We start from the raw sequence: 144,179 nt of genomic DNA, 5'->3' as shown, positions 1-144,179 counted from the left end.
TAACTTGCAAAACCCAGAATGTTGTTTACCTTCTTCAGTGTCGATGTGGCTTGTAGTATGTTGGCATGAATAGTCATCGAAGTGACTACACCTGCAAGCCCGACCTCCCCGTAAGTCGTCATTTGAGATCACCTGGACACGCCCAAGCTGACCTCAAAAACCTTACCATCACTATCATAGACCATAACGAGGGTTGGTCAAGGGCCGACGGACTTGCTCGGGAAAGTTTTGGATAAGAAAGTTAAGGACCGTTTCCTCAGAGGGCATTAATTAAAAAACATAAAATGAGTACTACCATCACTTGTTTCCTGTTACTCAGGCTTCAGTACAGGACTCTCACTGTTTTAAAGAATTTATTCCCCCTCCCAAATATCAATTTTGAAAACAAATTACCAGCGTATTGATGCGTGATTATTTGTATAACGTTCAAGATTATTATTTCAGTTCGACTACCACATTTCAAGATAAAAATCAGTAGACATCTTACTGATGAAGGATATTAGTTATCCGAAATATTTAATATTTGTTCTTGATTTTAGTATTTTTGGTGATGTTGTACCCTTTTAGACTTGCTTATATTTCCATAGTTGTTCATGAACTTGACAATGATATTGAGGAGTGATAATAAACACATATTTGTAAATAAGTTAGCAATCACAAATTTACATATTGCATAGCAAATATTAGACCGGTATATAACATGTATTGTTTTGTGTGTTGAAATGTTATTCATTACACAATCTAACCTTCTAGTATATACTTAACAGAAAGTAAAAATTTAAGTGCTTCTCATTTACCAAGCTGATATTCCCTCATTCTGTTGAAATATGAAATATGAATACATGATAAATAGATAGTTTTGCAACCACTTGATAGTTTGTTGTACATAAGATGACGACAAATTCTGTGAACAGATTGTAAACATGTATTCGAGATTCATTTAGCGATCTGAATTTCCAATATGAACTTTTCTTTTAAAATAAATAATCTTATTGCCTATATATGGATTGTAGTATATACCTTCACCTTGAATAGATAGAGGGTTGCTGCTTACGAGGAAGCTATTAAACCAAGAGATTCTATTGGTGAAGTTCAAAATCATCCATTCTAAAATTTTATGGACGCCATCCAATTTAGATGCTCATTTTAGCATATGTCTTTCACAGATGATGACAGAATAGAAAAAGAATAGTTTTGATACCGTTACAAAGTTGTGATGTGCAAAGCCCTGTCTCAGTAATTTCACTCAATAGATAGTAACAATGTTCTGCAACTCACTTACCAACTAGTTTCGTATTGCAATCGCTGGACAGGAATACAGAATTAACAACTTTGTTTGAAATTCTGAAATATTCAAGGAAAATGACATTACACACAATTATGTGCCCAGACAGGAAAATATAATTGCAACTCGAGTCTCTCTGATTGATTAATGGTACACATTTTAATCTCTTCAAACGTTAAGAGACAGGACAATAATGTTTTAACTTACTCTGTCAGACAAAATTTCATCTTTTATGTAATATAGAACCTGTTTGAAAAAGGAATAGTTTTAATATCCGTTAGTTTGATAAAAGACATTCCGTTTTTGAATTTTTCCTTGAGTTTGGCATTTTTACTTTTTAGTGGTTTTTCATATCTTAAAATTGTTGTGACTGTACAATTGTAAATACTTTATCCTATAACAGTTTGTTGTTTTGTCGCTTTCTCATTGATGTCGTCCCACATGTCCTTTTATTCGTGATATTAAAATGACTTTTTTTAATAACGGAACTATTTCAATTATCAGTATATTGCTATAATAACTACTGTTTATGACCATTTTGCCAGGTGCTGGTCGCTGTTTGGTCAACTTCTTCTACTACAGAGAACTGGACCTGTGTTATAAATTTGAACCGCCAATTCAAGGGTCTCTTGTTCATGAAGATTTCGTTTGTCCAGGAACTGAGCTCATGCGTATCGATTCCAATGAAATACAAGATTACATCAAGCTTGTTACAGGTAATAAACAAACTTAAAAAAAATTGAAAATAACACGTTATAAATTGTATAATGCGTCCTAACCGGTTTTCTGGATTTACCTTCATCAGGAACGCTCAGAGCCGAATATTTGAAAGCCAAGGATTTACAATACCGAAAAGTTACTTAATATGTGTGGGTAATAAATCATTATACTTTCTTTTTACTTTGCCAATATGAAATGTTATAATTATGAAAAGAATGCAATAAGATTACAGGAAAAGAAAGGAAAACATATTTCTTTATACAAAAAAAATTTAAGATTCCCAAAATAAATCGGTATGAATAATTTGCAATCAAACGTTAAAAAAATAATATTATTTCCTTCACTACCTTAAAGAAAGATAATATTTAAGAAGTTCAAAACCAACAATGTTTAAAACAAAGTCATCTCAGATACTCCTACAACAACTTTATCTGAGATATCTTTCAATCAGTGCCATATACTTGATTTAAGTTTTCCAGGATATTACTAGGTCTTTAGGAATATCCTTAGTACTTTCATACTATCACTTAGATATTAATACTTGAGAACATTTAAAAGAAGGAGAAATTACTGGACTATTAACCCAAATCCTTGGTTTTTGAGTCAGTGGTTCAAAGGTCACGGTGACAGCGGCCATAAAAGGACTCTCTGTTTTTGAAAAAAAAGAATATGTTATAGTTTTTTCAGAGATCTTTAGCAATATGTGTTGGATTAATAACCAATGAATAAAAAAAGCCTCCCCCCCCCCCAAAAAAAAAAAGACCCAATGGGTCAAAAGTCAAAGTTAAAGTTCCAGCAGTATCACATGTTTTTTGATAACATCTTTTGAACCATTCGTCTTAAACTTTGGTACAATTTATTGGGAAAACTCTATTGATTATTCATACTCTAGAGAACAAACTTCTTCGTTATTAAAATTGTATGTATCAGCCACGAAAGGGTAAAGAGCTTTGGTGTGAGATACTTAAATTAATTTTGAGGCAACTGTGTGAAAGGTCAAGTTCACAACAGCAATTATTAAACAGTAATTTTAACGAAAATCGGTTTCTTCTCCTTCAAATCCACAAAGATCAAAACTCGGCTTATGTAACATTGGTGCTCCTGTGGTTACTTAATTTTGGTTAATAAAATTTTCACTTTCTGAAAGTTTTTACCTATTCAGAGGAGAAAATGTTCATCAGCGCGGAAGCAAGGCCGATGGGTCGAACGGCCGTCCGCGGTGAGCAAGAGAGAAAAATTTATCGGCGGGGAAGCTAGGCAAGATCACTTGTTTTTGCATGCATTAACTAAATTAAGTTCTGCATGGATTATACAATAACTCATGAATTATTTCTTTACCTAAATTATAATTATTCCAGACATGCGTTTATTTCAGCTGACATCGGAGGAGTGTACCGTAATGCAATATGTATACAAGGTAAAATGACACAAGGACAATGGAAGTACAATGATGGATCTACGATAGAGTATTTCAGGTGGGGACCAAATCAACCAAGTGGATCAACTAACGTCATCAGCATGAGTCGATCACAGAACTACAATTTTAGGATTCTTAATGATGGAAAAAATTGTACCTATATGTGTGAATATCGATCACAGAATTCAATATGGTGACGCTATTCAATATAAAGAAAAAAATTACCTCTTTTTAAATGTTAACTTTTCTACTTTTCTTTTTCATACTAATTATAAGAATTAATTAAAAATATACTAATGTGTAAAATATATCTATTATACCCTTATTATATACTGAAATAAAGAATCTGGTCTCGTTGGGAAATCTTGTACTTTTACCCTAAACGAACGAAAATGCAACCACAAGTTTACAGAGGCGTTTTTATCTTAATACTACTGCTTCTATGGATTATTTCAGAAGTAATTCTTGCAAGCCATAGATTTGTTTGAGATTTTCGCACTGGTCCTGGCCATTTCTTATTTTACCCTCTGTAAGACAAATTTAAAGATAAAAAAGTCAAATTATTCTATGGTTTGCATGAAATATTGCTGAATTTACCTCTAGAAAATATGTATTTAATCCTAATAATTTTTAAAGCAAACATGGCAATTTTTAAATTACAATTTATTTTCGCTAGTTCCAATTAACCGTCAAATCAACATTTAACATAACGTTACTAAGGAGTTATCCACCACGTTGACTTGCCCATATCTAGCATTGTGCAAATAATGCAATATAACAAAAAAAACAAAACAAAAACAAAACAAAAAATACATCAAAATTCCATTTTGAAAAAAATATCTTTCTAATTTGCAGCATGCAAGTAACTGGAGAAACTTCAGCTTGAGAGATTTTATTCGTACGACATCGTTTTTTGAAATGATGTTAATCCATATCCATCTAAGTAAGACATCACTTGATTTTGATGACGTAGCAATCCTCCATCTTTAGTATATTTGTCTCATAAAAATTACATAGGACCTTCAATAAACTTTAATTTTTCCGTCAATCCGTTCCGTTCTCTAGATTTTGCTGCTCTTTCCTTTGTCTTCGAACATATACCTTTCTTAAAATATTGAACCTGATAGTTCAAATTCAGATGAAATTACGTCCCTAATCAATTGTCAATATTGCTCTTTTTCTCCTCCTCTGCCCATAGACTGTATTGTAAAAATTAACAAACCTTCAATTTCACAAATTCCTTAAACAAAAGTTGAACTTCAAATCTGAAACATACGGTTAGCACTGCGGGATTTTTCAAAATGGTAGCTTTGTCATTTATTGTGTTCTTACTTCAAATCAATTTGCCTTTCTCGTTATTTATTTACCAGCTTCTGAAAGTTGCATGTTTTGATCATGATATTTTTAATAGTAGCTTTTTTTCGATGCAAAAAATAATAAGGAACTTCTTAGGAAGAAAGATAAGAAGTTAACAATATCCTTTAACTCTACGTTTCGCTATATAGATGATGTTCTCTCACTAAATAATACAAAATTTGGTGACTATGTTGAACGAATTTATCCCATCGAACTAGAGATAAAGGATACTACAGATGCAGTTAAGTTTGCCTCATATCTTGACTTACATCTAGAAATTGACAATGAGGGTCGGTTGAAAACAAAACTTTACGACAAAAGAGATGATTTCAGCTTCCCAATTGTGAACTTTCCATTTCTATGTAGCACCTGCATAAGTAGTATATATCTCCCAATTGATACGATATTCCCGGGCTTGTGTTTCCTATCATGATTTCTTTGAAAGAGGATTGCTGCTCACAAGGAAGCTATTAAACCAAGAGTTCCAAATGGGGCAGTTGAAATCATCCCTTCGTATATTTTACGGACGCCATCACGAGTTGGTTGACCGTTATGGAATAACCGTTTCACAGATGATATCGAATATGTTCCTTATGTCGTAACTACAATACCCTCCCTTTTCACGAATATGACTTACCGAATTAGACTATTTACCAGATTTGTAATAACAGAAGCAACACGACGGATGCCACATGTGGAGCAGGATCTGCTTACCCTTCCGGAGCACCTGAGATCACCCCCAGTTGTTGGTGGGGTTCGTGTTGCTTAGTCTTTGGTTTTCTATGTTGTGTCATCTATACTATTACTTGTCTGTTTGTCTTTTTATTTTTGGCCATGGCGTTGTCAGTTTGTTTTCGATCTATGAGTTTGACTGTCCCTCTGGTATCTTTCGTCCCTCTTTTGTTATTATCCATGCATATTGCTTAAATAATCGTATTTCTAATATGATTTTTTTTTAATCATGTTAACTTTAAAACATTTTACAGCTGTTTAAGTGTTTGGTTTTGAATTTGGGTTTTCCTGCCATAGCTTCTGGTTTTGAAATTCGTTTTTGTTGTTTTTTTTAATTTCGAAATTTTTTAAAGCATTAGTTTGAAATTTGATTTGTTGTGGTAGAATTTATTCCAAACTTATAATACCAAATTTAATTTTGAAGTTTAAATATTTTTACGTTTTCTCTATTTGATTTAATGATATCAAATCTTCAAGGCTGTATTAGCTTTGAATCTAAACTGTTCGTGAATAAGATTAAACAAAATTCAATTTCAATATCTTAAAAGTACTTTTGTTTTAATTTAAAGTGTTGATTAGCGAATTAATTTTCAACGCAACATATTTCAAAATTATTATTGGATTTATTTTTAATATATATATATATATTAATTTTTATATTAAACGTTCGTTTTTATCTGTTGTACCAACGTTCGTGCAAAAATTACCATTTTATATATAAAATCATGATGTTCAGAAATCGTCAGTTACTCTCCATGCAAACCCTAGAAATTGAGATGAACTCAGAGGTTTATTATCGGATGCAGTTATATATAAAGGCAATGAGAGAAATGTATCACCTAATTCAGCGGCAGACGAGGAATGTGCAAAAACTGATACCTTGTTTCGAGGATAAATACAACAGATTCAAATATAAAAATCAAAGAAGTCATTGTACTGTTGGAAAAGACAGGTCTACAATAAGTAGACACTATGATCAATATGGAACTGAAACTAGTCTTATGGTACATACGCTGATCAGAGAAAAAGGTCTTATCTTTTTTTAAATAATACACTTGATGATCTCCTATCTATATTTAAAAACAATGGTAGGCATCAATGATTGTGTTACCTGGGTCAAATACCAATGGGTAAATTACAAGACATTTTCAAGGAGTAAACACAATCTCGTCCTTGATCTATCTCTATGAATGTACGCGTATAACTACATTTTTTGCCATCATAGGCTGTTCCCGTTTATCGATAAACCTAAAAACCATAAACGGCATTTTCTGAAAATTAAATATATTGACAGAGGTATTGATTCCATCAGCTTATCGAGTATAATTAACGACTCTACGAATCAAAACGTTAAACCTCCTTATTTTTATGTCACAGAACCACCTACTATTTTGTAAACATAAACAAAAATCCAGCAGAAGTTTACTTTTTAATTATACGTCAGTAACATCAGATGTCAGTGAATAAAATTTTAATCCTCTAACTTAAGACTATGAATGACCAAATTTTAGATATGATCCCCATGGCCATGTTATTACGGGCTATACAGAGAGTCATTAAGTAAACAATAATATCATAACCGGATCACTGCTAAAATCCTCTTCCGAACATTTGAAGGTCATTACCATGTATTGGTTACCTTAAATACACAAAAAAAACCAGTAAATTATCGTTTCAACTACTTTCAAAGAACATATCATTAACTTTTGTAATAAAACGTACATGTATAGTGGAATTAATTATTTTTGGACGGTATCTGTTTTAAGATGTTTTAGATTAATTAAGTGCTGTTGATAGTCATTTTGATTCTGTTGACAAATTTGACTTTCAACTCGTTACACTACACTTCCACACATTCGTATTAAACATAGGTTTTCTTATTTAATCAAAGAGTCGTTTGGTTAATCATATTGCAACAAATATATTTGCTGCAACTCATTTAAGCCTTCTTCTCTAGTGAAAAAAGTAAATAAGCTTGATATACTAACTGGAGGTGTGCTGAGATGATTGATGCTGTTAATGTTCTCTTTGATTATATCAATGTTTGTTTCGTCAATAAAGTGTTTCGACTGGTTGTATGTATTTCTATGGGTAACAGTTGCGCCATTTTATTAGCAGACTTGTTATTGTACTGTTTATGACCAAACTCAGTAAAGACCCGTCTTAGTTTCATAACATTGATACATTCAACAACACTTACCGTTATCTTGATTTTTATTTTTCGTTAAATAAACAAGAATTTTCTAAATATACTGCCAAAATATACCCAAAGGAACTTACTTTAAATACATCAAATATAAACGGGAATAACTTTCTTTCCTAGATTTAGATATTTAAGTTATACACTGGAAACTCTTCACAAACATTTACGACAAAAGGAATGACGTTTGTTCCCTTTTGTTAATTTTCCTTTTGTGGTCGGTGATGTTCCTTTGGCATCATCTTACGGTGTTTATATATCATAACTCTTTCGGTATGCCCGTGTCTGTTGTGACGTTTTGGATTTCAATGAACGTAATATATGTATTACTGCTAAGTTATTAAGTTTTTGGTTGTTTTTAACTTATAAACCTTTTTATTTTCAGATTTATGTCTAAATTTTGCATTTTCTAATTTCAGTTTAAGGCTAAAAATATTGGTTAAATCGATTTTTCGTAAAATTTACCCGGTAGACTTTTTTTTAAAAAACGGATGTGTCAAAGCTATGAACTTTTTAAACATTTTAAGGTAAAATAAAATGGGGGTCACTAGGCTTTTAAAAAAGTTATTGACTTTTGTTTTACCCGTCTACCCCATGAGGTCTGATTGCAATGCACCCCATTAATTACTTTGTTGTGAATTCTTTATTGATCATTTTAATAAAATAATGTTTGCAATTATATCAATGAACGATATCTAAATATAAATGTGTTTCACATATAATTGTTTGTAATGAAAAAGCTAAATTTTGATTATTTTAGTGGAATACGGTAATTTTGTCAGGCGCGAGTTGTTTCCCTCTAATTTGGCGCCATAATCGGACAACAGAAATTTCAGGGTCACCATTGTTGAGCAGCATACAGTTCTGATGAATACGACCATGTACATGAATAACAGACATAGTGGGAAATAGACAACGATGAAGGTAGAGTCATTACATCAGAAAACATAGATTTTAATATTTTAGGCAGCCAAATGTTGTCAGAATCACGAAAAATATAAAGTTAGGGGTTGTCTCAAAATACTCGCTACTGTAGAAAATATTTGTGGCTTAAACCTTGCATGGGCTAAATTTCTGTTCCAAGTATAATCGTTATGGCTGGTATCTTTCTTATGTGTTTATTTGACCCTTAATCGACATTTGTGAACATGTATAAACTGTTGGAAAAATATCCTTGTCAACGAGGAGGGATGGACAGGAGGGTAGGAATGCCCTTAGCATGTCAAGCGTCAAATGTCCTTTTTGCGCCCTTAAGCGTCAAAATTATGAGCCTTAATTTTTTATCGTGATTCGTCAAATCTAATTTCGTAGCTACCGTTAGGGCAAATCAAGGATTTGTATAGTACAAATTCTTGGTCAAATGGAGTAAAATATTTATCGTTAACATTATTCTAGCAAATGTTTTACCGCCATTCCTCATGTGGGGTACCCCATTACTACCCTCGGACAGGGGTCCTTGATTCTCACTCTCAAATCTCCAACTCCTATTTTCCTTCCCCTGTACTCTAAAATTTCCTCCCCATTCTTTGACTTCCATCCCCCTTACTCCCAGACAAAAGATCGGCCAAATATATTTTCCAGAATACCTCCCCTTTTCAAATCCTGGTCTTTTCACTCAACATCACGTTTGCTCCCATTAATGTTCGCCCCCTTTCACATTCGCATCCCACACGTTCGCACCCTTGGTCTGTTTGCACCCTTTTTAAAGGTAATGTTTTGAATAATTTTTTAAATTATGCTTTAGTTAGTGTATTCCTTTTAAATAACGATATTTAGTTTTTTTATCGTTTAAAATTAGAGGGACACAGAAGATCAAAGGGCACAGGCTGTTAAAAACAATTATCTTTTTTGGTCTTTTCTATTTAAAATCTTCATTATTTTTACTTCTTCCAAACTAGTTACTTTTATTTTCACTTTACACCAAAGCTACTGCTTAGTTATAACAGCAATCATGATTTTCATACATATTACAATAATACTTTATTAGCTTTTTAAATTATCAATTAATAATAATCATAAATAATTAACGTTTTTATATTTTTATCATGTAATCACCCAAAAAAATTTTTCATTTAAAAAGATCACAAATTTTTATTCATGAAAATATAGATAGATCTATTGATATCTGAAAATACATCTAATAATTCAACATGTATTTGAATAAAACAAAAAGGGTGATAACTAATCCAGGGGTGATCTTGTAGGGTGCGAAAGTGTTTTGGGAGCAAAGAGACCCAATACCCCTATTCCCGCCTCCTGACTCCGGCTTCCCGATCCCTCATTCCCATGTTCCCTTACCAATGTCCACCCCTCAAAAAGTTAGATTGTTTTATTTGTTTTCTTAAGAATATAAATGGCCTTATTTGTACATTATAACCACTACAGTACGAGGCAATGCATTTATTGATGTACTCGTCATGATCATATTTTTTTTACAATTTACCCCCCCCCCCCCCCCCCCCCATCTTTCTTTGGTATAAAAAGTTTCACAAGGTCCAGTATCAAGGTTCAAACATAGGGCTTATCTTGTTTACCAAATAACACATGTACATACATTTGAGTTGAAGGTTAAATTTCCAAACTCAAAATTCAATATTGTTTTGTGCTTAGTATTTTTAAATACAAAATTTGTGAATCTCTTATACCAAACATGGTACAAGTAACCTCAACATAATTTGGTGGAAGAGGAGTACAAATGTAGCTCAGCTGCATTTCAGAATTTAAGACAAGGACATTACTTGTCAAACAGCATACCCCAAGAAGTATGCATTATGGACAGGATAAGAGGTGTTTGTGATAAAAACAAAATCACTATTAATACTTGCCGTTCATGTAATTTTATTTTGCTGGCTCATTATTGATCACCATAATTTTTTTTTTAAAGATGAATTACATTATGCATTTAAATGTCAATCATGGTTGATTTTCTGAAAGAATTACTCTGACAATTAATTTCAGGCTTCAAGTACATGCAAGAGGAAGTAGTAATTTGTTGTAATAGGTTCTGAAATGTTCAACTTCAAGTGGAAACTATTGGCAAAGTACCGACAGAATTTACATGAGAAGCCAAGATCATCTTTTCTTGAAATTGGGAACTAAGTATATGTAAAGTGCTGAAACTTAAGAACAACATTGGAACACTTGGAACTACATGTATAATCAAAGTACTGTCAGCATCCATGTGAGAACCAAAGATCAACTATACTTGGTGACTATATGCAAGTTGTTGTCAGAATCCACTTAAGAAGCCAAGATCAACTATATCTTGGAACTTTATGCTAAGTGCTGTCAAAATCCATATAAAAATCCAAGATCAAAAGGACCTACTTTACCTTCATATCCCAATGATGAATACAGAACATTGAGTCATTTAAAAACACTGAAGAAGATAATTGATATAAAAATAGTGAAAATATGGAGCTGATCAGTGAATGATTGTATATGTGCATGATGTATACATGTCAATAATTATATTGGAATTTACAATGTAAATTAATGTTTTGTAGATTTAATCTCATAGACATTTGAGGAAAAAATGAATCAAAAAATGAATCAAAATTCTTTTTTAACATGTTTAATAGAGCTGTTTTAATTTAATTTTTGCTGCCTGTAGTGAATTTTGCTGCAAACATGATTCATGACATGAAAACTGCAATATATGTCTTTAATACAAAATAAACCTAATGAGATTTGTTTATTTTGGAAGTCATAATATCAAGTGGCAGTTGTGGTAAATGCACATGCATTCCCCTCATATTTTACCTCACAACCCTCTGACCTAAATGGACACTTGAATTATTTTACATCATTTGACATTTGTTGTCCATCCATATGGTATTCAGTTGCTATTTCAAAAGTTATATTTTCTGAATAAAAGGAGAAATGGAACATAGTTCTGTTCAGTGAGACAGCAACCAAACAAAATTGCAACAAAGATTCTGGAAATGATACTTTAAAAAAAATGTGGCCTTTGTTTTTAATGCGAACTTGGTCGGCATATTGATAGATAAAATAGAAAATAACAAAATAACAAATATCAAAACAAGTAAAAGGAAAATATCATAAATAAAAAACATTGGCCCCGAGGTCCTATGTTATAGGACTGGTATAGGAGTTCCGGAAATCATGGAATTATAATATGAGATAATTTGTTAGATATCCTCTTTACGCTAACAAATACAAAAAAAAACCTTTCAGTTAGAGGACAGTGGTTGTTTTAAAGTGTTTTTTCGTGAAAATTGAAATGTTAGATGTGACTGTCAAGTATCTGGTCTTTGCTTGACATTTGTTGTGTTCAAAACTGTTTTTGGAAAATAAAAAATACTTAACTATAACCAAAATTTTGCAGTGAGAAACATTTAGTATACTCTGGAATGAAATCCTGACAATACTTGAAAATGAAGATATTTCAAGTAAAAAAGAAATATAAGACAGTGACAAAATGTAATAATACGCAAAACGGATAGCGTGCAGATGAACAACCGATGCCTTTATATAGAAATAAGAAGATGTGGTATGTGTGCCAATGAGACAACTCTCCATCCAAGTCACAAAATGTAAAAAGTAAACAATAATAGGTCAAAGTGCGGCCTTCCACACGGAGCCTAGGCTCACACCAAACAGCAAGCTATAAAGGGCCCAAAAATGACAAGTGTAAAATAATTCAAACAGGAAAACCAACGGTCTAATCTATATAAAAACGAGAAACGAGAAACACTTATGGACCACATCTAAGACGCGTGTCAAGATATCATGAATACAAATATATGTACTAGTTTCATTATACTTTTCGCATTTTTTAGAATACATTAGCTGCATTTGGCATAACCTGTAGACATTTTAGTTGTTCAAAAACTTAAATTTGTTTGATTGGCGATTATCACGTTTACTCTTGTTAATTCCCCTTCCAGACGCGTGTCAGGCTAAAATTGATTTATCATACATTTACAACACATAAAAGTCATCCAAGCTCCTGTGTTCTGAAATTGTTTAGTAAAGTAATATTCCGATGAAATGTAATTTGTCCAAAAAATAAAATACAAACTTTCCTTTAACAACACTTTCTCGAAATATTATTTGAAAAACAGTTTTTGTCATCCAAGCTCCCGTGATCTGAAATTGTTCAGTAAATTAATATTCCGATGAAGTGTCGTTTTTGTCCAGAATAAAAAGTACAAACTTTCCTTAGACGACACTTTCTCGAAATATTATTTGAGAAACAGTTTTTGTCATCCAAGCTCCCGAGCTCTGAAGTTGTTCAGTAAGTTCGTAATTCTAAAAATCCTCAGTATGCTAAATGACCACCCATTTGTTCAGCAAGCACAATTCTTCCACCTAAGAGGTGCCCTCCAAGGACATGGGGACTTTGTGTTAAAACCCAGTGAGGTTCATTATCTGGTTCCAAATCAGTTGTGGAGATATAAGTCGAATGACGAGAAGATAGACATATTCCAAAAGTACTTGTTTGACAAAATAAGGAAGAGAAAACTAGAGACGATAAGTTCTTCTGATGGAAAGTTTTCAGTGGTCAACAAAGCTAAATCAATCGCCAAAAAAGCCATGCCAAAGAAAACGCCAGACAAATGAAAGGACAGCCAAGAGATGAACAAACAAACTGATTTTAATATTGTAAATTTTTCAGTGTAATATATATACAAGATTACTGTAATAAATATTTATAAAGAAATATAACTTTTATTTGTTTGTTAAAAACTAAGGCAGTATCAGAAAGGCGAAATTGAACTACAGAATGATAAAACAGACCTTAAAATGACATAAATATATATATTAAATTAAATAAAAAAAGAATTCATCTGCCCAAAACCCCAAAATACCTTAAAATAATTTTATTGAAATAGACATTGAATCATATGTATTTGATTAGCATAAACAATAACATAATAAATAGACTTTCACAAACGCTGTGTGTATTCTCCGTTTAATTATTCTTTGAAATTGCGATAAAAAATCAACAAATTCAACAGTTTTCTGCTTTAATTGACACACATTATTGTTTTTTTCATAGTTTTAATTCCCTTTTGGGGTGTTCGGCGGCGAAAAGACCTACCCCATCAACAAACGATAACTACTGAACAACAGGTTCCTATACCATACTATATATGGGTTTTACTTGTTTTTGAAAGCCGTACGGTGCCATGCAGTTGTTTACATCGCTGTTCTTTGTTTGAGGTTAAACATTGCGTCATTGGCAGTCGTACAATTACAACATGTCAATATAATTTATATTTTCTTTTTTTTTAATGTTATGCTTATATTATGTATATTTCTGTCCTTTTAAACTTTTATGTGAAAAACAAACAAACCACTCTGTATTTCTGACCGTATTTCCTTTTTTGTAAAAAGTTTTGCATCGCTTGTTGACACAGTGAAAGTGTGCTCTCAGACACGCCCACGTTCCAATGTCGTCAAAACTTTATTTTAGAAGATCCCTCAAAGTGACCGTTTCCAAGGCGGTCGTCGTTAGAAACATACGTTAAAAACTGCGCACTGTTAAAGGGCCGAACCACCTTAATATTGATTTTGTTATCAGTAAATTAAAATCAAAATAAAAAAAAAAAATTTGTATATGCAAATGCACATTCGTGGCTCTACAATCTGTCAATACCTGTACCTTTGCATTGTACAAAGTCGCGTCTTTCTCTAACTGTTAATGACGTCTTTACATTAAATCCATAGGGTATTTGATGTGTGCAGATTGATATTTTAGTCTTAGATGCAAGAATTTTTATAAGTTTGTATTGCCTTTGAACTTACTGTCAGTAGCTGCGAGTACTCTAAGATCTAACTTAGTGTCTTTTTTGTTGTTGGGATTTATAAATACCTTGCAAAGTCCGGTTTCGTATATGTGTTTCTGTTTTGTATCTATTAAATGCGTTCAGCCCTTTTCAACTGATTTGTTTAGTTTGTTCTTATGTTGTACTGTTACATCACTGTCCCAAGTAAGGGGAGGGTATGCGCCTTCAAACTAGTTTAATTCCACCATGTAATGTACATTTGTACGTGTCAGAAGCCTGTTATGCGGTGGTTGTCGTCTGTTGCTGTATATGATATTTGTTTTTCGTTCATTATTTGTATACATAAATCTGGCCGTTAGTTTTCTCGTTTGAATTCTTTTATATTTGTCACATCAGGGCTTTTTATATCTGAATATGCGGTATGGGTTTTTATACCTTGTTGAAGGCCGTACTGTGACCTATAGTTCTTAACTTCCATGTCATCTGGTCCCTTGTAGAGAGATGTCTTATATGCGATGATACCACATATTCTTGTTTTTATATCAACATTATTATTTATTGATAAACAAATCATGATTTATATCGATATAAATAATATTCGATTTAATTACAGTGTGAAATTGGTTTTAATATTTATTTAGTTTATTTCAAGGATTGATAAGTATCCAGGCATACAGGCTCGGTAAACAAAATCATTGTGAAAGTTAGAATGTGGTGTCCCGTTTGTACTAAAATTTTAACCGGTACAGCCAAATTTCAAAACCAAATCATTGTACATGTTGTAATTATGAAAGAATTAAATAAAGGTTTTAAGTTATTTTTGGTAAAGAAATAATCTTTGACTTTATAATTTAACCGTAATACACATATTACGTTCATTGAAATCCAAAACGTAACTTCAGACACGAGCATAGCGAGCAAGTTGGGATATATTACCCCCGTAAGATGGGGAAAAAGGATGATAACAATTCAAAAAGGAAAATTAATAGTTCCCATACAAAGCCTGAATATCTAAACAGTTATTGCTATTTATATTTGATTTTTGTTTTCTAGTAAATAAATATTTGTAAGTATATTTAATAATTTCTTTATTATTTAACGAACAAATATTTTCAAGATCAAGGTATTTGTTGTTGAATTTATCAATGAAATTATATTTAAACGAGTTTTTACAGGGATTGGCCATACACTCTGATTAAAAAAAAATACGGGATCAGGTTTGCTATTAAATGGCCACAATTGTTGCCTATAGGAATGCATGCAACCTGTCGATAATCTTTATTGCCGAAACTTTCATAAATGTTGTCAACGAGGAAATTCACAGCTTTAATTATTTCATCACACTCTCAGTACGTATATTTAGCATATTTGTTTTTTTTTTTGTTGCAGCAGATAAGTTTGAAATCAGTTTTTGTCATACGACGATTTGATTAAGTAGGCAAAAATTTGTTTGATAAAATTGTGTGAACGTGAAATATGGAGAGCAGCTGAAAGTCAAATCTATGGAACGCTACAGCTGTCTTATGTGGAACTTTGATATTACGTTATGTTGTTTTATTATTACTTGATGATATTTTGTCTATACATAATATGGTTTTGACATTACGTAATGATGTTTTGATATAACTCAATATGGAATAGTCATTACACGATATGGTTTCGTATTGACTTAATATGGTTTTGTCATTACTGGATGTAGTTGTGTCATTAGGCAATGTGGTTTTAACATTACTTGATGTGTATGTGACTTAACGAAATGTAGTTGTTTCATTACATGATGAGGTTTTGTTATTTCGTAATGATATTTTGCCAATTCTTAATATGGCTTTAACATTACGTAATGATGTTTCAAAATTTGACAATTTTACACTACATGATGTATTTGTTTCAGTATTTGATGTGGTCCTGTCATTCTTTGATGTGGTTATCACATTACTTGATGAGGTTAAAACACGTGACCATTTCGGAAAAAAAGATATGTTCTATTTTTAAACTGATTTCCATATGTCGTTTGTTTAATGTGCTTTGGATGAGTATCGTTATCCATTGAGTTAAAGTTCAAATTAAAGTTCGAGTTGTTGTTCAGGGTTATTTGGTATGAAAAAGGGGAACGGCAGACAAAAATAAGAAAAAAGTACTAAAAAATTAACAGTATTTCGGACATAAGGGGGATATCCCCAAACCACTTGGTCCTGCCGTTTTTTTTCCTTTGTTCTCAAATGGAAGCAGTATTATAATAAATTCGTAAAAGATTCCACGGAACCCTGTGTCTCGCCTGATATTGCTGCTGTCAGTGTAAAAGCGTAATGTTGACTGTACATTTATCGGTACATTTATCGGTAAAAACTAAATTAAAAAAAATGTTTTTCTGTAGATGCTTTATCTTGATCTTGAACAATTACTCCTATACAAGTTTTATAACTATTTATGGAGGTTTACAAATTTGTCATGTTAAAATAGTTTAATTGGGTAATGCAAGAAATAACCTAATATAAAAATAAGAAAATGTGGTATAATTGCCAATGAGACAACTCTCAACCACATACCAAATGACGTAGAAGTTAACAACTATATGTGACTATTTGGTCTTCAACAATGAGCAAAACCCATACCACGTAGTAAGCTACAAAAGGTCCTGAAATGAAAAATGTAAAAACAATTCAAACGAGAAACCCAACGATCTAAATGATGAAGATGCTGACGCCACTACCGACGACAGAATATAGGTTTGTTGTGTCTCACTGCCGCTACATTAATGTTGCAGGCTCGACTCAAATCAAAAGACTTGTACGTTATTGTCATAAATGAGACACTTTAAATCAACTCACAATAAATGTACTGGGGAATGGGGGATCGGACTAAGCGACAAAGCATCAATTCTATAAAATAAGAATTCTCCGATTATTTTTTAGCGTGTATGATCATTTGAACATATACGAATATCAATCTTTTATGTTTATAAATTGCATTCTCTTACATACCTCGCACTAATTGAAAAAAAAAAAACTTTTTGGAATATCTGTTTCACAGGACTGGTGACGACGGATATGTTCCAGTTGTCGTAACCACAATCCCGTCATCTTTTTGTATCGAATATGAACTACCAAATAAAACCAAATAACTGGGTTTGTACTTTCAGAATAACACAACGGTTGCCACACGTTGAGCAGAATCTGCTTACCCTTCCGGAGCACCCAGGTTTACCCCCAATGGATTTATATTACCCAGTCTTACCGATCAATTGAGTTAAGCCAATTGAAACTGTTTTTTACATTTTTTTCCTATCTTGTGCTGTTACACTACAGTCCGGTGTTAGGTTAGGGTTTAGCGCTCACATACATGTGTAACTCCGTCACGTGCACTTTCTTTATGTGCCTGCCCCAAGTCAGGAGCATGTAGTACAATGGTTGTCGTTGTTTCATGTGTATCATATTTGTTTTTCGTAGATTGTTTAGTTATAAATTAGACCGTTAGTTTTCTCGTTTGAATTATTTCACATTTTCACGTGGTGGCCTTTTGTAGCCGACTATACGGTGTGTTGAAGGCTGTACGGTTGCCTATGAATGTATATCCACTGCATTTAAACTCTGGTGGATAGTTGTCTCATTGGCAATCACACCACATCTAACTTTATTTCAATTCTATGTTGTATTTTGTTTACTGTAACATTGTTTATCTTTTGTACGCATACCCCTGAGCCCTCTTTTCAGAAGCCCGAGCAAAAGCCCTTGATCCGCGATAGAACATTTAAATACGAATTCATATAAGATAACTCGAATTTCAACTCGAAATCTTAATCTAGATGAAACTCATATTCTACCTCAAAAGGTGACTCAAATTCAAAGTTGAAGTCGAATTGTAACTCGAACTCTACCTTTAAATGTGACTCAAACTCGAAGTTCAACTCGAAACTCAATGCTAACTAGAACTTTAATTCTAATAATCGCTTGAATTCTAACTCGAAATCGAAGACTAACTCAAAGTTTAACTCGAACAGTAACCCGAACTTTAACTTGAACTCTAACTCTATAGATGGCCACACTCATCCAAGGCACATACAACATATAAATCAACTAGTTTCTCCGAAATGGTCACGTGATTTTACCTCATCAAGTAATGTGATAACCACATAAAAGAATTACAGGACCACATCAAATACTGAAACAAATACATCATGTAGTGTAAAATCGTCAAATTTTGAAACATCATTACGTAATGTTAAACCACATTAAATAATGGTGAAACTACATCCAGGAATGACAAAACCATATTAAGTAATGACAAAACTATATCAAGTCAATACGAAACCATATCGTATAATATCGAAATATTATTAAGTAATGACTATTCCATATTGAGTTATATCAAAACATCATTACGCTATGTCAAAACCGTATTATGTAAAGACAAAATATCATCAAGTAATAATAAAACAACATAACGTAATATCAGAGTTCCACATAAGACATCTGAAGCGTTCCATACAAATCTGTCAACAGAATTTTAATGACGATATAAAACATGTAATTTATTTAAAACATCCAAAAAAGTGTTAACATTCCAGTGTTTCAAATGTGGGTCGTCTGTGTTTCTTCAAATCAGATGCACCATAGAATTTTTGTTCATAAATGCAAAACTAATTGTACATTTTAATATTAGTTCAAAACTATTTCAAGAACATGATTGTAACCATCAGAGGCAGGCAGCACAAATTTTGCGATTTCTGAAGGATGACGGTTTATATTTTGCATCGAGTCTCCCAACTGTTTAACAGCCAGATTGTTTTGGTGTAAGCAGCACATAGAACAGTTCTTCACGATATTTAACAAAAACAAAAACAGAGCCTACAAAAAATTTGCTATATAGAGTTGTAAAAAACTGACGCTTTTCACAAAGAATAAAAACAATGAAGCAACAGTTAAATATTAAAATAAAATGATTTGTCCAAGATTGATGCAGCGAATCAAAGAAGACAAGATACTTATGTGAAACCTGGTGATTTTAGCAAGCATGATTTAGAAGATAAACAATTTGAAGACTTCTAGACGATTTCTTCTATTAGTTATTGCCTTACAGGAATTTTTGTTTTTCATTTCTGCCTATTATTTTAAAAAGTGTAATAATAGATTTTAATAGGTGAGCAAAAAGGGCTCGTTAGAGCCTTTTGTTTTGTTATGTTTTGGTCTTCTTTTTTTGCCATGGATTTGTCTTCTTCTCTTCAATATTTTCTCCTTTTGAGTTGCAAAATAAAATCATGTATCCTACCGTCATTTCATAAAGAACGCAATAACTATCAAAGATCAAATTCTTTGTTAAACTAAAAAACAACAGAATTGAGACTGATACCATCTGAAATTTCTTATGAGGAGCCATTCACAAAATGCTACATCTAAGGACATCAAGTTTGAGCACATCAATTGAACATTAAATTAACAGATATTCATTTTTCGTCCCGTATTTATTCAGCTTGTATTATTTTATTAAACTGTGTAATAATGAAATTTGGAAATATTCAAAATGCCAACTGTTTTGGTTCGAGTGCCTGTGATGGGTTTATGTAGGAGGAACGTGCGTCTTTCAAATTATAAGCCTGATAACTTGAATAATTTTTTACAACTTCGGAGTTTTTTTACTCCTAGGTAACGATTGCCTTGGTGGTATTTTGCACACCTTCTGAATTTTTGGTTGTAATGCCCTCTAACATTGTTATGTTAGCAGTGCCCTTGAATATGTTATAATGCTGTTTAATTTCGTAAGGTAAAATGTTTTTTTTTATCAAGAAGGTTGTTTTTCATATATATGTACAATGTATATATGTTGTGATAGAATATAATATATATTATTATTATATTGTTATAGAACAGATAATATATCATTATTATATTGGGGTAGAATAGAACATATATTATCATTATATTGTGATAGAATAGAATATAAATTATTATTATATTGTGATAGAATAGAATGTATATCATTATTATATTGTGATAGAATAGAACATATATTATTATTATATTGTGATAGAATAGAATATATATTATTATTATATGATCTAGTATTGATGTTTCATGTAGTAAAAACTGAATTTGTTTCATTTTATAGAACAAATTGTATATTTTTTTTAAGCCTTCCGCTTCAAATTAAAAGATATAATGTTTTGTTCACATTTGATAAATCCCCTTTAATGACAAGCCTTGTGAAATTTCCTTGGATGAACAAAGATATATGCTTGAGTAGTAAGTGTGTTTACACCATTTTCGATGTTCTCATCCCTAATTTTATTTTCATTTTTCAAGTAAAATAATTTAGTGAATACTAGTAATTAATTAGTAATCGTTTTGCGAAATAGTTTCTTGAGGTCAGATTATAACGGCGTTTATCCAATGGCTCCTTTTTATTGACTACATTTCACGGATTTATAGATATGGACGTGTTTCCAATGACATTTCAAATTTCAATGAATGTAATATTTGCAATACATTTACAGAGCAAAAACAAAATTGCAGTTACACGATAATATGTATATACGTTAAATAATATAAAGTAAATAATATAATACAATATAGTATTGCTTCAAACTTTTTTGTTTGTATTTATATTTTGTATTAACTTTTAAACTAATATCGTTTTGTCCAGTAAAATGTTTTCCTTTTAATAATAGTCCTTCTACAGTCATTTTGGCGAGATTTAGAAAGAGACAGCTAGAACTTACTAAATATTTTAAATACATATTTAATGTAAATATATTTTGTGTGAATAACTTATCCTGTTATATGAATTTCTTGTATTCTCTGTAGAATATGACTTTCACCCAGATCGCACCATTTTAAACTTTTTCACTTATTCATTATCTAAATTGCTCTGTTTGTTTGCATTTTATAGAAGTTTTTCCCGTTGATTATAGCAAATAGAAATAAATAAAGGCAACAGTAGTATACCGCTGTTCGAAATTCATAAATCGATTGAGAAAAAAACAAATCCGGGTAACAAACTAAAACTGAGGGAAACACATCAAATAGAAGAGGAGAACTACGACTCAACAGAAACACAACATTAAAATGTAACACACACAGAAACGAACTATAATATAACAATGGTCATTTTCCTGACTTGGTACAGGACATTTTAAGAAAAAAATGGTGGGTTAAACCTGTTAAAATAAAACAGTTGTATATAATTTGGTGTTCAAGTAAGCATTCTCTACGCATGATAAAATCATCCTTTTAACATGCAACTAATCGAGTATTTATGTAATTTTAACCGTATCTGTCAACAATTTAACAAACCCAAACGATTCAGCAGTGAACAAAGAAAATATCTTCAGTAATGAAAATAAAAAAACATAGCTTGAAATATTTCAAAAGTGGAAACAGACCAATCAACACATACATATCATAATGTATATCATATAATATCAGCACAAAGACACCACTTATTGATATTTTTTTTTTAAACAAGCTATTGAAGTCAATCTTCTTGGAATATTATTCGACATGACAACAATGATCATATCTATCATATTTCTATATATGCAAACTATGTTAATTGCTGTTCTAAGTGAATCAAGGATGAGATTGATCTCAGGGCACCATAAACCTGAATATGACAAGTATGAAGAAAAAAACGCAATTGGAGCCTATCATGTTAAATGTTTACGGGAATGCACTGTGAAATGTTTGTCAAATAAGCGTTGTTTGTCATTCTTCTACAACAATCATACAGGAATGTGTATTATACACTCAGATCCGTTCACCTATACGGTGATGTCATTCTCAGAGAAAGGGTGGAAATTTTACCTTTCACAGGAACGTAAGTTTTATAAGTTTATGAACTAGTAACGTCGTATTTTTTCTGGTTAAAAAATTTCATCCTGGGACATATGATAAGTTTATTTACAAACACTGGGTCGAAGCCACTGCTAACGAAGGTTTCATTTCTAACGGTAATACCAGACCAGTAGTCTACACTTCTGTGTTAATATGAATTATTATTGTTAAGGTCATATAAAATTCACTGTTGGCAAAACATTGATTTTGTTCAAAGTATTGAGGATTTTCTACTCAAAGTTTTGTTCCTTAATGCTCTTTCAACGTTTTCCTTTATTTGGCCTTTTAAACGTTAGTGGTTCGAGATTCATTAATGAGACTTTTGTTTTGAAAAAAAAACACATCTTATGTTCAAAATTATAACCATTGTTTCTTTGAATGAGTTCATTTATAATGCTATTAAATTTACTATGTATAACAAAATTACAGGCCAACAGTCTTCTTTATACATTAATTTATATCTACAATGTATATGTTCTTGTCCATGTCAGTATTTGGACAAGATGCGTATACTCATATCGTCCATCATACCCGTATATTGACCATATCATTATACTCGTTTAATTATTACCGAGCTGGACCTTATGAATATTTTGTATATGTACGAATTTCTGAATTGTAACTTCCTCCGCAGAAATACACAGCTGCTCGTTCTCCGAACCACAATCAGCACAAGTTACTTACTTAAATTGGTTATCTTTGACTGATTAGATGAATCTTTTTGTATCTGTTATCTTGCTTCGTTAGATCAATATCAAGCGCATCATGTTCATCCGAAAACAATACAAGATATTTGTTAAAATATACTTTTTCACTTTTTTGGTCTTTTGGAAAATGTTGTTTGTGCTGTATTTAGACCCCTCTAACAAGAAATTTGTTTTGCATGCACACGTATAAAAATTGCGGTTTTTATCCAACGCAATCATAGGTTTGAACGTTGTTTTCAATTTAGACTTGTTTATATTTTTTCGTTTGGGCTTGTATTATATTTGCCTTCGGGGTTTATATGATCCGTTCATCCTATTTTGACTCCTCAAAATTCAAGAGTCTATCCTAAATTGAGGTAAATTATGTGGCCTTCCAATAACCGTTTCGATTCCTAACATCACTGAAGAGACATTAATTGTCGAAATCCGGATATGGTGTACAAATAAATCTTTGCACCTTTGTTTGCGGTATACCATCTTCGCCGCAAGTTTATTGTTTTCTGTTTGTATTAAGTATATAGTTAAGATCCATTTATTACACCTTGTGATCCGTTTATTTGGCAATCGCCAATGGCAGTCAGCAGGATTTAAGAACATTTGTTGTTCGACCTGTTAGTCAAATGCGTTTTGTTAAAATATACTTTTTCACTTTTTTGGTCTTTTGGAAAATGTTGTTTGTGCTGTATTTAGACCCCTCTAACAAGAAATTTGTTTTGCATGCACACGTATAAAAATTGCGGTTTTTATCCAACGCAATCATAGGTTTGAACGTTGTTTTCAATTTAGACTTGTTTATATTTTTTCGTTTGGGCTTGTATTATATTTGCCTTCGGGGTTTATATGATCCGTTCATCCTATTTTGACTCCTCAAAATTCAAGAGTCTATCCTAAATTGAGGTAAATTATGTGGCCTTCCAATAACCGTTTCGATTCCTAACATCACTGAAGAGACATTAATTGTCGAAATCCGGATATGGTGTACAAAAAATCTTTGCAACTTTGTTTGCGGTATACCATCTTCGCCGCAAGTTTATTGTTTTCTGTTTGTATTAAGTATATAGTTAAGATCCATTTATTACACCTTGTGATCCGTTTATTTGGCAATCGCCAATGGCAGTCAGCAGGATTTAAGAACATTTGTTGTTCGACCTGTTAGTCAAATGCGTTTTGTTAAAATATACTTTTTCACTTTTTTGGTCTTTTGGAAAATGTTGTTTGTGCTGTATTTAGACCCCTCTAACAAGAAATTTGTTTTGCATGCACACGTATAAAAATTGCGGTTTTTATCCAACGCAATCATAGGTTTGAACGTTGTTTTCAATTTAGACTTGTTTATATTTTTTCGTTTGGGCTTGTATTATATTTGCCTTCGGGGTTTATATGATCCGTTCATCCTATTTTGACTCCTCAAAATTCAAGAGTCTATTCTAAATTGAGGTAAATTATGTGGCCTTCCAATAACCGTTTCGATTCCTAACATCACTGAAGAGACATTAATTGTCGAAATCCGGATATGGTGTACAAAAAATCTTTGCACCTTTGTTTGCGGTATACCATCTTCGCCGCAAGTTTATTGTTTTCTGTTTGTATTAAGTATATAGTTAAGATCCATTTATTACACCTTGTGATCCGTTTATTTGGCAATCGCCAATGGCAGTCAGCAGGATTTAAGAACATTTGTTGTTCGACCTGTTAGTCAAATGCGTTTTGTTAAAATATACTTTTTCACATTTTTGGTCTTTTGGAAAATGTTGTTTGTGCTGTATTTAGACCCCTCTAACAAGAAATTTGTTTTGCATGCACACGTATAAAAATTGCGGTTTTTATCCAACGCAATGATAGGTTTGAACGTTGTTTTCAATTTAGACTTGTTTATATTTTTTCGTTTGGGCTTGTATTATATTTGCCTTCGGGGTTTATATGATCCGTTCATCCTATTTTGACTCCTCAAAATTCAAGAGTCTATCCTAAATTGAGGTAAATTATGTGGCCTTCCAATAACCGTTTCGATTCCTAACATCACTGAAGAGACATTAATTGTCGAAATCCGGATATGGTGTACAAAAAATCTTTGCACCTTTGTTTGCGGTATACCATCTTCGCCGCAAGTTTGTTGTTTTCTGTTTGTATTAAGTATATAGTTAAGATCCATTTATTACACCTTGTGATCCGTTTATTTGGCAATCGCCAATGGCAGTCAGCAGGATTTAAGAACATTTGTTGTTCGACCTGTTAGTCAAATGCGTTTTGTTAAAATATACTTTTTCACTTTTTTGGTCTTTTGGAAAATGTTGTTTGTGCTGTATTTAGACCCCTCTAACAAGAAATTTGTTTTGCATGCACACGTATAAAAATTGCGGTTTTTATCCAACGCAATCATAGGTTTGAACGTTGTTTTCAATTTAGACTTGTTTATATTTTTTCGTTTGGGCTTGTATTATATTTGCCTTCGGGGTTTATATGATCCGTTCATCCTATTTTGACTCCTCAAAATTCAAGAGTCTATCCTAAATTGAGGTAAATTATGTGGCCTTCCAATAACCGTTTCGATTCCTAACATCACTGAAGAGACATTAATTGTCGAAATCCGGATATGGTGTACAAAAAATCTTTGCACCTTTGTTTGCGGTATACCATCTTCGCCGCAAGTTTGTTGTTTTCTGTTTGTATTAAGTATATAGTTAAGATCCATTTATTACACCTTGTGATCCGTTTATTTGGCAATCGCCAATGGCAGTCAGCAGGATTTAAGAACATTTGTTGTTCGACCTGTTAGTCAAATGCGTTTTGTTAAAATATACTTTTTCACTTTTTTGGTCTTTTGGAAAATGTTGTTTGTGCTGTATTTAGACCCCTCTAACAAGAAATTTGTTTTGCATGCACACGTATAAAAATTGCGGTTTTTATCCAACGCAATCATAGGTTTGAACGTTGTTTTCAATTTAGACTTGTTTATATTTTTTCGTTTGGGCTTGTATTATATTTGCCTTCGGGGTTTATATGATCCGTTCATCCTATTTTGACTCCTCAAAATTCAAGAGTCTATCCTTAATTGAGGTAAATTATGTGGCCTTCCAATAACCGTTTCGATTCCTAACATCACTGAAGAGACATTAATTGTCGAAATCCGGATATGGTGTACAAAAAATCTTTGCACCTTTGTTTGCGGTATACCATCTTCGCCGCAAGTTTATTGTTTTCTGTTTGTATTAAGTATATAGTTAAGATCCATTTATTACACTTTGTGATCCGTTTATTTGGCAATCGCCAATGGCAGTCAGCAGGATTTAAGAACATTTGTTGTTCGACCTGTTAGTCAAATGCGTTTTGTTAAAATATCCTTTTCACTTTTTTGGTCTTTTGGAAAATGTTGTTTGTGCTGTATTTAGACCCCTCTAACAAGAAATTTGTTTTGCATGCACACGTATAAAAATTGCGGTTTTTATCCAACGCAATCATAGGTTTGAACGTTGTTTTCAATTTAGACTTGTTTATATTTTTTCGTTTGGGCTTGTATTATATTTGCCTTCGGGGTTTATATGATCCGTTCATCCTATTTTGACTCCTCAAAATTCAAGAGTCTATCCTAAATTGAAGTAAATTATGTGGCCTTCCAATAACCGTTTCGATTCCTAACATCACTGAAGAGACATTAATTGTCGAAATCCGGATATGGTGTACAAAAAATCTTTGCACCTTTGTTTGCGGTATACCATCTTCGCCGCAAGTTTATTGTTTTCTGTTTGTATTAAGTATATAGTTAAGATCCATTTATTACACCTTGTGATCCGTTTATTTGGCAATCGCCAATGGCAGTCAGCAGGATTTAAGAACATTTGTTGTTCGACCTGTTAGTCAAAGGCGTTTTGTTAAAATATACTTTTTGACATTTTCGGTCTTTTGGAAAATGTTGTTTGTGCTGTATTTAGACCCTTCTAACAAGAAATTTGTTTTGCATGCACACGTATAAAATTGCGGTTTTTATCCAACGCAATCATAGGTTTGAACGTTGTTTTCAATTTAGGCTTGTTTATATTTTTTCGTTTGGGCTTGTATTATATTTGCCTTCGGGGTTTATATGATCCGTTCATCCTATTTTGACTCCTCAAAATTCAAGAGTCTATCCTAAATTGAGGTAAATTATGTGGCCTTCCAATAACCGTTTCGATTCCTAACATCACTGAAGAGACATTAATTGTCGAAATCCGGATATGGTGTACAAAAAATCTTTGCACCTTTGTTTGCGGTATACCATCTTCGCCGCAAGTTTATTGTTTTCTGTTCGTATTAAGTATATAGTTAAGATCCATTTATTACACCTTGTGATCCGTTTATTTGGCAATCGCCAATGGCAGTCAGCAGGATTTAAGAACATTTGTTGTTCGACCTGTTAGTCAAATGCGTTTTTTTAAAATATACTTTTTCACATTTTTGGTCTTTTGGAAAATGTTGTTTGTGCTGTATTTAGACCCCTCTAACAAGAAATTTGTTTTGCATGCACACGTATAAAAATTGCGGTTTTTATCCAACGCAATCATAGGTTTGAACGTTGTTTTCAATTTAGACTTGTTTATATTTTTTCGTTTGGGCTTGTATTATATTTGCCTTCGGGGTTTATATGATCCGTTCATCCTATTTTGACTCCTCAAAATTCAAGAGTCTATCCTAAATTGAGGTAAATTATGTGGCCTTCCAATAACCGTTTCGATTCCTAACATCACTGAAGAGACATTAATTGTCGAAATCCGGATATGGTGTACAAAAAATCTTTGCACCTTTGTTTGCGGTATACCATCTTCGCCGCAAGTTTATTGTTTTCTGTTTGTATTAAGTATATAGTTAAGATCCATTTATTACACCTTGTGATCCGTTTATTTGGCAATCGCCAATGGCAGTCAGCAGGATTTAAGAACATTTGTTGTTCGACCTGTTAGTCAAATGCTTTTTGTTAAAATATACTTTTTCACTTTTTTGGTCTTTTGGAAAATGTTGTTTGTGCTGTATTTAGACCCCTCTAACAAGAAATTTGTTTTGCATGCACACGTATAAAAATTGCGGTTTTTATCCAACGCAATCATAGGTTTGAACGTTGTTTTCAATTTAGACTTGTTTATATTTTTTCGTTTGGGCTTGTATTATATTTGCCTTCGGGGTTTATATGATCCGTTCATCCTATTTTGACTCCTCAAAATTCAAGAGTCTATCCTAAATTGAGGTAAATTATGTGGCCTTCCAATAACCGTTTCGATTCCTAACATCACTGAAGAGACATTAATTGTCGAAATCCGGATATGGTGTACAAAAAATCTTTGCACCTTTGTTTGCGGTATACCATCTTCGCCGCAAGTTTATTGTTTTCTGTTTGTATTAAGTATATAGTTAAGATCCATTTATTACACCTTGTGATCCGTTTATTTGGCAATCGCCAATGGCAGTCAGCAGGATTTAAGAACATTTGTTGTTCGACCTGTTAGTCAAATGCTTTTTGTTAAAATATACTTTTTCACTTTTTTGGTCTTTTGGAAAATGTTGTTTGTGCTGTATTTAGACCCCTCTAACAAGAAATTTGTTTTGCATGCACACGTATAAAAATTGCGGTTTTTATCCAACGCAATCATAGGTTTGAACGTTGTTTTCAATTTAGACTTGTTTATATTTTTTCGTTTGGGCTTGTATTATATTTGCCTTCGGGGTTTATATGATCCGTTCATCCTATTTTGACTCCTCAAAATTCAAGAGTCTATCCTAAATTGAGGTAAATTATGTGGCCTTCCAATAACCGTTTCGATTCCTAACATCACTGAAGAGACATTAATTGTCGAAATCCGGATATGGTGTACAAAAAATCTTTGCACCTTTGTTTGCGGTATACCATCTTCGCCGCAAGTTTATTGTTTTCTGTTTGTATTAAGTATATAGTTAAGATCCATTTATTACACCTTGTGATCCGTTTATTTGGCAATCGCCAATGGCAGTCAGCAGGATTTAAGAACATTTGTTGTTCGACCTGTTAGTCAAATGCGTTTTGTTAAAATATACTTTTTCACATTTTCGGTCTTTTGGAAAATGTTGTTTGTGCTGTATTTAGACCCCTCTAACAAGAAATTTGTTTTGCATGCACACGTATAAAAATTGCGGTTTTTATCCAACGCAATCATAGGTTTGAACGTTGTTTTCAATTTAGACTTGTTTATATTTTTTCGTTTGGGCTTGTATTATATTTGCCTTCGGGGTTTATATGATCCGTTCATCCTATTTTGACTCCTCAAAATTCAAGAGTCTATCCTAAATTGAGGTAAATTATGTGGCCTTCCAATAACCGTTTCGATTCCTAACATCACTGAAGAGACATTAATTGTCGAAATCCGGATATGGTGTACAAAAAATCTTTGCACCTTTGTTTGCGGTATACCATCTTCGCCGCAAGTTTATTGTTTTCTGTTTGTATTAAGTATATAGTTAAGATCCATTTATTACACTTTGTGATCCGTTTATTTGGCAATCGCCAATGGCAGTCAGCAGGATTTAAGAACATTTGTTGTTCGACCTGTTAGTCAAATGCGTTTTGTTAAAATATACTTTTTCACATTTTTGGTCTTTTGGAAAATGTTGTTTGTGCTGTATTTAGACCCCTCTAACAAGAAATTTGTTTTGCATGCACACGTATAAAAATTGCGGTTTTTATCCAACGCAATCATAGGTTTGAACGTTGTTTTCAATATAGACTTGTTTATATTTTTTCGTTTGGGCTTGTATTATATTTGCCTTCGGGGTTTATATGATCCGTTCATCCTATTTTGACTCCTCAAAATTCAAGAGTCTATCCTAAATTGAGGTAAATTATGTGGCCTTCCAATAACCGTTTCGATTCCTAACATCACTGAAGAGACATTAATTGTCGAAATCCGGATATGGTGTACAAAAAATCTTTGCACCTTTGTTTGCGGTATACCATCTTCGCCGCAAGTTTATTGTTTTCTGTTTGTATTAAGTATATAGTTAAGATCCATTTATTACACCTTGTGATCCGTTTATTTGGCAATCGCCAATGGCAGTCAGCAGGATTTAAGAACATTTGTTGTTCGACCTGTTAGTCAAATGCGTTTTGTTAAAATATACTTTTTCACTTTTTTGGTCTTTTGGAAAATGTTGTTTGTGCTGTATTTAGACCCCTCTAACAAGAAATTTGTTTTGCATGCACACGTATAAAAATTGCGGTTTTTATCCAACGCAATCATAGGTTTGAACGTTGTTTTCAATTTAGACTTGTTTATATTTTTTCGTTTGGGCTTGTATTATATTTGCCTTCGGGGTTTATATGATCCGTTCATCCTATTTTGACTCCTCAAAATTCAAGAGTCTATCCTAAATTGAGGTAAATTATGTGGCCTTCCAATAACCGTTTCGATTCCTAACATCACTGAAGAGACATTAATTGTCGAAATCCGGATATGGTGTACAAAAAATCTTTGCACCTTTGTTTGCGGTATACCATCTTCGCCGCAAGTTTATTGTTTTCTGTTTGTATTAAGTATATAGTTAAGATCCATTTATTACACCTTGTGATCCGTTTATTTGGCAATCGCCAATGGCAGTCAGCAGGATTTAAGAACATTTGTTGTTCGACCTGTTAGTCAAATGCGTTTTGTTAAAATATACTTTTTCACTTTTTTGGTCTTTTGGAAAATGTTGTTTGTGCTGTATTTAGACCCCTCTAACAAGAAATTTGTTTTGCATGCACACGTATAAAAATTGCGGTTTTTATCCAACGCAATCATAGGTTTGAACGTTGTTTTCAATTTAGACTTGTTTATATTTTTTCGTTTGGGCTTGTATTATATTTGCCTTCGGGGTTTATATGATCCGTTCATCCTATTTTGACTCCTCAAAATTCAAGAGTCTATCCTAAATTGAGGTAAATTATGTGGCCTTCCAATAACCGTTTCGATTCCTAACATCACTGAAGAGACATTAATTGTCGAAATCCGGATATGGTGTACAAAAAATCTTTGCACCTTTGTTTGCGGTATACCATCTTCGCCGCAAGTTTATTGTTTTCTGTTTGTATTAAGCATATAGTTAAAATCCATTTATTACACCTTGTGATCCGTTTATTTGGCAATCGCCAATGGCAGTCAGCAGGATTTAAGAACATTTGTTGTTCGACCTGTTAGTCAAATGCGTTTTGTTAAAATATACTTTTTCACTTTTTTGGTCTTTTGGAAAATGTTGTTTGTGCTGTATTTAGACCCCTCTAACAAGAAATTTGTTTTGCATGCACACGTATAAAAATTGCGGTTTTTATCCAACGCAATCATAGGTTTGAACGTTGTTTTCAATTTAGACTTGTTTATATTTTTTCGTTTGGGCTTGTATTATATTTGCCTTCGGGGTTTATATGATCCGTTCATCCTATTTTGACTCCTCAAAATTCAAGAGTCTATCCTTAATTGAGGTAAATTATGTGGCCTTCCAATAACCGTTTCGATTCCTAACATCACTGAAGAGACATTAATTGTCGAAATCCGGATATGGTGTACAAAAAATCTTTGCACCTTTGTTTGCGGCATACCATCTTCGCCGCAAGTTTATTGTTTTCTGTTTGTATTAAGTATATAGTTAAGATCCATTTATTACACCTTGTGATCCGTTTATTTGGCAATCGCCAATGGCAGTCAGCAGGATTTTAGAACATTTGTTGTTCGACCTGTTAGTCAAATGCGTTTTGTTAAAATATACGTTTTCACTTTTTTGGTCTTTTGGAAAATGTTGTTTGTGCTGTATTTAGACCCCTCTAACAAGAAATTTGTTTTGCATGCACACGTATAAAAATTGCGGTTTTTATCCAACGCAATCATGGGTTTGAACGTTGTTTTCAATTTAGACTTGTTTGTATTTTTATATATATATATATACATATAAATTCCCCTTTCTCAATTGACATTCCCATCTGACTGGTACATGTCTGTAAGTAGAACTGTGGTCCACTTCTGTTAACATGGATATCTTAATGGGTTGTTATGGTCGTGCTTTCAACGTATGCACTTTACATATGGAGGTATGAACGATTAATACTCTGCATACTCGGTAGATACGTTCAATATGCAAACCAAAAACGCTAAATGATCATTCAATGTCATAGCAAGCTTACATGATTCGTTATAGCAAAATGATATCCAAGGGGTCAATTAGTTGTTATTTGTTCTAACAATGATATTTGAATTATATAGTTCCAATATGAACTATTCTGTTTTTATTATCCATATCACTGTATATATGGCTTGTATTACATACCCTCACGTTGAAAAGATAGAAGGTTGCTTCTAACAAGGAAGCTATTAAACCAAGAGTTTCTATTGGTTAAGTTGAAATCATCTATTTAAAATTTATTGGACGCCATCAAAATTACAGATGGGTGCAGTCCTAACCTGTACAAAAGTTAACTTGGAGCAGACTTTATGACTGCTTTCAAGTTAACTTAAGAAATTTAAAGCAGACAAGGAAGTTATCTTCATCGGTGGTAGACAAAATCTAGGTCTGCTTCTTTTGGACTGCTGTAGACCTGTTGACAAGTCTGCTCCAGACCAGACCTGTGGACTGATATTGACCAGTCCGTGACAAGACCACAGGACAGGTCTGCACATGACAGATTGTCGTGTTTAAGACTTTTCCAATTAACCCTAAGCTTTTGTTATGTAAACAATAATAGTATTGTTCTTTTTCCTTAGTATAGCAAATTACTATACTTGTTAGTGACTCTGTACACATATTATACAAAGTCATATTAAAAATGTCTTTTTTCATTTTATTTTCTTATATATATTAAATAATGGCTATAAAATTTCAGACTTGTTGATCAACATATATACATGCAGCTATCATAAGGAAAGGAAAGGGTTTGTGTTCAATTGGAAGGCAGATAGAAAGGTTATCCAACGCATTGGCAAACTATTTTCATATAATGGGATATAAACAACATTGTTAACGTTGACTCGTTCCCCATTTCTTAGTCTTTTTCTAAATTTAATTATATGCATTACATGGATTATTCATCGTGATTTACCGTGTTTGCCTAGGATCAATGTTCAAACGAAAATTGTATAATGTCCGGATATATAAGGTTTTGTGTAGTTATGAACCATCTCGTCAATTTCTGCAGATTCATCTTTACCGGTTATAAATGATATCTGGGACATCCAAAAAATATACTCGTCCTGAACATGAATGAAATATTTGCCCCGGGACGTTTTGCTTCCAACAAAATCAACCAAACGACATTATATACTAGTATACTATTCCCAGATGATACCGTCTCATACTTTTCATTATAAAGTACAAATATAATCAATCATGTCATTGTTGGATGATGCGGTCAAATAGTTTTGTTATACATGTACAAGCTAGGTTGAGATATAAAAAGTACTTATTTTTTGTGACGCGTCATTATTTTAAATAAAAGAGGACAATATGGCACTCTAAATTAATGTGGACAAAGTTTGAAGTCATTGTGTTTCAATATTGCTGTCATTTGTATTATAAAATCCATCCTGACATAAACAAAATACTAAATTAATTTATAATGCGGCCATATAAATTTACATAATAAAGTGCAAGTATGGTCAGTTTTAGTTGATGCTGTCAAATAATTATGTTATTCGAGCCAGCTTGAGGTATCAAAACCCCTGAACATGTGTTACAAGTCAATATTTTGAATAAAAAGAGGACACGCTGGCACTCTAAATTGATGCAGACAAAATGTTGTAATCATTATGTTCCAACATTGCTGTCATTTGTCATATTTGTATTATAAAATCCATCCTGACATAAAACACAAATACTGATTTATTATGCGGCCATATAAATTTACATAATAAAGTGCATATATGGTCAGTTGTTGTTGATGCGGTCAAATAATTTTTTTATACGAGCCAGCCTAAGGTATCAAAACTACTGATATAAATTTTTTTTGAAGAAAAAGAGGACATGCTTGAACTATAAATTGATGAGGACAAAATGTTGTAGTCATTGTGTTCCAATATTGCTGTCATTTGTTCCATACTATCCATCCTGACATAAAAATATTAAAATTACTGATTTATCATGCGGCTATATACATTTACGTTATAAAGTGCAATTATGATCAGTTTTGTTTGATGCTGTCAAATAATTTTGTTATACAAGCCAGTCTGAGATATAAAAACTGCTGATTTTTGGTGATGATTCAAATTATATTTGAATAAAAAGAGGACATGCTGACACTGTTAATTGGATGCAGAAAAAGAAACCGTAGTAATGTTTGCACTCTGAAATAAACATGATATATATTAGTAAATGTGTACACCAATATTGCTCTCATTTATCATGATTATCTTATACAATTTATGTACTATGCGTTATTGTCATTGTTAATCGATTTTATTTGATAACCAAGTTTTTAAGAATAAATATGCTACACTTTAAAACAGACCAGAACGTAAACATTTTTGTATATAAAACATGTATATACGACTTATAAAAAAGGATATTTATTGAAATAGTTCAATGCACGTTAGCATACTAACCAATATTGTTTTCAATTTATACAAAAGGCAGATAACGGAGAAATGTGTATAACAAAGCAAACTTTTATGCGAAATTTTTTCACAAATGTATTTAATCTGTATTGTTTATATCAAGAACCAAAGACATTTCAAAATATTTAATGAATCGATGTAGAGTGGTCCTGGTTACAAGTTAACTTGGTGTGGCGCAGACCAGCCAAAAGCTAACTTGAGATCAGGTCTGGTTTGATCGGAGATGTCAAAATTAAAGTTAACTTATTGCAGGACTGGTATCGAAGTTAACTAATACATGTAATAGTAGCGGACCTGTATTAAAGTTAACTTTTCGGCAGTCATAGGACCAAGTCCGCTTTTCAAGTTAACTTGATTGTGGTCCTACGACTGGTCAGAGAAGTCCTAAATCCTGTCGCAGGTTAAATTTGACCAGTCAAAATATCTGGCTAGCAGGTTAACTTGCCTTACATGTTAGGACTGCACCCATCTGTAGATGACCGTTTTGGAAAATCTGTTTCACAGATGACGACATGTATGTTTCAGTTGTTGTAACCATAATATCGTCATCATTTCCTCAAATGTGACCTACCGCATTAAGATCTTTCACCGGGTTTTTAATTAAATGAGCAAACTGATAAGTGAAACATGTGGAGCAGGATATGCTTCCAGGAGTACCTGATATATATTTTGGTAGGGTTGGTGTTGCTAAGTGTTTAGTTTTCTACGCTGTGTTTTGTATAATGTTAGACTTTTTGGAAATTTTTCATTTTTTGTTTTGCCATGGCGTTTCAGTTTGTTTTCTAACAATGAGTTTGAATATCCCTTTGGTATCTTTTACATCTCTTTTTGAATCATATGAAATGATAGAAAAAATTTATTATAATTCATTAAACATTTTAAAATCAACAAATTCACAGGTGGCATTTCAGGGAAAAGACATTAAATTTCTTCTGGATGGTTTGTTGTACATAACCTTATCTTTCATTTTGTGGACAGGTAGAAAACAAATATCGTAACTCATTCAAAAAGCTTTAATTTTCGCGAACTTAAGATAATGAACAAGTATATTGAATGCATAATTTCTGTTCTTTTGAAGGATGTACGGTACACGTCTTTAACTTCAATCATATAAACAAATACGAAAAATCTTGTAACTAACTTGTAAAGTTGAAATATCCTAAATGAAAAGCAAATGGTGAAGAAGAGTATTAAAACAATAGTTTTGATTCCTTTATCATGTTGTGTTATGTATAGCCCTGTCTCACTTATTTCACTTGATAGATAGTAACACTGTTCTGATACCTTTATCATGTTGTGTTGTGTATAGCCCTGTCTCAGTTATTTCACTTGAAAGATAGTAACAATGTTCTGCAACTCATCACAAACTTCAAATTTGCATTGCAACCGCTGGACATGAATACAAAATTAATAGCTTTGTTTGCATTGCAAACGCTAGACAGGAATATAAAATTAACAACTTTGTTCGCATTGCAGCCGCTGGACAGGAATACAAAATTAACAGCTTTGTTTGAAATTCTGAAATATTCAAAGAACATGACATTGCACACAATTATATGCCCAGACAGGAAAATAAAATTGTAACTCGGGTCTCTCTGATTGGTTAGTGGTACACAATTTAATCTCTTCCCACGTTCAGTCAGGACAATATTGTTTTTTTAACTTACCCTGTTAGATCAAAATTCATCTTGTTTTTAATATAGAGCTGTTTATATTACTAATCGTTTTATATCCGCCAAACGTTATTTTTTTATTTTAAATTATTTTGACCTTAGCAAATTAACACTTTCAAATATTTTTTCTGCAAAACAGTCTGTTGTTTTGTGGCTTTTTGTTGATGAACATCCCACATTTCCTCTATTCTTGTTATTTGATTAAACATGTTTTAATTAAGGAACTATTTCAGCTATCAGCATTTTGTTACATACTAAGGTAACTACCGATAATTGCCATTTTGCCAGGTGCTGGTCGCTGTTTGGTCAACTTCTTCTACTACAGAGAACTGGACTTGTGTTATAAATTGGAACCGCCAATTGAAAACTCTGTTGTTCATGAAGATTTCGTGTGTCTATGAAGTGAGCTCATGCGCATCGATTCCAATGAAAGACAAGATTATGTCAAGCTTGTTACAGGTAATAAAGAACTAAAAAAAATGAAAACTACACGTTATAAATTTTAATGCGTCCAAAGCCCTACTCTGCATTTACCTTCATCAGGAATTCGAACACTCAGAGCCAAATATGTAACAGCCAAGTATCAAATCATTATATTTTCTTTTTTACTTTTCCAATATGAAATGTTATAGTTATGAAATATGCAATAAGACGGCTGTTTCTTTAAATATGGATGGAAATGGAAAGGAAAACATAAGATTTCCAAAATGATTCGGTCTCAATCATTTGCAATCAAACGCTTAAAACTATATAATTTCCTTCACTACCTTGAAAAAGGTAATATATCGGTAGTTCCTTTCCCATAATGTTTAACTCAGAGTCATTCTAGATACTCCTACAACAACAATATCATAAATACGTTTCAGTCAGTGCCTCATACTTGAAGCAAGTTTTCCAGGATATTAGTAGGTCTTTCGGAATATCCTTTATACAAGCATACCATCATTTAGATATTAATACATGTGAACATTTACATGAAGGAGTAATTACTGGACTTGTATCTCGATAATATTGATTTTTAAGTCAGTGATTCAAAAGTCACGGACTCTGTTTGCTATTTAAAAAAGAATATGTTTTGTCTTTATCAGAGATATATACTTTTTGAGGCAGCTGTGTGAAAGGTCAAGTTCACAACAACAATTAGTAAACTGCAATTATAACGAAAAACGGTTGTTTCTCATTCAAAGCAACAAAGACCGGAACTCGGTGAAACATTGGTTTTTCAGTGGTCAGGAGATTATTGAACACTTTTTTTTACATGCATCAACTAAATTAAGTCCTGCATGAATTATACAATAACTCCTGAAAGATTTATATCCCTAACTTATAATTATTACAGACATGCATTTTTTTCAGCTGACATCGGAAGATTGTACCCTATAAATGGAAAATGTATTCAAGGTAAAAAGACACAAGGAAAATAGACGTGCAAGGATGGATCTACGATGGAGTATTTCAGGTGGCATTCTGATCAACCAAATGGATTATCTTACGTCATCGTTATGTGGCGGGTTCAAAACTACAATTGGCACATTCCTCGTCATAGAGACATGTGAATCTATATGTGTGAATATCAATCACAGAATTAAACATAGTGACGCTATTCAATATAAAGAAAAACTTTACTTCTTCTTTAGGTTTAACTTTTCTACTTTTCTTTTCATATTAATCATAATATTTAATTTAGAATAAACTAATGTGCAAAATTTGTCTATAATACCCTATTCATAAACTGAAATAAACAATCTGTTATCGTTCGTAAATCTTGTACTTGTACGAGCGCACATGCCACCACAAGATTACCGAGGCGTTTATATCTCAATACTACTGCTACTAAGTAATTCATGCAAGCCATAAATTTGTTTGTGATTTTCACACCGGTCCAGGCCATTTTATATTTTACTCCCTGTAAGAAAAAATCAAATCTAAAGCTAACAAAATCAAATAAGTCTATAGTTTGCATGAATGATTTGTTAAATAACCTCTAGAATAAATGTGTATAATTCTAATAATTCGTACAAACATTGCAATTTTTTATTTACGATTTATTTTCGCTGACTCAAATTTACTCTATAATTAACAGTTGGCGTACCGTAACTAAGGAGTGGGTCACCATGTTTACTTGTTCATATCCATCATTGCGCGAATAATGCAATAGAACAGAAACAAAATCCTACATCAAACCTCCATTTGAAAGATAGATTTTTCCCATTTGCAGCATGCAAGTAACTGGCCAACCTTTAGCTTGGGAGATTTTATGTGTATGACATTATGTTATGCAATTACGTTAATTCATACTCAATTAAGTAAGACATCACGTGAGTTTGATGACCTAGCACTCCGCCATCTTTAGTAAATCTGTAAAAATTGCATTGGCCCTTCAATAAACATTAATTTTTTCGTTGATCCGATCAGTTTGCTAGCATTTGCTGCTCTTTCCATTGTCTTCGAACATATATCTTTCTTATCATGTTGAACCTGATAGTTTAGATTCAGATGAAATTATGTCCCTAATCAATTATAAATATTGCTCTTTTTTCTCCTCCTCTGCCCGTTGACTGTACTGTAAAACTAACAAACATTCTTCTTCTTATACATCAATTTCACAAATTCCTGAAACAAAAGTATAAATTTGCTTTGTATCCTGTTTTTAACAGTTTTATTCGTTAGCAAATTACCTCCCTAATCGATTTGAAACCATGAATTTTTCGACCATGTTAGAATTTTTCAAACTGGCGGCTTTGTCATTTAATGTTTTCATTCTTCAAATAAATTTGCTTTTCTCATTATTTTTTTGCAAATAATTTAGTTAGTATCTTTTTTTCGATGCAAAAGAAATATTTTGTTATAATACATGCATAATATGACATCAGCATTAATATACACAAAGGCACATACATGAATATGTACACATGTGTATTTATTTCCCTGAGAAAGATAAAACACCAGGTAAGCCTGACAAGTTACAGCCAGGTCGATACAAGTCTATATTACACGATTTTTCAGGTATTTCATTGGAAACGTATGCAAAACCAAATTATCAATACTTATTATAATCATCTCGAGAACAAAGTTAATTCTAAAATATATACATATGTTAAAAAAAACGTCAATTTATTGAACTTTATTTTTTCATCATTTTCTCGAGGAACTTGTTTGTAGGACTTGCTTGAAAATGCTTGATTTTATTTTTGAATTATCGTATTATTCTATTTCTTTTTTTTTCATGACTCATATATAATAAAAGTATCTATTTGAAAAAAAAATAGGTTGTAAAAGCTACCACTTAAACGTAAGTGTACTGCATATCTCATTGACTCTTTTTTTTAAGTTCTTTATTCGTTAAATTTAACTTAAAAATAAAACGATGTGGTATGATTGCTAATGAGAAAATTTTCCACTAGAGACCAATTGACGCAAATGTAAGCAACTATAGGTCATTGTGTGTACACTGAGCAAAACCCATACTGCATAGCAAGTTATTAAAGGCTTCCAAGTGAAAAATGTGAAACAATTCAAACAAGAAAGATAACGGGCTGACTGATGTACAAATCAATAAACAAAAAAACAAATATAATATAAAGCAGCAAATGACAGCCCCTAAAATACAGGCTATCAACTTGGGACATGCACACACAGAATGCTGCAAGGTTAAGCAAGTTTGTTGGTGCCAAACCTCCTCTAACCTTGGACAATGGTATAGCAGCACAACATAAAAGAAATCAGTTCAAAGTTGCTCATCAGATCGACACAAAACATAAACAAAATTAACAAAAACATAAGTATCAAAAAGTAAAGATCTGAGAGTACTAACAGTTGAAAAATCCTGTATCTAAGACTAAAATAACAATCAGTACCTTACCAACATTCAAAGGATTGAGTGTAAAGACGTCATTTACAGTTATAGAAAAACATGATGTTGCGCAATGTCAAAATATAGGTATACCGACAAAATGTAAGAACGTGAATGTTTATAGATATATAGTAATTCTATTTAGTTGGTTTTTAATTTGTTGATAATAAATGTTCAAAGATCCACATTATTAAATTGGTAACCTTTTAGAATAAATTTGTTTAAAGGAGTGATAAATTTATTCGTATCGTATCGTACTATATTTGCTCTATAAACAACATCACCGTAAAAATGAGAATGTGATATCTCCTTTGTGATAAGTTGTTTTACAGTTGCAGCCAAACTTCCAAACTAGATATGTGTTTCTTCATAATTATACATTAACAGTGAATTTTTCGAAATACTAAGGATTTTCTATTACAGGAATAGATAATCTTAGCTGTATTTGGCAAAACATTTAGGAATTTGGGTCCTCAATGCTTTTCAACTTCATATTTTTTTTTATCTTTTTAACATTTTTTTATTTGAGCGCAATTATGAGTCTTTTGTAGACAAAACGCGCGTCTGGCGTACAAAATTTCAGTCCTTGTATCAATGATGAGTTTATTTGCAACCACTGGGTCGATGCCACTGCTGATGGAGTTTTTGTCCCCGAGGGTATCAAGGGCCCAGTAGTCAGCACTTCTGTGGTGACATGAATTATCATTCATATGGTCCTAATTATAAAATAATTGTTAACAAAACTTTGATTTTTTCGAAAAATTAAGGATTTTCTACCCCACAAATAGATAACTTTAGCTGTATTTGGCAAAACATTTAGGAATTTTGGGTTATCAATGCTCTTCACATTCATACTTTATTTGGTCTGTTCAACTTTTTTTATTCGAGCGTCACTGATGTGTTCTTTGTAGACAAAACACGTGTCTGGCATAGAATATTTCAATCCTGGTATCTATGATGAGTTTTTTGGAAAGAATATAGTAAAGGTTTGTAGTAATTTGAGGTAACGAAATTCTTGACTTGATACTTTACCAGTAATATATAGATTACTATCGTTAAAACAAAAACAAAAACGTCACTACAGGCATGGGTATAGCGAACTAGTTGGGATATATAAACACCGTCTGGTGGGATCTACGGAACATCATCGTCCACAAATGAAAATTAACTATTTTGAACGAAAGCCGTCCCTTTTGTTTTGAATTTGTGTGTAGAGTTTCCCGTGAATAACTGAAATATCTCAATCCAGGAAAGACAGTGATTACTGTTTATATTTGATTTCTTTAAAGTAAGAAGCCATTTTTCACAATTCTTTATAAATTTTGCACATTTTTCTCTATTCTTTAAATTTGTCTAATTTGTCTCTATTCTTTTTTTTTTGGCACATGTTTTAGAAATGTTAACTCATTATTTTCTATTCTGAAACGCTTTTTAAAATTCATACAAAAATAAACGATTTTCCAAGGAAGAAATTTTGTCATATTTTCGAATTGGGAATCCAACATTTTTATATCCTCTAGATCAAATAATGGGACATTCGAAAACTTAATAAGCCAGTCTATAAATTATTTCGATGTTGATGAGCATCGCTGACAATTGTCAATATTAAACTGATGAAAATTAATGTTTCCATCGACGCTGTAGCTGTTTTATGCAATACATAAACACTGATTAAAAGAATAGTATTTATAAGGGATTTCTAAAGGACTTAGAAATAACATTTAAAATTCTATTTTTGGTATCGATTACATGAGTTAATTAATCAAGATAATTTCAAATTTATGAAATATATGTAATAAAATTCTATTTATATTGAATTCAATAACCGATATTGGAATTAATAGTTATTCTATCCCTGGGTGGTTTGTTGTGTACAATGTATGGTCTGGTTTATATATCAAAAACTACCCTTCGAATATATATTAAAGATTTAAATAATTGCTTTGCATTTATCAAGCTCAAACTCCTTTATTCTGTTGAAAATATTTTATTGGTATAAGAAATGAAAATATATGCATATCTAAATGGTTCTTTGTTGTACGATAAATTTAGTTAAGACATTTAACCAGACTCGTTTGCAGCAAATGAAACTCCTATCTATTTATCAGTCTTTTACCTATGAATGTATTTAACATTACATCACAAAACAATAATATGATTGAACTATATGCGACTGTCATATTCCTCACACATATTTTGATAAATTAAGCTAGCTATAAAACCAGGTTAAATCCACCATTTGCAATTCTGAAATGTTTGAGGAACATTACATCATTCACAAGTATATGATCAGAGAGCGAAAAAGAGGCGAAGGATACCGAAGGGACATTCAAACTCATAAGTCGAAAATAAACTGACAACGCCATGGCTAAAAAAGAAAAAGACAAACAGACAAACAACAGTACATAAAACACAACATCGAAAACCAAAGACTGAGCAACACGAACCCCACCTATAACTGGGGTGGGGTTGATCTCAGGTGCTCCGGAAGTGTAAGCAGATCCTGCTCTACATGTGGCATCCGTCGTGTTGCTCATGTTAGTACAAACTCGGTAATAAGTCTAATTCGGTTTATGAAAGTCTGATTTCGCTCTCGGATAAAATATACTCCAATTTGTTCTCCTGGGGAATTCATTCGTTTCCCGCAAACATAACGCGTAAAAAGCCGCACTCACAAATAGTCCTTTCTGTAACAAACGGAGGTGGCAACGATTACAATGTGACAGGTGACAGGGAGATAGAAAATATGTATTTTCCTGTCTTTGTTCCTTTTAATTGAAAATACGAATACTTTGGTCGGGTTGTTGTCTCTTTGAAACATTCGTCATTTCTATTCTCAATTTTTTTTTTTGCTTTTGGAATAAAGTATTATTATTATTTGATCAAATAGGTCAATACTAACACATAAACCTGTTCTTATATATTTTGTCTCTGGTCAAAACAAATTATAAATGATGAACGAAGGGAATACTCTCAACATTATATCTGTATATTAATGACGCCCATTCGGATTCTTTAACCAAATATTAAAACAAGGGTTCCAAGTGGGAAAGTTGAAACCACAATTCCGTCCTCTTTTCCTCGAATGTGACCTACCGCATTAGACCTATCACCAGGTTTGTACTTACATGAGCAACACGACGAATGCCAAATGTGGAGCAAGATACCCGTCCAGAGCACCTGAGATCAGCTATAGTTTTGTTTAAATGGGGTTCATGATGCTCTTACTTCAGTTTTAAGTGTTGTTCTTAGTGCTTTTTAATTTGTCTATGTCTGCGTTGTTTATACCGATAAAAGTCTTGTCCTATCATTTGTCATGAAAAACGTTTCAATTTGATAATTCACATTCGATCAAGTTTCAGGGTTAGAAAATTTACATGATCGATGGTTTACGAAATTGATGTCTTAGAGTAAGATAAGAGTCGAATACTAATCGGCTGTTGTTTAATGCCTAATAACTTAACATAGCTGATCACGGTATTCTATAGAAGAAACACGACGGATGTCACATGCGCAACAGGATCTACTAACACTTTCGGGGCATGGGTTTTGAACGGGTTCGTCTTGCTTGATCTTTAGGTATTTTCGTTATGTCTTTTGTGTACTATTGTTTTGTCTTTTTGTCTTTTTCGTTCTTTGCCATGGCGTTGTCGGTTTGTTTTCGACTTATAGTTTGATTATCCTTTTGGTATCGTTGACCTCTTGTTTGTATGTTTATAATGATGTCCAGGGGACTGTCTGTTTATAATGATGTCCAGGGGACTGTCTGTAAAGAATGATGTCCAGGGGACTGTCTGTAAAGAATGATGCCCCAAGAGAAATGACAATTTACATAATGTCTGTTTAGAATGATACAAAATTGTAATCATTCAACATCTTGCCAGTATATACAGAATGGACTATTATCGGCTTATATCCTTTACATATAATGATGCCCAAAGGATGTATTTATAGTATGATGCCCAGGGGAAATATCTTTACATACTCCTTATGTTTATATTGGGGCTCTACGGAAATCTAACATAATATCTGCCCATTATGATGCCCGACAGAAGTCTTTAAATAATGATGCCGAGGGAAAATATTTTTACATATCTTTATAGTAATGATACTCAAGGGGAATTTCTTTTCAATAATTCTGGTATATTATGATGCCCAATGGATATATCTATTTTCATTAAGTGTGTTTATAATGATGCCAAGAAGAGAGTATTTTGATGATGCTTTAGGTAAATGTGATCATGCACCAAGGGGAATCCCTTAGCATATCTGTGAAACATAATCCCAAAGGTGATGTCTCTTAAAGTAATGTTTGTAAAAAAATGATGCCCAAGGGAAATATCTTTTTGAATAATGTCTGTTTACAATGATGCCCAAGGGGAATCTCTTTTTCTAATGATGTTCAAGGGGAATCTCTATTTATCTAATGATGCCCAAGGGAACCATCTCTTCTAATGAAGCCCATAGGGGAACATATCTTTACATAGTGTCTGTTTTAATGATCTCCAAAGGAAATCTCTTTTTTCTAATGATGCCCAAGAGAAATATCTCTTGAAATAATGTCTAATGATGCCAAAGTGAAATATTTATTTTTCTAATGATGCCCAAGGGGAATATCCCTTAACATAATGTCGGTTTATAATGATGCCCAGGGGGTTTCTCTCCTACTCTAATGATGCCCAAGGGGAATCTCTCAATATAATGTCTGTTTAAAATGATGCCCAAGTGGAATGTCTTTTTTTCTGATTGCAATAACAGGTGATTTGCTTGAAGGCATTGAAGGAGTAATCAGTTTTTTTATAGAATCTGTGACTAGTTGTGCACGGTATTGGTACCACTGAGCTTTACACGACCTTCTCCAGAAAAAGAGGATTTTGACGTTGTTCTAAAGAACGATTCAATTTTACAAGCTCTTTAAATATGTGAAAATACCACTTAAAGTTACCGTAGAATTAACATTCGTCTAATAAGTATTCATTTTGCGGGGATTCTTGAAATTGCTTTATTAAATATTTTAATTTTTTTCATCCAGGATTGGTATTAATAAATGCAAATATTGATATCCAAATTTCCATAGATTAAAAGAAAATAATCATTCTATTTTGATCACTTTATTTTTAGTATTTCCAACAAAGATTTAATAAACACCAAAAAAATCACAATTTGCGGGATCAATTTTTTTTGAATTTATTTAACACCAGGCCAATTTTGGAAAAAAAGCTTACATTCTTTGTTTCGGTTCTGACAACTTTATGGGGTAATCTAATCATGTGCCAAAATTATAAATGTCTATAATTTGCTAAGACGGCAATTCTGATGGACTATCATAGGTTTTTAGTATGTATATATATATTTTCTAAAAGTGAATAAGAAGGACAGGTGTGAATTATTTCTATTGAAAAAATATTCAAATCTGATTTTGATACTACGAGTGAAACAAGTGCAGGGGAAAACTAACACTTCCTCTTTACTCTAAAGACGAGCATGCTGCCAAAATATCACGATGAATGTCTTCGTTTATAACCTTCGATGTCTTATTTGCTTAATGTTCTTTAACTGTTTGTGTATTATCAGTCTTTTTTTATTTTCCTTAACATTTAGCAATTTTCTCTTTGCCGCAAGATTTCTTCAATTTTGGCTAGTGAAATTGTTAATATCTGTTTCTTGTTTCATTCTCTTTTCTCCTATTATACGTTTCTATTTGTTTGTTGTTATTTGGTATTTTTTCTCCCTCATTTTTTCCATTTTTTCAAATAACGTTTTATTCGAATGTTTCTTACGTCTTTGATTATTTGAAAGATGTTGGTATTTTTTTTCTTTTGTTAGTCTCATTTTGTTAACATTTTATTCATAAGAGGTCCGTTGTATTCATTTAAAAAAAAAAAAAAGGTACTAGTGTTATAAATCAGATTTCATATTTTATCGGGTTAGTCATCATAATACGTATTCGTTCACGATCTTGACATCAAATACGATTTGTTGAAAATGTCAAAAATTTTATGATGAACTCTGATAATCCTTCTTCCTAGCTCTAAACCTTATAAGATATGCAATACGTTTGAAATAGAAATTTCATTGATTAAAATTTTAGAATCAATGTATTGCTTTATCTTGCAAACAACTCAGAAAATTTATTTCATAAAGGAATCAAGTTACAATAAACAATGATAAAGGTGACCGTTCACCATTTCTACTCGATAGAATTGCCTAATTTTTTCATAACATGTACGATATATCCCAAAGATTACTATATAAAAGTATAAAAAAAATATCGAGGCGGAGATTTTTTTAGAAACAGCTGATAGTTATAGCAGACCTATAGACGTAATAGACAAAAAGACAAAAATAGTGCCTTCTTCAATTTCGAAAGAAATCTACAATTCTACAATTTATTGACACATATTGTTATTTATAAAGGTGTTAAATAACTAGGGATTTACCTTTTGGCGAGATTTAAATAAATATTTGCTTTTTAAACAGAAATTCGTCCAATTATTAAATCAATCGCATATGCAAAGAAAAATCTATAAAAAGAGACCCCATACTTTAAAATGAACACGTTTTTGCCCTGGCTTGAACACCCTTGTTCTTTACGAATTTCGAAGCCAAATACTACCGAGAACAGTATGTAAAAATTTTAAGAATATCGAAGGATAGGTAATTTTTGTGCCCATTTTGAATATTTGATTTAATTTTACAGTGCAGAAAGTCAAAATCCTTAATTCTATGTTGAGATATAAAAAAAATAAGATTTCCGGTTGTTTTAGAATATAAAAATGACAATAATACGTATTTTCATACATGTTTTGACAGTTGATTATTAACACGTTATTTTTAACGTGTTTATAATCAACAGTCTTAATCGTCTGTACTTTGTATTAAACGATTGAAAAAAGTTAACGAAAGAGCGCCATTTTTCAGTTGACGTCGGTCGATGCAAAATAGTCCAATTTTGCGCGTAGGACTACTGAGCGCCACCGAATCACATTTTGGCCAAAATTGCACATCCGGTTGTCCAACTGTAGGTTTGTTTGCTGACATACGTCCCTGATTCGTACATGCATTACATTCACGATTCTGCATACACCAGGTTCCTATGCCGACATACAAACCTGAGAAATACAATATATCAGTGAAACAGAAAGTTCTACAATGTATAAGTAATATGCAAGGTTCTGCATACACCAGATTTATATATAGGCTTTCAAAAAATTTACGATAAAAGGGACGGTGTTTCGTTCTCTGTTATTAATTTTCCTTTATGGGACGTAATGTTCCTTTGCCACAATTTTACGGTGTTTATATATCCCAACTCGTTCGCTATGCCCGTGTTTGGATTTCAATGAGCGTAATCTATATATTAATGGTAAATTATTAAGTTAAGGATTTCGTTACCACAAATTACTTTAAACCTTTACTAAATTCTTCCACAGATACAAAAAATTGGTTGTAAGTCTGGCTGTACCTGAAAAAAAAAAATCATTTCAGACAGAATAGCACATCCTATCTGTTACGGTGATGTTGTTAACCGAGCCCGGAAATTTATATACGATCCGAATAATCTTATCAATACTTTAAATAAACTTATGCTAAAAGGTTACCAATTCAACAAAGTAATTAGGTCTTTGAATATTGTTTTTATTGTTAAAACATTCGATTTTGTTATCAGCAAATTAAAATTATACTAAACAGTATTGCATTTTAAAGGTACTACAATCTGTCGATACCTTTACGTTTAGCATTGCACAAGGTCAGGTTTTTTTCTGACTGTTAATGACGTCTTTATACTAAATCCATTGGATGTTTGATGTGTACTGATTGATATTTTAGTCTTTGATACATGATTTTTTTATTAGTTGTTATTGGCTTTGAACTAGCTGTCAGTAACTGCGAGTTCTCTCAGGTATGTACTAAGTGGTTTTTTTTCTTGTTAGGAATGATGGATGGATAAATAACCTGCCGGGTCCGGCCTGTGTTTTTGTTTGATGTTTTTCTGCTTTGTATCGATCTGATGAGTCAAGCCTTTTTCAACTGCATTTTATAGTTTGTTCCTATGTTGTGCTGTTACAACACTGTCTTAGGTTAGGGGACGATTGAGCGCTCACACATATACGGTATGAGCTTGTCTCATTGTTGAAGGTTGACCTATGATTGCTTACATCCAGTTCATTTGAACTTTGGTGGATAGTTGTCTCATTGGCAATAATACCACATCTCTCTATTTTTATATTAAAACCTGAAAAATGCAAATTATGGGATTAAAATTGAGTTCAATTCATGTTTTCATCATGCCAGATTCACGATATTCAAGTATTCGATAAAAAGAAAAACACATTTTTCAATAGTTTTATCGTATGTGCATACGTTTGTCTTATGGGCAATGATTCAAACAATTTGTGTATGAATGAATACAAATGACCGTGAATGAGAATTTCTAATTTTTAGATGAGAACGTATAAACAGAAGTAGTAAAGTAAACAAAATTATAAATCAACCAATTATGAAATAAACGTTTGAATACGGATCCGATTTTCAAGGTACTTTTAATCATTTCTTCTCTTTGACTATGCCATATTCGCATTGTCCTATTCATACTTACTCTCGGATAAATTCATAAGCTGCAGGTCTTCCTGTTGTTTCTATTTCATCTTAATCGAAAACTTTAATTAGAAATAAATTTGGTATGGTGCTTACATATACATACCGAGAATAAAACTCGGAATAACTATTTAAGTATGGTCTTCTGTCCGACACCCAAACTTCTACACCACTTATAGGACATACAAATTTTTTTTCAAATGATATGAATTTTAAAGGGACGTAAGCTACGAATAAGAAAAAAAAATTAAAATACGATTCTTTTTGTGTTTTTTTTTTTGTAATACAGTATTAATAAAAGAGGAATTTTGAAATATTTCGTTATAAGAAGTCAGTTAGGTTCAAATTTGTCAAAATAAGCTCAAAATCATTGCTGATATACTATTGACTTGTAAGTCAATAATTGACCCTCAATTGAATTCGTATTCATGTGATCTTCATCTAAACCCGTAGCTGGAGATGGATTACGCATGTACTAGGTGTGCTCAGCTAGGAAAAAGGGAAAGAATGTCCACATTGACAGTGAAACAAGGGTAAATCATTTCATTGACGGATTGGATTGACAAAAGAACATTCTTACATAGGTAAAAACAAGGAATAACATATTTTTTAACCTTTAACATGAAATTCAACGGATCTAGAAATCCAATTGCACGTGCGCGCTATCTATTTAGCCTATAATTATATTTCTGTTTATATCAGGTTAAGAAGGACCGTTGGCAGTCTTCAAATGTCATCTCGATGGTTAATCATATGGCGTCTAGACTAAAATACACACGTAATGCTGATACATATTATCGAGTACATGCATTGTTAATTGTTTATTTTACACTTTTTGTAATTTGGATATACGTTTAAGTATGTTATGAATAAAATATGAGCATTTGAGTCAATCGGTAAACATGAATTTGACAACTAATGCCCCCTTAACACATTTTAGTTATACCGTATTATAGTTTACTGTAAGACTTATATCTTGGTCAGTTTTTACAACCGCATGGTCGATGCCAGTGCTGGTGAGCGTTTGTATCCGAGGGTATCACCAGCCAACCTCTTCTGTGTTTACATGAAATGTTATTTGAACGGTCTTTATTGTAAATGTATTTTACTACATCCAGGACAGTATTTGGAATAACGTTTCTGCATCTTTTGTGTTTAATGTTCTACATTTGCTTTATGTTATATACTCTACCAACTGTTTATATTTAACCGCCACTGATGAGTGATATGCCCGTCCTATACCCGTAACACATAATAAGCATGAGTTCTTAAAGTTTGATGAGTTTTTACTTAGAAAAAGCAAGTCTTTTGGATAACTCTGACTTAGAATTTAGTTATACCATACTATCTACTTAGCAATACGTGAAGACATTAAACGTACCGAATATACCAACTACGCAAACTTTTGAAAGATGAAAATAATGTTCGGAATGATAACCTCGAATTCGATAAAGGTAGTCTGGTGACTTTATGCGATAATGTTAGGCTATCCAATCGAATGGACCACTGAGGCATGATCCTTTAAACAGAGAGATTATTAAAGATATAAGCAAATAATGATGTAAATCTGCAGTATTTTAAAGACTTAGATGTAATCTATTATATATCAACTAGAAACGGATTTGTTATTTCATAGAAGTTTGTGATGTATGCGATTTTCGGAAGTTGAAATAATGTACACAGAATTTTTAACGTTGACAGTTGCGCTGGTAACCCTGTAAACATAGTGTTGATACAATAAAGATAAGGAATATGTGGCAAGTAACAATGATCATAGAGACAATACCACTCTCGAATATCATATAAACAAGAAATATGGATAAAGTCTCAAATTATATTTTAGAAAATATGTTAAAGAATAATTCAGTTCGAAAAGGTATCGACAAATGATTAATCGGTTGCTGCTCTGTGTATAAAACAATCTTTGGGTCGGCTACCCATTTTTTACTGTACTGAGAGAATACACTCTCCAATGCAGGAACGCAATATGTTCTTCTTTCTGAATACTTCAATAACCATATAAACCATAGCTGGTCCCACACAGTTTTGCTTAATAATATAATGATAAAATCAATTTTACTGGGAAGAATAATATCAGCTGGGTAGGAGACTGTTAGTCCAACGAGTAGTTATAGAAACTCTTCGACATTATTTCGCTATCATTTCATAGGTCATGAGAAGGAAAGCAATTGTTAAAAAAAATATATCTGTTCTTATGACAAGCACTCTTACCGCCGTTATCGAGCTTATGATCAAAGTTTGATCAGTTGTTTCCGTTTACAGGTATGATTTATCTCCCTTAACTTACTCTTATAAAGTCATGATTTTAATTTTCTAAACCATTTATGAAAGACGAGAAAATGTTGTACTTTAAATTTTCCTTGTTTGATTGTATGGTTTAATCAGCTCTTCTTTATGGTACTAAATCTTATTACAAATGTATAAATATTGATTGGTTGTTGTTGTTTAATGCCACTTTCAACACTCTTGGCTATATCATGACGTTTTATAGGTGGAGGAAGTTAGAGAAAACCATCGCGCTTTGGCAGGACAAAAAACTGTCAGTCCTAGTCAATTTAGCTCGGAGTCAATGCCACTGCTAAGAATGGGATTCGAACTCACAACTCAGTGTTGACAGTCTAGTGATCAAACATTTTGGAAGAATGATTTGACTTTGAAGAATTCATAAAAAGATGGTATTTTACAAATGATAAGGTTATAATATATATACATACAAATCTATTAGAGAGTGGATAAATCAGTACAAACATTAATACAATTACACAAATGAAATTACAAATTGCCTAACAATGTTATTCTTACACACAATTTAGTATGTTCATATTAAAATGTTGAAAATATTTCCACTGCGATTAAAAAAAAAACCGCAATATTTCGCTAGACAAACTACCTTCATCGAGCATGCATCTATCCAGGTAAAATCGGATGCCAATAAGAAACTTTTGCAGCTCATTGTACATGACTTTTGCTGCCTTGTAAATAATTCAAAGTTTGGATGAAGTTGAAGATTATTTATTTCATTACGAAATTTGTGGTTGAAGTTTGCAACGTCCATTTGCCAATATTACAGAGATATAAATTAAGGACGATGCTGTATAATTAATTCAAATCCATTTTAATAATAAAATTTGTAAATTGTTGTTAAAAGTGTCTGCTAATTATAATTTAGTGGGTAATTGTCTTTTGCTTCCTTTTTTTATTCTGAAAAAAAAAATAAATTGCTTTTTTTATGTGTTGAAATTCTAGCAATTTTGGAGTTGCTATATCAAATCTTTCAGAGTATAAAAAACAATATGATAGTGTGTAAGCAAGTTTTAATATGTTATCAGTAGGTTAATTTTTTTCGATGACTTTCAATAACTGCGTAGAAATCCTCCAAAACCATAATATTTGACATATACCGATTTGGTGACATATTTCAAAATGTCATTGTCACACTCTAGTAATGAACATATTGATATGATTTTAAATAAAAGGTGGATAATGACTAGTGGATCTTAAAATAAGTAATTTCAAATTTTACAAGATTAAAATAAGTTTTATTTTATGGTATAATGAGGATAAGATTCGTTATTTGAAAGAAATGATTGTATGATTGAAGCAACTCAAAAATATTTAATGTAAATGCATACATTGTATATATTCAGTTATTTGCTATATCATAATCATCTTCTGTTGTCGGACCATAGGCATGGTCGTATGTCTGATCGGTGATATCATTCTGTCTGCTATGAGAAGCACTGTCATACACAGTATCTACAGCTCTACTATATATGCCCTGCTGATGATCAGAACCGTCATTTTTTCCTGAAATGTCATACTGATCTTCATAAAATTCATCATTGTCTTTTTCCGGTACGGGTCTATTTTTATCATATTTAGAATCATTGATTGGTTTAGCCATTTCGTAGTCATATGCATTTAAAGGCTGCACATGACACCCCGCTTCGGAAGGTTCAAGAGCTGTAGAATAGATCGCGGAATTAGAATATGGTCTTATTATTTGTCCGTTGTTTCTGGTTTCGAAGTTCGATACTAGGTCGTTGACGGTTTCGCCTTCATTTGTTCCGTTAAGATTATAGTTTCTCAAATTAAAATTTGTGGACATCTCAGAATTGCAGTTAGCAGGCATTGCTATATCTTGATTTCCAATGTAATCATCTTTTTTATTGTGGTGGCTAGCTATATTATGTTTGTCATCTGTGCTTTTTCTGTAATAAAAATAGAAGTGTATGTATTATGACTGTTTTGATTTAAACGCAACTGATAAATCCTATGTACACGAAACGCGCGTTTTGGTACTTAATTATTATCTTGATATCTTAAATGACATTTTCCTCTCTTAACTAGCTCACTCTGTATCATATACATGTAGTCCTTCAAAACTTAGAATATCAATCAGGTAAAAAATTTCCCTCCCTTCATCTCAGTCTGAATAAATATGATTCATAATTGTTTGATTTGTTTCTTGTCCTGAAAATGATCGAATGATTTGCAATTTGATGTTAAGCAAATAAAAATCAATCAATCATAGGATACTTGCAGAAAGTAAGTATTTCGATAAATTGTCGATTAGTATATCAGTACAACATGTACAAATAATAGTTGTTCATTAGGATTTGGTCAAACTTGGTAGATTTAAAATGAAACCAACATCAAGTGTCGAGATAGTCAATGCTAGAATATACGTATCACTATTTTTCTCTTCTATAAATCCGCACAGATGGGTAATGCTTACAACTTTTGAGTATATGACAGAAATACCTTCTAACAAACCACATTAAAACTACGACGACTCCAACAATTATAATTATTCCAACTGTGACACCGACAGCAACACCTACATAACATGAAATAAATATACATTATTCAACCAAATACAAGCGTCTTCTTATCTTGGTATATTTTATAATTCAGGTTGCCTAAAATAAGGTAGACTTATAGCATTCGTTTGTAAAATAGATGACAAGTCTAATCATTTGTTAGACGCTTACGCTTGTCATGGCGTTTTTTTTTTGTGTGTTTTTTTTTTTGTGTTTATTTTCGACTGATGAGTTTTATTGTCCCTTTGGTATCTTTAGCCTCTCTTTACCATGCAAATACATTAAAATGAACGATACAAAAACATGGTTTCTTTTTTATTTTAAAGCTGCACATAATATGTTACTTTACAATAATTATTGATAATTTGATATCGTACTTGTCTATACATACCTTCTACATTATTTTCACCCTGCAATGGGAGTACAGTAGGAATTGCTGGAAGATAGATGATAGTTAAAAAGTAATCAGATATTAGAATTTATTTCTTAATTTTCAACTTCAATATTTGTATTTGCAGATTGTTATTTTCAGTTATGAATAATGAATAAATACTTAATTACTAGTGTGTTACAAAGCAAAGACTCATCAAAGACTCAAGGGCGACTCTTTTGTATTCCAGAAATGTATGTGTTTTTTACAATTTCAGATTTCTTCTATTACAATATAAATGTTGAGTTTCAATTGCTTAAGAATGAAATGAACGAATATTAGAATTTCATTAGTAAAACCATGGTAACTTAATGCACTTCGAAAAATTAACATCAATATAGAACTATGAATTATAGTTTGTTCAGGTTTATAAGATTCATAAGAATAATCAGACAGATAAAGTTAAAACGAGTTAAACATTTTATTCAAAATATTAGATGAACATAATCACCCTTGGCAACAGTAGTTTACCGATGTTCAAATTGACACATCTAGGTAGGAAATGCAAACTGAGGGAATATCATAAACACCAAAAGTGGCAAAATCGGACTTCATAACTCATTTTGTTTTATGTAAGGAGCACACCCTGCTTATGAAGTCCACATAGTGTTATCACGCACACGATATGAATAGATATAAGAAGATGTGGTATGAGTGCCAATGAGACAACTCTCCATCCAAGTCAAAATTTATAAAAATAAACCTTTATAGGTCAAAGTACGGTCTTCTACACGGAGCCTTGGCTCACTACGAACAGCAAGCTATAAAGGGCTCCAAAATTGCTAGCGTAAAACAATTCAAACGGGAAAACCAACGGTCTAGTCTTTATAAAAAACGAGAAATGAGAAACACTTATGAACCACATCAACAAACGACAACTACTGAACATCAGATTCCTTTCTGACTTTCTTGTGTCGGTTGTATCCTTTATCTCAAACTTACTGGGATATACGAAATACAAGCACTCAATGGGAGATTTGAAGTACAAGAACTCACTGGGATATATGAAATACAAGTTCTCACTGAAATTTGGGTAACTGAGTGACAAGACATCATTTATATATCTGAAAGTGAAATTAAAGAATTTTGCGAGATGATTTTTCTTTTTGTCTTCGAGAATGTTTTGTATTAATTCTTCTTCATAAGAGTACATAAATTAGTCAGCTAGTAGGGTTTCACTATCAACATCCGTTGTAATACCGACTTTCGATCTTTCTATTAGGCAGTGGAAATAGTAGTGTAAATTGTACGAAAATCTGAGATATTACTGCAAAATTGTGATTGATGATTTTGTGGTAGATCTTTAAATTTTAAGAATCATCCACATTTGATTGAAACCGCTGGTTAAATATATACATCATCACAATATTTTTAAAGACCTTCTTTTACTGTAAAAAGAATTGTGGTAAGAACGTTTGAAAGATATTGAGTGTGGAAGTAAATTTATGATGAATGAAATTAAGTTATATGCTAAGTATTAACATGATTTAGACTGACCTTTAACACAGCTGAATGAGATATTAAACAACTTTGGTATTCTGATACAATCATCCAATGTAAAGACTGATTCATTCCAAATAAGTGGTTTACATTTTTGTTTCCCATTGCAGGATGTATTTACTTTCTGGTGAATCATTTCTGTACAACTGTTATTCATAATTTGTTTTTCGCAAAACGACAAAGACGGTATCAATTCAACTGACTGAATTTCTATTTTTCTTGATGGACTTCCACATGCTACTGACTCCATATTGAAGGGACAAACTATTTGTGGTTTTTTTTTATTGTGGTTTTGATTACTTGTACCTATACAAAAATAATAAATGTAACTTTTTAGATCATCAATTTCACATATCAAATCTATTTTTGTGGCATCAAGAACTTGCCTCAGATTACTGTAAATTATGCAAATATTGCAAGGTTTTTATGGATACGAATAATGCGAATGGATGAGTCTCGTAATAATACGAACTCACATTCTGATATCTGATACATATATTTGTATGAAGCTTACCTGAAATTGCAATAATTATTCTACCAATTTTGTTCAATCTTCGAAAATCGCATTAGTAAATGCACCTAATGATTTCTCTATTTACGGTATATGAAGGGAACAAAAACACTCTAGAAATTTTGTGCGTCCAAACTTTTTTTCCAAAGGTTTTGTTAAATACAATGTTTTTATTGTTTCACTTTCTAAAGAGACAAAGTAGAAAGATTATTAATAAATAATTTGCATCATTTGTAGATGTATATCTGTAAAGCTAATGTTGGAATTTCTTAGGTAAAATTATCACTGGATTTATCTTTTTATTTTCAAGGAGCTCTTTTGGGGATTAACTTCGCCATGGACATGTAGTTCACATGTGCATGATATGCCAAGAACGATCACGGTCTTTATTTTATTGTGTAAATTAAAAATATCTTAAACACTATACATTGTACCAAATCTTGAAATTAAATTTCTGTTCAAGCACATGTTATTATTCTATTGAAATATTTACTTACGAACACAATGATATTGTATAAATATTTTCCGCGTTTTGTCCGCCACTGAATTTGAAACATTGACTATTTTGTCTGTCAATACACAGGAGTTGTGGCCAATACAAGATGGATAAGACGCTGAGTCCAGGGGTATCGTGGTTTCTTTATAAACGTCATTTGTAAGACTGCAATCATTCTGTTCGTGGTGAAATGTAATGTTAATATCGTCTATTGAGTTCCCAACTGTACAATTGAGTTCTGTTTGAAACTTTTCACACTCAAATTTTTCAAAGGATAACCCTTCAAATAAAAAAATAACATATTTGAATTTCTTGCCTCTTATTCACTGCACAAAGTAGGATGATATGACTGGTATCTCTTATGTTTCATCTTGAAAATGTTTTTAAAACAGTTACTATGTAGGTTCATATATTTGTAAAACAAAATGTTTCACCCTTCCATTTCGTTTTAATTATACTATTAAATAAATTTGAGAAAATAGTCGAACATATTGAAATACGTTGATTATGAACAACTCTAATTGACAGGTTTAGCCAACATTGATATATGTACATCTGTTTGATTGTTTATTTGGGTAAGAATTATTCTCATACCTGAATATTATCTGAAATATAAAGGCTAGGCATTTTGTCAGTTTTTTTTTCAAGTGCATATTTATAGGATTTTTTTATCACATCTGCACGTTGTACTTTTAAAAAAAGAATAACAGTTGTACTAAAGTTCATGATATTCTATAAAAAATAATGTTGATTTTTATTGACTTTATATTTTGGTAAATCTATTCAAAAGATCCTCATGTGAACAAACGAAGATTGGCTGATAGAATCTTGCCTAGTTGTAGGCATATCTGAATGAAAGATGTGGATAAAACAGGGTTTTGTACCGCTCTTAATCTGCAGTTCATATCAGTTTAAATTAACTATAAATCTTTTATTTTTTTTACCTGCACTCGAATGTGTTGGTGTTTTAATACATCCCGATCACCCATACTCATCCCTCAGCACGAATTTAAGTTGTCAAAATCATTCATGTTAACTTAACACAATATAATAGTTATTTTTTCAATAAAAGAGTATTATACGTTAATGTTCATAACGTATAAAAATAGAATTTATCATTAAACTAAAGATTGAATAGCATTAACCCATCCAAAAAGCAAGGTCTTTTTAGGTGCTATTTGATAGTAAGCATTTCCAGCTTTATTTGTGTCAGTCGTCTCGTTACTATAAATAGCAACACGTTGGTTGGTCGCGTTTTTTTAGTTATCCATCAACGAGGCGGAATTATGGAATTGTGGTTTTGACTAATCAGAAATGCTAGTGTCCTAAAACCCTAAAACGAACAGACCGATTCCTGATAGCGTCCGTTAAACTTTCGAAAAGAAATGTACTTTTAACAAGTATGTACTTTTTGATTCAGTAGCTTCCTTGTAAGCATTTAAAGCGGTATGTAATATCATATGAAAAATAGCTTTTTGTTCTCATCTGAAAACCATATTTGCGCTTTAGTTAAAACAAACCAACTGTGAGTGTGTTAAAGATGTTAAATAACACATTTCCAAATAAAAATACCGAGTTTCTTTTCTGCCTGCGCTCTAGAAAATAGCCGAATAGAATCATATTGCTAACAAACAAAGTTTTATCAGATGAAATTTAAATGCCTATACCATGCATAAAGTATGGGGAATTACAATAGAAATTATTTGTTGACAACAACGAATATTTGAAAGGTAAATCTCATTAAATTCTCATTCGCATATACTATTTAGATTTGTGTACTGGTAAGGGAAATAAAATATCAGAAAAAATGAGGCCATCGAGAACTTTCATGATAAGATATGCTGGAAATTGTACACCTGTTTCTAACATTAACTAGCATTTCATCAAACTTTTTTAATTACGTAGCATGCTGTCATCTGTTTCCCAAATAAAAGTAAGAGGAGAATCATTATAAAAAGAAAACGTTGTCAAACTATTTTAGAGGAAAGACGAGGTTCAACAGCTTTTTGACAACTGGAAATGATGTTCTGTTCATTTTTGATTCCTAAAAGAAGGATTTCTGCCTTATACCGGAGAATTGATAATTACCCTACTGAAATTGCGCAACATTATTGACCAAAGTAATAAAAAGTGATTGTTCGAAACTTCTTAGACAGGTTGTGACTATATGATAAACTACTGCTTAACATATATATACTTATTTTACATGCATATTTAGGCCCTTAATGTAAATGCATTATGAAGATATGTACAAGAGATATAAATCGAGTTTGATTCTGAACGTGATAGCTTATGAAGTCATAGTTCACATAAAAAACATATCGCGACTCCTAATTCGGACTACAGTAAATTGTATTCAATCTTTGGCGGTCCCCAAAACACCACATGACTAGCAGAAAACGGGTAAATACTATTTTCAAAACATTTCGTTTTGATCCGACCAAGGATAGATCCCATGCTCTGCAAAAGCGTTTATGCTACCTCGAGACTACTTTTGCAGTTGTTTAATTATGTTGTTAGATTACTATCTCATTGGTTCATCTTATTTTATTTGCACTGACATAGTTGTTCGGGAAGTTTGAAGAACTTGAGTGCAATTTCTATTTATTTGGTCAAGGTTATTAACTGTAAATCGAAATCCACTATTTACGAGGACAAGTATTTTTTCAATTTACTCATTGCTAGATTTTTTATTACTAATGAAATTGAATTCATTTCTTATATTCACAGTGGAAAAGCCACGCATCAGTTATGAGCCTCCTTCCATTTTACATAATAGACATGATTCTAAGGGCGACAATCGTGATTTTTACATAGACGGCGGCAGTATCTTGTTTACATCGTGTACGTGTGATGTTTCAAGAAATTTATTATTGAAGGCAATTAAACTTGCATCATTTCTTCAACAATTAGTTATATAGGTAAGTTCAACAGGTGAACATGCTGTTTTATGTTCTTAGAAGATTTTATTCTACATGAAACCAGCTTTTGAAAATAGCAAGCGACCTTGTTGATTTGGAAGATAAAAATATGGCGGGTGTTTTCCCCTTCTGAGAATAACTGACACATTTGCATCCTAATTGATATTTAAATATAAAATGACCAAAAATAGTATCTATAATGATGGGACTCCCTCAATATTTGCATAATTACCAATCACTTCGTGTCAAATTGTACCTGGGGCAGCGAAAAGGAAGCGCATCAATCAACGCTATTTTTCAATAGATCCACATAAATAGTAGGTTTCTGAGCCCACAAAATCCTATCATCATTACCTTATTATGATTATTTCAATTGTAGAAAGATCTGAACAATATCCCTTACATATTTGTAATTGATTAGATCGGCATATGGCTATATATTGACCTCTTTTCGAGGCTGAAATCCAGTATTCCATAGACCACATGTAAATAAACGCCCCTATCCCAGCGTGAGAATACAATTTTAAAAAACTTTAACTTTGGCCTGTCAATATTTTCATCTATATTTTAATATAATTATTACGGTTGTGTAAAACAATTGTTTGTTTGTCTGGAATAGTAAAAAAGTTAAACTTGTAAGCATGGTTTTATATTAATATTTATTGTTATATAAACATAATTAGTTTGTGACAAAAAACAAAAACAAACATAATATAGCAAAGAAATAACAATTATAGTTTAATTTTATCCCAATTCAGTGAAACTCCAAAACCACTACCCATCGTTTATGAGGGTTTTGATGGGGGTTTACAGAAAAAAGAATAATGGGCAAAAAATATAAAGAATAGAGAAAAATGGACCCAAAATTAAAGACTACAGAATAATGAGATGCTAAAATATAAAGAATAGAGAATGACGGGAAAAAGTATAAAGAATAGAGAAAAATGGCCTCAAAAATTACGAAATATAGGAATGGAAGACCCCCATTCAGACCTTCGTTTATGTAAACAATAGCACTCTAGTATTTTTGTTAAATAGTGCATGTGGTCATAAAAAATATATTTAACATATTTCAGGTATATGAATTATTCATCAGTGGAAAAGCCACGCATCAGTTCTGCACCTCATTCCATACAAATTATATATTATTGATTGTTGATGTTTAACGCCACTTTCAGTATTGACAATGTTGTGGTGGCAAGTTTTTATTGGTGGTGGAAGCGAGAATGCTCAGAGATAACCAAAGACCTTTGGTAGGAGCAATCCTAGTCAATTAAGATTGGAGTTGAGCGAACCCGCACAAGGACAGTTTGAACTCACAACCTTAGTGTAGACTAACTATTTGGCCACTGACGCCACTGACGCCACTGACGCCCCCACAAATTATATATGGAGTAAATCTAAATAACAGCAAATTAATTTAACGTGGCAGCATTATTGTTTGTTTGAATTATTGTTTTTATTAATCATTATTGTAACGATGATTACTATAATATAATGTTGCATATAAAGTTTAACTTTGTTATTCAAATATATAAGTACGTCTAAACAAGTGACAACTCTACGACAGATCCATCCATTGGATCACCAGTGAAGGTGATACAGACTAAAAACACACATTATATTCATAATTTATATATATATATATATATATATATATATATATGATTTAATATCTATAAAAAAGATTGATATGTTAAAAAGATCAATTAAAGACATTGAAGTAAATTAAAAAAATACAAAAAAGAATTTCTTTGAACATATTTTGCTGTATATGATTATGACCTTTTCTCTTTAGACATATCATGTAAAGTCGTTAAAATAAATTATCTATTTACATCAAAATCTAAGGCTTTTCGTTTATTTTTTTGAAGCTTATATACTTTTAATTATTAAAGATTAGAATAAGATAATTTCAATTTCAAAAAATGATTACAAACATCTAAAAACAATCTAAGTACGTACGTTATGGTTTTTTTCTCATTGTTGAAGGTAGTACGGTTACCTAAAATTGCTGATATCCACTTCGTTTGAATTTTGTTGGATAATTATCTCATAGGCAATTATACCATATCTATTTATTTTTATATTAGTGAAATTAGAAACATTCAAATTGAAACGTGAACCTTCTCATTCTTGGACTGGATAAGAGTCGGTAGACAATTACAATATGACTATAATTTCATAGCTCAAACTTGCTTAATTAAAAGTTGGAAATCATTTCTATTTATTTATATTATATATTTACAGATAACTTATAGGAATGAGGAATGAATTAGAATAGGAAACATTTCCATTTTGGGGATTTATGGAACTGAGGACTATTTGAATTTTGATGATGTTTTACATGAACTTTTTAACATTAATGCTTCTTAAATTTTAGACTTTATTATTATGCGTTTTTTTATTTTTATTTACTTCCAAAGTATTAAGGCGTTTTGTTTATTTGATTGAAGCTAATTTACTTTTAATTATCTAAAATATTATTCACATATGATTCATTCTCACATTATTTTTATGCATTTGTATTTATTTATCTTTTAATAAAACTTTTTTTTCTTAACATTTTTATACATGTATTTTTAAATATACACACAGCTACATTGATCATTTTCAGCAGAGACATGTCTCTGTTTTCGGACTATTTTGTAAATTTTAAGGGTATGAATTGTTGTTTTTGGGGTTTCTTTTGCCAATCAATTGAAACAAACTTTGACAAAAGAGAATGTGGAGTCAATATTAAATATTCTAAATGTTACTGTTGGGGATTTTTCTTCTTACAAGGAGAGACTATTGTATCAATAATTGTAAAAGTTGGTCATTAAATGTTGTTTGAAGTACCTATAAGTTTGAATGCTGGTCATTACGTGTTGTTTTGGGAAAAACAGTATTGCGCCCTAAGTACTACATCTTTCATTTATATAGAATATTGGAAAGGACTTTTAATACTTTTCTTATATCAAATAATAAATATAGTAAAGGTTTGATAATGTACATGTAGCTGGTATATTTTCTTTTGTTTCCATTTTTGTCCATTTGTTTCCATCTTTTGTTTTTTAGATAAATGAAATTTAAATCTGATGTATGATTTAGTGTTGTGTTTGGATAAACCAAGCATTAAAAAATAATCTTAATCATTCTTATCCAAACCAACCACCACTACCATTGTATAAAGGGTAAAATAGTCAGTTTAAAACAGTTGTTTGAATGTATCCCATGTTGTCAAACCGGATTAATTTTTCCACTTGTTTCACAATGACAATCCATCAACATATATGGTCAAATTATCAAGATAGCATAACATCTTTAGGGTAAATTCTTGACACCCATGGTCATTTCACTTTACTATGACACGTTTAATCACAAGTCAAGGATATGCATGCAGTATATTGCATTTCAGGGTCAATTTTCAATATTACATGGAGTGCATTACAGAAATAGATGCAAAAGATACAAAAGGGACAATCAAACTCACATTAAAAAAAACAAAGTCATGGCAACAAAACACGATGACAAGTCAGACAGCTGTCCACTTATACAATATAAAAAATGAAGACTGAGCAAATTGAGCCCTACAAAAAAAATACAGATCATCTCAGGTGCTCTTAAAGAGTGAGCAGATCCTACTCCATGTGTGGTATTAAGAATGAGATGCCCAAGTGGTTTTTCCCTACATGTAATCACACGATTTTGCAAATCCTTGTTTTTTTAATAATGTAAACTTAGAAATTATTGTGTGCATTTATGATTGCAATTTTTGAGCAATGGACAAAATGCAAGAATATTGTATTGCGATTGCAGGAAAATCACAGATATATGCATGATATGAATCTGATTAAAATATAGATCCAGTGTTCAAGCTTTGCTGCCTTGTAAGCAGGATCTGCATTTTAATCAGATTACCATGAAAGGTATCAGAATGCAAGTTCTTTTTAGTTGGATTAATTTTGTATCTTCAATGATTGAATAGTGTAAATAATGAATGCTATATTTGAAAAAAATACCATTCTTAATGTTAGTTACTTCAGCAGTAGCATATCTGGGTTGAACTATTTTCATAACTCTAGTTTTCCTTGGGAAAAGTTGTTTTGAGAATAAATCCATATTGACCATTAATTGAAGATGATAGTTATAGGTTACTGTTCCCTGTAGCCTTCAACAATTAGCAAACCAATATGCCAAGTATAAAGGCCTTGGTAAAGCAGCATTTGATAAAAATTCAAAATACAAGACTGAAGGTAAAATAATTACAACGACTATGGACTTTTTCCAAAACAATTTGAGAACATGCGCACACTTTGAAACTCAATAACAAATATTGGTTCCCTAATTCTTGATGGGAACAAATTTTTTCAAGAGTTAGACATGCCCCAGACACACTTAAAAATAAATGGTTAGTGTCCAACAGGTTCCTTGATAAGGACAAGCACATACACATGTTTGAGTGTTACCTTTCCAGTAGCCTGGTACAGTTTTTTATACAACAAGAACAAACACTAAAAATCAAGTGAAAATAATTGACTCATCAGCATTTCAGGTCACAGTGGCAGGCAATACTTGTTGATTGATACTTTTAACATTTAAATTGACAAGTTGACACTTCTCAGTTAAATGTTAACAGAAACAAAGAATGATTGTGATCATTTGGCTAAAAAATGTTCAAGTTCTAATTGAAAGCAAAACAAACCTAATTAATATAATGGATTCATAGTTGTCAGGATTATCCAATAGTTGGTTTATTTTTGTTTTGCCAACACCAAGGATTTGTATAGTAAGACTAAACAAATCATTGCCAACACCTACTGCACTAATGTAACAGAGAAAATATATACTGTTGAACTAAGTGGTGAGTATAAAATACAGGTTACAATTAAAAAATTAATAAATGGCATTTAATACAGATTCCCCTAAAGAAATCCACTAAAGAAACTCCCGCACCCGGAGGAGTGCTTCAGCTGGCCCATAAACAAATATGTATACTAGTTCAGTGATAATGGACGTCATACTAAACTCCAAATTATACACAAGAAACTAAATTTAAAAATGATACAAGACTAACAAAGGCCAGAGGCTCCTGACTTGGGACAGGCGCAAAAATGCGGCGGGGTTAAACATGTTTTTTGAGATCTCAACCCTCCCCCTATACCTCTAGCCAATGTAGAAAAAACAAATGTACAACAGTACGCACAGTAAAACTCAGTTTAAGGGAAGTCCGAGTCCGATGTCAGAATAGGAAACAAAAGAAAATAAACAAAATGACAATAATACATAAATAACAACAGACTACTAGCAGTTACTGACATGCCAGCTCCAGACCTCAATTAAACTGATTGAAAGATTATGTCTTCATCATATGAATATCAGGGACAATCCCTCCTGTTAGGGGTTTAGTATTATACCATCATAAAATATATGAGAAGAACATAACCCGTGTCATGCCAACAACTGGTTTTAGAATAAATATGTTTAATTCCGATGCAAAGACCCTATAAGTGAATCAATATTAAAGCCAAAATATGCAATCTTTAATGACCTGACAACAGTATCGTAACCATATCCCTTCTTAGTAAGTCTGTTTAAAGGTTTTGTTAGCTTTTGGGGTGAATCCTGACATTTTTGTGCTTTGTAAAGAATATTACCATAAAAGATTGGAAGTGAAATACCCGAACGTATAAGATGTCTGCATGTTGAGTTATATTTATGAATGATGTCCTTATACCGATGATAAAATTTAGTAAATGTTTTGACCAGTTTATGATATCGAAAACCCTGGTGTAATATTTTTTCAGTAATACATAAAAATCTAATACGTTGTTACAAACACGAGCGAATAGTACAAGTTGAGATATATAAACACCATAAGATGGTGACAAGGGAACGTCACCATCTAAAAATTGATAATTAACGATAGGAAATGAAAAATCATCCCTTTTATCATAAATTTTTAAAGTTGAACTTTCTTTAAAACTGATAACAAAGTTGGGTACCTAAGGCTATATTGATGCATGAAACACACCATAATAATTTGCTTTTAATGAATGTCAGGCTTTACATGTGATTATTTTGTTGTGTACTTTTAAACAGAGATTAGCTGAGTGTTTACACCTTGCATTTGTGCAAGATTTTCATTAAGACAATATGTTTTACTCCCTCTGAAGTGTCTTGAAAGTGGGAAAAAAGGGGGGACACTTCCAGATAACTGAAGTCATTATGAAAATTCATTCATAGACAAATCCAGTTTCAATGTATTACATAAAATCTGTTATACACTGCTGTAAAACCAAATAACTGCAGAATATTATTGATACGAGCAGTCTGAGAAATACGGAAAAGATCAACAAATGACGGAACGAAGCCTTCAACCTCTCACCATTTTTATATAAAATACATTTGAATACCAGAAAACATCGTCACATTTCATTGTTTTAGTCAATTTTGTTGAAAATTGGGAAATTTAACATCTTGTGCTCCATTTTGCAATGAAATAACTCTATAAACGTTAGAAAAATGTTAGAATTTTAACCTCCGGTTCAAGGGTTTATAATGTAAACAAGACACATAGTGATTGGAAATTCTTAACAAAGTCACGTGCCCAAATGTTTCTCGGTTACATTTCTCTATATCTTAAAAAATGAAAAGTTTTAGGATGCAATTGTGTCAGTTATTTTCAGACGTGGGTATTACCCGCGGTTTTTTTTAAAGACAACGGTGGTCGTCACTTGATTTATCATATTTCAATAACGAAGCAATTATTTATTTTAATACATTTTTTGCAGACGTGTGATAAAATCTATTCTGATGAAAATTTAACCGCAAATACTGTTAAATAATAAGGTGTTTTGATGAATTTATTTTCTGAAACACAGGCTACTTTATTGTTTACACGCTGATTACAGCGCCACCACGAAATTTTTAGATTATGTCCCCTTTCCTACGTGACTACCAGAAGGAACTCATCAATGTCACTGGCATTCCCACTGTCATGGAATTGAAATTATTCTCATTATAAATCGCCAATATTTTCTTAAAGAACAACACAACAACATATCCAATAATTCTTTTGGAACTGTCTTCCCTTGTTTCACGATTTATAATGTACATATCAATGAATCAGTAGACATGATTTCAATAAGAAGAGTTTATTAAAAAAAATCAATATGTCCCTGTTTTGTAATATTTTTATTTCAAAAGTTTTCAGTTCATTAATTTGGATCATTTCATTTCTTACATTCAGACAAACGGAAATTCTTAAATATGTACAAATGTAAAACAATGTCTTTACAATTACAAGAGAATGATCAGCTGAAATACTGAACCCATTTTGACGAATTGATACTAAGGTAACTATTAGGTGGTACTATTTGGAAGATTTATCAGATACTAATCAAATCCCTATTCAATTCACTAAGGATGTGAAATGACAATAGAAATTATTTGTTGACAACAACGAATATTGAAAGGTAAAGGCTCATTAGAATCTTATTTGCATATACTATTTAGGTTTATGAACTGGTAAATGAAAACGTAATGTTGTGTGAACATAGTATAAGTGATTCTTACTGATGCATTGTATATATTATGTCAACCCAAAAAATAGAAGTAACTTCGTAACCGATAAACGGCATAAAATCGACAACATGTTTATTAATGACAAAATGTTATTTTTATTTTCTGAAGTAGTTGTTTGCCAAAAAGAACATATCAATACTGTTCCCAGTAGCCTATAAATACGTTAAAGTCATATGAAACTTCAATTTAAAAAAAAAGTTGATTATGTTTTATATACTTGAATGGCTATGTTCTACCATAAAACAAGTGAACGTGAACTTTCTTTTAAAGGAAAATCCTTTATTTCATCAAAATCTTCATAAATGTACCAATATTGAATTAATGACTTCCCAGGCACTAATTCGCCGATATTTTCCGGTATGCATGGACCTTTACTAAGAGACCTCACGGTATAACTTCGGCCACCGAACAGCCCAAGTGCGAGCGAAAACCATGATGAAAGAATGTAAACAAACGTGCTCTGGAAGGTAAATAGTAATAACAGATTCTTAAATAGCAAATTTAATACAACAAATCATTTAACAATTGTTAAGGAAAAGTTTAACATGTTTAATTAACAAATGGGAACGCATGGAAAATATAAAAACAAATGTCATTACTCTTTCAATTCACTTATTTGTCACGTTTTCTACGTGCTTTGTGTTTATTGTTTATCGATGTCACGATCCGGTAAACTTTGGCAATGTTCCGGACCATATGAGTACTTGAACCGTACGCGTATGGTCATGACCATATTGATATACTCATATGGTCCGACCATACGCGTATGGACGCACCATATGAGAATATATTCGTTTGATTTTTAACGGGCCGGACCATATGAGTATTTAGACCATACAGGTATTTTTCGATTAAATTCAAACTTCCTTTACAGACACAGCTCGTTCTCTGAACCATATTCGGCACAAGTTATTAACTGAAATCCTTTATCTTTGTTATATATTGTCTGAATATTGGTATATTTCTTGTCTTACCTTCGCTATCTGGAGTCAATTTTAAGCACCTTTATCCTGTCGACAGTTTCGTCAGTATGTGAAATCACAGGTAATTTGGGCATGGACATTTTTGTTCTTTTCCCCGGTGTTTATATTAGAATTTCTTAAATTTCTTCTAATTTCCACTTATTTTCACTAAACTGGTGTGTTCCTACTCTTATTCATACGATCTTACAATAACAGTGGTTTCGACATAAGAATAAAGGGGCAGCACGTACACACTACTGTAATTGTAAATCGTATAAAGAGCAGCATGAACAAATTAAATAACTAGAAATAATTTGAAATGTTTAAGAAATTTTAATTTACAAGTAAGAAAATAGGGGATTCAATGCTGAAATTGCTAATGTGTAAAACAGTTGACTTCTTACTTAACAGTTCATTTAGTTAATTTCGGAGTCGCCATATCGTGTGTCGTAAAGAAAAACTAATAATGACCATGCACAAATGCTTCTACATAATTTTAACTTGTGAGTAAAATTCATGTTATTTCATCAATCACGTTACAATGAATAATACCAAATTATTATCTAAGTCAAAATATCATTTTTCGAAACTCTTGATCCATCACACCGTGAATTACGCAATTACTGTTCAACTTTCGTCGTATTAATTACTTGGACAATACGCGTATGGTCGGACCATATGAATATATACGCATATGGTCATGCCATATGAAACATGTATGAAGTGTTCATGTCAATTCATACTTGAAAAAAATCAAATCAAATCCTTACCCTGTGATTTGTCTGCAAATGATAATATTGCAAGAGACAGTCGTAAAGAGTTATATATAATATCATCCATTTCAACGGCGTATGTTGTACACCTTCCTTTACAAGGAAATTAAGGTCATTCCAATAATACTAGTAGTAAAGTAAACATTATAATAAATCAACCAATCATGAAATAAACGTTTAGATACGGATACAATTTTTCATATAGAGAGTAAATGTACTTTAAATCATTTAATGTAGTACTATGACTATTCCATATCCACATTGTCCTTTTCAAACTTCCTCTCGGATAATTTACCTGTTATAGGTATTCCTACGTTTTTTTAAACTGTATTAAAAACTTTATTTAGAAATGTTTTGGTATGAAAAAACTAGTTCATATTCGATAGCGATAATAAAACCCGGAATTTCTTTTTATCATCTTTGTCATAATTTCCAACGCACTAACATTTACACCACAGATAATTCTTGAATACTAATAATGTTTTAATTGTATTCTACTGTAAATAGTATACCTTTTATTAACGTCAACACTGGAGTTACCTTAAATACTAAACATCAATACATTAAAAAACACCAGATCAAAATGAAGTGCAAAATTCATTCGATTTATAAATACTATGACAGAGTAAACTATCATTTCCTGATAAATTAAAAAATAAATTGTTTTTTTGTCAATCAATAGTAATAATTCAGTTGATAAACATATTTTTAAACGATACAGCATTATTTTTGAATACGACATTTTTATGAGGGGTTGTCTTAAGAAGACGAAACTAACGTCTGGCGTAACACGTTATAAGCCTTGTATCTTGATAAGTTTTTACATCTACTTGGTCGATGCTACTGCTGGTGAGTATCATAATTTAAAAATGTCATTAAAATGTTAATGATCTAAACATTTTAATGATTGCATGCTGGAACATTTCCCGGGTAAATGAGTATAAGTGTGGTTAACATATTCAACTGATCGGACGTAAGTGTATTTTAAACTTTTTTTCTTTATTTTCAGATATTGATTACATGTTTATTTCCAATATGCTTAATTCTTTAAAGATTCATTTTATCAAGAAAAGAATGTCGTTTTACCGGATAGAATATAGACTCTCAGTGCTAAGATGGGAATGTAATACGTTTTCCTTTCATGTTCGTTCATACCTTTCGTCAAAATGTAAAAAGCAAGCTCTATTGGTGCGTAGGCTTGATGAATCATACGCACGCCCCGTCAGAGGGTTTTTTTTTACTTTTGATTTATTTTTTTTTAATGTGAATAAGTGTTGAATTCAACATGTTTATGATGAGTCGTCTTAGGTAGACGAAATTCACGTCTGGCGTGGCGCTTATAAGCCTTGTATCTTGATAATTGTTTACAACCCCTGGGTCGATGCTACTGCTGGTGGACGTTTCGTATCGCCAGCCAAGAAGACACGAAATGTCAATGATACAGTCATTTCTATTATTTTTCAGTGTATAAAATTTGAATTATTCAAAAAACGCGTCTGGCGTAATACATAGGCTTGCAATCTTTGATGATTTATAAAAAAAGTATTTAGTTATTTCGTACTATAATGGTACTTTCTATTTACGTAAAAAGCTTCTAATATATTTGTTAAAATATTAATGATATCCTCGAATTCGATAAAATTCGTTTGAAGACGTCATGCGCCAGAGTGAGGATATTGTGAAACGACTGAATCACTAATGCATGATCTTTTGAATAGTTAGTCTATCTAAGATATAAGTTAATATGAAGATCTGTTGTCTTTTTATGGACCGAATGTGTTTAATCATAATCAACTGGAAACGCCCTTCTTTTTTATTTCAAGACATGGACTGACTTTATCAAGATTGGGTCTTGTTCTCGATTAAGACAGTTTGACTCAGTGTGGACTTGCATGACGGGTGATGAGACGTAAACTATGTTGAGGCACACGGTTTTGCTCCTTTTAGAGTTAGAGTGCGATTCCCCATGTTTGTGATTTTTTTGTTGTTTTTTTTTATTTGTCTCTTTTTAATAAATTTGCGAGATTTTAACATCGGTAAACTATGGTTGGCTTTATTTATAGGGAACTTTGGGCAGTTAAATTAACGTACACAAAATGTACATTTTGCACACGGTCATGTTTTCCTCTGACTGTTTATGACGTCTTTACACTAAATCCATTGGATGTTGGATGTGTACGGATTGATAATTTAGTCTTAGATGCATGATTTTTTTTTATTAGTTGTTAGTGGCTTTGGACTAGCTGTCAGTAACTGCGAGTACTCTCAGATCTGTACTTAGTGTCTTTTTGTTGTTTGGATGTACAAGTACCCGGCCACGTCCACTTGTAAGTAGTATTTAAATTTTTATCCATCTGGTGAGTTAAGCCTCTTTCAACTGATTTTTATAGTTCGTTCTTATGTTGTACTGTTACACCACTGTCCCAGGTTACGGGGAAGGTCGGGATCCCGCTAACATGTTTAACCCCGCCACATTCTGTATGTATGTGCCTGTCCCAAGTCAGGAGCCTGTAATTCAGTGGTTGTCGGTTTTTTTATGTGTTACATATTTGTTTTTCGTTCATTTTTTTTTACATAAATTAGGCCGTTAGTTTTCTCGTTTGAATTGTTTTACATTGTCACTTCGGGGTCTTTTATAGCTGATTGTGCGGTATGGTCTTTGCTCATTGTTGAAGGCCGTACGGTGACCTGTATTTGTTAATTTCTGTGTCATTTGGTCTCTTGTGGAGAGTTGTCTCATTGGCAATCATACCACATCTTCTTTTTTATATGTACAGTTGTGCTACCCTTTAAAATATTGTTGATACAATAAAGCTACTGAAGATGTGACTATAACATGTATAAGAAAGACAATAGAAGGATTACCGTATTTTAATACCATGAAGGATCCCCAATTGTGAATTTTTCTTTTCTATGTAGCTCCTACGAAGTATATATCTCCCAGTTGATGCGATATTCAAGAGCTTGCATTTCCTATCATGATTTCTTTGATAGAGGGTTGCTGCTTAAAAGAAAGCTTTTAAATTAACCGTTATGGAATATCTGTTTCGCAGATGACGATAGATACGTTTCAATTGTCGTAACCACAATCCAGTTTTCTTTTCCTCGAATGTAACCCACCGAGTTATACTTATCATCAGGTTCGTACTAGCATGATCAACACGACAGGTTCCACATGTGAAGCAGGATTTGTTTACCCTTTCAGACCACCTGAAATCATACTCATTTCATGGTGGGGTTCGAGTTGCTCAGTCTTTAATTTTCTATGTTATGTCTTGTGTACTATTGTTTGTCTTTTCGTCGTTTTCGTTTTTGTCATGGCATTGTCAGTTTATTTTCATTTTGAGTTTGAATATCCCCTGGTATCTTTCGCCTCTCTTTTAGCAAGAACTACGGATAAAGTTACAAATTACTTTGAGAAAAGAATAATTCATTTATAGAAAAAGTAGCAATCTTTGGGTCATCTACACACATTGCAATTAGAGAATGCACTCTCCAATTAAGGAATACAATAATTCCTTCTTTCTGAACACTCAGTTTTATAGATTTCGTACTACTCAACTGTTCGCTGTTTCTCTCGAAAAAATGAAGATGGTATGTTGATACAACCCGAGCTACCATTTTTAACCTTACATTGTTTCCTCTTTGTTTGGGAAGACAATTGTAGCTATCATTTTTGTCGAGCCTTCGACTTTAGTCGAAAAAGCGAGACATAGCGATCCTACATTCCGTCGGCGTCGGCGTCGTCATCGTCGTCGTCGTCGGCGGCGTCCACAAATATTCACTCTGTGGTTAAAGTTTTTGAAATTTTAATAACTTTCTTAAACTATCCTGGATTTCTACCAAACTTGGACAGAAGCTTGTTTATGGTCATGAGATAGTATCCAGAAGTAAATTTTATAAAAATAAAATTCCATTTTTTCCGTATTTTACTTATAAATGGACTTAGTTTTTCTGCTGGGAAATATTACATTCACTCTGTGGTAAAAGTTTTTAAAATTTTAATAACTTTCTTAAACTATCCTGGGTTTCTACCAAACTTGGACAGAAGCTTGTTTGTGATCATAAGATAGTATCCAGAAGTAAATTTTGTAAAACAAAATCCATTTTTTCCTTATTTTACTTTTAAATGGACTTAGATTTTCTGCCAGAAAACAACACATTCACTCTGTGGTTAAGTTTTTAAAATTTTAATAACTTTCTTATACTATTTTGGATTTGTACCAAATTTGGACAGAAGCTTGTTTATGACCAAAAGCTAGTATCTAGAAGGAAATTTTGTAAAAAAAATAATAAATCCATTTTTTCCGTATTTTACTTTTAAATGGACTTAGATTTTCTGCCAGGAAACAACACATTCACTCTGTGGTTAAAGTTTTTAAAATTTTAATAACTTTCTTATACTATTTTGGATTTGTACCAAACTTGGACAGAAGCTTGTTTATGATCAAATGCTAGTATCTAGAAGGAAATTTTGTTTTCTTCCAGTTAACATTACATTCAGTCTGCAGTTAAAGTTTTTAAACATTTATTAGATTCATAAACTATCCTGGATGTTTACCAAACTTGGACAGAAGCTTCTTACAATCAAAAGATAGTATCAAGAGGAATAATTTTATTGATTTACTTCCTCATTTTTGTTGAGCCTGCGATTAATAGAAAAAGTAGGCGAGACACTGGGTTCCGCGGAACCCTTACGAATTTTTATCACACTACACGATCTACTGGAACTCCGTCTCACACATTCTAATGAAAGCGATTAAACAATCAAACAAATCAATCTTGTTTATTTAAATAGGTGTCACATTTACAAGATATGCTTGCTTCGTAGCCGAACATTAATTTAAAGGGTCAAGTACTGATCTCGTTGTACATCATTTTAATATCCGTATTCTAAATAACAAAATCACATTTAAGAACAAATGAAAAGGCAAAAGATTAAAACTGTCATTGTAACACCGCGGACGAATTCTTTGTTTTGATGTATTGTAAATGTATTCATTTTAAAAATACATGCCTAATGTTTGTAAAAAAAAAATCTATTAGACCTGCTGTCTTGTGCTATTTATTTACATTCATTTTTGATAATTGAGCAGACAAAAACGTACTTCAAAACGTTACAATACAAACTTAAAGATGTAATTGCATTCATTCCAATAGTTTAGAATGATACTTTAAATCTGATTGAAATAAAATACAATGAAAATGACTCTATTTCTTAAATTTCAAAGCAACTTAATTCAACAGCACATTGGCGGAAACCAATTAAAGTAACATTGACAGAAAAGGACATTTATGAAAAACGACAGATTTACATATTGTACTAGCAGAGAAAACTTTATACGAACAGATACTTCAAAGATCGTTATCCTTTTAACACCTCTATCGAAATTTCTCATGGTAATCTTCGTACCAAAGTGTATGACAAACGGAAATACCTTGTATATCATATTGTTAATTTTCCCTTGCTTTAGGGATGTTGTTTCGTCTTAGTGTACATTTCACATTTGATTCAGCATGCATTTATTTTTTTTACTTGACCCTGCGTCATGTTGTCGTGTTGTCGTGATGGCTTTTCAGAGATTTCGTATTTTTCTTAAATCTATTTTATTATACATTATTTTATGTACGTTTTGATTTTATTTCACAGATCGAGAATGATGAGAATTAAGAACTGAAAAACAAGTTGTTGTAATGTTACACTACTATTTCAGGTTAGGGTGAAGGTTGGCGCCTGTTGAAACGTTAAAACCCGCTGCATGGTTTGCACCTGTCCTAAGTCAGGAACCTGTTTCAGTGATTGTCGTTTGTTGATGTGGTTCTTAAGTGTTTTTCGGTTCTCGTTTTTTGATGTGGTTTTTAAGTGTTTCTCGTTTCTCGTTTTTTATATAGATTAGACCGTTGGTTTTCCTGTTTGAATTGTTTTACACTAGTCATTTTGGGGCCCTTTATAGCTTGCTGTTCGGTGTGAGCCAAGGATCCGTGTTGAAGACCGTACTTTGACTTATAATTGTTTACTTTTTACACATTGTGACTTTTGGATGGAGAGTTGTCTCATTGGCACTCATACCACATCTTCTTATTTCTATTAACCCTGCAACATTTTAATGACTAACTTGGCAAAATACATGCCATCATCCTTAGTTTAACTTGATTAATTTGTGTTTTATGAGATTTGGTATTATAAATGTGAGTGTATACTCTGAGGACCAGTTACCGTCACCTTGCATGTTATGCAATAACGGACGCATTGTGTAAATACGGCATACTGCTATTATCTAAAAAAAACTCTTATTTTATTTTTTGAAAACTTGGTTTTGTTTGATCAACTCAAAACTCGTAAATCTTGATTTGTTTTTGAGTTCTTTCGCCACGTCGTAGGGAGATACACTAGCGGGAACATGACGTCATCACTTTATGACGCCCTCAATTTTAGAACACTAGCTGTTTTCAGATAAAGTAATAGCAAAACTTAATTTGGACATAGAATTTTCTTGAAAGGTATATAAAAAAAAAGGTTTATTAATTTTAGAATCAATTTCTATGATCCCCTTCAGTACAGTGTAATTGTTTGATTTTAGGTGAAATAAATTCGAGATTCGTTCAGATTGAGCAAAAGTCCGAGATATTTGATATTTATGGACAGAATGACGATATTGTTGGCTCATTTGACGAACCTCCATCTCAAAACAACAAAATATGACAATAATTTTCTTGTTAATAGGACATTTCTATAATTTAGGAACTAGATTCATAAGTGACGGTAACTGGGCCTCGTATCCACAAAATTTCAAGCAGAAATCGCCTCACTACTAACCCGCTTTTCGCTGTATATAAGAGGAATTAATCTCCGAGTCCATGGTCAAAAACTTAACTTTTGGTTACCCCTTTTCGTGTTAAAAGAATATTTCCAAAAGTATTTCCAGTTAATAAATTATTTGAGAAAAACGGCGAATTTCTGACGGTAACTGGTACTGGACTACTATAGTGGCTGTTAAATTTAATTGAAATTCTAACAATATTCCATTTTGTGTCCTGCTATCATTTCAACAGATGTTTATTATTTTTGAAATAGTCTTTAAAGGCAACATGTTACAATAAATAACAAGGCTTTTAATCGATAGGTATAAAAGTGTTGAACATATTTCGAAGTATAAAATATAAACTCAATACTACTGATTTCTTTACATTCCTATTATGACTCTAAATTAATCAATTATAGAGGAAATCGCCACATTATCGTTAAATTTTGCCTGACACTTAAGAAATATAATTGATTTTGAAAATTGCAAAAATAAAAACAACGATAAGACAAAAAACAGTCTAAAAAAACAAAACACAAAAAACTTAAGACTGAGTTAAAAAAAAAAAAAAAAAAAAAAAATCGGTATTCTCAAGTTCTCCAGAAGAATAGGCGGATTGCGTTCCATTAGTGGCACCCATGGGACAAATCGATGATAAGCCGCATTCGTGGATGTCAAAATTGAGAAAAAAAAAAGAACGGATTGTGGCTACGACAATTACCAAAAAGCAGACAAGGTCACATTTAGAAAACAGAAAAACAGACACGACCATGACAAAGAAAATTGATAAAAAAAAAACATACAACATTTTATAAAACATATCTGAGGTTATCTGTGACATGTATTCCATTTAGATAAGAAAAATTAATACATATCTCTAAAGAATAATATCCAAGTTTTTCATTCGGAATTTCGGTTTATCATCTTCGTTGTAAGCAACATCTTTTGATCGAGGAAATCGTGATTGATATGCAAGCTAATATGGTATCACCTGGAAGATTAGCACAACCATATGGACATCTCTGCTGGAATGTTGCCACAATAATCAATTTCTGGATGTAATTGAAGACACAAAGCAGATTTAAATGTAACTGCAGTATCCTTTCTTTAAAGTTCAATGGGATGGAATAGTTCAACATAGTCATCAAGCACTGAATTTTGAATGAGAGAACATCATCTTTATAGCGGAACATGAAGAATAATGCTAGCTGTAACAAATAATGTAATGCTTTATTAAAGGCATGTTTTGTTGTCGAACGATAGACTTTGTCGCATGTAAGATGGATAACAGTTTTATGTTGCTTTGAGAAGAACTATAGTTCACTGGGTCAACAGTTCTACTATATATGTCCTGCTGATTAACAGGGCAAATATGTTTTCCCGAAACATCTAATTGATCTTAATCGAATACAAAATGTTCATTTTCTGATACATTTTCTTATTTATCCATTACATTTCCATTTATAGGTTTTGCCATTTCGTATATATTGGAATTGGGATGTTGTACATGTTGGTCCCCTTTAGGTTCAAGAACTATAAAATAATCTGCAGAATTGGATAATGAACTCTGTGTTTGTTCTCTGATTCCAGTTCCAATGCTCAATTCTATGTGATTGACTGTTTGGTCCTCATATGTTTGTTTCGATTTATTCTTTTGGGTTACCTGACACGGAATAATGTATTCATTTTCGATGTCTTTGTTGTTTCTGTCTGGATGATCTCGACAAGAATGTTGCCTAAAATCTAGATATAATTTATCATAACTTTTCGATTCTTGATCAGCTGTCAACATCTCATAGTTGGAGTCCGAAGGAATTTCGGTGTTTTCATTGCCGGTGTTATATTTGTTTTCATCTTGATGATAAGTTATATCCTGTTTGTCATCTGTCACTTTTCTACAGAAAAAAAAAAAACACAAATAAATCATTACTCTATCAATTTCAATCACTCAGTATAATTATGACCCAACCAACCCACCTTAAAGAAACTAAGTTTGATATGTTGTCAAACTTGTTCCCGTCTTGTTCATTTCAATTAATATATACCAAAATAATTACTTTCACACTCATACATTTTCTGATCAAATTACAAAGTATAACTGACTTGTTCAAAACTGGTATCACAAATTCGGAAATACTGCATGAAAAAATACAATCGGTCCGTGTTTTAGTGAAATCTAAGGCTAGGCAATACTAACACTCTCTACCCCTTCCTCAACTATAATGTTGTGTGAATATAATGGCATAGTAATTAATGTTTATAACGTTGAAGGATATAAAAGATTATCTCTTAATTACAAATGTCTTTACCTTCTAATAAACCATATATACACAACAATGACTCCGACAATTGTAATAAGTCCAACTGTAACGCCTACTGCCACACCTGTATAAAATGAAATGCAAATTAATTGAGTTTATTAAATGCAAGCTTCTTCTAATGTTAATACATAATCATGCTACATATTCCTTCTAATTCAAGTAAAATCGCAACGTTAAGTCGTAAAATTCACAAAACCAATCCGCATCGTCAAAGATACGTTGAAAAATGATTGAATGCATAAAAGACGATGTTGGCTACGCTTCTTTGAGATAGCATCTCAACTACACAATAAACACACAAATGTCATTTTCTCGTTGGACGAAATGATGTTTTCCCCATTCATCTTGTAAAATCTTTTGAATAAACTTGGCAGAATTATACCAACCTACTACATTTGTTTCATCTTGTAACGGAATATTAGGAAGGATTGCTGAAAGTTAAATAAAAATTTCGTAAGTTCATTACTCAAATGAGTGCTATTTGTATTATATAAGTAATAGATTCTAAATACAGATATACTTTTTTCATGTTTTTCAATTTGTTTAGATTTTAAAGTCTTTGGTTTCATAATATCGTTATGAATATTATTTGTAATCATGTACTGTAACAAGGTACAGGAACGTAGGTCTTAACAGTAATTCTTATTTGAAAAGTTTTATTTGGATATGAGAATTGTATAACATGAAATTCCAATAGATATTTCATTCAATGAAAACTAGAATTGCATGATAGTTTAGCTTATTTTTTCAATTTACCTGTTGAAAACTTAGTATACAAAAATACATTTTTGCATAATGATTTCTTATTCTAAGTTTATTTTTTAACGCTTAAATGACAATTTGGCTTCAACATGTAACAGTAAATTCTGCAGGTTAACTTGATATGAATAAGAGTCCTCGATATTAACACAGATGGACGAGTTCAATATATCCGATACGATATGTATGTGTCTCAACTGACTAGCGACATGTTTAGTGGTCTTTGGTCTCTAGGTACCAGAATAGTCAGCTTATATGTACATTTACCGACTGTGTCCTATTACCGATTGTAACTTTTTGACTGATTGTTGATTAGCATCACAGTTGATACATGTATTGCAAGAGACGCTAACTCTGTCGACACTTTCGGTCTTGCTGCTTTGTTTTTGTATTTTCCTAGATGTTCGTCTTCGTAATGAATTTAGGAGCTTTGAACATCGGTTTTTGATAAAATATTATCCTGATATCTTTCAAAACCAAACACCTTACATCGTTGTTCATGTATTGTTTAGTTTTGGTGCTTTTATTGTTTTATTTGTTTGGTTTATCAAACATTTGGTGTAGGTATAGTTTCGAGTCATGCGCACTAAAATCGGTGTCATACTTTTATATTCTAAAATTTGGCTTGCGTTGTTGTTATAACGATGAAATGCGCAAATGGTGTGCATATGTTAGTGCCATTTATGGAATATGATGGAAAACTTACCTAATTTAAAACGTACATTTAGTAACGTAAAACTGATTATCTTTTGTAACAATAACAGTGGAAAGTCTAGCGACAAAATTTTACCTCTTGTCACTAAAATTTAGATAACTTCAAATGTTGACACGTTTTGCACGAGAATGATACTCATAAGTTTACACACTGGTAAAAGTTTATACAGCAAAAAGTAATAATGATAAAAAAACAGAATTGTTTTATAATGCTATCATTTCCCTCTAAATAATGCAGCGATGAAAACATCAGGCTATAGAAATTTTATTTATATTTGGGTTAAATGTGGCTATTGGAATACATTAATCAGGTACCAACATCAATTGATTTCGTGACTTTGAGACGTCAATACAGTATATATACTTACCAACACCAGAGAAATTCAGGCAAAAATTGCAAAAAAATCCAATTCACTTTTGAATTAAAGGCCTTATGCAAATTCAAACGGACCTTGTATGTTTTTTTTTTAAATTTTGGTTCATGTATATGTTTCGGAGTTAAGTGTGATGTCCATTTTCTCTGAACTAGTACACATTTTTTGTTTAGGGGCCAGCCGAAGACCGCCTCCGAGTGTGGTATTTTCTTGCTGTGTTGTAGACTCATCGGTGCCTTTGGGCTGTTTTCTGTTCTTTGGTCGGGTTGTTGTCTCTTTGACACATTCCCCGTTTCCATTCTCATTTTTAGCTTATTCAGATATAAACATTAAATCGAGAAAAACGCACATATGTACACAAAGTGATACGACCTGTTCTTTAAATTCTTTAAATTGTTAAACAAAATGGTTAAATCCTTTTTGTACTAATTTCTTCCTTTAATTCTTTCACCTGAATAGACACAACTTTCAAATCGTTATATTCACACAAAAACCAATATTTTATATTGAAAATTTTCAGGACGATCAACAGACCAGCAGGCTCATAATTTAGTTTTTGAAAATATACCAGATTTCGGAAAATTGTAGCATCCTATAGACTTCTTATAACACTCTGAAAAGTGTTGTCCGAAAAGAGCTTTGAATTTGTATGTACATTTAGCTCCAATTTTTTGTATCAATATGCAGCAAAGATTAGCATATTTATAAAAAAATCTGTGAAAACAGCTTCGAATACAATTCTATCGATAAATACTGGAAGACAAGAAATGTGCATCCGCATGTATATTTGCAAACTATTGATATGGTTGCCTTTTCGTGAGAAAAGTTTCTGTTCTATTATTCCCGCTTCACCAGTTTGTTAGTGTGCTAGTTGATATTAAAACTCCGCATATCTTGTCTATTCAAATTGATCATTGAGAGGGCTTCTTAACTTTGAGAATTTACAACTTCAGTTTATACGATGATGAAATATGTGTATTTTATGTATTGAAATAAATTTATGAAATTGGAATTAAGTTGTGTACCTAGTGCTAACATTACTAGACTGACCTTTTATACAACTGAATGAGATATTAACAAACTTTGGTATTCTGATACAATCATCCCATGTAGAGATTGATTCTTTCCAAATAAGTGGTTCACATTTTTGTTTTCCATTGCATGATGTATTTAATCTCTGGTGAATCAAGTCTGTGCAATTTATATCCCAATTTTGATTTTCGCAAAACGATGAATACTGCATCAATTCAACCGACTGAATTTCTATTTGTCTTAATCTATTTCCACATTTTACTGACTCCATATTGAAGGGACAAACAGTTCTAGCATCCTTTGGGTTATGGTGCTGATTCATTTCATCTGTAAAGAAATAAGAAATGCACATTTTCAGATTATTAGTAAAATGCCAATTGCATTATCAACTATATTTTAGGCATATAGGACTTACTTGAAACTATATTAACATTAGTGGAAATTCAATGTTCGTGTCATACGATTTTAAAACAAATTTATTGTTAAACAATTTTGAATTTTACTTTATTTTGTAATTTTGTACTTGAGCAAAATGGTACAATTCCCTAGACAAAGGATAGTGATCCACATTGGTGATAAAGCTTGCTGTTGACTAGTCCTGGTAGTGATAAATGCATCATGTGCATAGAATGAAAATGTCTTCATTTTTATCAGACAGGATGAACATGCATTTTGAAATAAAAATAAATTGATATGATGTTTTCTCGATGCTTAAGTTAGTGTGTCTCTTCTCCATGAACTTTAATTATTTACTAGAAACAGTGCGATGTTTGTTCAGATTTTATTTTCGAGAAGCAAAATGTGCTGCTTCTAATCAAGTGCGGTTAAGCATGCATTTTTTCTTTTACATGAATTTGTATGGTTCATGTCGTCTTGGACTGGTAAAGCTGAAGTCATAATCTGCCTTGAACAAAACAAAATTACATTTTGGTCAGTGAACTAAACATCCCGTACAGGACATGCACGATGTATATGCATTTTCAAATAAAAACTTCTTCATTAAGATATCGTTCTAATCGAGCGTGTCTTTTCTACACTGATTTTACCATTTACTTACGAACACAGTGATATTCGATAAATAACTTCTTCGTTTTGACCGCAACTGAACTAAAAAAATTGACAATTTTGTCCGTTAATACACACGAGTTGTGACCAATGCATGATGGGTAATATGTTGAGTTCAAAGCTATGGTCCCTGTATAATCGTCATCTGTAAGACTGCAAGCATCTTGTTCGTCATTAAATGTAATATTGATATCGTCTATTGCTTTTCCAACAGGACAGTTGAGTTCTGCATCAGAATTTTCACATAGCAATCTCTCAAAGATTAAGCCTTTAAATTAAAGAGAAAAAAACATATTTAAACGTCCGTACACCAAACAAGATAAATTGTTTGTTATTCTCATATATACTAGTATTTTAACTTGATACCGTTCTCGAGAAAAAGGGTATGAAAACAGCTACTGGTTATATTTCGTAGAACTGCAGGAACAAAAAAATGCGCATCCTTTCATTTTGTTTTAATTTTACTATCAAATAAACTTGAGAAAATGATCTGACCATTCTAAGTTTTAAAATGTCAATAGAAATTTCATGATGATGTCGGTCCTTATCAAGTTCTTATGGACAGGTTTGTGTACTATAGATTATTACATGGCATTTTCCATATTGGCCCTGGTATCAGTCCTAGACTCCCATATCAAGCCAGAGGGCTTTATACCAGGGCCAATATGGAAAATAAAGCCCTTTTGCTTGATATGGGAGTCTAGGGCTGATACCAGGGCCAATATGGAAAATGCCATGTAATAATCAATTGTTGATCTATTTATCACATATTTTCAAGCTGGAGAAAAAAGAAAGCATTTATCAAATTATGTTTAATATTTTCAACAAAAATTCAAAAAAATCATTTGAAGAAAAAAAATTTAAAAAATGTGTCACAGTGAATTAATAATAATGTTTTTGATTGACAGGTTACCGGAAGTCAATTTCGGGGGCACGATATTTGTTTTCCAGGTCTGATATCGATATTGGCCCTGAAGGCAAATAACCAACCTTATAAATAGTTTTTGACTGACAGGTTACCGGAAGTCAATGTCGGGGGCACAATATGGATTTTCGAGAAATAATATCGATATTGGCCCCGAGGGCAAATAACCAACCTTGACTTCCGGCAATATTGACCATGCAAAAACGTACATATTTTGCATATGTTTTATACGGCCGATATCTGTAAATGATAAAAACAAATAAACAAAATTTCAATGTATCTTCGAAAATAATGCCAGTAAATATGCCTAAATTTGAGTCGTTTTTTAAATTTATTATAAACAAATCATATAAAAGTTGGTTTCATGCGTTAAATTCTGAAAAACTTCCAGTCTCTAATCGACGTCCATTTCTTAAAAGGGAGCTCGTTCTGACGTCATAATAAAATATAATTCCGATTCGACGCCAAGTTCTCAACCGTATTTAATCGAATTCCTATTTCATTTTCTCAAATCGAAGTCCTATTCATGTTTTTTTTTGTTTTTTTTTTTTGGCGTTCATCTCCTAGTCGTATTGTAGTAACATTTTAGTTTTTGCACGCAATCTTATCAAGTTGAAGAGACTAACACCAAATACAAATTCAAATAACCGATACCAGTTGAAACCTCCCGTGTTTAGAAAAGTCGTTTGCGAAAAATTAAGAAATTGTTAATTAATATAATTTCTACGGATTTATATTTTCTTATAATTTTAACAGAAAGTTAAAACAGTTACATGTAATAATATCAATTTAATTTTTTTCCTTACATTTCACCCGAATGAAAATGCTTACACTTCCGGAGCACGTACGAATACCCATCGTTGTTGAAGGATTCGTGTTGCTTAGTATCAGTTTTCTATGTTGTGATTTGTAATCTGTTAAAATATTGTTTGCCTTGATTGTGTTTTCGTTTTTGTCATGTCATTGTCAGTTTGTCTCCTACTTATGAGTGTGGATATCTCTTTGGTATCTTCCACCTCTCTATTATGAAATGGACAAAATCAATAACACAAATGGAGCATGCAGTACCAGAAAAATCAATAACACAAATGGAGCATGCAGTACCAGAAAAATCAATAACACAAATGAAGCATGCAGTACCAGAAAAATCAATAACACAAATGGAGCATGCAGTACCAGAAAAATCAATAACACAAATGGAGCATGCAGTACCAGAAAAATCAATAACACAAATGGAGCATGCAGTACCAGAAAATCAATAACACAAATGGAGCATGCAGTACCAGAAAAATCAATAACACAAATGAAGCATGCAGTACCAGAAAAATCAATAACACAAATGGAGCATGCAGTACCAGAAAAATCAATAATACAAATGGATCATACAGTACCAGAAAATCAATAACATAAATGGAGCATGCAGTACCAGAAAAATCAATAATACAAATGGAGCATGCAGTACCAGAAAAAATGTCCCCCTGCTGGAGGTTTATGCTTTTATATTTAACACATGTAACAGTTATGGCATATTAAATGTTATTCTTCAGATATTTTCACTTATGTGTGCTCCTTCATTTTCTTGCTTTCAGTCAGTTTATTCATTAAAATTTTTATGTAGTCTGAGGCCTCTCAAATTATTTGCCATGTTGAAACTTTATATTCTATCTAGTTATCTAAAATCTAAATACTTTGATGCTCCGGTGATCGCCTAAGATAAATTTTTTTACGTATTTCTGAATAATTTAATTTTGGATGTAATGCGTCTTCTGATTGGCTGAAAGGTTTTTGTCTATCAGCTCATAGAAATAATCATGATTACTCTGTAAAAATGGAAGTTAGCATAAAATTATAAGGACTGACTGTAATATATTTTCTGTCTATTCGAAATAACCTCAGAAATGTGGTGCACACTTTTAAATAACACGCTACGCGGGTTATTCAGTGTGCACCACATTTTGATGCTATTTCTTCATTGACATATATTGCCTGTATCAACTGATTAAGATTTTTTTTACATAAAGTAAATCATAAAAAGTTCAGATTTTAAGCCTTGGTCCGGTTGAACGATATTTGCGATCGGTATAGCACTTTGATATAGAAAGTTACTTGAAAATATAATTGGCTCTCTTTTTTTACAATGCCTGCTGAATCAATTGATTAGATATTTAGTATATAGTTACATTTCAGGTTCGTTCAAGTTTTTTGTGGAAGTTGTTGCCCCACGAATTAGAAAATGACTTGAAAATATGAATCCGTGTTTTTTTTCTAAAATGTCTGAATCCATTAATAAGATATTTAGCTTATAGTCATATAGATGATAAGCAGTTACAGATCAAGTTTAAGATAGTTAAGGTTGAGCGATTTGTGCGGAAGTTATTGTCCTATCACATAGAAATTTACTTTAAAACTGTTTTCTGATGTCTGATAAATTGATAAGTTATTTATAAGACAGTTTTCTATGACTCTATATACATGTACATGTATGAATGTTGCTGTGGCTCCGTGTTGGCACCTTTAATTATCAAGAAATATATATATAACGTATAATAAGCAGGTCAATACACAAAATAAAACAGGAAAATAAAATCCTTACCGTGTAATTTGTCTGAAAAAAATAATATTGCAACAGAGAGTTTTACAAAATTAATTGTATCATCCGCCATTTCAAGGTCGTTTCACACTTTCCTGTACAGGAAGTTTATGATTACCTATTCTAATTTATAAATAAACCAGCCATAAAATAAATGTTAAACGATCGATGGTCATGCAAGGTACTTTAAGTAATTTAAATGTTTTAGCTATCCCATCTTCTCGTTCCTCTCGAATAACTGCTTACAACCGTTCTTGCACAAGCAGTTTTATTTAGTTTAAAATAATGTAAAGTTTCTAAGCCAGGAGCCTGTAACTCTGTGGTTGTCGGTGATTGCTGTCTGTCATATGGTTTTTGTTTATTTCTTTTAGAAAGCAAATGGCCTAATTTATGAATGTATGTAAAAACAATAAAAGAAAAACAAATATAACAGACACACACCAAGGGTAAACACTGAATTACAGGCTCCAGTCTTGGACACAGACACACACATAATGGGGTTAAGCGTGGTTGATGCTTGGACAGTGGTGTAACAGCAAAACGGCATGGAGAGTTGTCTCATTGGCACTAATACCACATCTTCTTATTTCTATATAAGAACAAGTGGGAAAAGACTTAACCAATCAGATTGACACGAAGCACACTCGTGAAACAACTTACAAAAAGAGAAGTTTTGACACAAATAACCTATAAAAGAGAACTCTCGATAACTGAACGCTTGTTTAAGCCAATTATAACTTGCAAATAAATCATGATTTCTCAGACTATAACATCAATCAATACACTTCCAACGCATAGTATGGCATTGTCTCTATTCAAAAACATTTCAATGTTCCTTTGAATATTAAGTCAAAGTTTTCAGCCCAAAAAATTATCAAATCTAAAAAAGCTTTGATGTTAATGTCTGCATTTTTTCTATTTGAGTTTTAGGGTCCGATATTAATGTGAAAATATTTTGTAATGTATGAAAATGTGCAACAAGACTAAAATCTGTATAATTTATGCTAATATTTGTACATTATATGTAGACATAAAAGGGAACATACAAAGTATAGAGATGTGGTTGTGTAGGGGAAAGCTTGTATTACTGTCGAACCCGACAACATACACACTGTGTAATTAGTCCGTTTTTCAGCTGAATCGACATTTATCCTTTAAGTAAACATGTAGTTTTCTTCATTTATAAGAAAGTCTTTCAGTTTTTTTTTTACATTCATTTTTCAACATTTTCATATTTCGTTAAAGATCTAGACAGATTATTTTAAATTCAAGATAGAGGAAGACATCCGTTCTACCCTAAAACAAAAATTGCTCTGTGACAAAACTGAAACAATATCTGACAGCTCTTACATAAATATATCACGAAGCCCATACCAAAAACACCATTGATACGCACCACACCACTGGTAACATGAGATCGGATATCAATCAGGCCAGAATATTGTCGATGTCCTTGTAGTAAATGGTCAAATCTCAGAAACAGGAATTTAACAATGGATCAAAATTGGTATGACCTGATAACAACCGAGTATAGTTAGCAACAATCAGTTGGATGGTTCTTAGTATTGTATGTATACCTCTTTAACTGTTATTTCTTTTATAATGATACATTGATCTATATGATTGTAGATTAACTATGTGTACAAATCTGTATTTGATTGTATTTTTATTTGTATATGCTTCAGGGAAGGTTAGTTTATTTTAACTAACTGTGTTTACCCTCTTGAAACATAGTATTATTATTAATACATTATTATCATTATTATTATTTGTGCATTTTCAGATCTCGTATTTATTCTACGTGTATCTTGCTGAATGAGAATGTAAAATGTCCCACTGACTGCCAGCAAACAACTTAATATGTTTTTTTTGCATTTCATGCATTTTGCAATATTCAAATGCAGATACTCTCTGATAACTTTTCAGCCCAAAAAATTATCAAATCTAAAAAAGCTTTGATGTTAATGTCTGCATTTTTTCTATTTGAGTTTTAGGGTCCGATATTTATGTGAAAATATTTTGTAATGTATGAAAATGTGCAACAAGACTAAAATCTGTATAATTTATGCTAATATTTGTACATTATATGTAGACATAAAAGGGAAAATACAAAGTATAGAGATGTGGTTGTGTAGGGGAAAGCTTGTATTACTGTCGAACCCGACAACATACACACTGTGTAATTAGTCAGTTTTTCAGCTGAATCGACATTTATCCTTTAAGTAAACATGTAGTTTTCTTCATTTATAAGAAAGTCTTTCAGTTTTTTTTTTTACATTCATTTTTCAACATTTTCATATTTCGTTAAAGATCTAGACATTATTTTAAATTCAAGATAGAGGAAGACATCCGTTCTACCCTAAAACAAAAATTGCTCTGTGACAAAACTGAAACAATATCTGACAGCTCTTACATTAATATATCACGAAGCCGATACCAACAACACCATTGATACGCACCACACCACTGGTAACATGAGATCGGATATCAATCAGGTCAGAATATTGCCGATGTCCTTGTAGTAAATGGTCAAATCTCAGAAACAGGAATTTAACAATGGATCAAAATTGGTATGACCTGATAACAACCGAGTATAGTTAGCAACAATCAGTTGGATGGTTCTTAGTATTGTATGTATACCTCTTTAACTGTTATTTCTTTTATAATGATACATTGATCTATATGATTGTAGATTAACTATGTGTACAAATCTGTATTTGATTGTATTTTTATTTGTATATGCTTCAGGGAAGGTTAGTTTTTTTTAACTAACTGTGTTTACCCTCTTGAAACATAGTATTATTATTAATACATTATTATCATTATTATTATTTGTGCATTTTCAGATCTCGTATTTATTCTACGTGTATCTTGCTGAATGAGAATGTAAAATGTCCCACTGACTGCCAGCAAACAACTTAATATGTTTTTTTGCATTTCATGCATTTTGCAATATTCAAATGCAGATACTCTCTGATAACTTTTCAGCCCAAAAAATTATCAAATCTAAAAAAGCTTTGATGTTAATGTCTGCATTTTTTCTATTTGAGTTTTAGGGTCCGATATTTATGTGAAAATATTTTGTAATGTATGAAAATGTGCAACAAGACTAAAATCTGTATAATTTATGCTAATATTTGTACATTATATGTAGACATAAAAGGGAAAATACAAAGTATAGAGATGTGGTTGTGTAGGGGAAAGCTTGTATTACTGTCGAACCCGACAACATACACACTGTGTAATTAGTCCGTTTTTCAGCTGAATCGACATTTATCCTTTAAGTAAACATGTAGTTTTCTTCATTTATAAGAAAGTCTTTCAGTTTCTTTTTTTTACATTCATTTTTCAACATTTTCATATTTCGTTAAAGATCTAGACAGATTATTTTAAATTCAAGATAGAGGAAGACATCCGTTCTACCCTAAAACAAAAATTGCTCTGTGACAAAACTGAAACAATATCTGACAGCTCTTACATTAATATATCACGAAGCCCATACCAAAAACACCATTGATACGCACCACACCACTGGTAACATTAGATCGGATATCAATCAGGTCAGCATATTGCCGATGTCCTTGTAGTAAATGGTCGAATCTCAGAAACAGGAATTTAACAATGGATCAAAATTGGTATGACCTGATAACAACCGATTATCATCAGCAACAATCAGTTGGATGGTTCTTAGTATTGTATGTATACCTCTTTAACTGTTATTTCTTTTATAATGATACATTGATCTATATGATTGTAGATTAACTATGTGTACAAATCTGTATTTGATTGTATTTTTATTTGTATATGCTTCAGGGAAGGTTAGTTTATTTTAACTAACTGTGTTTACCCTCTTGAAACATAGTATTATTATTAATACATTATTATCATTATTATTATTTGTGCATTTTCAGATCTCGTATTTATTCTACGTGTATCTTGCTGAATGAGAATGTAAAATGTCCCACTGACTGCCAGCAAACAACTTAATATGTTTTTTTTGCATTTCATGCATTTTGCAATATTCAAATGCAGATACTCTCTGATAACTTTTCAGCCCAAAAAATTATCAAATCTAAAAAAGCTTTGATGTTAATGTCTGCATTTTTTCTATTTGAGTTTTAGGGTCCGATATTTATGTGAAAATATTTTGTAATGTATGAAAATGTGCAACAAGACTAAAATCTGTATAATTTATGCTAATATTTGTACATTATATGTAGACATAAAAGGGAAAATACAAAGTATAGAGATGTGGTTGTGTAGGGGAAAGCTTGTATTACTGTCGAACCCGACAACATACACACTGTGTAATTAGTCAGTTTTTCAGCTGAATCGACATTTATCCTTTAAGTAAACATGTAGTTTTCTTCATTTATAAGAAAGTCTTTCAGTTTTTTTTTTTACATTCATTTTTCAACATTTTCATATTTCGTTAAAGATCTAGACATTATTTTAAATTCAAGATAGAGGAAGACATCCGTTCTACCCTAAAACAAAAATTGCTCTGTGACAAAACTGAAACAATATCTGACAGCTCTTACATTAATATATCACGAAGCCGATACCAACAACACCATTGATACGCACCACACCACTGGTAACATGAGATCGGATATCAATCAGGTCAGAATATTGCCGATGTCCTTGTAGTAAATGGTCAAATCTCAGAAACAGGAATTTAACAATGGATCAAAATTGGTATGACCTGATAACAACCGAGTATAGTTAGCAACAATCAGTTGGATGGTTCTTAGTATTGTATGTATACCTCTTTAACTGTTATTTCTTTTATAATGATACATTGATCTATATGATTGTAGATTAACTATGTGTACAAATCTGTATTTGATTGTATTTTTATTTGTATATGCTTCAGGGAAGGTTAGTTTTTTTTAACTAACTGTGTTTACCCTCTTGAAACATAGTATTATTATTAATACATTATTATCATTATTATTATTTGTGCATTTTCAGATCTCGTATTTATTCTACGTGTATCTTGCTGAATGAGAATGTAAAATGTCCCACTGACTGCCAGCAAACAACTTAATATGTTTTTTTGCATTTCATGCATTTTGCAATATTCAAATGCAGATACTCTCTGATAACTTTTCAGCCCAAAAAATTATCAAATCTAAAAAAGCTTTGATGTTAATGTCTGCATTTTTTCTATTTGAGTTTTAGGGTCCGATATTTATGTGAAAATATTTTGTAATGTATGAAAATGTGCAACAAGACTAAAATCTGTATAATTTATGCTAATATTTGTACATTATATGTAGACATAAAAGGGAAAATACAAAGTATAGAGATGTGGTTGTGTAGGGGAAAGCTTGTATTACTGTCGAACCCGACAACATACACACTGTGTAATTAGTCCGTTTTTCAGCTGAATCGACCGACATGTATCCTTTAAGTAAACATGTAGTTTTCTTCATTTATAAGAAAGTCTTTCAGTTTTTTTTACATTCATTTTTCAACATTTTCATATTTCGTTAAAGATCTAGACAGATTATTTTAAATTCAAGATAGAGGAAGACATCCGTTCTACCCTAAAACAAAAATTGCTCTGTGACAAAACTGAAACAATATCTGACAGCTCTTACATTAATATATCACGAAGCCTATACCAAAAACACCATTGATACGCACCACACCACTGGTAACATGAGATCGGATATCAATCAGGTCAGAATATTGCCGATGTCCTTGTAGTAAATGGTCGAATCTCAGAAACAGGAATTTAACAATGGATCAAAATTGGTATGACCTGATAACAACCGATTATCGTCAGCAACATTCAGTTGGATGGTTCTTAGTATTGTATGTATACCTCTATAACTGTTATTTCTTTTATAATGATACATTGATCTATATAATTGTAGATTAACTATGTGTACAAATCTGTATTTGATTGTATTTTTATTTGTATATGCTTCAGGGAAGGTTAGTTTATTTTAACTAACTGTGTTTACCCTCTTGAAACATAGTATTATTATTAATATATTATTATCATTATCATTATTTGTGCATTTTCAGATCTCGTATTTATTCTACGTGTATCTTGCTGAATGAGAATGTAAAATGTCCCACTGACTGCCAGCAAACAACTTAATATGTTTTTTTTGCATTTCATGCATTTTGCAATATTCAAATGCAGATACTCTCTGATAACTTGTTCATAGGCTCATCCCTTCCTTTCAAAATAAAAAGAACGGTTTCACCTCTCATTTTCATTATTCGATAACTTGCACTCCCACACTAGAGCGAGAAACCATGTCATGTTACTGTAAACCTTTACGAAATGCTCGATTTCACCTTTTTACCAATTTGGTTTATGTTTGAAATTGCTATGCTACTTCAACATTAGCAGTCAAAATGACATAGCAAATACTGTGTTAGGGATATTCCTTCTGTTGCCAATGGATCTTACAAAAGATAAAAGCTTTAACATTGGTTGTCTATCTAAATACTGCAAATTCATTTGTTTTCAAATGTGATTTGGTTTCAAAGATGTAAAGTGTTGTCTTTGCAATGTTCTTTATAAATATTAGCCTTATTTAACAACTGCCAGACTTTGAGAATGTCCTTTAAGGTGTTTTCCAGTTGGTTTAGTGCTGCCTTACTCATGGCTAAAAAAAAACCATGTTACCAAGTTGGTTCAAAAGCCAAAATTTAATGAGATCAAATTTATTTATGACCTTGGAAGTAGTAAATCGGCCGAATTTTTATTCAAATTCATCAATTTTGACTTCTCAAGATGTGATATAATTAATTTAACACCTAAATCTGTTTCAATCTTCTGGATCTGGAAGCGATTTTTAAAGACAGACAAATTTTAATTGTAACTATAAAATAAACTGGTGTGTCAATCATGACAAGAAGGCTTTGGTGTGAGCCAAGGCTCCGTGTTGAAGGCCGTACTTTGACCTATAATGGTTTACTTTTACAAATTGTGACTTGGATGGAGAGTTGTCTCATTGGCACTCATACCACATCTTCTTATATCTATTTAAAATAAATTCACATGCTCAATAATATTCAGGCACTGGCTACGGTTACCCGCAAAAAGTAACAATAAGAAATAATAATGGTTACTTCCGAGAATATTTGACGAGATGCATTTCCAGAGAGGGACCTGATTTCGAACGGAAATTGCAGGTAACAATAAAAAAAAAAATATTGTTACCTACAGTTATTGTTACCCGCAAAATATTTCTAAAAATGTTTGATTTAAGAGCAATCTGTGAAATAGATTTAACAATTTAATTTTTATGTAAAATCATTAACATGATTAAACTTCCAGATATATGTACCAATATGATGTTCATTTTTGTCATACGGGGTCGATTAAAGTATGGATTCTAACGAGCAAGATGTCCAATTTGTGGTCGGTGAAAAGTTTATATCTTTTCAAAATTTTAATGATAAACTTCAACAATTAAATGCAAATTTTGTTCAATTATATAGAAGTTCTTTAACGGTAAAATATGAACACCGTCCAAAGCAAAAAAGAGATCAGAAATAAAGATTTGATTTATTCTGAATTAAAATATTCACGCATTCATGGTGACAGAACTTGATTTTTCCCCCAAATCGGAAGGATCCCGTCCAAATCAGAGCTATGTAAACATTTGTTCTATTTGTATGTCTACTGAAATTCATGTCACATTTAATCACATCCCGTTGTGAAATAGCAATTTCATTACGAGTAATGGATCAACCATTTTAGATTGAAAATGCTAAAAAAAATACCAATATATCACAGAAGGACACAGCAGAGTGAATTTGCTTAGTGTGTGGTATTGACATCCATGTATATGAATCTATAGTTTGCGAAGGATTGAAATATCTCAATTCAAGCCGGCAAAATATCATCTCAATTTTATTCTTATACATGTAGCATTAGACTCTAACTGATTTTAGAAATAATTTCAACTACATGTTTTGATAGGATTTCATTACAACAAATGGATGCTAAATATTTTTATTTTATTTCTTGTTATAAATTCTTATTTTCACTTTGACTGATAAATATTTTTAAACGATTATATGTATCTGAAATATTGTTAGCTGTTTTCTTATTTAGCTAATGGTATATCAGTAATTATTTGATTCTTTTATGTTGACAGTGCACATGTTTACAGTACTTTTCAAAAGTTAATAATAAATTTAACTCTTTTCAAAGAACCGGCAAAATATAAAAATCACTATATTGCCGGTGCAGGCAAAATTGCCACTGCCTTATTAATTTATCTCATGAGCCAAGCAAGCCTTTCATATGCGGATCCAGGGGGGGGGGCCCTGGGGGGCCCGGGCCCAGGCCCCCCCTTTTGTGGGAAAAATTTGGTTGATTATATAGGGAATCACTGAAGCATGACTGGAGCGGGCCCCTCCTTAGGTCAGTCAGCGGGCCCCCCCTTATGAAAAGTTCTGGATCCGCCACTGCCTTTTCCAACAGACTTTTATAGTTTGATCTTATGTTGTGCTCTTGAGATTGTTTGGGCGTCCTCATACATGCTTAACCCCACTACATTCTGTATGTGCCTGTCCCCAAGTCGGGAGCCTGCAATTCAGTGGTTGTCGTTTGTAATATCACATTTTGTTTTTTGTTTATTTTTTTTTTACATAAAATCGTACTGTTAGTTTCCTCTTATTAATTGTTTTACACTTGTCATGTTGTGCCCTTTCATAGCTTGCTGCAAAGTATGGGCTTTGTTCATTGTTGAAGGCTGTACAGTGATCTATAGTTTCTTAATTTTACGTTAAAGCCTGGCTGGCACAGATGATTAACAAGAAAAACAAACAATGACCCTTCTCATAATAAATTTTGATTCTAAAAATATACAATAATTGTGTTTTTACATAAATCTGACCATAGGTCTCTGTTTTAAATTTTTTTTCAAATGTACAATTTGTAACAAATATAACTCTGTAGCAACATAAATTAAGATAACAATCTCTATCTGAGGCAACATTCACAATGGACCTTAAGTTTTTATAACTTTCTCATTTTGTGTTGTTTGGATAGCAATTTCTTGATTGAAAAAGAACTTTCACAGCTCTTTCATGCTTTTAAAATGTTATAAAAACTGATCAACCAATTATCGCACTTGTGTAACCTCAATGTATCTATAATAGAACACAACTTTTACAATAGAATCTAGAACTAGATAACATTGCTAAAGCCTAACCAGGCAGTCATACCACATCTTTTTAAGAAAATGTTACCCTTAAAAACAACAATATTAATTTAAAACAGTAATTCAAATGATAAACTGGTGAATCATGAAATTGTAGTTCCAAATTTTGATTTTGTTATATCAATAATGGTATAAAAAAGCCAACAAATGGCTAATATATATGTAACTGCTAAATAAAATGCTCCACTAGGCGCAGCTTGATACGACCGCAGAGGTCGAACCCTGAACAGTTGGGGCAAGTATGGACACAACATTCAAGCTTGATACAGCTCTGAATTTGGATTGTGATTAAATATTTGACACAGCATAGGTTTCCGACACAGAATGAATGTGGTCTAAGAACTTAAAATTTTTTAATTAACCTATTATGGTCTAATATCCAAAATCTAAGTACAAACATGGTTAGATTCAGCATATCAAAGAACCCCAAGAATTCAATTTTTGTTCAAATCAAACTAAGTTTAATTTTGGACCCTTTGGACCTTAATGTAGACCAATTTCAAAACGGGACCAAAAATTAAGAATCTAAATACATGGTTAGATTCAGCATATCAAAGAACCCAAATATTTCAATTTTTGATGAAATCAAACCATATCATTATTATTTGCTTTTATATATAAATCAAAAATAACCAACTTAAAATCGAAAATTTTAAAGAAAAAAAAAGTGAGAAAAGGAAAAAAAAAAAAAAGGGAAATTTTCATTCATCACCCCCAAACTCAATCCCAGCCTTCCCTTTGTGGTATTGTACCTTGCAGTACAATTTCAGAGAGATCCATACACTTGAACACAAGTTATTGTCTGGAAACTGTAAAAATGCTTGTTTTTTTGGCCCCAAATTCCTAAATGTTTCGGGCAATAACCCCCAAACTCAAACCCAGCTTTCCCTTTGTGACATGGAACCTTTTAGTACAATTTCATAAAAATCCATTCACTTACACACAAGTTATTGTCCTGAAACTAGAAAAACGCTTGTTTTTTGCCCCTTTTTGGCCCCTAATTCCTAGAATTTTTATATATAAATCAAAAATAACCAACTTAAAATGGAAAATTTTAAAGAAAAAAAAAAGGAAAAAAATCCCCCTCCCCCCAATTTTTTTAACCCCCTTATGATTCATCACCCCCAAACTCAATCCCAGCCTTCCCTTACTACCTTGCAGTACAATTTCAGAGAGATCCATACACTTGAACACAAGTTATTGTCTGGAAACTGTAAAAATGCTTGTTTTTTGGCCCCTTTTAAGCCCCAAATTCCTAAACGTTTAGGGCAATAACCCCCAAACTCAAACCCAGCTTTCCCTTTGTGATATGGAACCTTGTAGTACAATTTCATAAAGATCCATTCACTTACACACAAGTTATTGTCATGAAAATAGAAAAACACGTTTTTTGCCCCTTTTTGGCCCCTAATTCCTAGAATTTTTATATATAAATAAAAAATAACCAACTTAAAATGGAAAATTTTAAAGAAAAATAAAATGCTCCGCAGGGTGCAGCTTGATACGACCGCAGAGGTCGAACCCTGAACAGTTGGGGCAAGTATGGACACAACATTCAAGCTTGATACAGCTTTGCATTTGAATTGTGATTAAATATTTGACACAGCATAGGTTTCTGACACAGAATGAATGTTGTCAAAGAACTTAAAATTTTTAAATTGGACATTCACCTATTATGGCCCAATATCCAAAATCTAAATACATGGTTAGATTCAGCATATCAAAGAACCCCAAGAATTCAACTTTTGATGAAATCAAACAAAGTTTAATTTTGGACCCTTTTGACCTCAATGTGGACAAAGTTAATAACGGGGCCCAAAAATCAAAAATCTAAATACATGGTTAGATTCAGCATATCAAAGAACCCCATATATTCAATTTTTGTTGAAATCAAACAAAGTTTAATTTTGGACCCCGATTTGGACCAACTTGAAAACTGGGCCCATAATCAAAAATCTAAATACATGTTTAGATTCAGCATATCAAAGAACCCTAAAAATTCAATTTTTGTTAAAATCAAACTAAGTTTAATTTTGGACTCTTTGGACCTTAATGTAGACCAATTTGAAAACGGAACCAAAAATTAAGAATCTAAATACACTGTTAGATTCGGCATATCAAAGAACCCCATAATTCAATTTTTGATGAAATCAAACAAAGTTTAATTTTGGACCCTTTGGACCTCAATGTGGACCAATTTAAAAATGGGGCCCAAAATCCAAAAACTTAATACACGGTATGATTTAGCATATTAAAAAACTCCAAGAATTCAAGAATAAAACCCCATTGAAATTGGTCAAGAAATAAGCAATTTATACGAAGTATCTTCTTTTGCACAATACTGTGCAATTAAATATTTCTTGCTATTGCGCAATACCGTACAATTGACAATTTCTTGCTATTGCGCAATATTGTGCTATTGGATATTTCTTGCTATTGCGCAATACTGTGCAATTGAAGATTTCTTGCTATTGTGCAATACTGTGCAATTGAAGATTTCTTGCTATTGTGCAATACTGTGCAATTGAAAATTTCTTGCTATTGCACAATACTTATTATATAATAATTTACACATCCTGTTTGGTGTGTATCTCCTACCATATCATTATTATTTGCTTTTAAATATAAATCAGAAATAACCAACTTAAAATGGAAAATTTTAAAAGAAAAAAAAAAGGAAAAAAAAAAATCCCCCCCCCCAAATTTTGTGAACCCCCTTATGATTCATCACCCCCAAACTCAATACCAGCCTTCCCTTTGTGGTATGGTACCTTGCAGTACAATTTCAGAGATATCCATACACTTGAACACAAGTTATTGTCTGGAAACTAGAAAAATGTGTTTTTTGGCCCCTTTTTGGCCCCAAATTCCTAAACGTTTAGGGTAATTACCCCCAAACTCAAACCCAGCTTTCCATTTGTGATATGGAACCTTGTAGTACAATTTCAGAAAGATCCATACACTAACACACAAGTTATGGTCCTGAAAATAGAAAAATGCTTGTTTTTTGCCCCTTTTTTGGCCCCTAATTCCTAAAATTTTGAAGCAATTACCCCCAAAATCAATCCCAGCATTCCTTTTGTGATATGGAACCTTGTGGTACAATGTCAGAGAGATCCATACACTTACACACAAGTTATGTCTGGAAATTACAAAAATGCTTATTTTTGGCCCCTTTTTGGCCCCTAATTCCTTTACTGTTGGTACCATAACCCCCAAAATCAATCCCAACCTTCCTTTTGTGGTATTGAACCTTGTGGTAAAATTTCATAGAGATCCATTCACTTAAACTAAAGTTAGAGTGCGAAAACCAATGTGTCTCCGGACGACGCCAGACGACGACGACGCCAACGTCATACCAATATACGACCACAAAAAATTTTTTGCAGTCGTATAAAAAAGGAAAAAAAATCCCCCTCCCCCCAATTTTTTGAACCCCCTTATGATTCATCACCCCCAAACTCAATCCCAGCCTTCCCTTTGTGGTATGGTACCTTGCAGTACAATTTCAGAGAGATTCATACACTTGAACATAAGTTATTGTCTGGAAACTAGAAAAATGCTTATTTTTTGCCCTTTTTTGGCCCCTTATTCCTAAACGTTTTGGGCAATTACCCTCAAACTCAATTCCAGCTTTCCCTTTGTGATATGGAACCTTGTAGTACAATTTCAGAAAGATCCATACACTTACACACAAGTTATTGTCATGAAACTAGAAAAATGCTTGTTTTTGGCCCCTAATTCCTAAAATTTTGAGGCAATTACCCCCAAAATCAATCCCAGCATTCCCTTTGAGATATGAAACCTTGTGGTACAATGTCAGAGAGATCCATACACTAACACACAAGTTATTGTCTGGAAGTCACAAAAATGCTTATTTTTGGCCCCTTTTTGGCCCCTAATTCCTTAACTGTTGGTACCATAACCCCCAAAATCAATCCCAACCTTCCTTTTGAGATATTGAACCTTATGGTAAAATTTCATAGAGATCCATTCACTTAAACTAAAGTTATTGTGCGAAAACCAATGTGTCTTCGAACGACGACGCCAACTTCATACCAAAATATACAACAGCAAAAATTTTTTGCGGTCGTATAAAAAACTATTATATTCAATTATATGTTGACAAGACAAGCTATAACCATGTTGTACATTGGTCTAATATATCTTTATAAATATTAAAGAAATTGCAGTACAAATTTGTTTATTGTTTATTGTCGGGCTATCTGTGAGATTTTAATTCTTTTAAACTTTTCTACTGATATAATATATTTGCATAGCTAAAAAAACCTTGCATATACAACTATACAAATAAGTAGCCATTTTATTTTTGTTATATCGACCTTTATATTTTTCTTAGCTGAAATTATTTCTTGCTTTAATTTTGGAATTTGTCTACATAAATGTCTTAATATACGGAAAGCCTGTGTCGTAGAGCTATGGATATGTTGGTTTCTGTCTTATTGATTCTACATCTCTATCATGTCTATATGGTATTTCAATCAAACTAAGGCAAATTTTAACACAACCATTTGACTGAGCTTTTTAAGAGCAATAACTATATAAATGTTAACCTGCATCAGCATCTTACTCAATATCACTAACCTTTTCAAGGCTTCACGACTGTTAGGAATTACACTTCATGTTTTTTTTTCCTTATAAGGATTTGTTTTCTTTGGAGAAGACATTGCCAAGTTGTAAAACTTGTGTGTGATCCATTTGTCATTTTGAACAATAAAACATATCTAAACTACAGATAAATGATTAAGGTGATATAATCTTGATAGTGTTGTTCAGGAAAGTCAGTTGTGATATTACTATGACTTCATAAACATGTTGAAATTCACATTATTGACCTGAAAGGTCATTTTACATACAATTTTTGGTAAATTTGCTAACAAGCCAATGCCTTAACATACAAAATATTTTACCTAAATGAATATCTTTGTAAAAAAACATCTTGTAGCAAAATATCTCTTTAGATCCCTTTGCTCATATATTAATGACAATATCTCAAAATGAGAAGTTTAAATCAAATATGTAAGACACAATTCAAAAAAATAAATACTAATATCTGACAGACTTTGAATATCTGAAAGATGTAAATTAATAGATGGCAAAGATGACCTTAGATGGAATTGGCTGTTATTTTTATGTCCCTTTTTGTCGTATAGCTCATCTTGTGTTCCGTTATTTATACATCCTTAGCTTTAAAATATTTTGCTTTGAGCATTCCTGATGAAGGTTTATCAAAAAAAGCACTTTAAACCAATAAAATTTCTAAAATGTTATTTGATTTTTTTTATGTATGATACTTTTTGATTTTCTAATACAAGGAGTCTAAGCATTGTCTTATCATACCTGCTCCTTTGGAAAGGGTTACCTTAACAAGTCCTGAGTTAATGCATTTAAACAAAATAAAATTTCTTTTTTCAATCATTCAAGAACAATAACTCTTACCACAAAAATTAAAGTCAAAACTTAGTTTGATATTCATTTTGCAATAAAAACAGCATATCAAATTTATAAAGATTGGTCCTAGAGGAGTTACCTTATAAAATATTTTAACTTGATGAGACATTCTGATTTTATAATTGAAAACAGGGTGGTAAAAAATACATGAATCAAAGGGGGATGGATAATGACTTAAAATATACTTAGTTTACTTATCAAAAACAAAATTTACACTTTCTATTAATATGGAACACAGAATATATAAAGATAGTTCTACCATCAGTGCAGCAAATTAATTTACAAATAGATGGAAGATTGTCATAGTGTTATAAAAAACTTTCAACTGTATAAATTTCAAATTATATGTCATGGCCATACGTTTCAATATATATTATTGCAGTGCCACCATGCAGATCTAATTATCTTTAAATGCTGATAATTTCGAAAATGTGCAAACTTCCACAACTCCCTTAAAAAAATGCTCCAAAGAAATACACTTCTTAAAGGTATCAGTCTGCTTATGAATAGTGAATTGGTATAAAAATTAAAAAACAAAAAATGGTGCAACTTTCCATTTAATAGAATTTTTAATATATAATGTACAAAAATTATGCTTCTTATCACTTTTTAATTTTACAACTGGAAATACAATTTATATAGAATGCACTGTAAATAAACTAATAAAGGAAAATTACTCTTCCAACCTTAAGTTAACAATCATAGTATATTAACAAACCTGTCATTTCTGATTGTTAGGCAATTGCAAGATTAAATAAGCATGGTAAGTTCAGTTATTTCCATTCTGACCATTCTTTGAGTACTTTTAATATTTGATTCTTTTTAAAGAATCTAGCACTTGACCATATGTTAATATCCTAATTGAGGCAGTGACAATGTAATATCATAACTCTTGCTGAGGAAGCATTTCTTTACAAGGTGACTAGATAGTATTGCAAAGACAGATGTCTCCTGGAATGTAAACTTAATCACATGGGTAACCCTCCTCCACTGCTGGTCATTGGTGATCCAATCGGTGAGGTCCTTGTTGGTGAATTTGGCCTTGAACTATCTCTACCATGTAAATTGTCTACAATTGGTTTTATTTCACTCCATACTTTTCCAATCTACAAATATTGATATAAATGACACAATGTATATGAAGAACATTGGTAAATTAATTTGAATAAGTTCCCCTAAAGTAATACTAAGGATTCATTTATTTTACTTGATTCTTTTTTCATGAATTGTAAAAATAAAACAGGTATTAAAAGGTCAGTCTGATTAATTACAAATCCTGTGTTCATACTTTACTTAATCGGAATTGACCTCTATCCATTCTACTTTCTGTTTTTGTAATTATTAAATCAGGTAAAGAAATTTCCTGGCTTCAAATTTTTAAAGATGTGTATCATTATAACAAAACAAGAGAATTCTGAAAGGTCTTAAAAACCGAACGTCAAATGGAGTGTTGTCAAATCATTGTATGCGGAGTGTGAACACATAATCTGTAATTCAACCAGACTGGTAAAAGCTAGGCTTTTAACAATTAAAACCTTGAAACACATGATGCAGTTTTTAACATAAAAATGAATTGTCTTTATTCATTTTGACGAGTTCAAATCATTGAATTTTAAAACTGTTTTTTTCCAATCTAAAATGTCTGAACTGACAAAAAATTGAAGAGTCTACATCTTGCATGTTTTGTTATCTTATAAATATCTCTCAACTGAATGAAATTTTAGGTGACATATTATTATGATTTTTTCAGATGTTTTGAATGGTGATGGTTTTCCTTTTTATTTTGGATCTTTTAGGGTTTGCTTTTTGTCACCCTAGAGTAAAGCTTGAGACAAACAAACTGCATACATTTCTGAACTTGTGACTGCTTGACATTCCTTGCTATTTTATCCCCTTAAGGTTGACACATCTTTTTACTCTTTTTTGTTAAATAGTGCAGCTACATTCAATATGTTACTAGAGTTATCTTTCTTACCTCAGAATGTGATTTAGCTTGTATAACAGCCATTTCACCAAGTACATCATATAATATTTCTAAATTTGCATGAATTAGTTGTGTTTCCATTTGAAGACAATGTAAACTAAAGTAATTTCTATTTTCCATATTGGCTATCTGACCTTCTTGCTGAAATATATAATTATACATAATAAATTTTAAATTCACTTTAAACATGTTAAATGGTTTTGCTTCAAGAGCAAAACATATTATTCATATCGGATCAATATTTTCTAATACCATCTAATCAAGCAGAACTGTGAGCTATTGCTCACTAATGATACCCTTGCTTAAATTATTAGGTAAAAACAGACATAAAAATGAATCACACATTATAGCATTTGACTAAAACTTCATACATGGCCATTATGTGTTAGAATTTATTAGTATTACGTAAACAAGAAATTGATAAGTGATGAATCTGAAAACACATCTCACATGAACCCAGATAACAAATTCCAGGAAGCTTTTATTTTTAGTTATGTAAAAAATGTGGCTAAAATTTCAATAATGATCATTATGTGTTAGAATATATATTAAGTATTCAATGAACATATGATTCTGAAAATGAATCATGCAGTATAGCTAGCATACTTACATGAAGATCGATAACAAATTTTAGAAAGCTCTTATTTGTAGTTCCATATAAAATGTTTATTTGTAGTTCCATAGAAAATGTTTATTTGTAGGTCCATAGAAAATGTTTATTTGTTGTTCCACAGAAAATGTTTATTTGTAGTTCCATAGAAAATGTTTATTTGTAGTTCCATAGAAAATGTTTATTTGTAGGTCCATAGAAAATATTTATTTGTTGTTCCATTGAAAATGTTTATTTGTAGTTCCATAGAAAATGTTTATTTGTAGGTTCATAGAAAATGTCTATTTGTAGGTCCATAGAAAATGTTTATTTGTTGTTCCATAGAAAATGTTTATTTGTAGGTCCATAGAAAATGTCTATTTGTATGTCCATAGAAAATGTTTATTTGTAGTTCCATAGAAAATGTTTATTTGTAGTTCCATAGAAAATGTTTATTTGTAGGTCCATAGAAAATGTTTATTTGTAGGTCCAAAGAAAATGTTTATTTGTAGGTCCATAGAAAATGTTTATTTGTTGTTCCATTTTGTAGTTCCATAGAAAATGTTTATTTGTAGTTCCATAGAAAATGTTTATTTGTAGGTCCATAGAAAATATTTATTTGTTGTTCCATTGAAAATGTTTATTTGTAGTTCCATAGAAAATGTTTATTTGTAGGTTCATAGAAAATGTCTATTTGTATGTCCATAGAAAATGTTTATTTGTTGTTCCATAGAAAATGTTTATTTGTAGTTCCATAGAAAATGTCTATTTGTATGTCCATAGAAAATGTTTATTTGTAGTTCCATAGAAAATGTTTATTTGTAGTTCCATAGAAAATGTTTATTTGTAGGTCCATAGAAAATGTTTATTTGTAGGTCCAAAGAAAATGTTTATTTGTAGGTCCAAAGAAAATGTTTATTTGTAGGTCCATAGAAAATGTTTATTTGTAGGTCCATAGAAAATGTTTATTTGTAGGTCCAAAGAAAATATTTATTTGTTGTTCCATTGAAAATGTTTATTTGTAGTTCAATAGAAAATGTTTATTTGTAGTTCCATAGAAAATGTTTATTTGTTGTTCCATTGAAAATGTTTATTTGTAGTTCCATAGAAAATGTTTATTGGTAGTTCAATAGAAAATGTGACTAAAATTTAATTCATCATGGCCATTTTGTATTAGAAAATATAAATATTTGGTAAACAGGAAGTTGAGGAAATAGGAATCTGAAAACACACCATACATTCGAAATTTTACGAAGCTCTGGAGTCAGTTTCACAAAAAAACTTACGACTTAGATTCATTGTAAGTCATGAACAATTCAGTATAATTACGATCAATCTTAGTCATAAGTTTTTAGTGAAACCAGCTCCTGATTTGTTGTTTCTGAGAAAAATATGAAAGATTTTTTTTTGGGACAGACGGACAAACTGACAGAAAAGGGTGAAACAGTATACTCTCCCTCCTTTGGAGTGAAGGTTTACAAAAAAATCTACTTTATTTAAGAGTTAGATGTTTTACTTAGTAGCTCACAAGATAACAATCTGCAGGAAGACATTTCACCCAACCAAAACACATTCTTCCGTTATTTTTTGCTCTTACTCTTCAATCTAATGTGATTAGTGGAGAAACAGCAAATGCAAAATGTGAGAGGTTTAGCTAGCTATAAAGCCAGGTTTAATCCACCATTTTCTATATAAGGAAATGCCTGTAAGTCAGGACAGTTGTTTTCCATTCGTTTGATGTGTTTGAGCTTTTGATTTTGCCACTTGATAAGAGACTTTCCTTTTTGAATTTTCCTTGGAGTTCTGTATTTTTGTTATTTTACTTTTAAAAGTTTGCTGTGGATTAAATCTTAAATACCCCACACAATCTGAAAGCATGCTACTGTAAGATGGGCAACGCTTTTGAAAGGAATGTGATTTGTGACAAAAATGTTTTGGCAAATGGAAAAGAAACTTTTCCTTTCTTTTGTTTTCTGACACTTACTTCTAAAATTTTCTGTTCTAATTGCTCTACTGTCCCTGCCTGTAATGAGATAAAAATCCAATATTACACAATGTATTAAATTACTATTAACAACATGCTATAATGATCTCATACATTTGTATAAATCTAAGTTATCATTTTCTGGTGTAACAACAAAACTATAATAAACTGAATTACTTTGAAAATCTATTTATATATATATATACAATTAAATGTCTGACAACTGTAAATTATACCTTGTCCATCGGATTTCTTATGATTAAGAAATGCCAGGCTTTAGAATATTTATAAAGTGCCTAGAAAATTAACCTAACAATGTTAGAGCATATATACAATTAAATAATGCACATTTAATTTTTATGTCATTCTTATAAAACTGAAAAAATTGATTGAGTGCTTTGCATCCAAAGGCAAATATTTTTGGCATTATTTTGGTATCCTCAATTTTTTTCAAGAAAGTTGCCTAACTTGACCTACCTCTGGGGCTGTGTTCACAGTTGCTGACATTCTTTTCTTTTTATAACTTCCCATTTTTGCAATTGCTCTTTGGTGGTCATTTAAAACTCCCTTTTCATGTCTGTCATTTAGATCCTGAAATAAAGATTAGGCTTAAATATACTACACAATTCTTTGCTTACATATATATATGTTTATTCCCAAAGTATATTCTCTAATAACAAAAGTCTATAAAGAATCTACCAAAATATTTTTTTTTAAACAATGTAATCTGTAAAGGATTAGGAATCCTGAAATAATGCACCTACAAGTTGATTTAGGAATCCTGAAATAATGCACCTATAAGTTGATTTAGGAATCCTGAAATAATGCACCTACAAGTTGATTTAGGAATCCTGAAATAATGCACCTACAAGTTGATTTAGGAATCCTGAAATAATGCACATACAAGTTGATTTAGGAATCCTGAAATAATGCACATACAAGTTGATTTAGGAATCCTGAAATAATGCACATACAAGTTGATTTAGGAATCCTGAAATAATGCACCTACAAGTTGATTTAGGAATCCTGAAATAATGCACCTACAAGTTGATTTAAGAATCCTGAAATAATGCACCTACAAGTTGATTTAGGAATCCTGAAATAATGCACCTACAAGTTGATTTAGGAATCCTGAAATAATGCACCTACAAGTTGATTTTATGATCAGTTCAAAAATATATTATCTCTAACTTGACTCCTGATTGCAAAGTACAATTTCTTAATAATTTGAAGTCAGGAAATAAAATTGTGAATGGAAATGGGGAATGTGTCAAAGAGACAACAACCTGACAAAAGAGCACAAAACAGCCCAAGGCCACCAATGGGTCTTCAACACAGCAAGAAAATCCTGCACCCAGAGGCGGGCTTCAGCTGGCCCCTAAACAAAAATGTGCACTAGTTCAGTGAAAATATATTCTAGAATTGAAAATCTAAGTTTTAAGGGGATCCAATACAGTTTCACATTATATTGTCATTTTTATAATTTTGAAATATGTTGTAGGCCTGGGCGAGTTATGAAAAAAAATCATCAAATAAAACATAGGTCACTGTGCTTGTTTTCGAGAAAATTGAGGCTGAAAGTTGGGGATTTTTGCACTTTAGTAAAACAATTCAGCAAAGTTATAAAAATTTTGGAGTAGATATTCTTCGTCATAAATTGATGAGATTGGATTCAATCTGATGCTGTGGTAAGTGAAAATAAGAGAAAAAAATAAATCCCTACAAGAATGAATAGCTAATTATTCGATAAGATGCTCAAAGTGGGATATTTATTTACCTGAAAATGTAGAAATCAAGAGGTTCTTATATTGCCTTTTTCTACACTTTCTGTCTTTTGTCATGCTTACTCAAAATAGCAAATAAAAAATATGTGTCACCATGCTGGATTCGAAGATAAATCGCAATCTATCCTGAAAATTGCGTCCCCCCTGGTAACCTCAATGTTAGCGCGAAAATGCATGACATCACTGGCTGACAATTTCGACCTCTCCCGCCAATTATCTCCGCAAGGTTATCGGCGACATTTTTCAGGTGTATATGGGTCATTATCAAAAAAACATGCAAAACTATGTTATTTGGTCTTTTCAAGTCAAAAGACATGAAACTATATCAAAATGAATCAAAATAACTATTACATATGAAAGATATGAATGTTTTGTGATACACTATACACAGTTTACAGTATGAAATGTTATAAAAACATTCTTAATTTTTTCTCAAACCCTCGGATATAGCCAGAATCAACTGTTATTTTTAACTATAAATCCCTTCAGACCTGAAATAGGACTATTATTCATATCATTTGTTATTAGAAATTATCACTTTTTATTGCATTTGATACATAAAAACATTTTTTTAATGATTTGGAAGGTGTATGTTGGTTTTATAATAAAAAATTTAACCAAAAGGAAAAGTCTCATTTTTTAAGTCAATGGTGTAACCAAAAGACAAATTGGTAGGGTAAGAGTTAGCTTTCTCAATATTTCAGCATTTACAATAGTTTCTCCCTTAGCAATGTTACTTGTAAGCATGTTATGCAAAAGAAAACAAACATTTATGTTGAAAATTTAGTAAAAAAATATTAAAAGTAAGTACAAGCTATATCGTAATTGAAAATAGTGTCCATGGTGTACCCTTATAAAAATTTTTTTTTTTTAAATTCCTGAACTTTGAATTTTGAAATGTATTGATTGTAGAAACATGCACCAGGAACACCATACAAAATAGGGGAATGGAGCCCTTATTTTGTAACTAAACCTTAAAATACACCTGAAAATCAATGGTGTTACTGTCAATGGTGAGACCATTTTAATAAAATAACACCATTGACCAGCTTAGTAACACCACTGAATATATTATGACAATCAGCATTTTTTGGTGTTTCTTTCATGTTTAACGAGCAAAACATCATATTATTTATAACAAACAATACTTATTTAACAATGTTTTAACAATATCATGTATTACATATACAAAATTTTCAAAAACTGGTGTATGCTGGTAACACCAATGACACTATTTAGTAACACTACTGACATTTTTAGTTATTGATATTATGTTATATAATTTGAGAATTTTAAGCCTAAGAATTATTTTTTCTTCTTTTTCTTTTGCTCAGTGTTCTCTGTTTTGTGTTTAGTACTTAATAAAAGTAAAATTTGAAATGTATTGTCAATGGTGATACTTTTGTGTCATTGGAGTTACTGAAGAGTCAGTGATGTTACTATATAAAAATGCGATACTTTTTAATTTTTATTCATAAATGAAAGCGTTTTTAGGTTGTATACGAAGGATTAAGCATATTCTTATCATTTCATCTTATACATTATACATATATTCAATTTAAGTGTATTTTTTAGTATTTACAACAGCCATAATTTGGACAGCCAACTTTTTTACGACAATGTATTCTAAAATTTATGTTTAAAAAGAATGTATAGCTAGAGGAATAATGTCAATAAGTAGTAATTTAAACCTTAACAACAAATTGGAACAGTTGTTTGATGTTTAAAAATAATATTTAGTACCTAAATGCATGTTTTAAATTGGTAACACCATTGACACAGTTCTATCAAAGGATGACCTAAAATTGTTAAAATTGAAGGAACCCTTCATTTTTCCCATTGCATATTTCTGAAAATAGTTGTTACCATACTATATAATAGAGGGACACATTTAAATGTTTTAAACAATGACATCGTTTTTCCAAATATTACTTCATTGAAATTTGCATGTTTTTTGATAATGACCCATATACATTGCTTATAAAGAGCTACTTAAAATAAAAATATTGTTTTGGGAAATAAGAATATATGTATCATAAATACTGCTCTCTTTTTTATTCTGTTCATGATCCAACTGAGAAACACCTTAGGTATAGTTATTGTGGACTGTTGATTTTTTTTATGGCTTTATTTAAAGACTTGCGGCCATTAAGAGCTAGACATACCGGTACTGTACACACTTGTGTATTGTTTAAGACCATATGTTGACCTCTACATATTTTTTTGCTTGGTTGGTGGGCTGCTGTTTCATTGACATACCCCCAAAACATCCTTTTATTCACATTCTTATCTTCTTTAAGAATTTCACATTTATTTATAAAATCAAACTGTTATTCGGGTGAATGATTACAGTTGAAGAAAACTTAACGATGATTTTGAAATTTTTCATAACTTTTGATCTAGCGAAAATGATAGAATTTATATCTGGAAGACAGGACATGTTACCTATTCATCCCTTTGGTTTTGGTTTTTATGTCTTTTTTATTCCTCTCCCAAATTTGAACATATATACCATCCGAAATTACAGTTTTAAAGCAAGTCACTCAAAGCATTGATAATCTGGTTAGTAAATGTTCAGAAATACCACATAATGTTGTAGAAACCTCAAAGTATAGCTAATGATTTTTGCACAGTTTCATGGGTTTTTTTGTTGTTGTAAAAGTTTCGATTAAAATCAGAATACTTTCCTCATAGCATAACTTTGTTAGAAAATAACTACATATTTTTTTTAAAGTTGTATCATCGTTAAAAATGGCGGCATACCATTCTCACCATGTCCTCTCATATTTGACATAAATTATATAATTTTCCATGAGGAAATTCACTTCTTTTGAAGTGTTGATGTTTTTTATACAAGGGATTACAATGATTAAAACTGGATTTTTGTGCTATCTGAACTTGCGATATGAGTTTTAAAGATCATTGACACAAATTGATATTGACGTTGCTTATCACTAAAATGCGCCGTAAAGCTATTTTTTTTGTGTGCTGTCAGAAAATCGGATCCAAATCAAAATTTTTATTAGGGATGAATGATAATAAAAATGATAATTGGCATGCATTATATGTTAACATCAACAGGGTCACTCTTCTATACTACATTTTGTTAACTACATTGTTACAGCCCTCACAGAAGATATAAGATGAGGAATAGCAGAAACAATAATATGTTTTTAATTTCTTATGATTTCATTAGACTTTATTCTGTGTTTATATCCTCAAATTGTTCGAGTCAAATGCACTTATCTAAAGAGTGTAGAAGTTATATGTGTGTGAGAAACATAAATTGGGGCATAGTTTATACTTTGAAATATATTCAAATTGGTTTTTTTATTACGAAAAATTACACGCATGACGTCCTGCCAAAAGTGACGTTTTGCAGGAATTCGATCGCTTAACATCGCGCCATGAGTTAACTCCCATGAAACTGTATCAGATGCCCTTAATTCAATGCAAAGATTTAGTGAATTTTAATCTCTTATATATATTATATTATCTTTGCATTGAATTAAGGGCATTCGATACAGTCTCAATTCCCTGGAATTTATAATCATTATATATAACCTATAACAACACAATTTTCCGGTATTACAGATTCTATAATTTTTGATCTGTGATTTGGTTTTATGATTATAAATTCCAGGGAATTGAGATCCCTGATTTGAAAACTAGCTTGCAAAATTTATAAGTGCTGATAATATCTCAATAAGATTCAAAACACTATAATTGATGGCCTTTCGGCTGTTTTCTGCTCTTTGGTCAGGTTGTTGTCTCTTTGACACATTCCCTATTTCCATTCTCAATTTTACTATAAACCAACTTATTTTCTTGACTTTCCAGAGAAGAAAAATAGCGTTAATATAAATCGGCAAATGGAAACGCAACTAATTCATGCAAATTTAGAAATATTATATGATGTACTTGGAGAAATAGCTGTTGTACAAGCTAAATCACGTTCTGAGGTAAGAAAGATAACTCTAGTAAATTTACAAAAAAGGATCTTCTCTGATAAGAAATCATAAAAAAAGTTAGGAAATCACAAAAATGAATCCTCGCAAAGCAACAAAAAAGGTCTAAACGTGAATAAAAGTATCTTTGAAAATAAGTTGGTTTACAGTTAATTAACATAACTCACTTTATAGGCTAGCAGTAAATCTTGAAATAAACATAATTTCTCTACGACTTCACTATCTGTATCTCCTGCCTGTTTTCAATGGGAAAAAAAACAAAGTAAATTAATTAACTGTGCGAAGAAGTAAATATACTTTGCATTTTTATCAATTGATTTTTTTTTAAATTATAGTGATATGATGTTCAAATTGAAAATGGTTAGGATACCTAACATTCTTAAAAACATCTTTCAAATTTGAGCATTTTCTTTTACAATTCATATATCGTAATGCTTAATATGTTATTATGTCACAATAAGAACCGAATTTTGGAATGACAAATTTATTATTCAAACTACTAATTAAAGGAAACTGTTCCTAGAATTGAAAAAAAATATAACTGGTAATTTTTTAGTAGAACTAACCTCTTGTGCAGCTTTGTCCCCTAACGCTGCATACTCCACAGACAGATGTTTAAAGCCTTTCTTGAGGTGATGCCATGTTTCACTTCGACCTGTTGCCCAGGCAGAGACACTAGTTGCATCATTACTAAATGAACTGAAATAGATGTATAGTTGAAACATACAGTTTTCTATTTATCAACCAATTTCAACATCAGGAGGAGTTGTATGTGATGTCATGTAAAGTATAACCCAATTCATTATTAGACATTGATGAAAGATGTCATGCTCAGAGGTATAAAATATTTAATTAATTGCAAAAACAAGAAAAGACTGCCTTGCAGATATGACTATGCCTTACACAGTACAACTTATTATCAACAAGTTCAAATTCAAATACCATATCATTCCTCAGTTAAGAAGCTGAGAAATAAGTGACATAGAATCAATACTCTTTATTAGGTATTATGAACATTCAAACTCAAGAAATGACTGCCACGATCTGAAATAGCTTACACAGTACAATTAATCAAATTAATTAAGTTCCATATCAAATACCACAGCAGAGTGATATGTAACATATAATTCTACCTTAATTCCTGACCAAACTGTAACATATCACAGGCATATCCAGTGGCCCTCATTACCAACTTCTCAGATATTTCCTTCATCTTACTCACACCATTGTATAACATTCTCATATGTTCTTTACTATTCTGTATCTGTTGTTGGGTGTCCATGGGAACTAACTCCTAAAAATAATATCATCACTTTTAAAAAAAAAATCATAGTTTAGTGTTAAAGCAGCTTTCTTTATTCAACTGACATAATCTCTTGACAAAATGCTCTCTATCAATCTAAGTTTTCTAACTGTATACAAACATATCTACCTCTTTTCATCTCATTGACAATATCAATACAATACTTCAGACTGTTCACTAGAAGTCCTAAATTTATGAGTATAAACATGTGTACATGTTACCAGGACTATTTCAAGGAAAAGTTGTAGGGACAAAGAAACACTTTATATATAATAATACATTTGTGAAGTGGTTTAGAACTTTGACCTTTTTTTCTTGTTTCAATACATCAAATCTGATATGTCTATACTGTCAACATTTCTTGAAATCCCAGGACTCTTTTGAATTTTAAATCAAAATTCATACTAAACCTTTTATCTTTATTCAATATAAGCATTTCATAATTTGGGCACTTTTTTTTAAAAACACATGACTAATAAAAGAGGCACTTGTCACTTTTTGATCAATGAAGATTCTGTAAAACACTTATTTCAATGGCAGAAACATCTTCTATTACATATGGTAAATAAAGTTTCAAAAGTAAACGATTATTTCATGAAAAGTTTAGATAGAAATATTCATAAACAATTATCTGTCTGATAAGATAGATGTTTGACATCAAATCCATCAGAAATAATCAGCATATTTTTTTCTCATTCAAAAAAGAAAAAAGACAAACATGTACCTTTGCTTTACTGGCCAAATTACTTGTCATAAACTCATCTGGGATTCCTCGGAATACCTCCTTTATTTTGTTCGTCATATCCTACAAAACAAACATTTTTACCAAGTGAAAGTTAAAACTAAAGTCAAAGGAGATGTTGGATAAATTCAATCATACAGCAATCCAACACAAAAAGAATAAATAAAATTTCTGGTTAATTCTTTTATCAATTCTTTACATAAGTTTGTGATCACATTGTCTGCCTAAGTCTAATACATAGAAAGGGGAGGAATGGTCAAGGGACAATCAAAAACCATAAATATATACTGCAATATGATTAAAATTGATAAAGCTTTGCTTTCAAGGATCTGACAACACTCCATTTTACTTTCTGATTAAAAGAACTGTCAGGGTCCTCTGGTTTTATTATAATGATACACACCTTCAAAAAGTTAAAGGCTGATATTACATTGGCTTATGTAATAATTACCAGAACAGAAAGTAGAATGGAGCGTTGTTATAGATCTTTGTAAGCGAAGCTAGGACACAGGATCTGTATTTTTTAAATGAGATTACATAATTATACACAGCTACTTTTTCATAGGTACTATTTCTGTACCAAAAATCTGTAGTACTGGAAATCAACTTTTAATATTCAGTACTATTTTGTTACTTTAAAATTATTGTAATATTTAGGTACCTGTATTTTACAGTACTTGATTTATACTTGAAATTTAATAACTACAGATTTTTGGTTACACCGTTACATTTTCAGCACTTTGAAAGTTTGTCTATTCAAATCTCTTAAAGTTATAATTTTCAAACATGGAATATTGCGATCACTGTTGGTATTATTTCTGTACCAACTTTTTTAGTACAAATCAAGTACTGTAAAATACAGGTACCTAAATATTACAATAATTTTAAAGTAAAGAAATAGTACAAAATATTAAAGTAAATTTCCAGTACTACAGATTTTTAGTACAGAAATAGTACCTATGAAAAAGTAGCAGTGTACACTGGTATCTTAATTATCTTCTACATAAACTTAGCAATACATTTGTACTAGAAAATAATAATCTTGCAAAGGGTTATGATTCAGAGCTTTTTTTTATTAATATTGTTCGAGATTTAAAAAAAAAAATTGTTAAGAAAAAGGCAAAATAACTGCCTTCTGCTATTTAATACAAACTATGATATAATAATTAAAAATGAAAAAAAAATACCTCTGAAATTTTTTTACAAATAATGCAAAAAAACTACTACACAACTTTATTGATAGTTGTCTCCTTGCAATCATACCACATCTCCTTATTTTTAGATTATACATTAAATACCATTAACATATTTTTTTGACACTTAAGAAAGCAATGTGTTCCTGTCACTTGTACTAAAGAAATTGGCATACACTATCATCATTTTTGTACATTTTTAAAACAATTATATATTAATTTTATCTCATAATGTTTTTCTCTAATCACATTTTTTTTAAATAACTTACCGAACCACTAAAAGTCAAGAAGAATTTAACTAGTTTGTCATCATACATTTTCGGATGTCTTGCCACTAAGTTACAGAATCTTCGTAGTGACTTTCGTCTCTGTTCTATAAATTCTCTATTTGCTACAATTTTAAGAAATGGTAAAATAATTAATGAAACTCAAAACAAGATATTTCTTTTTAATAAAACAACTTTAATACATTAATGATATAAATAACAGTAGATAAAGCTTTTGATGGGGTTTAAATTATAGCTTTTTAAAAGTTATACACTAGGAAAATTAGCTAACTATACAGTATTGGTTTTTCTCATTGTTGAAGGCCCTACCGTAACCTATAATTGCTATTATCTTCGTCGTTTGAACTCTGGTGGATAATTTGCAATCATACCACATCTCCTTATTTTTATATAGAAACATTTTGAGCAGCGATCAGAAATTTACAACCCCAATCAATTTAACTGCTAACTTCACTAAGCAGGATGATACAAAGTGCTTAAATCAGTTTTAAAAATATGACCCATTTCAAAAAGAACATTTAATTAGACAGATATTTTGAGGAGCAAAAGAGGACCATGGTAAAATTCAGATAAAGCTTGTCAAAACTTGCATACAATAACCATTGTGTAGTGTATATACCCAAAAATGGAAATAATTATCACATTATAACTGATAACCTACATTAAGAAAAGGATCATGTCTTCTAATCAGGTCAAATAGGAGATCAGGAACCTTTACTCAAATTTGATGTAGTTTAAGAATGTTGAGATATTAGATTGAACAAATTTTTTAAAGTCTTGCAGTAAAAAATTGTGACATAAATTTCCATCAAATTGAATTCATAAAATTTTTAACTTAAATTTAGTAAAAAATAAGACTCTAAATATATATGTTCAAAAGTCAGACGTATAATAATTTAAAAACAATAAACTTTCAAACCTACCATATGTGACACTACTTCTCATCCAATTTTCATAAATTCAATACTATTAACATGATTAAATGCATCAGTAAGAGAATTTTTTTATCAAATATTGTTTAATCCCAATATTTTACATGATTTAAACACAACCTGTCTTATATTTTTCATTTCTGATGACAAAATTTTTATTACTAACTTTCATGCATATAATATTAGACTATTCACTATAAGGATATTGTGTTATTACAATTTGCTGTTTAAAAATTTTGGAAATTATTCTAAATTAAGGAATATATCTCCCTCATACAAAGCTCTGATTCTTAGCTTTGGCTATACTTTTTGTACTGTTTCGTTTACAAGCTTTTTGTTTTGTTTTTTATTTTTCAAATATTTTGGCCTTGTCATGCTTGTGCATCACTTAAGAGACATTCATGACATTAATTGTTGAAAATGCACATCTAGTGCAGAAAGAATGTTTTAAATGTTATTCTAGTAAATAAAAACATAGAAACTTTATGTTTCAAATTATAATTTATGTTCTATTCTTTATGTGGTAACAATTTTCATAAATTTCAGAGTTCAGAATACATGGAATAAATAATGAACTTATAATAACAATAAAATGCATGTTTTCCATTAATCTCATGTGTGAGATGTCTGAAATCAATCACTGAATGTATGATTACCTTTTTATTTAAGATTTAAAAAAATAAACCTGAAAAAACATAGTTCTCAAAACTATTCATGCTATCAGAGAGAGAGCTTCATCATTTTTCCTCTGGAAATTTACAAAAAATTACAACTTATTGTAATTTGACAAATCATTGTATAAATTTTACTAAGAATACAACAATGATACAAAAGAACAGAACATAGTGAAGTAATTATCATTTCTCAGTTTAATAAATGGTGTTGCATGCTCCTTCCTTAAATATAAAAAAATCTTGAATGATGTATGCCTTTTATATCATGCCTAAGTGAATCATTTGCAAGACTTAAGCTATATATATAGGGACATCCAGCATCTTGTCATTTATTCAATAAGTACATCATTTATAAGACTAATACTGTAGTATTATAAACTCCATCAAATTATAACTGCTGTATTGATTGATCTATACATGTATGGTTCATGTACAGACAAGTGTCTATGTAGTATATATGTCAAGCTCCTTAAGATTGTTAACAATCTAGAAAAACTGCGAAACAAAAAAAGTGTGGTAAGGGTCTTAGCCTAGAAAACTGATTTATCACATATCATTTTGCTTGAAACTAATTAATAGGTACATGTAGAATTTTCTTTACTACAGTATATGTATAAGGTCTATTCATATATTTTGAATATTCATCAACATTTGAAGTATAAGGACATATGATGGTATACTGGTAAATTAATTTTTCTTTAAATGACAAAAATGCATAGTTTTGACACATACTGGTAATGGTGAAAATAGTTAATAAATTATTATTAACCTTTTTTGTGTCCAGTACACATGGTACATGTTAATATTGAGATCTAAATTTAAAAGTTCAAATTTCAGTTAATAGTTTAAGACAAATGAGGCCCTAACCTAATAGTTATCAAAGGTAACAGCCTTATGATTTGATATGCCAGACGAGCGTTTCGTCTACATAAGACTCATCAGTGATGCTCAGATCAAAATAGTTAGAAACCCTGTCATTAAAAAGACTACCTCATATCTGCCTTTGTATGTACCTTTTAGTAAGAAGTTGTTTTAGCCATAAATTGACATCCATCACCTGAAAACACTATACTCTCTTAAAAAAAGTCTGAAAACTTCATACATGAACTGTATATTTATATATATATTTCGATTGTATTTTACAATGAAGAGATATATTTTGACTTACCGCCCATCATTTTCTTTGGAGGTAGTCTAGGTACTAATCTATATGGAAATCTCAACATTAACATTTCTTGGAATGCAAAGAAGTCATTGTAGCGACGTAGGACGGTAGTTTTGTAGTTCTGAAAAATATCAAATCATTGATTGCTGCTAACTATCCAAGAAATTCATCAAAATCAGTAAACAGAAACCCATTTTTTTTTCAGGTACTTATTTACAATGGCACTCACTTTTGTCATGCTTTTTTGATTGAAATGTCTTTCATTTACAAATGAAATTGTCAGTTTCAGTCAGAAAACAAAATTAATCAATTCAATCAAACTTCTGAAAAAAGGACCAGATTAGTATATTGTTATTTTCTTTTTTCAAAATTGCAATACTCAAATCTTTAGTTTATTTCCAAATTTTTCCAAGTCAGAAAATAATGCAAGAAGATTGAATTTTTCTGTTTTAATGCTAAAAAAATCAAAATTAACCACTTTTGTGCATAATGTGGTACTTTGAGAGTACACATGTGTTTATGTTCTTACTTGTACTGTTGGGTTGCTCCCTCCATTAAATTTACATCCAATGTATACCCTTCAATTTTTTTTAATCAAATTATTTTCGTTATTTGCCATTGTCTTGCTAATCTAATTATCTAATAAGTATGATTTACCCGACTAGTAACTTCATATTCTACATGTTTTAAAATGATTCCTTTCTTTTCAGGCATTAATTCTACTTTGATAGCATCTAAATCACACAATTCTCGATAGTTGTAACCTAAAATGTTAGGATTTTTTTCTCTTCGTAGTTTAACACTAGTTGATCTCAAGTCGCCTAAATCACCCAAGGATGGCTTTGGTAACTCTGAAAGGAAAATTAATACAGGATAATTTTACATAAATTATGCAACTGTTAAATAACAAACCTTTCAAGTAGCTGACTATCTGAAATTTATTTCCAATTTGGTTTATTGTTAAATCAGAAATTGTTGCAAAGTTTTTATTATTAAAAAAATGCAACAGTATCTGGTTCCCAGTTATAAAACTGGCATTCGTATTTTCAGTAGTTTCCTTCATAAAATTTTTACACAATCACAAAAATATAATTACCTGGTAAATTTTACATTTATTCCAAAGGTCGAGGATTTGAAATAAATATGCGTGCATTAATTTCTGAATTTACTGTTCGTGTAATTGGAATTTTTATGATCTGATTCAGTCACTTTCATAACGTCATGGCATTGTGCTCATCTTGCTTGAGGGAGGTTTGCGGGTTCAATCCCAAGACTAGTCAAATCATCGACTTGAAAAGTATTTGCTGCTTCCCTTCTAAGCACACTGCATATAGGAGTAGGAGCAAAGACTGGTCAACTCTGAGTCAGAATAACCAATGACAGTGCTGATCCATCCATCCTTTCATTTATTGGCATATCTTAGTGAAGTACAAGCTGAATATTTTGGCCAAGAAAACTTAAGAAAAATGTTATGGTCAGATCTGATATTATTACTCAACTTAAGTTTCCTTTTCATTTGAAAGAACCATTTTTAGAACAGACAACTGAACAACAAGGAATTCAAAAATATGAATATAATTAGATTATATATGATATGGGATAAACTTCAATGATTCAGTAAACTAACAACAAATGTACATGTTATCCAAAAAAAAACATCAAGATGACACTATGTATTATAACAGCCTTTAACAATTGACAATAAAATGCTTCGCTGGGCGCAGCTTGATACGACCGCAGAGGTCGAACCCTGAACAGTTGGGGCAAGTATGGACACAACATTCAAGCTTGATACAGCACTGAATTTGGATTGTGATTAAATATTTGACACAGCATAGGTTTCTGACACAGAAAGAATGTGGTCTAAGAACTTCAATTTTTTTTAATTTACCTATTATGGTCCAATGTTTAAAATCAAAATACATGGTTAGATTCAGCATATCAAAGAACCCCATATATTCAATTTTTGTTGAAATCAAACAAAGTTTAATTTTGGACCCCAACTTGGACAAACTTGAAAACTGGTCCCATAATCAAAAATCTAAACACATGTTTAGATTCAGCATATCAAAGTACCCCAAGAATTCAATTTTTGTTAAAATCAAACTAAGTTTAATTTTGGACCCTTTGGACCTTAATGTAGACAATTTAAAAAACGGGACCCAAAATTAAAAATCTAAAAACACGGTTAGATTTGGCATATCAAAGAACCCCAATAATTCAATTTTTGATGAAATCAAACAAAGTTTAATTTTGGACCCTTTTGACCTCAATATGAACCAATTTGATAGCGGGCCCACAAATAAAAAATCTAAATACATGGTAAGATTCAGCATATCAAAGAACCCCATATATTCAATTTTTGTTGAAATCAAACAAAGTTTAATTTTGGACCCCAATTTGGACCAACTTGAAAACTGGGCCAAAAATCTAAAAACATGTTTAGATTCAGCATATCAAAGAACCCCATATATTCAATTTTTGTTGAAATCAAACAAAGTTTAATTTTGGACCCCAACTTGGACCAACTTGAAAACTGGGCCCATAATCAAAAATCTAAACACATGTTAAGATTCAGCATATCAAAGAACCCCAAAAATTCAATTTTTGTTAAAATCAAACTAAGTTTAATTTTGGACCCTTTGGACCTTAATGTAGACCAATTTAAAAAACGGGACCCAAAATTAAAAATCTAAATACACGGTTAGATTTGGCATATCAAAGAACCCCAATAATTAAATTTTTGATGAAATCAAACAAAGTTTAATTTTGGACCCTTTTGACCTCAATATGAACCAATTTGATAACGGGGTCCACAAATAAAAAATCTAAATACATGGTTAGATTCAGCATATCAAAGAACCCCATATATTCAATTTTTGTTGAAATCAAACAAAGTTTAATTTTGGACCCCAATTTGGACCAACTTGAAAACTGGGCCAAAAATCAAAAATCTAAATACATGTTTAGATTCAGCATATCAAAGAACCCCATATATTCAATTTTTGTTAAAATCAAACAAAGTTTAATTTTGGACCCTTTGGACCTTAATGTAGACCAATTTGAAAACTGGATCCAAAATTAAAAATCTAAATACACAGTTAGATTCGGCATAACAAATAAATAAATGTGGTCAAAGATTTTACAAATCTAATGCGCCATACTGTGCAATTAAAGATTACTTCTTGAAATTTTTCAATATTTGAAATTTGAAAAAAAAATAATATTTGAAGAATAATTCTTTTTAATTTCTGAAATCTGAAATGAGAAAAAATTGACCCCCCACAATTTTTTTTTACCCCCCCCCCCCCTTTTTTCCCCCCAAACCATAATTACCCATTTAAATTTACCATAGTGCTAACTTAATCTATTTTATAATAGAATTTAAAATATAGTGTCAAATCTTTCATATGGATTTTTTTGTAAAAAAAAAAGATGCAACATTTGCAGATATTTTTACTGGTCTTCCTTTATAAATATGCATTTCTTTAAACATAATTTAAAAGCAGTGTAAGGGAAGTAACCAAAACGTTGTATTTGGATTACCTCCCTTACACTGTTTTAAATTATCTTAATTGTTCATTAACCATTACTTTATACATAATTTAAAAGCAGTGTAAGGGAGATAATTTCAATGATGTATTTGATTTATCTCCCTTACACTGCTTTAAATTATGTTTTGTACTAAAGTATTTGTCCATTAACCAGGACAACCTTGTTTTTCCCCCTTTTTTGCCCCTAATTCTTAAACGGTTTGAGCCATAACCCCCCAAAGCAAATCCTAACCATCCCTTTGTGGTATGGAAACTTGTAGTACAATTTCAGAGAGATCCATACACCGTTCCACAGTTATTGTCTGGAAACTAGAAAATGCTTATTTTTGGCCCCTTTTTGGCCCCTAATTCCTTAACTGTTGGTACCATAACCCCCAAAATCAATCCCCACCTTCCTTTTGTTGTATTGAACCTTATGGTAAAATTTTATAGAGATCCATTCACTTAAACTAAAGTTAGAGTGCGAAAACTAATGCGTATTCGGACGACGACACCGGACGACGACGACGACGACGACGACGACGCCAACGTCATACCAATATACGACCACAAAAATTTTTTTGCGGTCGTATAAAAACCCACAAAACAAGCTTATATCCATTCCAAGGCTGAAGTCATGACTTCTTGTAAATAAATTCATCAGAGATAACCAAATATCTGACACTTTCACAAATACTCAACACACACAAACAATGACAAAGCTTGCAGGGCACGTTTTTGTTTTAAATCTTTTTTTAGGCCAATTGCTGATTAAAAGTTTTCTATTTTAATTTTTTTTTAAACTTGTAAATATCGGTCATATCATGACATGTTTTGGTCACACCACCCTCTAGACGCTAGAGACAACTACATGTACAGACTACTTTTGTACTAATGATAAAGTACCACTTGTGTCAACTTAAAAAATTTACAGCATCCAACTACATAGATACAAGTAGCTCAAGTAGGAATTCATATGTACCACTTGTACTAAAACTGAATAAGTCATAAACTAATACAGCTTATGCTTCATTTGGAACCTACCAAATTAAATTATCTTTTCAGTGAATGGCTTTCATCTATCATTAATATCTATTCACCTGCATTAATTTTATTTTATTTTTTTAAAAGTTATGCATGATTAGATCTTCATCAGATCATCTGTAAATACCATGAATGAAGACTGAAATATTTCCTGGTATGAAGTTGGTGTAACATATTATGATATAAAGAAACAGGCCAAGGCTATTCTATGATTTTCCACCATTTTATTTGACTAATTATGTAATGTGACTGCATCAAATTATGTTTTTAGAATCACAAGAAATATGTCAAGTAAACTCTTGTAGAAAATAATAAAATGCTCCGCAGGGCGCAGCTTGATACGACCGCAGAGATTGAACCCTGAACAGTTGGGGCAAGTATGGACACAACATTCAAGCTTGATACAGCTCTGAATTTGGATTGTGATTAAATATTTGACACAGCATAGGTTTCTGACACAAAATGAATGTGGTCTAAGAACTTAAAAATTTTAAATTGGACATTCACCTATTATGGTCAAATATCCAAAATCTAAATACATGGTTAGATTCAGCATATCAAAGAACCCCAAGAATTCAATTTTTGATGAAACTATGAAATATTAGTTCTTGCAAAGGGATTAAAATTTATTCCCAGTCCTGATGTAAAATACATTAAACAAAATCTCTTACGAGATTTTGACGAACTAGGCAGAAAAATGCGATGCAAATATCACTTTAGTGAAAAATCTAATGCGGACACCAATCATCCTTTTAGAATCAAATCGGGATTCAAACCCTCTTTAACAAACAACACAATAGAAAATTATCTATTTGCCACAAAGATGGAAATATGCAGACTAAAAATAAACAAAGTTAGAAATAATCTTTCTAAACATGAGAGAGCGGAATTGAATTTAGAGTACAATACATCAATACAAAGTTACCAGGTGTCGTATCCCTGTATGCAGAATATTTAAATTCTATGCGTATGGATGCTTTGAACTTTCCTTTTGAAACTGATTATTTTATTAGTTAGAGGCTTGGGATACCTGATGAGGAAAAGCCTTGGTAGTTAAACCTTAACCGAAACACCTTAAAAAACAACAAATATTTATGATAAAATATTGAATTGAACAAAATAGATTATGAAATAAAATCTAATACTAAGAATATGTATTGGTATATATAGGATTGGTTCTGGACTCGTTATATCTCATTAAAGTTTAATTTTGGACCCTTTTGACCTCAATGTGGACAAAGTTGATAACGGGGCCCAAAAATCAAAAATCTAAATACATGTTTGGATTCAGCATATCAAAGAACCCCATATATTCAATTTTTGTTGAAATCAAACAAAGTTTAATTTTGGACCCCCATTTGGACCAACTTGAAAACTGGGCCCATAATCAAAAATCTAAATACATGTTTAGATTCAGCATATCAAAGAACCCTAAAAATTCAATTTTTGTTAAAATCAAACTAAGTTTAATTTTGGACCCTTTGGACCTTAATGTAGACCAATTTGAAAACGGAACCAAAAATTAAGAATCTAAATACACGGTTAGATTCGGCATATCAAAGAACCCCAATAATTCAATTTTTGATGAAATCAAACAAAGTTAAATTTTGGACCCTTTGGACCTCAATGTGGACCAATTTAAAAACGGGGCCCAAAATCCAAAAACTTAATACACGGTTAGATTCAGCATATTAAAGAACCCCAAGAATTCAAGAATAAAACCCCATTGAAATTGATCAAGAAATAAGCAATTTATACGAAGTATCTTCTTTTGCACAATACTGTGCAATTGAATATTTCTTGCTATTGCGCAATACTGTACAATTGACAATTTCTTGCTATTGCGCAATATTGTGCTATTGGATATTTCTTGCTATTGCGCAATACTGTGCAATTGAAGATTTCTTGCTATTGCGCAATACTGTGCAATTGAAGATTTCTTGCTATTGTGCAATACTGTGCAATTGAAAATTTCTTGCTATTGCACAATACTTATTATATAATAATTTACACATCCTGTTTGGTGTGTATCTCCTACCATATCATTATTATTTGCTTTTAAATATAAATCAGAAATAACCAACTTAAAATGGAAAATTTTAAAAGAAAAAAAAAAGGAAAAAAAGGAAAAAGAAAAAGAAAAACCCCCCCCCCCCCCCCCCCAAATTTTTTGAACCCCCTTATGATTCATCACCCCCAAACTCAATCCCAGCCTTCCCTTTGTGGTATGGTACCTTGCAGTACAATTTCAGAGAGATCCATACACTTGAACACAAGTTATTGTCTGGAAACTAGAAAAATGCTTATTTTTGGCCCCTTTTTGGCCCCCAATTCCTAAACGTTTCGGGCAATTACCCCCAAACTCAATTCCAGCTTTTCCTTTGTGATATGGAACCTTGTAGTACAATTTCAGAAATATCCAAACACTTACACACAAGTTATTGTCATGAAACTAGAAAAATGCTTGTTTTTTGCCCCTTTTTTGGCCTCTAATTCCTAAAATTTTGAGGCAATTACCCCCAAAATCAATTACAGCCTTCCCTTTGTGATATGGAACCTTGTGGTACAATGTCAGAGAGATCCATACACTTACACACAAGTTATTGTCAGGAAGTTACAAAAATGCTTATTTTTGGCCCCTTTTTGGCCCCTAATTCCTTAACTGTTGGTACCATAACCCCCAAAATCAATCCCAACCTTCCTTTCGTGGAATTGAACCTTATGGTAAAATTTTATGGAGATCCATTCACTTAAACTAAAGTTAGAGTGCGAAAACCAATGTGTCTTCGGACGACGACGACGCCAACGTCATACCAATATACAACCAAAAATTTTTTAATTTTTGCGGTCGTATAAAAAAATTACATGACCATTTATATATCACTTGATGTTATGTCATGCATGTAACTAATTATACGAATTATTAAAATTTTGTCTGATAATGGACTTTAAATCTTTAATATCCAGATACCTAGATAATTTTTGATTTAATTTTTCTACTTCATAAAAGCCAATGGATAATTTAACTGAAAGTAATTCATTTTTTTTTTCAAACCATATAATGCACCACTTTTAAATTGCAAACTTGGTATGTAATACTAAAGACATGATGAAAGATATGAATATTTAATGTATTGTTAAGAGATTTTTAAAATGAGAGACCTATGACATATCAAATACCATTATAATGACGAATTGATTTTTAAGTAAAAAATATGTTTTTTCTTCATGTCATCTTATTTTGATACATAAAACATAAAAAAATGCAATATTATAGACCACTTTCATATGCATTTCTCTGTACGTTTCCAATGTCAAAATGCTTACCGGTATGTTATTTAGTTACAGTAAAAGTCCAATGTTCAATCATGCCATTTACACCAAATGAACACAAATCAACAGACGTAATAATTCATAAAAGGGAACTTTAAATTCATTAAAATGTTTGACTATCAAATCATAATTTGAATAACAATTACAATGTATAAAAGGCATTTTATCTAATAAAATAGTATATGTAACTGTATATAAATTTTCTTGCATTCCTCTGAATTTACTATTGTGATGTCATGAAAAAAGCAACTGCAAATGACTACATAAAGGTATGCATAATTGACAGACTTTTCCGAGTGAAAATCCTCTATATAGAAGTCAATATAGGAATAACAGATGTACTTAAATAATATCAATATACTGGCCAAATTCTTAATAAATCATAGATAAAGGTATCTTACAGCTGAACGATCAAAAGTTGCTGCCAATTCTATCATTCAAATATTATATATATGTCTATAATTGTAATAATACTCTGCCAAAACTTTTTTTTGTTTGCTTTGATCATGTTGATGAGGCTAAATCATGGAAATAGAAAGGAGAATCTCTCATTTTGAGATTCTGCAGCTGCAACTTTCCACTAAAAAATAAGGCAATAAAATCAGTGCTGTCATATGTTCATAGTTTTTTACCTCATAATATATACATGAACCTGAAATAAAACTTATGTATACAAACTGACCTTGACCAGCATAGCTTTCCAGAAGTTTATCATGTATAGTTTTCCCATTCTGAGCCAGAGCTGTGAGTGCCAAAGCTTTGTACAATCCATTTCTATTTACAAATCCTGTTTTATTGTCCACTGCATCCCAAATCTGAAGTATTGAAACAGAAAACTTTACCATGGGATTACGTAACTAGTTTTTTTAGCCTTATTGTGTTTATTCACATATTTTCTTACTACATTAGCACAAAAAAGCAGAAAATGAGAATCTGAAAAAAAGGGATATGTTACAAACTGCTGCCTTGATTCATGAGACAACAAACATATGTGTCCATATATAGGACACCATGCCCAGCTCACACTAACTTATTTCCATGTTCATTGAACTGTGAAGCATCTTTCAAAACCTCATTAGGAGTACATGTATACCGGGTTTATCAAATAGTTCACTCCATAATGAACATGTTCGTAACTTTCAAGTTGAATTGACCAAAACTTTAACATGATCCAACAAATATTTTTTTTTTATCCAACAAATATTATTTTTTAATCATTGTAACTTTTCCATTGACATGATCGACAGAATATAGATAAGCATGATACATGTAAGTGTGTACAAATCATTTTGTAACTGAAGTTGACAAGAGGTACAAAATGTAAGATTTTTTAAATCAGTAACAAAGAATTGCACTGGTTCATGAGTCATGACAGATCTTTTACGTTCACATAAACAAAAGCAAGCTTTGATATTACTTTACCCATTATCTGAAAACAAGCAAGTTTTCTAAAATCACGGATGTCATATCTTCCCACAACATGTTAAAAAGAATAAAATTGAGAATGGGAATGGGGAATGTGTCAACGACCCGACCATAGAGCAGACAACAGCCGAAGGCCACCAATGGGTCTTCAATGCAGCGAGAAACTCCTGCACCCGGAGGCGTCCTTCAGCTGGCCCCTAAACAAATATGTATACTAGTTCAGTGATAATGGAATATATGTGTCCAAAGGTCACATCATGCACTGCTCCCATTATCACATTACTATGTTCAGTGAACCATAAAATCTTGGTCAATACCCTTATTAGGCATGTATCATGTATATATACATGTATTAAACAGTTCACTTCGTAACAAACATTTGTACAAAGTACAATGTACATGTATGAGGTTGATGTATATAATGACTAACTACCTCAAACCAAAACTTTATCCTCATACGAGATAGGTGGAGGAGCAGACCAACAGATCAGAAAACTTGCCCCTGTACTATTGTAAATTAAAGAACCTTTATGAGCACGCTCACATACCGCACGCCCCCACATTGTCACTGGGCAAACAAAATATCACCAGATTCCTGAGTTCAAAGACTCATAACTGCTACAAAAGTCTACTGATATAAATTTCTTGTGGATATGCACATCTATATAGTATATATGTTCTAATTATCTACAAAGTTTCATGAAATTCTGTTGCGTGGATTCAGAGGAGTTGCGATGACAACTGTTACAGTAGTATATTATGGCCAAAATTCTATGTTCAAATAGGCATAACTTCTAGAAAAATAATTAAATCATAATTTTCTGTCGATATGCATATCTACATAGCATGTTCTTATTATCTACAAAGTTTCATGAAATTCTGTTGTGTGGATTCAGAGGAGTTGTGATGACAAACTGTTGCAATAGTATATTAAGGAAAAAATTCTAAGTTCAAAGTAGTATATATAACTCCTTGAAGAAAAAAAACATAATTTCCTGTCGATATGCAATAATGCATATCTACATAGTATGTCCTTGTCACCTACAAAGTTTCATGAAATTCTGTTGTGTTATTTCAAAGGAGTTGCGATGACAAGAACAGGGCTGTGAATGGGTCAAAAACATTATACCCTATGGAACTTCGTTTCATGGGGTATAATTAAACTGGACATAAAAACAGAAATTCAAAACTTGACATTCATGACATTGCAGGCCTGTCTAAATTTGTTCAAATAAAAACATATTTTTTTATCTGAATATAAAGGTTTTATACCAATTTTACACAACACATCTGTCATTTGCATGAAATGCAAGGTGACAGTTGCATGAAGTGCAAGGTAATGATTTGTCCAAATAATTATGACGTCTTGAAAGGCTATTATATTTTAAAACTTTCATGTAATATCTAAAAGTAAAAACCTTAAATAAATATCATTTTAATAAATGCCTTTGTAATGTCATAACTACATTAACATCTAAACTCTGTGTTATTACTAATAGTTTGTCTATTTACCTGATGTAAACAATCAGGTGACTATCTACATGTACAGTACCTAATTAGTAGAGGGGAGTTTCCGGTGTTGACAAAATATATTAAACTTAAAGTTGTTCTTTTCTTTGGCAGAACATGTGCTTTTCGCAAGCCAATTGTTGCATTAATCAAACTATTTAAAATATTACAGTATTAATATCAATATATAATGGTATAATTTCAATATTTACTTGAGTAATTGTCGCTCTTGGTAAACTTGATTTCAGTAAAAGGTTGACCAGCAGATCTTCGTCAACCTGTTCTTGGTTGGGACATAATATTTCGTACACCTCTCGATAAAATGGCGGTACGGACCCTATTAACGAAAAATAAAATAGTTAACTTCATGTAAAATAATTACTTTCTTCAAAAGATGAGCATAAACATAGATATGTTATGCAACAAGTTAAATCTTACCGAACGTTAGATCTGCCGACATTTTGTCCATCTAAAAATAGTAGTCATGTGACCATCCTCCCACTATTAAAAATAAAGATATGTGCGAATCGATAATTAGCTTTCTTATGAACATGATTTGTTATAAAATATAATATATAATGATATGATCTATATTGGATTCGTCAATTTACGATGTTTTAAAAATACCAATTTATTTTCATTTCATATATTGCATTGTCAGTGTGCTTTCTACGACGTCCACTATCTATTCTATATTTTCTTGTCCAAATATATATGACGGCTATACTTTAACCAGAGACATATAATACAATTGTATTATATGTCTCTGCTTTAACATTTGCGCGGGTTTGGGGGTGGTGGGGTGTGTGTATTTTCGCCAAAACACTTTCCTGGCAAGCAGTCTGGATAAAAGGAAAATGACAACTATGTTAATATCTATATCAAGAATCAATGTATACTTAAAATCAAATTTGAAGGAAATTGGTCCTAAACAATATATATTGAATGGTTTGTACGCCCAGTGCCGGGCAAGTATATTACATTTGTATGTCAGAAGTCCATTGTAATAGACTTCTGATTATGTGTATTTAGGGAGAAAATAAGATATGTTGGTTCTACATTAGTCGGTCGATTTGGCTAAATAGTTGGAAATTTAGACTGCCACTTGGAAAAAAATGTCACGTATGAAACATTTGCCATACAGAAGAGGTTGAGACCATTTACGGACCCCCCCCCCCCCCCCCAAAAAAAAAAGAGTTGTTGCAAGGGTTCTGTGTGTAGAGAGCATTGCACACACTCTCCAAACACGAGGCATCAGATTCAATGATCCAATTCCGATCGTATGTTTTGCTGCGTATCTATACATCCGCGACACTGGCACACGAAAATGCCCTCTTATTGCAGGACGTCAGCAGTTGAAATCATGTCCTAGCCAAGTTACCATATTTCTATATCCTAATCAACCCACTGGGTCAAACTAACAATACCTTCAAACCAAAAGTAAAACCGTTAAGGTCAAACGCCTGTTTTTCAAATTAATTTTAACTAATTTAAAAGAAATTAGTGTTTTAAAGCAAGTATGTTAAATATGGAATCAGTACATTGATACTATTTCAACTACTTGTCAAATACGTCTCGACCTTTGCACTGATAAAATATGTTCCGAAGTATAACTGACTGTCATTCACATAAGTAAAACTGTCATGCATCAGACAGTTTTTTTTTCAATTCTGTTAAGTCTTTTTTGCGTCTTCTCCGACCTGAAAATGTGACTGCAATATTAATTATGTGACTGCAATATTAATTATGTGACTTATTTTCAGTCTTACGCTACCTTCTTTTGCTCGACTTAATTCATCCTTAATTACGTATTCTCATTAAAAAAACATAGAATGATAGGAGTCTGAAAAAAGTATACCACCTGTGTTTGCCTTGTTGTTGATTGATCACCGAACTTAATTAAACATTACAATTGCTATTTTTCGCGTTTTGTTTTCATTATATATATATTCTTTATTCCAAAAGCAATACAGCTTATAGGTATCAAGTGCAATAAATATTACATTAAATATAGTAAGCAACAAATATTACAATAAGGTAATTCATTAATATACAATTCATACAATTAAAAACAAATGTAGGAGCATGACATTAATTAGCACAATTTAACAATCTTAATTAAAGTATGATATACACATTCAACGATTACGAATTTTTTCGGCAATACATAAATACTTCCCAAAATTATTAAGTTCTTTTATATTACGAACAGATAACAATTGTATAAGTTTAAATACTGATGGATTTCTCCAATAATAAAGTTTGATATACTTCATACGAATATCTTTGTATCCAATACATTCCAAAATAAAATGATATTCATCTTCAACAGAATTACAGTTGCACACATTACATATTCTTTCGTTTCTGTTTATATTTAAAAACCTTCCAGTTTCAATGTTTAAGTTATGTGCATGTATACGGTACTTGCTTATTAATGGTTTATATCTAAAATTAACAGGTCTACTAAGATAAAACTGGAAACCATGACTGTCATATATGTATTTGTAAAATTGACATTTAGAAGACTCCTCAAAAAATGACATTGCTTCAGATATAAACCTATCAGTAACACGCTGTTTGAAATCAGCTATAAAAACATCTACATTTAAAACATTTTGTGTCAACCAGACATGACTTAAGCCAAAATTACATAATAAATCTCTTATTTTACATGACCAATTCAATTTATTTTTACTTTTTACATTGCTAGCCTCCAGCATTTCTGCATAACATTTTTTCAGAAAACAATTGTCAGTTTTTAACAATTTACACCAATATTTCATCATTTTACAGTATCTATGTACATACAATGGGACTCTACCTAGTTCAAAATACACCATGTAATTTGTAGTACTCTTTTTTACTTTCAAAATCCTCTTTAAAAAATATAAGTGAAGAGTTTCAATGTCAATTGCTTTATGGTATCCCCAAACTTCGCTACCATAATTCACTATGCTTGAAACATATGTATCAAATTAAGACAGTAGTGTTTCTGTATTGAAAAAGTCTTCTTGAATTTTACTGAATAAACTAAAAACAGCTTGTTTACCTTGATTTGACAACATTTTCTGAGTATTCGTAAAAATACCATTATAATTTAACAGTATACCTAGATATATAAATTCATCACATAACTCAATATTCTCTCCATTAATGAACCATTTTTCTTCTGGTTTGATAACACCTCTGTTTCTAAATACAACAATCTTAGTTTTTAACATATTTATATGTAAATTATACCCTTCAGAACATATTTGTACAACATCTATCATTTTTTGAAGATCGTTTATATTTTCGCTGAAAATAACAGTATCGTCAGCATACATCAATAAGTAAAGATTGAGCATTTTCAATGTCATATGAATGACAACCCTGTTTTATTAATTCTATTTCAATATCATTGACATACATAGCATATAAAAAAGGTGATAAGGATTCCCCTTGCATTAGACCAATGTCACAGTTAAAGAACTCAGAAAAATTTCCCTCATGTTTAACACATGATTTCAAGTTAGAATAGATTACATTGATTTTATTAAATGTGACAATTTTCCGGTTATACCACATTTAGCTAATTTCATCCATAATTTAAAATGCTCAACACTGTCAAAAGCTTTTTTATAATCAATAAAACAACAATATAACCTTTTTCCGTTTCTCAAAGATTTTGATATGATGGAATGAAGAGCAAATATTGCATCATGAGTTCCGTGGCCAGGTCTGAATCCGAACTGCGCGTCTGTGATGATACTGTGTTCCTCGCTCCATTTCAACAGTCTCGTATTGATAGTGGCTGTAAAAAGTTTTCCTATATGAGACACTAATGATATACCTCGGTAATTTCCAGGGTCATTAACCGGACCTTTTTTAAATAACGGCACTATTATACTTTTCACCCAAAGTTCTGGGAAGAATCCAGTACATAAAATTACATTAAAAAGTTTACACAATAAAGGTAATACAACTGGTTTGCTTTCAATTATATATTCGTTCACAATATTGTCCACTCCTGGAGATTTATTCTTGTTTAATTTTCTTACATTGTCTTCAAGTTCCTTTTCGGTGAAAGGTCTGTCTAATTCTTCGAAAATGCACGAGTTATCTCCTTCTATCTGATCCTCAGTACTGGTATCATTGTCATCTTTAGACATCAGATTTTTAAAGTGATCAAAAAACTGTTCTATTGAAATGTTACTTGAGAAAGTTTTTTTGCTGTTTTTAAATTTTCGGTAAAAACGTTTCGGATTCGATTTTCTCATTGCGTTAAACATGTTTCCTTGTTTGTTTTTATAATTTCGTTTCAGTTTATTTTCCATAACTTTGTATTTTTGTTTATCTAAGTTCAGTTTTAGTCTATTTTCCTCGGAATGATTTCGGTTAAACTGCATAAGTGCATGCTTATAGTTTTTATAAAGTAATTTGCAATCATCTGTTATCCATGGTTTGTCTTGCTTAAGGTTCGAATTTGTACTCGGTTTACGACCAGTGCAATTATCACAGCATATTGTTCGTTCTACTTCTTTACGTGTATATTTTTCAAAAATATTTGTCAAAATAACATTCATTACATTCACAGCATTATTAATAGCATCAGCATCTTCTGTAATACTTTTGTGCAGTTCTTCGAATTTCTGTGCATTATGCATTAGATCTTCTCTGACTTCATTCCTGAACTCTTCATTCCATCGTATCGTATTATACTTTATTTTTTTACATGTACATACAGTTTTCTGGCATAAATCTTTTAATTTAATATCTACAAATAATGGAGCATGACATGAAAAAGTTGTAAAATTTCCTACAATAAAACTTTTAACAATTGAAAATGAGTTACAAGATAACAACATGTAATCTATAACACTACAACCATTTTTATTTTGAAATGTATACTGTTTACTTGAGTCACCAAAACGTCCATTACATATCCTAAGGCCAGCAGATTTACACAAATTTAATATGCGTTTACCAAAAGAGTTCGGTGTTTTTAAATCTTCAGTCAATCTATTAACTAACGGTACATCCGCAGTATACTCAATTAAATTGTCAACTTTTCCAGTAATTCTCTGTTTAACCCGTCTTGTAAAAGATAGTCTGGTTCATTACCCACTCGGCCGTTTAAATCACCAATAACGGAAATGTTACCAAATTTTGAATAAATTTCAATTTGTTGTTGTAAAACATCGAAAACGTCAATATCATACTTTCTATAATAAACATTTTTATCGGGTGGTATGTATATAGCACAAATATAGAAATTTTCATTATCGAACATTATATTTTTATCAATTTTTATCCATATCATACAATCAATACAACAATCGATAACTTCTAAATAAGACTTTAACCATTTCTTATAGAACACTATTACGCCACCCCCGTTACACTTTTCTCTAGATAAATATTTCTTTTCATATCCAATTAAATTGAATTCCTTAGGGCATTTGACCCAACACTCATTAAAACATATAACATCGTATTCACACAACATATTTACAAATTCTTCGTCTGCTAATTTACGTAGTAGGCCCTTTGAAATATTCCACGAGCATATTTTTAAATTTTTCGAAATTGATTTTTCACTAATATCATCCTCCTCGGATTCCTATTTCTCCCATAATTTACCATCGACATATAATTTATCGTCAACTAAGTAAGCTGAGAGTTTTTCTTTTCTTTTCTGGAACATCACAGGTAGCAGTTTTTTCCTTTTCTCCAAAATTTCAGGTGGGAATTGCTGACTTATTCCGAAACCGGTACCCTTCAAACATTTTGACATTTTTCGTACCATTTCACGGTCTGAGAAGTTCTTAAATTTTACGACTATTGGTCGCGGTTTAACTGCCTCTTTTTTAAACTTTCCTAAACGGAACGCACTTTCAATCTTTATTGCTGTTTTTGCATTTTCAATTTTAAGTGTATTCTCACAGAAATCCAGTATGGTATCAATACAGTTTTCATTGTCTTTATTGGTTTGATGATCTAAATGTCTATTTTCTGTTTTACCCGTTACACCCCCCGTTGCACCCGTTACACCCCCCGTTGCTTCGTCCACTTCGTTTCCGTCGGTTTCCATGTCAGTATTAGAACTTTTTTCATCTATAGCAAAAAATAATAGATTTTGTCTCAAACTTTGTATTTCTACACCAGCTAGTCTATCTTTCACATCATTATTTACCGATTTGGTTGTTTCAATGTTTTTCGTTAGTTTGTCAAGTTTACTTTTTAAGTTTTTAAGTTCCTCAACTTTAAGTCAAGTTTTTTTTAGAAATGTTTTGTGGATGATTGTTTGAGATTTTGCTCTTATTGTCGGCATGATGTTGCCTGTAATTAAGGATTTATTTTTTCGAAAGTTACAATTCAATGGTGGAGAAACATACAATTTCATAAGGTAACATTTACAGTAGGTGTTCAGTTCAAACAAATGCTGGTCCTCGGCTTTTATTGACTGAAAGACGAATCATTCGAATCCGTCATATGACTTCAATTCGTGTGAAAACAACCCATACCATATGGAAACAACCAATTAAGAATTGAATGCTTCTATTTGTAATTTTATTTGTGGTGTAAAAACGTTTACCGCGAAGCATATTTTGTAGGATGCTTGGAACGCTTCATTCTAAAAATGTGTGCACGGAGAACACTTTGACAACCCCATAAAATTTCAAAAGAAAAAGTCAATTTAAATATTACATTTTAATGCTACATCATGGAAATTACGAATTGTTTTCCGTTTGTTATCCTATGGCGATGTGGCGTTGTCACGGAAAGCTAGTGCTGTCCAGAATGTTGTTCTAAATTCGGAAATAAAATCTAATTTTGGATTGCCTCAAGATTGCTGTCAACCAATGGAATTTACGGAGTCTTGTGAACCATGCAAAAAGTCTTGTAATGTATTTATCATCGTATAAAATTAAAGCAATCAAAGATTATAGAATATTTAGCTCCGCAATCATTTTTTTTCGCACTGTACCTGTGCTTCGTATAAATGATTATTCTTTAAAAAAAAAAACACCAATCTTATTCATTTGAAAAAAGTAAATATAAGAATTGAATGATGTGTTTAAGAAAATTCATACGAAATGAAAGCAAGTGACCATCATATTTTTGGCAAGAATTGGGAAAATGTGATGATCACTTGCTTTCATTTTGTATAAATTTTCAAAATCTATAATAGAATGAAATGGGTTATTTAGAAAATTGCGTCACATATTTACAAAATGCTGCCATACAAATGTTAGACGAGTTGAAATTCAAAAGGTGACATATACAGTAACTGTTGTCTTTTGCATCAGATGTGCTTTGATATACTCCAGAATAATCGAATTTAAAAAAAAATACTATGAACGGTAATTAATGCTGGTCTTTAAATAGATTTACATTTCTTAATTATAAGCTTTGAAAATTTAATGATAGAAAACATGTCAAAACGTTTGTAATACCCACAACCAAACATACCTTTGTCCTTCGAGACTTAAGAATCGCCGCCTTTCAGTTGCAAGCATTAGCAAACCTGTCGACTGAATACTTTTAATTACCTTAATTACACACATGTATAACACGTGGACTCTAAAATTTAAGTAATAGAATAATTTATTTAAAAAGGAGATTTTTTAATTGGAAATGCAGAAATACAATTTTGAATCTTCTCTCAAAATGAAAATTTACTAAGCATTTCGAAATGATTTGTATAAGTATTATAACCAAGTAAACCTTTGAGATAAAATACACAAATTAAATTTTAGGTCCACAAGTTCGGACTGCAAACCGTGGCCGTTATTACAAAATCAATTTAAATTTAGTTTTGTTTCAGAAATTTGCCACTTTTCTGGTAAAAAATAATACTTTTATATTAAAAGATCTGAGAAAAATATTAAACAGCGCACAACAAAAAGAAGGATTTTATTTTTATGCCACAAAACTGTTCTTAAAACCCGCTTATCGTTTGGTCCAAAGTCAATCTTCTTTACGAAAACTGAAAATTATATGTAACACTTCAACTCATTCGCAGTTAATAATAGTTCAAGGAATAATATATACATGAATATTAATTCAAAACTGATCAATCATATCTAAAAATTGGTTATTAAAGCCATGTTGAAAACCAGCATAGGATATTTCTATTCCCAAGTAAAAAAATCATGCTGCCAATAACACGCGCCAGAGACACGCCAAAGTATTATACCGCAGGATCGAGTCAGACGTGAATGATCATTCGGGCCCTAAAGAAACTCTTCGTACAGTGAAGTGCAAAATGCGAGACAGGAAGCATGGACATTAAGCTAAGAGTACCATGCTAAGAGCTCAAAATCTGACCTAAGAAGCCCGGACGTTGGGCCTATGTTTTTTTTAAATAGTACTGTAAAATACATCAACATTTCTTTCTTGCCCTTTCATGTTTATTCAGACATTTGCTTATATTTTTATGCCAACTTAACGGCCCTTTTGTATGACGGAACTAGTATGTTTAGAATGAATGTTGAAGAAAAAAATTAAATAGCGTGATGGAGTAATGAAATCCAGACAAACGATTGCAGATTGTTTTCTACCATTAGATTTTTTTTCCGTTCCGGTCATTTTGAGGTATCAAAAAATATCGCATTTGCACCAAATCATTTATTTATTTGTATATCTATACATTATGATTATTTATTCATTTCTCTCTGTTTTCTTATTTCCTATTGCAAGGAATAACAATGCGAAAGAAACAAATGTGCATCCAAAGCAGTGATATGATATAAACTACATTAGATCTAATCTTCTCTTACTGTCTTAAAATTAGACTCATTTAACCAAACAATAAAAATCCAGAATATGAAATATCTGCCTTCATTGTAAGGGAACGACCATTTTCCATTGAGAAGGGTATAGTTTTATTCAATCTTAGAAAATAGATTCGAACCACGCAAGCATCAAATCATATTTTTGATTTTTGGTCGCCGAAGCGAGATTTTTTACACCCGTTGTGAGGAATTCAACATTTGAAGATCGTAGAAAAATGATAGAATAGTTTAAGAGGTTCAATTTATCATATTTTATTATTTTCTTCACAAAAATTCGAATCTTGTGTAAAGTTAAAAATAAAAAAAAAATGCATGTGCCATGGAACCATAATATATTCATACAAAACGGTGTTGATTCATACCAAGTTGTTGGCTCCAATTGTCCGAGACGTCTCACAGAAAAATTCTTTTGAAAATTGTTTGACATGGATGTAAACTTCCTAAAGTAAAGAATTCATTTGGGACATGTGACATGAATAAAACCGAAAAAGAGATACCTGGAACGATTGAAACCTTTACAAACTCATTAAGATTCAAGCCTTATAATTTTGCATGCCAGATGATTGTTTCGTCTACACGAGACTCATCAGTGGTGCTCAAATCAAACAGTCCAAATAAAAAACGAAGTTGAATATCATTTATTTAAATACCAAAAAAAAAAAAAAAAATTAAATTGTGTGAAATCTGGTTAAGGCCTGGGGTTTGGACAATTATAGTGTTTTGAATGATTTTAACATTTAAATTTACAGAAATAACCACATCAAGATTTCCATCTCAGCACAGGGCGTGCTGATAACTGGACTGTTGTTACCCTTTTGAAATGAAATGGCCACATGAAGTCGCATCGACCCAGTGGTTTGTAATAACATAAACGGTACCAACTTTTCTGCACCAGATGCGCATTTCGACAATCAATGTCTCTTCAGTGTACTCGAGGCCAAAATATTTGAAAATCCAAAGCTTATTAAAAAGATGAAGAGCTATGAACCGAAAAGGACAAAACAGTATAGCCAAAGCCGGACAAGGAATCAGAGCTTTGCCTGAGGGGATACATTCCTTAATTTTAAATAATTTCCAAAATTTTGTAACACCATTAATCTTATAAACTCATCAAAGATGCCAGGCTTATTCTTTAGTGCACCAAAGGCGCACTACTTATCAGTAAAAGCAGACAATGAAATTGAACAGCAACAAAGCCAAAAGTGTATACATGTAATACGATTTACAAACAAGTCTAAATTGAAAACAACGTTCAAACCTATGATTACGTTGGATAAAAACCGCAATTTTTATACGTGTGCATGCAAAACAAATTTCTTGTTATAGAGGGGTCTAAATACAGCATTTCCCAAAAAAGTGAAAAAGTATATTCTAACAAAACGCATTTGACTAACAGGTCGAACAACAAATGTTCTTAAACCCTGCTGACTGCCATTGGCGATTGCCAAATAAACGGATCACCGATGTAATAAATCGATCTTAATTATAAATGTAATACTAAACAGGAAACAATAAGTTTGCGGAAAAATAGGAATACCGCAAACATGAGGTGCAAAAAATTGTACACCATATGCGGATATCAACAGTAAATGACTCTTCAGTGATGTTAGAAATCGAAACGGTATTTGGAAAGCCATACAATTTACCTCAATTTAGGATAGACTCTTGAATTTTGAGGAGTCAAAATAGGATGAACGGATCATATAAACCCGAAGGCAAATATAATACAAGCCCAAACGAAAAAATATAAACAAGTCTAAATTGAAAACAACGTTCAAATCTATGATTGCGTTGGATAAAAACCGCAATTTTTATACGTGTGCATGCAAAACAAATTTCTTGTTAAAAGGGTCTAAATACAGCACAAACAACATTTCCAAAAAGACCAAAAAAGTGTAAAATTATGTTTCAACAAAACGCATTTGACTAACAGGTCGAACAACAAATGTTCTTAAACCCTTCTGACTGCCATTGGCGATGTAATAAATCGATCTTAATTATAAATTTAATACTAAACAGAAAACAATAAGTTTGCGGAAAAGATTGGAATACCGCAAACATGAGGTGCAAAAATTTGTACACCATATCCGGATATCGACAATTAATGTCTCTTCAGTGATGTTAGGAATCGAAACGGTATTTGGAAAGCCATACAATTTACCTCAATTTAGGATAGACTCTTGAATTTTGAGGAGTCAAAAAAGGATGAACGGATCATATAAACCCGAACGCAAATATAATACAAGCCCAAACGAAATAATATAAACAAGTCTAAATTGAACGCAACGTTCAAACCTATGATTGCGTTGGATAAAAACCGCATTTTTTATACGTGTGCATGCAAAACAAATTTCTTGTTAGAGGGGTCTAAATACAGCACAAACAACATTTCCAAAAGACCAAAAAAGTGAAAAAGTATATTTCGACAAAACGCATTTGACTAATAGGTCGAAAAACAAATGTTCTTAAACCCTGCTGACTGCCTTTGGCGATTGCCAAATAAACGAATGACCGATGTAATAAATGGATCTTAATTATAAATTTAATACTAAACAGAACACAATAAGTTTTACGGAAAAGATTGGAATACCGCAACCATGAGGTGCAAAAATTTGTACACCATATGCGGATATCAACAGTAAATGTCTCTTCAGTGATGTTAGGAATCGAAACGGTATTTGGAAAGCCATACAATTTACCTCAATTTAGGATAGACTCTTGAATTTTGAGGAGTCAAAATAGGATGAACGGATCATATAAACCCGAAGGCAAATATAATACAAGCCCAAACGAAAAAATATAAAAAAGTCTAAATTGAAAGCAACGTTCAAGCCGGACAAGGAATCAGAGCTTTGCATGAGGGAGATACATTCCTTGATTTTAAATAATTTCCAAAATTTTGTAACAGCATTTATAAACTCATCAAAGATGCCAGGCTTATTCTTTAGTACAACAAAGGCGCACTACTCATCAGTAAAAGCAGACAATGAAATTGAACAGCAACAAAGCCAAAAGTGTATACATGTAATACGATTTACAAACAAGTCTAAATTGAAAACAACATTCAAACCTATGATTGCGTTGGATAAAAACCGCAATTTTTATACGTGTGCATGCAAAATAAATTTCTTGTAAGAGGGGTCTAAATACAGCACAAACAACATTTCCCAAAAGACCAAAAAAGTGAAAAAGTATATTTCAACAAAACGCATTTGACTAATAGGTCGAAAAACAAATGTTCTTAAACCCTGCTGACTGCCATTGTTGATTGCCAAATAAACGGATCGCCGATGTAATAAATGGATCTTAATTATAAATTTAATACTAAACAGAAAACAATAAGTTTGCGGAAAAATTGGAATACCGCAAACATGAGGTTCAAAAATTTGTACACCATATCCGGATATCGACAATTAATGTCTCTTCAGTGATGTTAGGAATCGAAACGGTATTTGGAAAGCCATACAATTTACCTCAATTTAGGATAGACTCTTGAATTTTGAGGAGTCAAAATAGGATGAACGGATCATATAAACCCGAAGGCAAATATAATACAAGCCCAAACGAAAAAATATAAACAAGTCTAAATTGAATGCTAAACAAATATCTTGTTAGAGTGGTCTAAATACAGTACAAACAACATTTCCCAAAAGACCAAAAACGTGAAAAAGTATATTTTAACAAAACGCATTTGACTAACAGGTCGAACTACAAATGTTTTTAAACCCTGCTGACTGCCATTGGGGATTGCCAAATAAACGGATCGCCGATGTAATAAATGGATCTTAATTATAAATTTAATACTAAACAGAAAACAATAAGTTTGCGGAAAAATTGGAATACCGCAAACATGAGGTGCAAAAATTTGTACACCATATCCGGATATCGACAATTAATGTCTCTTCAGTGATGTTAGGAATCGAAACGGTATTTGGAAAGCCATACAAGACAAATATAATACAAGCCCAAATGAAAAAATATAAACAAGTCAAAATTGAAAACAACGTTCAAACCTATGATTGCCTTGGATAAAAACCGCAATTTTTATACGTGTGCATGCAAAACAAACTTAATACGATTTACATATATATACATACAATTATTTTTTTAAACAACTAAAAACACAAAATATAGAATGATATTTCGATTTTTAGCAATTAGTTAGGTTCAAATTCGTCAAAATAAACTTAAAAAACACCGCTGATGTATTATTGGATTGCAAGTCAATAATTCAGCTCATTTGAATCCGTATTAATGCCCCGAAACCTTTAATTTAATCTTTATTGGAGATTGGTTGCACATGTGATCAGCATGTGGTTCATTCAATAAAAAGAATGCCAACATTGAAAAGTGAAACAAGGGAAACATCAGAAATAACCATTTCGTTGATTAATCCGGCCTACATAAAATTTGCTTATACAGGCTGGTGACAGAAAAAAGCATATACAGCAAATCCCTATTAAAGAAAACGGTAACTGCTGACTGGGGTTTCAAGTATGATTTCTTTTGTTTCGTGAAATAAAAACATTTTCACAAATCCAAGTTGTTTTGTATCTTTTCCCGATAAATATTTCGTAGTTTTATAAATAGTGCAAAGGAAATTTTAAGGAAGTAGGAAAAAACACACGCATAACCCGATGTATATATACTTGTGGCAAAAACATTTCACAAAAATAGTTTTCTGTGCTTGAATACATACGTACATGATTGTTTTATAAATGTATTTGTGGAAATCTTACAGTGTCAAACATTGTCTGCTGTTGAAAACGTTGATCTCTAGATATCATGCTTTTGATTTTTTGTGTCGTTGGGTTGTTATCTCCTTGGCACATGATAGCGATGTAGTGACTTTGCATGAAACTTTAGATACCTTCCAAAAAAGTGATCTTTTCCATTCAAATACATTTGTTAAAAATGATGTACTCTTCTTAAAAGAACTGCTTTCGAAAATAAATTTATTTATTTATTTATTTATTTATTTATTTATTTATTTATTTATTTATTCGCTCGCTCGCTCGCTCATTCATTCATTCACTCACAGTAGGGAATAAACATCACCTGCAGTTTTTGTTTTTTTTTTATTGACGCAAAAAAAATATAAAAGTTAAAAGAAGAGAGTAAAAAAACTTACCTTGCATAAGAAATACTAAACATCCTCAATAATTATTATAATAGAAATTTAAAACGTTGCAATACAAACAAGTAAATATATTGTTGCACTACCGTTAAGTGTTACCCCGTGAACTTGTATTTCGTATCGGTTATTGTTTTCTGTCAAACTTCAATATTTTTCAAATTAGAACGATGTATATAAATAAGGGAAATCTACTCAAAATATAGAACTTATTATTTATTTTCTCAACCATTATCAACTGCTTATCAAAATGTACCCTTTGAGTTGTTCAACTTAGCTAAATACGGGTAGAATTTTTCTAATTTTGAATATTTTCGAGTGGTTCATCCACCAAAATAGGATTTTTATCAAAATGTTAGATAACTACTGATTAAATAGCTAAATGTGGCCGATACTTCAATTTAAAGGATTATTTTGACCACCAGATGAACATCCGGTATATCATTTCATACTAATTTCCACGCCTCTTTTACCATTTATGGTAGTTTTATACATAAAGCGCATGTGTATTTAAAAATTGACATATCAATTTTCCATAAAATAGTGAAAATCTGAGTATTCTTTCAAAAAATATAAATCACCATGAAAAATTTACAGAAAATTCTTCCAACAGAAAAATATTTAGGAAAGTTCTTTTTGGAGAACTGTATGGAGCTAAATGTTGTTTTGTGTGTGTTGGCCCTTGTAGTGTTTGCAATTAACAGGTAAGATTATTTCTCTTTCCAGTGCCTACATATATTGCATGCTAACTTTGTAAATATTTTAAGTTGTTTCTTTGAATACAGAAATTATTGAACTTTAATTTATAATTAATGCTGAAAAAACCGACAGCACTTTTTGGGCATAAATAAAGACTCACATCTCTCCAGTTTAGTAATGTTCTATTTCAACATTGTGTTCAGAGCCATTAATCGTTTAGAGTCTTTGAAAGTTGTGAATAAATGTTAAAAAGACCATCAAAGATCCGCCATTATAACATTCAAGTTTGTATCTTAATCGCAGAGTTTGGATGGTCTGGACGGATTCGCAGTAGTAAATGCGAACATTAACTTCTGAAGTTACAGTATCTAAAGAGTAAAACTCGATAATACAGCAATTCACTCTACTAAAACATTTTTCTTTTTCAGGCATCTCAAAAGACATTATGGTATATTTGACCGATTGGGAATTCCTGGACCAAAGCCCAGCTTGCTTTGTGGAAATCTATCGGAAATTCTGAGAAAGGTAGGTTTTTTAATATGAACATGCATGTAAAGTCTTGGATACATTACTTTTTAAGAAGCTGCAATTGTGACTATTGAAGTTAATTTGTAAAAGCAAAATGGGTTAGAAATGATATGTTAGAAGAGTTTTAATAAGCTTAACACTTAATTGTTATTTAATACTTTTTTAGGGACAGTTCCAAGCCATTATGGAATGGAGAAGTCAGTATGGACGAGTATTTGGGTAAGTTTCAGGGATTATATAATATTGTTCCAACATAACTAAAGTTCTTGTCATGTCTAAACAGGTTTTATTTTCATGGGAATATTTGGTTAACATTTTAACTACGTCGTCTATCAATGTCATAATTTAATTCAATTGCTTTTTGCTATAATATCTTTCAATTATTAAGAATTGAGAGTAATTATTTTGCACAGATCTTTTCTTTATATCTATAATAAGCATATGTAATTTTTTGTGTTCATATTTTGTATGTATTTTCTACGTATGACGTCTATCAATGTCATAATTTAACTGAATTGCTTTTTGCTATAATATCTTTCAATTATTAAGAATTGAGAGTAATTATTTTGCACAGATCTTTTCTTTATATCTTTAATAAGCATATGTAATTTTTTGTGTTCATATTTTGTAGGTATTTTGAAGGATACACTCCCGTTCTTTCTGTATCTGATCCCGAAATAGTGAAACAAGTTCTAGTTAAAGACTTTCAGAATTTTACCCATCGAAAGGTAATTTGACAAATCATTTAGTGATAAAACTCGAAGAAAACACTTCTACGGATCCATTTCCTTCCAAAAAAAAAAAAAAACGGAAGAATATAAGTAACTTTTCCAAAATATGCATTTGCCATGCACTAGTCACTTTCGCCTTGGCAAGCTTTCTTACTAAAAAATCCTCATTTTAAATTTTGTTTAATTATTTATTTTCTAAATGTTAAAACAAATCATTTCATTCTTGTAATGTCTGCTACTAAAGAAAAATAAAAGGTCATAAGTAAGATATTCTTTAACATTAAGAAATAGATAACTCACAAAATAATAAAGACCACTTCGCTTTACGCTAACAATCTGTGTTGAACACTAGTGACCCGGCACGGTAAGCCGTTCCTGTTCCACCTTCATTACCGTAGTGGCAAAAGCCTATATTGACGTGTAGAAACTTTGATTATTTCTAGAAAATATCTAGTCGCAATAAAGTATTTTCTTCTTTGACAGAGAAAAATTTAAGGACACAGAAGGACTTATAATTTCTGTTTTATTTGCAGCAATTCCCCCTTGCGCCACGAAAAAGTCTTGGCCTCTTTCTGGAAAACGGAAGCCAATGGAAGCGCAGTCGGTCATTGCTGACACCTGTATTCAGCTCAGGAAAATTGAAACAAATGTATGGCACAATGTCAGACAGAGTAGACCACCTGATGGACAATCTTGAAAATAAAAAGGATGTTTCAATAGATATGTACGAGTAAGTAAATATGTGCGAATAAGTAAATATGCACGAATAGCTAAATATGTGCGAATATGAGTAAATATGTTCGAATAAGTAAATATATACTAGTAAGTAAATATTGTATGAGTAAGTTGCTAGTTACAGTTGAGAGTCGTTTTCTGTGAATTTCCCTTTTTTCAGT

At 31.6% G+C, this 144,179-nt stretch overlaps 4 protein-coding genes and 2 long non-coding RNA genes across 7 annotated transcripts in view; 3 read left to right on the top strand and 3 right to left on the bottom strand.

Annotated features, from left to right (window-relative positions):
* The window catches only part of LOC127710068 (uncharacterized), a 9,809-nt gene extending 6,203 nt beyond the window's left edge, over window positions 1-3,606 (top strand). The window contains exons 2-3 of the long non-coding RNA XR_007985925.1: window positions 1,831-2,001; window positions 3,381-3,606. This is a non-coding gene — a long non-coding RNA (uncharacterized LOC127710068). The remainder of the gene's footprint in view (window positions 1-1,830; window positions 2,002-3,380) is intronic.
* A 47,811-nt stretch (window positions 3,607-51,417) lies between these two features.
* LOC127710065 (uncharacterized) lies at window positions 51,418-68,972 on the bottom strand. Of its 2 annotated transcripts, XM_052215797.1 has the most exons (6): window positions 68,699-68,972; window positions 56,478-56,756; window positions 55,467-55,775; window positions 53,931-53,975; window positions 53,481-53,556; window positions 51,418-52,927 (listed from the first exon to the last, which is right to left on the bottom strand). In XM_052215797.1, the coding sequence occupies exons 1-6, from the start codon at window positions 68,766-68,768 to the stop codon at window positions 52,360-52,362; spliced, it is 1,347 nt and encodes a 448-aa protein (XP_052071757.1). In that variant the 5' UTR covers window positions 68,769-68,972; the 3' UTR covers window positions 51,418-52,359. The 2 variants fall into 2 exon arrangements, with proteins under 2 accessions (XP_052071757.1, XP_052071758.1); XM_052215798.1 differs by lacking the exon at window positions 53,481-53,556.
* A 6,826-nt stretch (window positions 68,973-75,798) lies between these two features.
* Window positions 75,799-85,439, bottom strand: LOC127710067 (uncharacterized). The gene is made up of 6 exons (XM_052215800.1): window positions 85,288-85,439; window positions 81,762-82,037; window positions 80,723-81,031; window positions 78,212-78,256; window positions 77,814-77,889; window positions 75,799-77,399 (listed from the first exon to the last, which is right to left on the bottom strand). Exons 1-6 carry the CDS (start codon window positions 85,355-85,357, stop codon window positions 76,943-76,945), a joined length of 1,233 nt encoding a protein of 410 aa, XP_052071760.1. The 5' UTR covers window positions 85,358-85,439; the 3' UTR covers window positions 75,799-76,942.
* Window positions 85,440-94,295: 8,856 nt separating this feature from the next.
* LOC127710236 (uncharacterized) lies at window positions 94,296-97,127 on the top strand. Its single transcript, XR_007986087.1, has 2 exons — window positions 94,296-94,797; window positions 96,099-97,127. It is a non-coding gene; the product is annotated as an uncharacterized LOC127710236 (long non-coding RNA).
* A 3,371-nt stretch (window positions 97,128-100,498) lies between these two features.
* Window positions 100,499-127,907, bottom strand: LOC127710235 (sorting nexin-8-like). The gene is made up of 14 exons (XM_052216001.1): window positions 127,847-127,907; window positions 127,621-127,745; window positions 125,157-125,289; window positions 117,222-117,415; window positions 116,568-116,685; window positions 113,776-113,897; window positions 112,296-112,376; window positions 111,402-111,562; window positions 110,835-110,967; window positions 110,436-110,504; window positions 104,994-105,107; window positions 104,517-104,555; window positions 101,935-102,084; window positions 100,499-101,065 (listed from the first exon to the last, which is right to left on the bottom strand). Exons 1-14 carry the CDS (start codon window positions 127,875-127,877, stop codon window positions 100,928-100,930), a joined length of 1,608 nt encoding a protein of 535 aa, XP_052071961.1. The 5' UTR covers window positions 127,878-127,907; the 3' UTR covers window positions 100,499-100,927.
* Window positions 127,908-141,907: 14,000 nt separating this feature from the next.
* Window positions 141,908-144,179, top strand: part of LOC127708436 (cytochrome P450 3A24-like) — a 6,828-nt gene continuing 4,556 nt past the window's right edge. The window contains exons 1-5 of the mRNA XM_052213304.1: window positions 141,908-142,029; window positions 142,453-142,549; window positions 142,719-142,771; window positions 143,184-143,280; window positions 143,817-144,013. Of these exons, the coding sequence (XP_052069264.1) occupies window positions 141,908-142,029; window positions 142,453-142,549; window positions 142,719-142,771; window positions 143,184-143,280; window positions 143,817-144,013 (566 nt within the window). The remainder of the gene's footprint in view (window positions 142,030-142,452; window positions 142,550-142,718; window positions 142,772-143,183; window positions 143,281-143,816; window positions 144,014-144,179) is intronic.

Source organism: Mytilus californianus, unplaced genomic scaffold (genome assembly GCF_021869535.1).
Source record: "Mytilus californianus isolate M0D057914Y unplaced genomic scaffold, xbMytCali1.0.p SCAF_7, whole genome shotgun sequence".
NCBI classification, from domain to species: Eukaryota; Metazoa; Mollusca; class Bivalvia; order Mytilida; family Mytilidae; genus Mytilus; species Mytilus californianus.
This window is presented reverse-complemented; position numbering and strand designations above follow the sequence as displayed.

Bases quoted from the DNA above. Each gene is read 5' to 3' on its own strand.
- LOC127710065 (XM_052215797.1), bottom strand. From the start codon at position 68,768: ATGGATGATATTATATATAACTCTTTACGACTGTCTCTTGCAATATTA. The intron at 53,557-53,930 runs GTATGTATAGAC...CATGTTATGTAG, and splicing joins GGGTGAAAATAATGTAGAAG to GTGTTGCTGTCGGTGTCACA. The intron at 52,928-53,480 runs GTATTTCTGTCA...TTTTTATTACAG, and splicing joins TTAATGTGGTTTGTTAGAAG to AAAAAGCACAGATGACAAAC.
- LOC127710067 (XM_052215800.1), bottom strand. From the start codon at position 85,357: ATGGCGGATGATACAATTAATTTTGTAAAACTCTCTGTTGCAATATTA. The intron at 81,032-81,761 runs GTAAGTAAATGG...ATTTCTTTACAG, and splicing joins TATCGAATATCACTGTGTTC to ATGAAATGAATCAGCACCAT. The intron at 77,400-77,813 runs GTAAAGACATTT...TTTTTTCTGTAG, and splicing joins TATATATGGTTTATTAGAAG to AAAAGTGACAGATGACAAAC.
- LOC127710235 (XM_052216001.1), bottom strand. From the start codon at position 127,877: ATGGACAAAATGTCGGCAGATCTAACGTTCG. The intron at 113,898-116,567 runs GTAAGTCAAAAT...TTAAAATTGTAG, and splicing joins TCCAAAGAAAATGATGGGCG to CAAATAGAGAATTTATAGAA. The intron at 102,085-104,516 runs GTAAGTGTCAGA...TATATATTTCAG, and splicing joins TAGAACAGAAAATTTTAGAA to CAAGAAGGTCAGATAGCCAA.